Below are 144,179 nucleotides of genomic sequence, written 5' to 3'. Positions count from 1 at the left end.
ATATATATATATATATATCAGGGCAATGATCCATGATAAATGGCATCACAATAAATATACTATATTTAACAGAGTTTCACATAAAAATACACCAAAATATTGTGTAAACATAAAACAGATTATAAGGCAGATAAACGATCAATCCATTATGCAGGTAATGAACCATTTATGCGTTAGGCTTGAAGTGCTTAAGCAAACAAGTGTATTTATTAATAGAGAACAAAACCACACTAAATAAAATCAGTGAAATCGTCTGCACTATACAGACAACCCCATACGTTGGTGTTAAATAAAAGAAAACCACATATATCCACAACAAAATTGATGGAAATTTGTACTTTTCTATGACGTTATCTGAGAAAGCTGCCCAGACAAGGTATAATATGGAAATGGCAACTCAGCACATCACAAAAACGGGCCGATTGACTAAATTAAACATTTCATGTACATAAAAATTTTCGAAAGGGATATTCTGAGTATTTGATTTTATTTCATGTAAAACAAAAGATGTTTTTTTTTTTCATTTTTATCGGGAATGGTAGAATATTAATTGAAACACGAAAGACTACTGGCTATTGATTAACTATCCCTCGGCAGCATTGTTGTATGCAAAATATATGATAACCTACAGTCAGCAAGTGATTTGGAAGTTTTTCATAGCGAAGTCAAAACTGTGATGACTTGAGAAAAAATATAGATGAAACGCTTGAATTTAGGAATTATATGAAACCATATTCATTATCATCCCTCTGGATTACGAATATTCATGCTAGACAGAAACAAATTAATAAGTACACACATTTCTGAAAGAATACAAGTGTTTGTAAGATAAACCTAAATAACCTAAATACATGTGGGAAGCACATACAACATCATAATTTGTGGAACACATTGATGCATGCAAAGGAGAACACTGCCTAAATGCTTCATGATATGGCACTCACAAAATAAGTTATTGCAATTCCATATTTCAACTGTTGAACATAGACTGTGAGTTAAGAACAATGAGATGTTTTATATTTCCAAAAAGTTTGAAGAAATATCAATATGGTGTTACAGATTCATAAAACCTAGATAACAATCTAAAATATAATGTTTTAAGTCTAATATTTCTAATAAACATTTTTGATTTTGTATAATTAATGAAAATATCTCAAACAATAATATTAAAATTATATGTTGACAACACATATGAACGTTTTTTACAATAAATAATTGCAATGTATGGGTGACAACTTCGATCACATAAACACTGAAATTTACTAGAGTTGCAATTTTTTTATATTATGTTTTCTAGGCAGACCAAAATGTAAAGGATGTTATTAATTCATAATGACATTAACATAGCACAATTTTAAACAGGTAGTCAATTCAGACAGAAACGATATATTCCAAGAAATAACTCTGTAAAAATGCAATTATAAGTAATAATATTTGATAAATTTGACACATTTGACTTGTTTTAAACTTCATTGAATATGACCAGTCATAATTCTATCATGCAGCCAGTAGTTTGAATAAGATTTTTCAAATGAAAAATATCTGCAGTATTGGCAAGTTTGGCATATTTAAAAACAGTACACACCGCACAATAGTTGATAGTTCAAAATTATAGGAAAAATTAAGTCAAGAAATAGGAAAATGTTTGAAGGGAGGATATTAATATCATACGCTTGCTGCTTACTAATAGTCAAAACTACCCATCACTAAAATAATGATTTTATGCAACAGCCTCTTCAGAACGAATGGGGATGCAAAATCTGGAGAACTGAAGCATGCACCAACCATCATCTTCTATTTATCCCAGCTTCAACTAGCTAACACAGGGACAGTGACATCACTACACATCGGTAGTACGGCCACACAGCAGCTGTTAGACTATTCACACATGTTGCTATCATCTTTTGCTCTCAAGCATCCATTCCAAACCATTTGATAACCTAAAAAATGGCAGTAATAATAAAGTGAAAAAACAATAAAGGAAGGGGTGTATGACAGCCCACACATGAGAAACAAATAGCCGAACTATTTTCTTATAGGACACAAGTCATCATAAAGTCAGGCTAAACATATAATTCAGGTTTTCTTTCCAAGGATAAATGTGTAAATCCTATTGTGAGCTGTTATAACGTACACAATATTGTACATAATATTCCTTATTTTTTGAAGTTGATAATTTGCAATTAACGCTTTAAGTAATTGACTGTGCATTGCTATTTCAAAATATACATAAAACCGAGAATATTCTTATGGTTGACTGAACTGAGATTTACAACTCAGAATTTATTATACTTCTCTCCTGGCTTTTAGACAGCAATAGCCCCGAGACCCACAAAATTCTAACCTCATAACCTCAAAAGAAAATTATTGCAAAGATTACATGGCCGGTGAATAATTTCTTATCAAATATGTCAGCATGCTTTTATTTTAATAATATTTTTTCATATAACATACAGCAGGGAGGTTATGAATTCACGTCAGAAACTGGAAAATCAATTTATACCTCAACCCTAAATTAATTCATATTCACTATGTCAACAAATAGAATGATAAATATTGATAATGTAGCCATGTTTTCCAGTATGTCACTAATTATTGAAGGAAATAAATATTTTCTTTAAAGCTATAATATGAATTTAATAAATAAGATAATACAAATATTCGACAATGCGTTGATTTTAATTTCCTCATTATTAACCAACGCATATTTATTCAAATCAAGTTTTATGGCAATTTTCCTCCTAATATTTTCACACAAACTTATTCATCGCTTCAGTGTGGATTCTTCTTAGGATTGAATGGTCCAATTAATTGAGACATAATTTCTCCACAATAAAATAGAACCTACTTATTAGCAGAAATACAATTGAAAGGAAATTACTTAAATTACAAAATGGCGTTTTAATATTATTATGAATAGCACGCATAACACAAATATATCTTTTAATGCTTGAAATATTTAATGAATAGTCAATAATGAATACTATTGACTTTTGTTGAGAATAAGATATTTAATTTGAATGTCATTACTTCAGCATATAAACACATATACCAAAGAAATAAGGGAGCTCCAGAAGTGTGTGTAGTGTGTACCAATATGGAGGTAACTAATTTTGTTCGCCTACTTTACATCAAGTTGTGTACAGGGACTGATTACTATGGTCAGGACTCAGGGGGTGTATTCACTTGGCTAACACTGACGTCAGACAGTCCCAGCACTCGGAATAGAATCAAAATAAGGAAAATCGGAATAAAATTTTGGCCTAACCCTAACCTGGTACACACAGTACTGGAGTACCGAAATAAGAACAGCCAACAAAAACAGGATGAAAGTAAATAGAAAATTAAAAAATCACAAACCAATCCGAAATCCAAATAAGTACCTGAGGCCATTTAGCGACTGATATAGATTGAAAACAATGATTAGACGAAAACAAATGTTTGTATAAGGTCTGCGTTCGAATTGTACACGATAGAAGAAACATGATACTAACACACACACCTTTAATACTGTATTATATTCATTAGAATCAGTTTGTGCCCCTAGAAGGCAGAGATACTTAAATCTGACCTATAGCAAATGTCAGCTAGTTCATATATTTTCACTCACCCTGATCCAGTGAGTGCACAACAAGCTTGTATTTGCCATGTGTGATCTTTTACAGATGTTAATTTCAATTGTTGAGATATTTCTGCGGCTGTCATACAACCTTTGATATCTTGTTTGTTGGCGTATACAAGTAATTTAGCTTTTTTGAGGTCCTGTAATGGGTTAAGAAAATATTACAAATTGTAATGCTTGTTGTATGCTGTAATTGCCGAATTTTACTCTACTTAATTAAAAAAAAACTACACTCCTATACTTGAATAATAAAGAAATTTAAAATTCCACAGTAAATGTTGGTCAGTTACCAAGATTTCCTTATAAAGCTATTATCAAGTTAAATTCCTAAATTGTTTGCCCTCGCCTGACATATACAGAATCGAATGAATCCAAAATAAAATATTGAATCATGTTTACCAAAAATATTGGCAGTGTTACCTAATTCACAAATATTTAAATCAGTGATGTAAAAATTTATATGTCATGCTTCTTCATTTTTGTACATGCATACAATGGTTGGAATAAACATGATATTGATTTACATTTTTACAGTGTCACAAGTCGAATGAAGTGTCACAAACGAAACAGGGTCTAATTCGTCGAATTTTTGCATGAAAATAATTAATGATATTCATAAGATCAAGAATTCATTTTAGAAAATATAAACAATTTTTGAATTGATTCAAATATGGGTTTATGGCTTCCCTGCTCTGTTGAACAAAGGCTATTATGATTTACATTACAAATATTGACATGTAACTCCATTAGCTAGGACTTATCATAGCCAAAATATGAAAATATTAAATTCGAAGGTTACATACAATAAAAAAACTTCGATGTGGCTTTTTTGAACTAAATATTATATTTGCTTGGAATAGAATTCACAACAGCATTCTTGGAAATTTGAGCAACATAAAAGTATGTGACTTGAGAATATAAACAACTTGAAATATTCACGGATCATTTACATTAATGAAAAAAACCTCTTTAGTTAACTGATATAATAAAAAAGATATTTTTAAACATTCAACATCATAATAGAATGTCACATCTCATTCATATATTGCTGTTTGGTAAACAATTCAGCAAACAAACATATGAATGGAATGACTGAAAATTATTTTTATTGATTAAAAGTTAACATGGCAAATACAGATAAAATAATGAGGCCGTTAATAATAGAAATAAGTTATCATAGCCCAGCCCCAGACATTTAAAAATCCAAAAGTGTCTGTTAGTAGAATTGATTATAAGATTCCCTAGCAAATCAATTAACAAATGCATCATGATCCGAAATAGAAATAGCATAAAGGTTGAAAGAAGGCATTTGAGAGAGGGAGAGAAAAAAAGAAAATTCACTATCTTTTTTTTTTGGCTTTCCGAACTGTTCACTGAGCTAATTTGTAGGATATAGGAATATATCATGCTCCTTCTATACAATAAATTAGTACACAATATGTAAAAATAAACTCCATTGAAAGAATACAGAATATCAGTGTTCTAATAAGATAACCTCTAATAATAGGCTTAACAACACAGCATGTGTGAAAAGTCCATTGTCACGTCATGCATGCTAAATGACATTGGAACGTGTTTTCTGATATAAATGTATTCCATTCAAAGACTTGAGGTTTGGTCTGCAACTAAAGTTCCTAATTCCATTTACAACTCTAACAAAGGTTAAGTCGTAACACATAAAAATTTCAAGCTTTCGCTTCTTCTAAAATAAAATGTGTGAGAAGTCCATTTCCAAGCCAGTGCCTGGGTAATGACTAATCAGCCTTAGCTAGCCACTTATATATCAGCAAATGCAATTTTGAAGGGAACACTTATAATTAAGTAGCCATCGAACTGATCAAACCCACCTCATTTTGTAGCATTTCATGTAATTCCTTCTTAGATATATGAAGTCTTTCTCTATCTGTACTATCCACAACTAGGATGACGAACTACAACAAAAATACATAAATTATGCAGAATAAGATCAATAAGTTAACAAGTATTGATATCCAGATATTAATCACAATGATATTGATTACAAGTCAGTTACCTTGTAAAACAGTGGAGCGTATGATTAAACTTCCAAGAACTTACAAATAAGTAAAATCTATTATACTGTATTTGAAAGAAGCAATGGTTTCAATGATAGATGCTATAATCGGCTAACAAACATTGGCCTCCCATTTAATGGTGTAGCATCCCTGAACATGCATTAAATGATCATTCTATAATGCATATATTCACGAAACAGATTTCAAGGTTTGAAAAAACTTTGATGCTTTCTTGAGTAGGATTATTAAAAGTGGGTAGTAATTTCAAGTTATACAAATGACCCTGTTGTTAAATATAAAGAATGAAAAGGATGAATATAATATTATAAATTCAAGAGGACACTGGGATATTATGTATTAATCTGCAGTTCCTTCCATTTTGTCTACTTCATACTTTAAACCCATATGAGTCCTTTGCTACAAAAGGATGCTTGATCTAACGAAATCTCACTTGTTATTCCATGGAAAGAAATTAAGTTATTTATATTTATTATACATTCTGACATTCAATTGAGATATTTGTTCAGTCGGCGACTTTTAATTACACAAATTATAGATTTCAATATCACCTAACCTAATTAACACTCTGCCACATTTAATAATAGTTGATATTGTAGTATTTTATTCCATAGATGGTGTGGGACATTCTCCCTATCTTTGTATTCAATGCACATATGAATAACATTGCATCATTATGTAAATAATGATGACTTCAGTGAACAAATAAAAGGGGTAAGAATTGCGAAGTCATTTTCTTAATAGAATAGAGACTAGAAACTGACAGACTGTCAGTAATTGAAATCAGAATATTCTAACTGGCATCAATATATTTCTCATAAAATATTGTCACTGCCATAAAATGGATTTTTCAATGCCACAGAGACTGAAAATATCGAGCCATATTAGTATTGGGACTTGGCGTGTTTAATTAAAGAACTTGATCCCATTGAAAATTGAATAGAATATTACTGTAATGGTGTCTTCAAGGAGCGTAATGAAATTAAAATTTTATTTTGTGTAATATATCATATTCAATATCAAATTTCAGGAAATAATGGCCAATTGGGGATATTTGAAGTTGAAACAAGTAAAAAGTAAATTACTCAAATTTAAAATTATTCAGAGAGACATTTCATATTTCACATCCTCACATAGAGTCATTGCAGAATACCATTTGTTTGGAAGAACTGAAATACTTTCAATTCGACAATGCATAAAAAAAATGCATATGCATAAAAGACCAACGATTTGCAGTATAAATATTATTCGTGCTTTGCACCATTCACTTAGCCATTGCACGACGCTCCAGTATTTGTACCAATAAAGAGGTAACTAATTTTGTTGGCCTTTTTTACATCAAATTGTGTAAAGGGACTGAAGCCTATGGGCAGGGGGATATTCACTTGGCTAACACAGACAGTCCCCGAACTTGTAATAGAACTAAAAAAAGGGGAAATCGGAATAAAGTTATGGCCTAACATTACATACTTCGAGAGTACAATATGAGTGAATTAAAGTAAAAACCTAGACATATTCTGTTAATCCAAGGGTGTTTATAAATCCAAAACTATATGACACCAAAGTAGGAAATAGGTCATTATTTTATGACTTAACACAGATGAGTGATAAAAGGCAATAAACTAAAAATAAAGAAAAATATTACTTGAGGCTGTGGCCTAAATTGAAAAACTAATAGGTACAACATTGAGGTACAACACCCAAATGAAAACAGAACAGAACAAAAGCAGGTTTTGATTCTCTAAATTTCTGACAACTCTGACATATGAAATTAGTAAAAAAGCCATTTTCTCAAACTTACATCAGAGTTGGCATAATAAGTACTCCATGATGATCTCAATGATTCTTGACCTCCAATATCCCACATTACAAATTTTGTTTTCTTACAAACAATTTCTTCTACATTACTTCCAATAGTAGGTGATGTCTGAACAACTTCATTCATTAAACTAAACATAAATAGGATGAAAATTTTAAGACATTATCTTCTAATGCTTTTTTCCTTCTTAATAAATTCTTGGGTCAAGTGAAGTCAAATTGTATTCGAATAAATGAGACCAAAAATATCAATTTCTTTTAAGTTTAACAAAGTGTCTAGAATTACTGAATGAAGTATAGGTATGTACAGTAGTATAAACAGAAATCAATATTACATGTAATAAGTCTTAATGCAATTTCAATCCTCTCTTTCTGTATACTGACATATTCCAACAAAGATATAATTTGAAAATTCATCAATAATGTAGTAAAATATACAGATTATAACAGAATAATGCTTACAATTGGTAAAGTATCGTTGTCTTTCCAGCGTTATCCAGTCCCACAATGATTACTTTGTGTTCTGATAAGAAAAAAAGCTTGAAGTTAGGGATATATCGACACCTCAAAACCAAACAGTGCTAAGTCCACTTTTCCAAAAAATGACATTTTTCAATTGCTGATTTTCCTGGACTTAGCTCTACATTTTGGTCTATTTGCCTTATCTCTAGGTGCTCTAGATCTCAAGACAGCTATGGACATAACCCTGCTTTTTTTAGGGCATTTGAGAACTAAACAGAGCTGTGTCTACTATAGTGGACTTAGCTCTGGATAACTGCATTGTAAGTTGGGGCTAAATCCGTTTTTTGGACATAGCTCCTCTCAAAAAATTTAATACAAAGCGCTAAGTCCATACCAGCCTCTATAATAACACAATAAAGGGGCCCTAAGTCCAATAAAATTGTTTCTGGTCCAAAATTGAGAACCAAAAAGGGTTAAGTCCAAAAAAAACCCCACCAAAAAAAATTGGGGCGAAGCACAAATTTTTTTATACCATCAATATATGGCCTTCATTGTAACTTTGGTGGACCATAAAAACTAGACATCCTCGATGTAAGGTATTAGAGAAATAAAAAAAAGAAACAAAAAAAAAAACGTTTTCTGCGTTTTTCTCAAAACTAAAAAAATGGACTTAGCCCAATTTGGATTTCATGCGTCGAATAAGTTTGATTGACATGTGCTACCGTACGCCCACTAGAAGTACCGTACTTTAGGTACGAAACTGCACTAGACCCCTATAGTGAATCATAGCTTAAAGGAATACCAAATTCAGATTTGCAAGGAAAATTTCAAATACCCACGGACTGATTCCAAGACTGGCAAAAGCAAAACAGCTGACTACTACTGTACTACCGTAACTTCCAATTCAGAAGAGTAATTATAGAATTCTCCTCAACTTCGATTTAATTAATTTTAGAATTATATTAAATGGGTCATGAGCAAAACGAAAAGACCATGTCCAAACATTGAAGTCTGGAAGTGTAACAACCCAACATCACAACATAAACCTTTTTTTTTATACAAGTACCCGTAGGACTTAAATCGTGACTATAACATCAAAACGTTCAGCGTATCTGAAAATGCTATAGCCAATATTGTTTGATTTTGTACAGCGTATCGGTATCAGTCGATATCTAAAACGTTCTAGCTAATCTAGCTCACAAATTCCAGAATTTTGATATTACAAAATAAGTCATTTTTAATTTTAAAAACACTATAATTTTGCATTCAAGTGAACATGAACACATAACCAGATCATAATATTTATATTTTAAAACGGTTACCTTCATTGCTGAAAAGCTTCACAAGCTTAGATAAAAGAAATCCCATTATCAACGCGACTTGAAAGAGAGCTAACTGGCTTATGGTTCCTTCGAAAACGACGCTAGGTCAGCTGAATGTTTTTACATATCCCACGCGCAAAATGAGCATGTTCCCATCCGAAAAAATATCTTTGCATATCAGTAATCAGTAATCAGTAGTTTATTTTTTCACCACACATGAAATACACTAAATGCATACGGAATGTAAAAGGGAGCAAAAACGGATAATTGGAGGTGAAAGGAGTCGCGAAAACCAAAATTGGTTATCGAGCAGCGACACCTGAGCTAAAGTCTAATAAATGAATCATAAAACAATGAAAAAAGTCAAACAATGAATAAAAGAATATAAAGAAGTGAAAAATCGAGACGACCTGAATCCAAGAGACGCTCGAAACACAGAAAAGCAAAACCAAAAACGACTCCAAGCACATATGTGCGAGTAACTATGGGAACGGCAGCAGGAATGCAGTACAGTGCGATGACAGGATACCGAACCTATATCGCAGCATTATGGAATTGATAGATATTTAAACAGATTTTAAATATATCCCGGTAGGGATATTATGCCGATAACACGGCGTAATCATAGTTATAAATGTATCATGACGTAAAAGTGATAAGATTTTCACGGAGGTAGAGGATGGGCTGTGTGTAAATATATATATATTTTCAATAGCTTAAAACTTACCTATTGTTGGACACGGAATGGGCATATGGATTGTTATCTCATAACTAGTCATTCTTTTCTTCATCTGGTGAAGAATCGATTCTCTCATATTTACTACTGGACCACCAACATTGTATTTTTCGCTATGTGGCTACTACTCTTATTTCAAAAATGTCTGTCGGATCCATGAAATTCGTGTTTTGTGTGCGATGATATCATCAAAATTAAAAATTGCGCTCCATGTGACGGTTCTGCATTCGGTGGTCAGGCGAAGTCGTAAAAGCTGCGGCACTGTGAGCGATTAGACACCCCTAAAACTGCGCTTTGGCCTTAAGTGTTCATATATCTGAGTATTACTCTTCTATTACACATTAAAACTCCAGAATACATTATTATATTCCTCTCACTCCAGAATAGTTTATTAACATGATTGTTAAAACACGCATGCAACAGATATCTGCTATATTGGTTTGTACAGGGTGGTCGCTAGAAAAACAGAAAATTTGTCAAACAGCTATTCATTTTTACAAAGAATAACTTTTACAGTTTTCTAAAGGCATATGTTACACTCATAGATGTTCAAAATGTCGTCTGCGCACTTCCAATCAGCGTCTATTGTTCCAATCTCGTTTTAAAATCATCATATGTAAAAATAAATACTAGTAGCCATTTGACAAACTTTCTGTTTTTCTAGGAACCACCCCACACATAACAGTTTCGCCAAGCCTGACCCAACCATCAAGCATACTCCATATTCGATACGCATCTTGGAGGTGCACTCCTATCACATTGCTGTAAATATCAGGTCTCTTCACCATCTGTAACATCATTTTCATTGTAGGATTCTATGACAGCTTTTTGCATAACAGAATAAATACTTTGTGCTCCATCAGTACACTTTTGTATGGCATCTGAGAGCATGTCACAGTCAATGATGCCAGTTGATACCATGCCAGAAACCTGAGGCAAAGATGACAATTTTGTAACAAAAAACATATCAGATAACAAATATAGTGATTTAAGACAAGCTTTTATCATGTTCACGAAGGAGGCTTTCTTCTATCCAGCTTTTTAACTCGGTATTCTCTAGAGCAGGAGTCACCAAACTTTTTTGACCGCAGGCCAGGTATGGCTTAAACTGTGTTGAAACAGGCAGGACCATTATTCAAAAATATACCGCAAAGTCTACATTTCTGAAGACTTTAGAAGAATATTGAAATTTCTTTCCATATCGCAGAATATAGAACGAGAACATCATAGCAAAATACAAGATTTCTAAATCTATACAACTATCCTGATGTTAGCTGTTAGCAAAATATTGCTGTCAAAAATATCTGCATTTAAGCAGCACAAAGGTTAATTTGACTTGTGAAAATGGAGCAGTACGCGAGAGATTACAGTACTATTAGCGCAAAATGCACGTTCAACGTTCATTTTAGCACAAGATACGAACACAGCAACAGTTTCACCAAAGCACGCGCCATGTGTGCCATTTTTTTGTGGTATTGCAGGCCAGATGAAAGAACGCCGCAAGCCGGATCCGGCCCGCGGGCTGTAGTTTGGTGACCCGCTGTTCTAAGGAGTTTGGTGGTGGCCTTTTATTGTCATGCCTTTCGCTCAGAACAAGGCCCTGTACAAGTAGCCACTGATATCTAAAGCTACATTACTACTATTATTTGAAAGAACCAGAATCTTTCTGAATCGGTATCACCTCCCCCATTTATTACATTCTGCGATGCCAACGCAGTTGAGTCATCAGCCATCACAGTCACACTATCCGCCATCTTCTGTAAAAGGGATAAGTAAACTAGAGGAACAATACTAAACTAAATAGCTCAGGTATCCACTGCCAGCTAGCTTCCCATATCAGTGGCGAAGAATTTTCAAAAACAATAAAATTTCTTCGTATATCCCTTTCATTATTATTCAATATTATCTTTAGTTCACCTGGTTTAAAAGTGGGAGAAGGGCAACTGTAACATTTCCTTGATTTATGCATAACGCACCATCACTTGTATTGGAATCAAACTCTTCTAACGCTGTTGGATCATGAATTAACATATTCTGGAAGACACAAAGATAGGAATAGAGTAGTAGTTTTCAACCTTTTTGTTGGAATGGAACTCCAATGAAACATTCCAGACACAATTCTCCCTAGTTGAACAATATACATCTCCTGGATTCGCAAACTAAAGTCCAAACCAACAGTGACGGGAGTACCGTGTTCCACATAAACATAGATTGGAAGTTGAGACTTAATATTTATCCTATCTTTCATTACATTTCCATGCTTCACCAATGCCATTACCAGACTATGGGAGAGGGCTCCCCTCGGTATCTCACAAGACTATATAAACCAGAGCTCAAAGCTTAAGCCGACCCTCGTGCTTAGCAATGTGAGGGTGTTCCTAAAACTTGCAGGCTGTTTAACAAGGGTAAATGTGCTAAATAGAGGCGTTGGGCACAACATTTCCTAGGCTGTTACTAAGTCAAGCAGCTTAATTAAAGTATTTGTTATCATAACATAAATAGACACTTGTCCAGTAATAAATATAAAATACCTTTCCTGATAGTCGTACATTGTAGGATGTAACCATATCATACATTTCAATAGATGCGTCTGTTAATGCAAGCGATGCCGCCATGATACCAGCAGCTAGAGAACCTCCATCATTTTCTAATACAGTGACATAAACATCAACTTGTGCTTTTGGAAATTTGTGCATCAATACTGCAGGCTCAAGAGCTTGTGCTAAAATCTGAAAAAAGTTCGATGCTATATTTCTAGATTTCTTTCTCTGATAGAGTGAGAAAACGAAACAGATAACAACAAAACCACACTACTGATAATAACCTATTTAGAATTCAAATATGAATGTTTGATTGGTGCAATTGTACACTCACATAAAAACAAATAGTTGAGCCAAGATTCTTATTAAGCCACATATTGTTTTTTCACCAAATTAGAGAATGCTCATCAAAGCAAGTAAATGTAGTTCAAACCAGTAATATAGAATATTACTACATACTTTACAAATATAATTAATTGCAAATTCCATTCAAACTAATTTTTTCAAGATCGCTAGTAAAATAAACTGTGTACAAGTAACACAACATATGCTTTGAAGATCTAGCAACAAAAAACTTATTATACTTGTGAATATTCCATTTCTTGATTGTCACGTATATGACCTCTTCTTTGTTTACATGAAAATGGAGCAAATTTGAATTCACATTTCAACACACCTGTTAGAAGATAAAAAAACTGACGTTCAAATGTATTTACGAAAACCTAATAGAAATTTCCAGTTTTAATGTTTTTTCCAAGAAGTATTTCCAGTCTTTTCTGAATAAGTAGTGATTCATACCTTTTCAAGTTGTACCTTTTTATTTTGTGTGATATAAAATTAAACGCTTTTTCTCGCCACTTCTGTTTCAAAGTTCATCTCATATGTGTCACATTACTATTGTTGCTTGATTGTTAGTTACGAGTTAAAATGTTTTATAATTGGTAAAATATAAAATGTAATCTGTCAACCTTTTTCGTGCCAGGAGAGTTGTTTTGATTTAGTGACCGTATGGTCCTTCCAACCTCCTATCAATTCCGTTGTTAGTCGATTATCCTTCTTTTACTTATTGAATGTTGTTAATATTTGTGTTTTTATTTGATTTGTTGGCTAATACAGTAACTGGATGATGAATAAATTCCTATCTAAATGAGACTAGGGCTGGGCATTTTCGAATACCTGGTGATTTCAGAATCCTATTGAATATTTATTTGGGAATTGAATCTTGAATACCTGGGAGATATATAATTGTATGCACATTTTTATAGTATATTTTTATTGGTCCTGTCAACAAATGAATTATTGAAAACATAGAATACATCATTCACACAAAATAAGAAACACGCTTTATCAATAACCCACTACGAAAAATGGTCATATGTAGGATTTGCGTCGAAAAAATATGGCTTTAATAAAAAAAACTTGCTTGACCATTGGCGGGAAGAAAAAAAAACAAGATGGTGATTTGGAATTTTGCTCTATACTGATTCGAATATTATACTTTTGGAAATGCCCAGTCTAAAAAAGACATTGCCTGACATACTAATAAAGTCATGCTGACTCGTAATCGTCTTGAATATATCACACTCAACAACATTACGATAAGATTTATTCTGGCTACAACTAACTTGTAAACATGAAAAATCAATGCAAAATCAAGTTTACCTTCCATTTGAAAATCATCTCTTCTTCCAATATCTCTAGGTCCATATACAGCACAAATAACTTTGGTATTTTTCATTTCTATATATGATGAACCTCGAGCTTGTGATATGACACCAGTTTTCAAAAATAATGGTCTCACTTCATCTGAACTTCTTCCATCAAAACGACGGCCATTTTCTATGAAAGAAAAGTTGCTTTAATTTTGTATTTGAGGATTCTGTTAACCAACTAACTCATGGACCGATATATTAAAAAGATGGGCAGTAAAAAATACAAAAAAATAGATCATTGGTAAATTTCTCAATAGCTGTGATGAATACATGAGTAAAATTGCGTCCCATAATTTTAAATCATACATGATTACAATTAGCTGAAGAATCAGGAGAAATTTACACCTCATCCAAATTATGAGACAATTAAAGTTAACGTAATTTCTACATTGGCTTTGAAAAGTTTAAGAATATGAATTCGGCAAACACATACCAAATTTCACAGCCCTTGAAACAACAGAAACATGATGAGCAAAAACAACAAGATAAATTCAAAAATCATAATTACCCAATAACTGCGTTGTTTTCTTATTATCAGAAATAAATATATCTGGACTGAAGCTATTTTCCGGAGCAGGTATTCTTCTTGAATCGGTAGGCATAATCGCAAGAAATAACTATAACTTTGCAATGTAACTAGTTGTGAATCTCTGTGATAAATTATACAATATTAAACAGATTTTACCTCAACGATGGAATAACTGTTTATGAACAATTACCAATTACATTATTGAATAGTAATTCAAACAAATTCAAACACCTGAAGCTTTCGATATATTTAAAAAAAAAATATGAATATTTTGCAACAGAATATCACATTAGTTTAGTTGTGAATAGAAAACGAAATTGGGTGCCATTTTGGTATGCGATCTCATAAAGACATGAATTAACCCTCTAAAATCACTAAGATCACACAAATGCAGAGTTCGCATACCAAAGTGGCAACCAAAATTATTGTTGTAAATAACATTTATTTTGACGCTGTTTCAAATCTGTCTGAAACATTTGACCAGTTAATAATATCAAATATAGCTTTAACATAGTCAGGACGAACATTTTTGTATTGAAGATAATAAGCATGTTCCCAGACATCGATTCCGAGAAGTGGTATCAATCCAGTAGTTGCAAGCAATGGATCTTGGTTAGCACAAGTCGTTATTTCTAATCTTCCACACTCTCTATTGTATCCGAGCCAACCCCAGCCAGAACCCTGAACAGCGACAGTAGATGCAGTAAGCTTTTCTTTCATTTTATCAAAGGAGCCAAAATCACGATTAATAGCTTCAGCTAACTCTCCCTGAGGAACTCCGCCACCATCCGGAGATAAATTTGTCCAAAAGATGGAGTGATTGATATGGCCGCCACCATTGAATTTGAGAGCAGGAGCGAGATTGATTATTGCCGTTGCATCGCTCTTTACTTGAGCTTCAGCAAGTTTCTCCTCTGCTGCGTTTAGATTGGTTACATAGGTAGCATGGTGTTTGCAATGATGTAATCGCATTATTTCTTCAGATATTGTCGGTTCCAAAGATTTGTAATCATAAGGCAGATCAGGTAAGGTGTGCTTGCTCCGCACACATGTAATAGAACTTACTAATAATCTTGATTGAAGTCCACCCACAAGCTTCCCTCCAGCATTTCGAAGGCTCATCAGCATATTCATTATAAAGTACTGTGTAATATAATTGCATAAAACCTGAAAGCAGAGTTACCATTTGATTAATATGGACACGATACAATTAATCCAAATTGGGAAAGAATGAAATTTTAAAAATCATTTTATATGAAAAAAAGCTGGCATGAAGTCTCAATCACTAGAACAGCATAAACTCTCATTCAGTTAAGATAAACCCAAGTATTGAATTATTTTTAGATAATGATATTTCTGCCAGACAATCAGAAATAATGGAATAAGCTGCAACTGGCCAGTGATTGCCGAAATCATGTTGAGTATCCTTTATAGGTATTAGCATATCAGGTTACATTGTTGCATATTTTACAAGTTCTATGTTCGTAATAGATAATCCAATATCTTTCCAGTTCTGCTGAAATGCTCTATTTTCATAACCATATATATGTAACTAGAATTCTCAAAAAAAATATTGGATTATAAATTCAGATTTACCAACAAGAACTTAACAATCTAAATATTTGAATTCAATACTAACTAGTAAATTATTTCTTGCCTAAGCAGTCAAGGCCAATTACATTTCGGAAACATCCTAATTGATTCTATTACTGAATCAAATCTTTACAATTTACATCACACAGCATGCTCATTAGCCACTTTTTCTGTCTTCCTGAAATTTAATAAGGGCAGTTCAACCCCAAGCACTGGCTTCTCCAGTGACACTACATGATGAAATGATGGATAGTTGCAAAAGGGTCAAAAAAATTCTGAAACGTTACACCACGTTTTTTGTGTTCGCATCTGTCAAAATCAAATTGACACCATTAAATTTTTTATCCGATACAACTTTTTGCAGTCTTTGAATTTCATAAACCATGTGTTTTTGAGTTCTTTTACTTTGTATTTTCGTTATTCCCTTTTCATTAATTGTCTTAAATCCTTCTAATGGATCTGTGTCTTTCAATTTCTCTTTCAGCCATTTTGGTTTTCGTTTTCTTTTTTTCTTAGTTGAAACAATTTTTGCATCAGTTTGACTATCGTCAACAGAGCTGATAATTTTAGTTATATCACTCAAAGCGAGAGACATTGGCTTCAAGTCACCAACAACAGGAACATCTGATCTTTTCTTTGCTGCTTTTTTGCTTTCTTTTGTGACTCTCGTCACTTCTAATTTTTCCAAAAACTTTTGACGTTTTAATTTTCTTCTTTTTTTCTTATTCAGATGAATGTTAGATGCAGCAGATTTTTCCTGAACATTTACAGAAGCTACATCTGAAGTGAAATCAATTTTCTTTTCCTCATGTTCCTTTTGATCAAAGGAACTAGTTGAAATCTGACCACCACTGAAAGGATTTAGTGACAAAGGAGGAAGCTGGATAGTATCCAAGTCTTTGGGTACTCCGATTTCTTGATTTGTGCTTTCTTCAATTTGTGAATTTTTTGTAGACAAGTGGAATTTCGTTCTATTTCTTCGAATTTTACCCATTTTTAGCACAATAGTTACACAATACTTGTCTCAGCTGTGTATAAAAAAAATATTAAATTTACTTTATAGAATATTCAGGTCTCGAGTAGTTTCGTACCTCAAGTACTTCCAGTGGGCATAGCATAACAATTTTTGCACATGCCAATCCTAACCCCCACCTGACTACGCCATGCAAAAAATTAGGTCACTACGACGTCGCAATCCTGTCATAGAGCTTGCAAAAGTATAGCTATGATCGCCTGAAATGGCATATGCATCAGAGAGCATCATACTAGTCTCAATGATGGTTTAAATCAAGCGTGATATGTCTCCGCCATCAGTCCATCACATGACCAAAATTGCGATTTTTGGCTAAAAACTATCGAAATCTAATTTTTTTAGTAAATCAATATTATGTTCTGATTAAAGAATCCAATGGTGATGTCTTTAGATTGCACTTCCTTCTGGAACAGATATCGACGCCCAGACTGTCTCGTAAAGCAGGGGTGTGCAAACTGCGGCCCGCGGGCCGAATGCGCGGGCCAAAGCCCATACCAGTCATATTAGCAAAACAAGCTAGCAAAATTCTGTTTCAAAATACACGATTTATATTACAAAAACGTGTTTCTCACTGCATTCGTTTGAAGTCGGTGCGACAAAAAATTTAAATAGCAGTTTCTTCAGAAGTTTATGCGTTTTAAATCTACTATTTCTGCAAGAACCCCTAATAATGCCGTAAGATCAATAGCAAATATAGGCAATTTTTGTGCTTGCAACTACCAGAAAGCCTAAATTAAATAAAGGTGCGCCCGCGGCTTCACCCAGTTACTTGTATTTGGCCCGCCAATAAAAAAGGTTGCACACCCCTGTCGTAAAGGATTGGTTCACACCCACTATTATGATTGATGTTTTTCAATGTAGGGCTATTCTTGCAATTGGAAAACTGTGCCGTATTGTGAAACAGTACAGCAGTAATACAGCTAATAATAAAGAACAAAAATAAAGCATAAATACCAGTCAAGAAACAAGTGCCACTACAGTCTGACAGTTGGAAATTCAAGATGCTTCGCTCAGATTAATACAAATAAACTATAAAAAACGCAATATCTGGAAGTCGGAATACAGGAATATAGAATAATCTAGCCTATACATCCTTGCTTAAATACTGAAATACCACTAAACAAAAATGTGATGTGAAACTACAGAACTACCCAAATTTTCATTCTATTTTTAAAATAAAAGTCCTTCATGCTCGTACACAATACTGCAATACCCTAAACGGCATAGGACATACATACAGTACCAGCTTAGTTGAAAATTGAGCAGGTTTAATTTGAATTAAACGTGTGCTTCAAGAATTTTTTTCTTCGACATACAGCATTATAGACTACGATATTTTTTAATTAGGCTACATTAAAATTTCAATTCACATTTTTGTTTAGCGTTATTTGCACAGTTACCGTATGGCTTTACTGTACTAAGCCCTCGACTCACACAATCCCTCACAGTCTCACACAAACACCCATAAAAATCAAAAAAATAAATTGATATTAATTCATACTAAAACAGTAAAATGTGAAAATCACGGCAATCCTGCAATCAGTCGTTCGCAAAAGCGACATTGCCATCAATATACTGATATATTAATGGTATAAACTCTCTGGTAAACTGGTAAACGCTGTTTTGCTCGCTGACGAAGAAAGAACAAGTTTGGCCAAATAATTGCTCAAGTGTAAAGCAAGATAAACCTTTGGCTTCAGTAGTCCATTTTGGAAAATTGACAATTTCAATGGGACTGCTTGTACTGCGAAGGCACGCCGATCACTGCAATTCTAATTGCCACTGTCATATCAGCAAAATCCTTCAGCAAATAATACGCTGTCATAAAAACATATTTCTAAAATTCTAATTAATAGTCACGGAAATGTAGAATTGTAAATTGAACATTATTATGTATCTATCATCTGATAACACACAGCATTTATGATCGAATGAGAGGTTCAACAAAATATATCTATTACAACAAAATAACGTAATATTTACAAAAGAAATTGAAAATTTATTAAATTGACACCAAATTTGATCAAGATCCGACTTTGTTAAATTGACCCAGAATTTGGACAAGATCCGCTTTTGGGGCTCAAAAAATATTTTGTGTATGAATTAATGATACCTTCAACATGTTTTTGAACAAATAAAGAAATAAAACAAAATCAGATCTTGTTTATATTTTGGGTCAATTTCACGATCTTCGGATTTTTAAGAAATTTACGTTATTTCGTTGTATAAAAGTATTTTGTTAGAAAACTGATCGAGTTTTTTTTTCAATTTCTTTGTTTGTTTGAAAACATGTTAAAGATGTCAATCCATATCCCAAATATTTTTCAAGCCTCAAAGGTTGGTCTTGTTCAAATTTTGGGTCAATTTGACGATTTTTCGGATATTTAGGAAATTTATTTTATTGCGTTGTATGAAAAGTATTTTGTTATCATTTGGTATTTACGCATACATGTTTTTGACATGTATACAATATTTTATTGCAATACTTACATGATGTTATCATATCAAAGTATATATTCTTATTTTATACACATGCGACTGGATACGTTACTGTATTTATACACAAAAATGTTAGACGCAATTTGCTAAGTACGATTAAATTCTTTTTTGAGCTTAAATTTTATAATGAAACACGTTTTAAGACTTCTTGTTTTTTAGCAGCACGATTTTGCTAAATAAATAAATAAATATACTCTTGGTCATTATAAACACAGCCCACACGGAAAAACCACAATTATAGAAAAAAAAATGTTTATTCGTTTCAGGGTTCATGAGACGTACCATATCGCGTTCTGGATGCAAGTGGGCGGAAGGCGCCATTGACAAATAAAACGTTAAAAACTTAGAGCCAACCTGTAATAATCAGTCGATTGACTCGATGTATTTTTTTCTCAATTTATTTAAACTTAGTTCGACTTTTTCTTCTGTATAATATAGTGTTAGACTTATTTTATAGGTGCCGCTGCTCGATAACCGGTACTGGTTTCTCGCGTCTCCTCCACCTGAAATATGGCCTATTTATAATTTAATTTATTGCAATTTGTATGTTTGTGCCTGTTTTGAGTATGGTGAGAAATAAACTACTGATTACCAGCACACACTCACAAGAAACACAAACCTTGTTGAATGAGGCTTGAGACTGAAATAAACACAAAAAATACGTGACTGCTGGTTCATTTTAGGATAGGGATAGTATATGATTTACATATTCATCCCACGGGAAAGGAAAGTCGATAAGACGGCTTAATCATGTGGCGAACCACGGCCTCTCACCCGGTTACCATTCCATGTCGGCGAGGAGCAATCAGCAATCTTCTCGCACATAACCATCCTGGCATGGGATTCGAACCTGCGAACCCACGCAGAGTAATCATAAATGGCGAGCGTATTCCCAACGCTTAACACACGATGAGTCACACCGCCGCGCCCGTGCGTCCCACTGCAGCGCCGGAAGCAAATTAAAAATGAAAGTTGAATTTTTTTATTGGCCTTCATTTGAATAAGATTCAATAACTATCTCGTGCGTGATAATATCCGACAAGGCGTTAGGAAATCATACACCCCCCTGTCTATGCCGCTGTCCATGCAAGATGGAATTTAAAAGCAATATTCTATTCCATTTCATAATGTATGAAGGCTTTCGAGCTATGGAAAACAATATTTTCAATGATATATTTATTCTTCAACTTGGTATGACTGGATAGAGGGTGGTGATTTCATTTGGGTTGGACATTAATTTGAGAAGACGTGGTATTCAAAATATCGATAATGACGATCATCACTTTAATGATATAACACTTATTAAATATGAATGAAACCATCCCAAGTATGTCACCGAAGAAAGTTTCTACTGCTTGTATCAATGCACTTTATACATCCATTCAGATAGTTTATTTCCTGTTTACTTCCGTACCATTCATAATTTTCTATTACATGTGCGTAGCATTAATTTCGAAAACTTCGAATGATATCGAAAGTTTGAGCACGATGAAGCTATAGGCCTACTTGAATTTAGTGTTTCGGGTTTCAAAATTGAGTATATAATAATAAGTATAAAATTATATTTGAGTTTAAATTACACAGTTTTCGATAACCGTAGATAGTAGCGTAACGAAATTGCTAGCGAATGCGGCAGAAAGAGAGAGAGAGATTCTACGTGTTGCTATTATCAATCAGGACTGTGCTTTTTGTTACTTCCTATATCTAGAAACGAAACTTGTTTTCTCAAAACCAATATGTTTTGTATACTGCTCTTTTTTTGCTAATTTTATACATATCTATAAGCGTTTATAGAATAAAATGCAATACAAAAATTCATTTTTGGTGTGTGTGCAATAGAATGAAACTCATAGTCCATTACAAATAGTCGCTGCTTTGACAGCTTTTGAAATATTGACGTAGTTATACGCCGTCCGTGTACGCATATTTTAGCATTTTTATATGAATCCATCACACTTTGATTGTTCCACAAAGATTGTACACAAAGTTATTTCCAAAATAAACTCAGTTTCCTTTTTGAATATTCCTTTTTTATACAAAGTATCTGCACAGTTTATGATGGCTAGTAGGGAGGTTCATTCTATTTGTATTATTTATATCACGCTTATAGTGATATCTTCCAATGGAAAATGTTTTTCGAATAAACCACCAGACAAAAAGTTACCGGACAACCTCCCACCTATAGTTAGTAAAACTAGGTGAGTTATGTTAGTATATATAATTCTTGGTGAAACAAAGCTATAAACACCAAATTTTAAAGCTAAATAAATTCTAGAATCTAGACAAGGGGGTGGGCAAGGTTTTTAGACCGGGGGCCAAAACTTTTGCCCATCTACACTGACGAGGCCATGTAAGTATGAAGGGAAAGTTACATTTTATGGACAGTATACACAGTGTTACAAAAACAAAAGCGGAAAACGATAAGCCTCATGCGAAAACAATTTGATCGCAATCCCAACAAATTTTGGCTAATTTTTGCTAAAACAGCAAAATTTGGTTTTAGTTTGGTTGTGGCAGCATCAGGCCGGCCAGATTGAATTACCCAACGGGCCGAATTTGGCCCGCGGGCCGTAGTTTACCCATGTCTGATCTAGACTATTGATTTGCAACCCGGGTTCCTCCAGTACAGCCCAAGGGTTTTGTTATATATTAAGTTGTTATTGATCATCCTGTTATTACTTTCTTTCTTTTCTTCTTGTTATGAAAAAAATCGCTTTCTCATTAGCTATCACACTAATTGCAGTGAAACCTCCAGTGGTTAAGATTGTATTTTTCGCTAAAAGATTTTTTTTAAATTTCTGTGCGCTCCATGGGATTAGTTTTTTGTGTGCGATGACGTCATCAAAAATCGCGCACATTGCGGCAGTTCCGCGTTCGCTTCTATCTGGTGGTCAGGCGAAGTGGAGAAGGCTGCGGTGCCGGTAGACTCCTGTGAGATATTTCATATCCGTACTACTTCTTTTGCCTTTCGACTTCATGTCTATGAATCTGAGAATCGAAACCTTGTTATTTTCATTGACGTTCTTTTGAGTTCAATTTAAAGTCTCCTAGTAAGTCAAACTCCAGTACAAACTGTTTGCAATCTTTTATTATACAGGCAGAACGAAGGGGTCGTTTTGTGGAGATTAAAGATAAGCAAGAGAAGCCTGGAAAAAGAAGAAACATTCGAACAAGGTAACCTCAGACAAATTTATATTTTTCACATTTTTTCCAATGCTATCGAATCTAGTCTAACCAACCTTTACTAAAATAAAGTTCGTGTATCACTTACGGAAAAACTTATTGTTCCGTCGAAAAACACGGACGAGGAAGTCCCGGAATATATTTAATCGATGATGCATCTTTCAATAGTTTTTGTAGTATCATCTACTAAGTTTTGAGCAATTAAATGACACTTGAAGAAAATTTGACACAAAGAAATTGTGTTTGTTCCTTTTCTAACTTTTATTATTTTCTGAAAGTTGACGAAGACATCATTTTGTTTCAATGAAGTTTCTCTCAAGATGAAGATATAAGAAGTACTAAACACGCAAAATCTTGTCAAAACCCCTCAATTTCATCTTTGTGTAATAAATTACATTTGGTGTATAAATCAGTTCAACTTTTCAAACTTTAATGTATTCGCCTAACTAACCTATTAATATTTATTACTGGAATTTCAGAATCCTATTTGAAGGAAACTGAATGTGAAAACATTTCAAAGTACTAATGTTTGTAATCAAAATGGGCAAATATATTTCGACATAATGGCTGCAGTGTCATGATTATGTTGTTTGCGCTTGCTCGTGACTGGCATTTAGCAAAGGCATTAAAATGCGGTAGACCTCGATAGAAAGAGATTTATTATTCGTCAACCAGAAAAAATATACAACAATATACGCAGTTATTTAAGTTATTCGGTATAGACTGGGGAGAGCGATACGATCATGCGGTCAAACTCATCAGAGTCAGCTCCCCCCATTAGTGCTCAAATTCGACATCGATTTTAATAAATATTAGAAGTATTTAAAAATATAAACACGAAAACATGTAAGCATGGCGACATCAGCAAATGAAATAAAACTATTCAAATTATTCTTTTAAAAACGATTGTACAGGGTGTCCATAAATTTCTTTTCAATTTTGTTATGAAGTCAGTTCTCAGCATATCCTAACCAGGTTTGTTGATTTTTAATCAGTAATTGTATAAGTATTTTTACTTCATTTAATACATCTGACAGAACCAAAACAATATATGATATCGATAAATTCACTTTGCAATTTTAATTTTTTTTTGGACTCCATGGACACCGTATATATAACACAATTTCAAAAAAGCACTTGTATCGCCAAATTAAATGAAATTTTGTTGAAATGACAAATTTGTTTTAATCAGAATTGATATTTTACTCGTTTTATGAAGTATATGGACAATAGTATTCAATTATTGCGACAAAGAGAATAAAATAACTGCGCGGATATGGTTCGAAGCCATCGCTATATATCCAAGATATATATGCATTGAATAAAAAGCTTCGATCTCAAATAGGAAGGCTTGCATTTCACGAATTCATGGAAATTACTGCCTGAAAATGGTTTGCATAGAGCAGGGATACTCAACTGGCGGACCGCGGTCCGAGTCCGGACCTTTCGAGTATTATTTAAACTCCGCGGCTGCTTCTTGACTTCGAATGCATCGTTTCTTTTTATTTAATAATCGCAATGCATTTTTCGCTAAACCTTTGGAGTAAAAATTTTCATGGAAGTATAAGTTTCTCAGATCATCGACTCTCTTGAACATTAGTGTGTTTCTGTGGCTTTGCATGGTATTTGCCAGGTTTTAGTTGTATTTTCAAAATTTGAAATTAGAAGATCATTAACTCGATTTACGGAATGGTATAGCTACTCTCACTCAAGTGATGCATTTGAAATTTTGTTTGCATAGTTAAGATAATTTTTTTGGAATGACGGACCTTTGGTGAAAATAGTTGAGTAGCCCTGGCATAGAGCATTATCATGAAATTCCTATCATGTATTATTGCCCACCATTCTCATTCCCCGTAAGCTGCAGCTCATCATTGTTTTTTTTTTACCGTTATTGACCAAACATGTGATTTCTTGGGTATTACTAAATAAATCATCAGTAAACAGAAATATTACAGTTTATTGTACAATGAAGAAAGACGTAAGTAAAACACAGCTAGACGCTCCAAAGGAATTATGGCATCATAATCACAAATCTAACAAGAGAGCTATGCTCAAATATATGAACACGTAGCGCCACCCAATGGCAATAATTTTGATGACGTCATAGCGAAAAAAAAGTAATAGCCTTCTGGAGAAAATTTTTATCTTCAACCACTGAAAATTTCCAAGCAATTGGTCCAGTATTCGAAGAGAGAAGCGATTTTTTTTAAATGATGGAGACAAATAACAATAACAACAAAATTTTGAAACGATCGTTATGTCCACTAAACGTGTCCAACAAGTGCGGAAACAATAAGGTATAATGCAAATACACAACACACTGCCCCATCTCCCTAAACCTTCCTGTCCTCGACCCACTACCATATGTCCCTCAACCTTTCTATCTTCGACCCGACCCAATGCTCTATCCCCAAACTTTCCTATCCATGATCCACTGCCCTATCTTCCCAACCTTCCCATTCTTTGCCCACAGCCCTGTCTCCCAAGTTTCCTATCCTCGGCACGCTCCATCCTCCCGTCCCACTCAGCTATTATTCTCAACCCACTGTCCTATCATACTCAGCCTTCCTATCCTCGACCACACTGTCCTATCACCCTCAACCTGTCTAACCTCGACCCATCAATTTCCCAACCAGTCGCTCAAACCAAAGCCCTCGCTCGACCCACCGCTTCATCCCCTCATTTTCCCCCACTGTAACCAGCCCGTAACTACAGAATTCCAAAAGTAATCGTGCTTTACCCACGCCCGAATTGTCACAGCAAACAAGTTTTCTTGCGATTACGAATACTCACATGCTTTATACGGCTCGAGTATGCCAATGAGATGATTAGAGCGTATGTCAACGAAACATGCCTATATGATTGACATTTAAATGTAGATTGAAATCACAAACGGTAGTCAATCGCCATAACTAGTAGCTCAAAAATATGCTACTTCCTAGGATACTGATGATCCTGGCAGTGGTAGCAGATTTGAATCTCCTTTGAAAACATTAACGCAGGGGTCATATGTATATGTCGTCGTATGTATGTTGATAGGTATTTGTCTGTATGTCTGTTTGTTTGTCCGTTAGATGAACGCGATATCTCAAGAAGGCGAGGTTGAATCTGCTCCAAATTTTGCATGTGCGTTTATCATATCTCGGACCAGAAGCCTATTGATTTTGGATGAATTATTATAATTAGCGAGTTATTAATTAATTAGTGATGGGACACGCGGTGTCACTATAGAGTCATGAATCGAAACCGCAGTTTCGATCGATAAGTCTTCGGTCTCCGACCGATATTCTCGTTATAAACTTGTGGATCATATCACAGGGAAAATACCAAGTTTATACTGAAACAATTCGTCACGAAAAGGTATCGCAAATAAAATTTTCACTGATGAAACAGAGAAATTTTTCTCGAACATAAACAAAACCTGTGAAGATTCGATGAAAGCAAGCTTTGCCATAAGTGAGATGATTGCGAAATCGTCGCGTTCTTTCGTTGAGGGAAGCTTTATTAAAGAGTGTATGTTGAAAGCAAACCAACGCAAAATAAGGCCAAACATCGAGTCTCTCACCGCTACAAAACGGTGCCAAATATCCAACACAAGTGAACGAATATGTTTCATGTCTCGCTTGGTGTAAGATTCAGGGTTGGGTAATTTCAACAAATATACTAGGATTTACTTCGTTAATTTTTGTATAACAATTTTGTATATAATTTGTTATTCCATTGAAGAAATGATTCACATTTAATCACTTTATCGTAATTGATTTATTTTTAGTTGTTTTGCAGCTCTTATAATGACATGGCCGAAGACCAAGGGTGCGAATGTATATTTAATTATTTTCCCAGTGTTTTTCTATACACGGAAATATTGGAGAGTCCATATGAATTTCTGAAACTGAATCCAGATATGTCAATATTTATTAATTTATACAACATCATAAGAATCATTTGGGAGTCTCAATGAATTTAAGGGAAGTTTATTTCACAAGTCAACAAATTCTAGTTGAATTTTGATTCATCAAAGATATAATAGACAGTGGCGTGCCTAGAGGGGGGGGGGGGGGGGAGAGGGGCGGTCGCCCCGGGCAGCACGTTGTAGGGGGCAGCAGAACCAAGATGTTGAGTCTGCGTTATTACACATATGCATATTTTTTTGTGGTTTTATTAATCGAAAACTGATATTATGTGTTTAGTATTGTGCGACTGACTGTGGTAATAATGAGTCAACAATGGATGTTTCCCCGGCCGTCTCTACCTAGATTTTTTAATTGCAACATTTTTGGTGCTCATTTAAAGGGTGGTTTCGCTAGTTTACGCCTTGAACTGTTATATATATATGTCTCAAAAAATCATTTCACTTCCAACTAGGCAACCCTGTTACGGATCCACCTGCGCAAAGGCATATAGAGCAAGAAAAGGTAGTTAAGTTTCACGCAACCTCAACTGTTAGTTAACTTTTGATTACTGTAATTAAATATAACAAGACAGAATATTTAAGTTATATTTCATTCGTACTGAAATTTCCGAAACACAAACAAAAACTAACAAATTGCACGGAAAAACGAGGTCATGTTTACAACCATGCCAGACAATCTGTCAGTTTGGCTGGAAAATCGTATACTGTTAAGTTGCTTTTCCGAAGTGGAAACAGAGATTTTCTAAAAAAATGCTAAAGATTTTATTTGCTTATTTGATTGAGCTTAGCTGGGAAGTTTTTCAACTTTTTGCATTACATATTGTTTATCATTTACAATCGAATACTCAATTGCTAGTTGCGAACGATCTTTCTCCAAGTGGAAACAGATAAAAACATATTTGAGGTATTCGATGTCAAATTAGCGCCTGTCCATTTATCTTCGATTATCACCGAAAAGAAATACCTGACGAACGAGGTAAAAGAGGCTGTCGTTCACACAATTGTTAACACCTAAGTTGCGATTTGACATAGAAATAAGTGACTTGCTTTTTGTTAATACATGAGTTCAATTGTAAACGTGTTGTTTAGTTTAATGATTAATACAAACATTTCACTCTTACTTGACTTTTAATTTATTTATTTTCATGCATAACGACATCTATATTCTGCTTAACCCCCGAAATATTTTAGGGATAAAGGGCAGCACTATCAGAAACTCGCACCGGGCAGCAGAAAATTTGGCACGCCCCTGGACTTAAGCAACGGATTCTGAGGGTGCACTTTATTTACGTACTTCATCTACGGTATGAACTTTCTTGTAAAAATAGTGTTGTAAAGTCTTCATTTAGCCGCGTTACAACGTAATCTACATTTGTGATAAGTTGATGTACATTATATTCAAATATATAATCGTGTTGCGGTAATTTATCTTACTTATATATTAGTTCGAATTATATATATATATATTAGTTCGAAAAGATCGCCCTCCGGCCTTCTTATCCTCGACCCACTGCCCTAATTACATCAACCTTCCTATTTTCGACCCACTACCCCATCACCCCCAATCCTTCTATACTCGATTCACTGCACTATCTTCTAGCTTCGCCCCACTGTCCTATCTCCCTATCATCGACCCACTCCCTGCCTTACCTTCCTCAGTCTCCCTATCCTCGACCCACTGCATTACTATCTTTCAGCCTTCCTGTCCTCGACCCACTGTCCTATCTCTCCCAACCTTACCGTCCCCAACCCAATTTCCTATCCCTCTCAACCTTCCTATCCTCGACCCACTGCCCTAACTTCCTCAGCATTTCTATCATCGACCCACTGCCTTACCTTCCTCAGTCTCCCTATCCTCGACCCACCGCCTTCCCTTTTCAGCCCCCCTGTCCTCGACCCACTGTCCTATCTCTCTCAGCCTCCCTGCTCTATCTCTCTCAGCCTCCCTATCCTCCACCCACTGTCCTATCTCTCTCAATCTTCCTATCCTCGACCCACTGTCCTATTTCTCTCAATCTTCCTATCCTCGACCCACTGCCCTATCTCTCTCAGCCTCCCTGTCCTCGACCCACTGCCCTATCTCTCTCAACCTTCCTATCCTCGACCCACTGCCCTACATTCCTCAGCATTCCTATCCTCGACCCACTGCCCTACCTTTCTCAGCATTTCTATCCTCGACCACAAGCCTTGCTTACTTGCCATCAAGTAAACACTCGAGCTTTATACGGCTCGAGTATGCCTATATGATAATTGAAGCGTACGTCGACGAATCATGCTTATATGATTTACATTTAAATGTATGGTGGAATCCAAAACGTTAATCCCTCACCATAATTGGTAGCTCAAATTTGTGCTACTTCCTAGGCCAAAGTTTTCCAAACTACTTGGCCACGTAACACTTACGCTTTTATCTCGCCTCGCGGGACACCATAAAGTGAAAGGGTAAAATTGATGGAGACAAGCGATGTTTATGCAGCGGTTCCCGAAGGGTGCGCTATTAGTGCGTCGTGGCGAATTGCCAAAAGTGCCGCAAAAACTAACAGAATTGTGCTCAACATAGCTAAAAAATGATTGAATATTTTGCATATTGCATTTATTAAAAAAGATATATTGATATAAGATATAAGATATGTCATGACAAATGATGTAGATAAGTGCCTTTCGAATATTTCAAACAGTTTTGTCATTATTTACCATCACTAAAGCTACAAATTTGTTTTATACTTAAATAAATATACCCATAATTTTATGTCACGAATGCCGTCAACTCATAGTCAGGCTAGTTTTGTCGACGTACGATTCGGTCATCTCGTTGGCATACTCGAGCCGTATAAAGCCTGGAAGTTTGCATAATCGCAATTAATACAGGTTGAGTGTGACGATCGAGACGTAGGTAAAGCACAATTAGTTTAGTTACAGAGTAGTATGGTGCAGTGGCTAGAGGATAGGTAAGTTCAGGGAGATAGGGCAATGGGTGGAGAACGGGAACGTCGGGGGAGCCATAGGGCAGCTTGGGTGTCGAGGATAGGGAGATTGAGAGAAATGGGGTAGGTGGGTGGAGGATAGTATGTCGAAGATGGGAAGCTTGGGGAGGGCAGGATAGAAAGGTGAGTCGAGGATAGGGAGGCTGGATTGGATTTCTTCCCAAAATGCCGCGTCTTTTTTCCTGGCTATCACCAGGACAACAACATGATGATAAGAGGTAGAAATCATCTTCACAGTTTACGCAGTACGCGTCGCATTATTCGCTAATAGAGAATGGGATTGTTGCAGTTGGGGCATTAGATCATGTGGGTAGATTCGGTCCGGCTCGTATGCTTTCTGGCGAATCTCTTTCTTTTTTTAAATCACGTAACTCAATTTGTGCCGAAGTATCAGTGTATTCTGTCTGGAGCGAGTCTTCTTGGGTAACAGTCGTTTTGTTAACCTTTTGTTTATCCGTCTTTCGGAGCTTGGTCAATTTATTAACTGTACCACACAATGGCAATAGATGTCTATTGTCGTTCTCATTGATAGGCTCCTATTTCGTCATTTCCGCTTTAGATGGATTTTCGATTATCGGCATAAAATCAGTAAATTAACCATTTTTTTTAATTAGTATGTTTAATTTGTAATAATACTTTGTTCGGTCAACCAGTTTTCAGTTTCATCTATCTGTTTTATTTCTTGACTGAGTGATTTTATGTTTTTTACTCTCCAGATCATTTTATTAAAAGTTTTCGAACCTCCGGCCTTCTTATCCTCGACCCACTGCCCTAATTACCTCAACCTTCCTATTTTCGACCCACTACCCCATCACCCCCAATCCTTCTATACTCGATCCACTGCCCTATCTTCTAGCTTCGCCCCACTGTCCTATCTCCCTATCCTCGACCCACTCACTGCCTTACCTTCCTCAGCCTCCCTATCCTCGACCCACTGTCCTATCTCCCTCAGTTTCCCTATCCTCAACCCACTGCCTTACTATCTTTCAGCCTTCCTGTCCTCGACCCACTGTCCTATCTCTCCCAACCTTACCGTCCCCAACCCAATTTCCTATCCCTCTCAACCTTCCTATCCTCGACCCACTGCCCCAACTTCCTCAGCATTTCTATCATCGACCCACTGCCTTACCTTCCTCAGTCTCCCTATCCTCGACCCACCGCCTTACCCTTTTCAGCTTCCCTGTCCTCGACCCACTGTCCTATCTCTCTCAGCCTCCCTGTCCTCGACTCACTGGTCTATCTCTCTCAGCCTCCCTATCCTCCACCCACTGTCCTCTCTCTCTCAATCTTCCTATCCTCGACCCACTGTCCTATCTCTCTCAGACTCCCTATCCTCGACCCACTGCCCTATCTCTCTCAACCTTCCTATCCTCGACCCACTGCCCTACATTCCTCAGCATTCCTATCCTAGACCCACTGCCCTACCTTCCTCAGCATTTCTATCCTCGACCACAAGCCTTGCTTACTTGCCATTAAGTAAACACTCGAGCTTTATACGGCTCGAGTATGCCAATATGATAATTGAAGCGTACGTCGACGAATCATGCTTATATGATTTACATTTAAATGTATGGTGGAATCCCAAACGGTAATCCATCACCATAATTGGTAGCTCAAATTTGTGCTACTTCCTAGGCCAAAGTTTTCCAAACTACTTGGCCACGTAACACTTACGCTTTTATCTCCCCTCGCGGGACACCATAAAATGAAAGGGTAAAATTGATGAAGACAAGCGATGTTTATGCAGCGGTTCCCGAAGGGTGCGCTATTAGTGCGTCGTGGCGAATTGCCAAAAGTGCCGCAAAAACTAACAGAATTGTGCTCAACATAGCTAAAAAATGATTGAATATTTTGCATATTGCATTTATTAAAAAAGATATATTGCTTCTTATTTTAAATGCTGTGTATATGAATCAATAAATTCATTTATCTTTCCATGTCGTTTACATTCTATTACTTAGTATTTGCGTAACAATATTACGTAACAACGGGGATATGAGTACTTATTGCAATTTAACGAAAATTCCACTACCCTCAAAAAGTTAGGCCGACAGTGACGCGATATGTACCGGTCGCCAGTTTGGCGACAACTTCACGATCCTGTGATAGCCATGGCAACCAATTTAGTCGTAATTTTGATTTCTTTTCTAATAATAGAGAATTTGGAATTAATTCGGCTCTGAATGTTTCTCTCAGAGCGTCCGCTGCTTGGTCTTCCTGATCTTTGTATATCAACTACAGATCCAGTTTCTATAAATTTACGATGAATTGCATAAATTATTCATCATGTAGAAGCCGAATTAATTCCAAATTCTTTGTTGAAGAGGGGCGCTGAGTTTGCTCTACTGATTTATATGCTTCTTGCTAAACATCAATTTTGCACCTCATTTCTTGGGTTAATCCCCTTGTTATTCTGTGGGTTGTTGAAAAATGCAAACAATACCCAAATTTTACTACTTATCCATACTATGTATTCTGAAAAAATGAACGCTCTATGATGAATACCCGGAAAGCAAATCAAAATTGAAAGTGTACACTTACTTTTGAGACATCCTGTATGTCTAGCTTGGATCCAAACCTGTCTGACCTACAACGGAAAATGGTATTCAAACAACTAGGCATAAAATACCATAAAAGCTACTATCCAACGCGCGATAAGAAATCATTTTCAACGATGCCTTGCGTACTGTAAAACATAGGTCAGTAAGTCGAATATTATTGTACAGGTAGTGGACCCATGGATTGTTTTCCTTCTTTTTTTTGGGCACCAAGGGGAAAGTCTAAAAAGTCGCTTTTGCTTTTCTCTTTGATTACTGGACAAATTTTCAGTGGTTAAAGATGGAATTTTTCTCCAGAAGGCTATTACTTTTATTTATTTCAAATATTTCTGATAGCTCTGTGGGATTCGTTTTTGTTTGCTATGACGTCACCGAACATTCCGCGGACACATACCAGCTTTTTGTTTGTGTTTCAGAAATTTCAGTACGAATGAAATATAACTTAATTATTCTGTTTTGTTATATTTAATTACAGTAATCAAAAGTTAACTACCAGTTGAGGTTGCGTGAAACTTAACTACCTTTCCTTGCTTTATATGCCTTTGCGCAGGTGGATCCGTATGCGTATTACGCCAGGATGCTGTAACAAGAGCGTAAATGGCTATTCAATTCAAGAGTCTTGCTGCACACGAACACAAATATATTTCTGTAACGTTTCGATAGGTAAATTGGAGACCTTTAGGAGATGTCACTTTAGGCTCCGCTTGTGGTTGTTGTAGTCTGGTTTCTTTCAGTGTAATTTTCTTCAAATTGTTGAAGTCCTTTTTGTGATGTTTGTAGATTCGACGAAATGTTACAGAAATGTATTTGAGTTCGTGTGCAGCAAGACTCTTGAATTGAATAGCCATTTACACTCTTGTTACAGCATCCTTGCGTAATCCGCATACGGATCCACCTGCGCAAAGGCATATAGAGCAAGGAAAGGTAGTTAAGTTAAGTTCGACCCACTGTCCTATCTCTCTCAGCCTCCCTATCCTCGACCCACTGCCTTACTATCTCAGCCTCCCTGTTCTCGACCCACTGTCCTATCTCTCTCAGCCTCCCTATCCTCGACTCACTGTCCTATCTCCCTATCTCGACCCACTGTCCTATCTCTCTCAGCCTACCAGTCCTCGACCCACTGTCCTGTCTCTCTCAGCCTCCCGATCCTCGACCCACTGTCCTATCTCCCTATCTCGACTCACTGTCCTATCTCTCTCAGCCTCCCTGTCCTCGACCCACTGTCCTGTCTCTCTCAGCCTCCCTGTCCTCGACCCACCGCCCTATCTCTCTCAACCTTCCTATCCTCGACCCACTGCCCTCCCTTCCTCAGCATTTCTATCCTCGACCACAAGCCTTGCTTACTTGCCATTAAGTAAACACTCGAGCTTTATACGGCTCGAGTATGCCAATATGATAATTGAAGCGTACGTCGACGAATCATGCTTATATGATTGACATTTAAATGTATGGTGGAATCTCAAACGGTAATCCATCACCATAATTGGTAGCTCAAATTTGTGCTACTTCCTAGGCCAAATTTTTTCAAACTACTTGGCCACGTAACACTTACGCTTTCATCTCGCCTCGCGGGACACCATAAAGTGAAAGGGTGAAATTGATGTTGACAAACGATGTATTTGAGTTCGTGTGCAGCAAGACTCTTGAATTGAATAGCCATTTACACTCTTGTTACAGCATCCTTGCGTAATACGCATACGGATCCACCTGCGCAAAGGCATATAGAGCAAGGAAAGGTAGTTATGTTTCACGCAACCTCAACTGGTAGTTAACTTTTGATTACTGTAATTAAATATAACAAAACAGAATAATTAAGTTATATTTCATTCGTACTGAAATTTCTGAAACACAAACAAAAACTAACAAATTGCACGGGAAAACGAGGTCATGTTTACAACCATGCCAGACAATCTGTCAGTTTGGCTGAAAAATCGTATACTGTTAAGTCGCTTTTCCGAAGTGGAAACAGAGATTTTCCAAAAAAATGCTAAAGATTCTATTTGCTTATTTGATTGAGCTTAGCTGGGAAGTTTCTCAACTTTTTGCATTACATATTGTTTATCATTTACAATCGAATACTCAATTGCTAGTTGCGAACGATCCTTCTCCAAGTTGAAACAGATAAAAACATATTTGAGGTATTCGATGTCAAATTAGCGCCTGTCCATTTATCTTCGATTATCATCGAAAAGAAATAGCTGATGAACGAGGTGGAAGAGGCTGTCGTTCACACAATTGTTAACACCTAAGTTGCGATTTGACATAGAAATAAGTGACTTGCTTTTTGTCAATACATGAGTTCAATTGTAAACGTGTTGTTTAGTTTAATGATTAATACAAACATTTCACTCTTACTTGACTTTTAATTTATTTATTTTCATGCATAACGACATCTATATTCTGCTTAACCCCCGAAATATTTTAGGGATAAAGGGCAGCACTATCAGAAACTCGCACCGGGCAGCAGAAAATTTGGCACGCCCCTGGACTTAAGCAACGGATTCTGAGGGTGCACTTTATTTACGTACTTCATCTACGGTATGAACTTTCTTGTAAAAATAGTGTTGTAAAGTCTTCATTTAGCCGCGTTACAACGTAATCTACATTTGTGATAAGTTGATGTACATTATATTCAAATATATAATCGTGTTGCGGTAATTTATCTTACTTATATATTAGTTCGAATTATATATATATATTAGTTCGAAAAGATCGCCCTCCGGCCTTCTTATCCTCGACCCACTGCCCTAATTACCCCATCCTTCCTATTTTCGACCCACTACCCCATCACCCCCAATCCTTCTATACTCGATTCACTGCCCTATCTTCTAGCTTCGCCCCACTGTCCTATCCTCGACCCACTCACTGCCTTACCTTCCTCAGCCTCCCTATCCTCGACCCACTGTCCTATCTCCCTCAGTCTCCTATCCTCGACCCACTGCCTTACTATCTTTCAGCCTTTCTGTCCTCGACCCACTGTCCTATCTCTCCCAACCTTACCGTCCCCAACCCAATTTCCTATCCCTCTCAACCTTCCTACCCTCGACCCACTGCCCCAACTTCCTCAGCATTTCTATCATCGACCCACTGCCTTACCTTCCTCAGTCTCCCTATCCTCGACCCACCGCCTTACCCTTTTCAGCCCCCATGTCCTCGACCCACTGTCCTATCTCTCTCAGCCTCCCTGTCCTCGACTCACTGCTCTATCTCTCTCAGCCTCCCCATCTTCCACCCACTGTCCTATCTCTCTCAATCTTCCTATCCTCGACCCACTGTCCTATCTCTCTCAGCCTCCCCGTCCTCGACCCACTGCCCTATCTCTCTCAACCTTCCTATCCTCGACCCACTGCCCTACATTCCTCAGCATTTCTATCCTCGACCACAAGCCTTGCTTACTTGCCATTAAGTAAACACTCGAGCTTTATACGGCTCGAGTATGCCAATATGATAATTGAAGCGTACGTCGACGAATCATGCTTATATGATTTACATTTAAATGTATGGTGGAATCCCAAACGGTAATCCATCACCATAATTGGTAGCTCAAATTTGTGCTACTTCCTAGGCCAAAGTTTTCCAAACTACTTGGCCACGTAACACTTACGCTTTTATCTCGCCTCGCGGGACACCATAAAGTGAAAGGGTAAAATTGATGGAGACAAGCGATGTTTATGCAGCGGTTCCCGAAGGGTGCGCTATTAGTGCATCGTGGCGAATTGCCAAAAGTGCCGCAAAAACTAACAGAATTGTGCTCAACATAGCTAAAAAATGATTGAATATTTTGCATATTGCATTTATTAAAAAAGATATATATATTGCTTCTTTTTTTAAATGCTGTGTATATGAATCAATAAATTCATTTATCTTCCCATGTCGTTTACATTCTATTACTTAGTATTTGCGTAACAATATTACGTAACAACGGAGATATGAGTACTTGTTGCAATTTAACGAAAATTCCACTACCCTCAAAAAGTTAGTCCGACAGTGACGCGATATTGAACGGTCGCCAGTTGGGCGACAACTTCACGATCCTGTGATAGCCATGGCAACCAATTTAGTCGTAATTTTGATTTCTTTTCTATTAATAGAGAATTTGGAATTAATTCGGCTCTGAATGTTTCCATCAGAGCGTCCGCTGCTTGGTCTTCCTGATCTTTGTATATCAACTACAGATCCAGTTTCTATAAATTTACGATGAATTGCATAAATTATTCATCATGTAGAAGCCGAATTAATTCCAAATTCTTTGTTGAAGAGGGGCGCTGAGTTTGCCTTACTGATTTATATGCTTCTTGCTAAACAGCAATTTTGCACCTCATTTCTTGGGTTAATCCCCTTGTTATTCTGTGGGTTGTTGAAAAATGCAAACAATACCCAAATTTTACTACTTATCCATACTAAATCTGTTTGTATGTGTATCCAGAAAAAAAAGTTTAGGCTGAATAATTTGCCTGATATCAAACTTTGTAATTCTGTATTGACTTAGGTTTCGTCCACTAAATATCTTGGTGTTTTCCTATCCAGTGATCTTAGAGATGACCTTGACTTGAAACGTCAGTATAAATCAATTTATTTTATAGCCCATACAATTTTGAAAAAATTTGTCAATTGTTCCACTACTGTGAAAAATCTTTTATTTAGGACGTATTGTTGTAGCATTTATAACTGCCAGCTCTGGTTGTTTTTCAATAATTATAATTATAAAAAAGTTAAAATTCTATATAATAATGCTTATCGCCTAATTCACTGTGTCTCTAGATCTGAGAGTGTCCGTCACAAAATGGTATCTGGGAACATTCCCTCTTTCGAAGCACTCTATAGAAAAAATCTGTGGTTGTTCATGACGAGATGCAGAACTCCAATAATATTCTATAACAATCATTATTTGATTCCCAGATACTGTTTGTTACGGGCTATCTTAGATTCTATACCTCACTTTTGGTCTCTTAAATTGCTATATTATAAATATTTTTTTAGACTTACTGTGAATCTGATTGTCATATCAGGTATTTTATGTATTTATTGGGTTATTTTTGTTTTGCTTATGTTTATTTGTTGTGTTGTTTTTATATGGACCACAGCGGTCTGGAGTAATAAACGAATTGAATTGAATTATGTATTCTGAAAAAATGAACGCTCTATGATGAATACCCAGAAAGAAAATCAAAATTGTACAACGCAACGATGCCTTGCGTACTGTAAAACATAGGTCAGTAAGTCGAATATTATTGTACAGGTAGTGGACCCATGGATCGTTTTCCTTCTTTTTTTTAGGCACCAAGGGGAAAGTTCAAAAAGTCGCTTTTCTCTTTGATTACTGGACCAGTTTTCAGTGGTTAAAGATGGAATTTTTCTCTGAAGCTATTACTTTTATTTGTTTCAAATATTTCTGTTAGCTCTGTGGGATTCGTGTTTTGTTTGCTATGACGTCACCGAACATTCCGCGGACGCATACCAGCTTATTCCGGGCTTAGAGATTGTCCGTGGATCTGGTGTCTTGCCAAAGTTGGAAGTTTTTTATGAACGGTTGACTGTGGGACCTGATCTGTTAATATAGAAGTGTTTTGGATCAGTTAGTATTTGAATTCACGTTGGAACTGAATCAGAAAAGCTACAATTCCAGGCCTACAGCCACGGGTCCGGTACTGGTAAGTTACCTATCTACTGGTACCGCTTTCTGTTACAGTTCTGCTTTAAACAACGACATACTCGAACCGTATAAAGCCTGGAAGTTTGCATGATCGCAATTAATACGGGTTGAATGTGACGATCGGGACGTATGTAAAACACGATTAGTTTAGTGACCGAATAGTATGGTGCAGGGGTTAGAGGATAGGTAAGTCGAGGGAGATATGGCAGTGGGTCAAGGATGGGAGGGCCGGGGGAGCGAGGTTGGGGGTAGTGGGTCGAGGATAGGATAATTGGTAGAAATGGGACAGGAGGTCTGGGATAGTAAGGTCGAGGGAGATGGGGCAGGTGGGTGGAGGATAGGAAGGTTGTGGGAGATAGGATAGTGGGTCGAGGATGGGAAGGCTGAGAGATAGGACAGTGGGTCGAAGATACTAAGTTTGGGGAGGGCAGTTGGATCGAGGATAGGAAGGCTGGATTGGATTTCTTTCCAAAATGCCGTGTCGTTCTTCCTGGCCATCACCAGGGTCGGGGGATCACAACATGATGATAAGTGAAAATCACCTCCACAATTTACACAGTACGCTTCGCATTATTCGCTAACTAGAGAAATGGGAATATTACAGTTAGAGCATTCGATCGTGTGGGTAGATTCGGTCCGACTGGCATACTTTCTGGCGCGACCTACCAGATAAGATGTGTTTCCTGGCGAATCTCATTCTTTCTTTAAATCACGTAACTCAATTTGTGCCGAAGTATCGGTGTATTCTGTCTGGAGCGAGTCTTCTTGGATAATAGTCGTTTTGTTAACCTCCGCGTTGTGGTCAATTTCGTTGTGTTTCTGTTTTCCTTGGTTTCTTGCTGTATTAAGTTCCGATTCCTCATGTATTGTTCACTTATACGGTAATTTCTGCGCAATGTCTGACATTGTTGTCGTGTTGCTCTTTCTTTTTCGGTTGCTTGGGGCGTAGCCCGTGCTGGCGGTTTGCTGGCTGGGCACAATGCTCATCGGTGCCCCGCTTCTTCACAATAAAAGCATGCTATAGTGTACAAGACTGAATTTTGATATAAACTTTCAACTGGACGCTTTATCAGTTGGTAAGGCGTTCTTGTGATAAGGCGTCTTGTGCCAGTCTTGACACCATCGTCTAGCTCAGGGCTGGGCAATTATTTTTGCTCGAGGGCCACATTGCAAATCAAAATGCAGTGGCGGGCTGGACTAATTTGAGTCAACCCACATTGCGTTTTTTATTGTATTTTATTACACAATTGAATGAAACAAAATCTAATACAATTGTTATTTTTAATGAGACGTGTGTATGCTCTGCTGCGCCTTAACAAGTCCTTGAATGTCGGGTTCAATGGCAGACGTAGATATTCTCAGCAAATCAGAAAGATGTTCATCGGTGAGAGACGACCGAAATTTCGATTTGGTAAAATTCATTACTGAGAAGGTTTGCTCGCAAATATAAGTGGATCCGAAAAGAACTAGCATCTTTTGAGCATGTCTCCTTATGTTGGGAAAACTTTTTTTATTTAGAGAGGAATAAAAATCCAGAATTTCAGATGATTTAAATTTTTCCTGAAGTAAAGTGTCACACTGCAAATCAATAAGCTCGAGTTGTGCATCAGATGGTATGTTTTCCACGTTACTGGTGAAAGGAGAAGAGACCATACTCATTTTATTTTCAATTAATCGGAAATCTTCAAATCGTCTTAAAAATTCAGCATGCAGTGCATCTAGCATTGTAGAGTACTTTTGAAAATCATTTGCAGATGTGGTAGCTGTGTTGAGTGTGGGAAAATGAGCGAGATTATTGTTCTGTAATTGGCGTGAAAGAAACTGCAATTTCGTTATGAACGATTTTACCAAGCTGTGCATATTATGCACAAACAGTTTTTTACTTTGGAGTTTGCAATTCAACTCATTCAATAGAGCAGTGACATCAACAACAAAAGCAAAATCAGATAACCATTTCTTATCTGAAAGCTGCGGAATATCCTTGTTCTTTGTTTGACAGAATTCTCGAATCTCCTGCTGCAAGTCCCAAACTCGCTTCAGTATTTTGCCTAAACTGAGCCATCTCACAGTTGTATGATATCCTATGTCAGTGTGCTCATTTTCTTGCTCTTCTAACAGGGAAATAAACTGTCTGTGATTTAGTGTTCGAGACCTGATGAAGTTAACTAGTTTTGTAACAACATCAGTGACATGGCTTATTTTTAGCACTGACTTGCACAATACCTGTTGATGTATGATATAATGTAAAAACACTAACTGCTGCTTTGGGTCAATTTCATTAACTCTGTCTTTCATGCGCTTCAACAATCCCACATTTTTTCCTGTAAGATTTGGGCACCCATCTGTCGTCACTCCCGCCAATTTTTCCCATTAAAGTCCCAACTTATCCATGGATACATCTACCTCGCTAAAAATATCTGCACCTGTTGTTGTTCCTTTCATTGGTCTTATAACAGCTATTTCTTCAGTAATTTTGAAATCACAAGTAATTCCACGAACGAAAATAAGCAACTGAGCAGTGTCGCGTACATCACAACTCTCGTCTAACGCTAAAGTGAAGAAGTCAAATTGTTTGACATAATGTAGCAACTGATCTCTTAAATCTCCTGCGATACACTCAACCCTTCTGGTGACAGTTCTTCTCGATAGCGGAACTTGTTTAAAAGCATCTGTTTTATCAGGACAAACAATTGCTGCCGTCTCTACTAAACATTCTTTGACGAACTCCCCTTCAGAAAATGGTTTGCTGTTTTGAGCGATTTTGTGAGCTATTACGAAACTGGCCATGACAGCTGCATCATTAGATGCATGGAGTCGTGTGAAAAAACTTTGCTGTTTTTCGAGCTTTGCTACCATACTCTCCGCTGTTTGCGCCATTTCATTATTACTTAGATTTTTGTATTTTTTTGCATGTTTTGTCTCAAAATGCCTTTTTAAATTAAAAACCTTAATAACCGCGACCTTCTCCTTGCAAACCAGACAAACAGCTATCCCATCGACTTCTGTGAATAAATACTTCGCTGTCCAACTTTTGTTGAAAATTCTGCATTCTGTGTCAACTTTTTTTTTCTTGTTTTCGGCTGACATTTTGCAACTTTGTAGATCTAGCACAGGTTTAGAATTGACGCTACAGTTCAAGTTACAAAAATAAAAGGATAAACAAAGAATAAAATAAAGCTGGGCGCAATTCAACAATTTATCTACATACCACTACTTCTACAATATTTGAAACGCTGAGTAGCGCAGAGCTGACTAGCCTAACTGTATCCTTCTTAATTGGGACACGAATCAAAACGCGACTCATCGAAATTACGTGCGCAAAATTCACGCTTCGATTACTCTGCTGTTCAGTAATCACGTGCAAAAACAAGCGCTGATCGTTGCGACAAAGATGACTACAGATAGCAGTTGGTACTATGCCATGGTCTAATCTAAAATACACAAAGCTACCAAAACGCTTATTTCTATTACATTAATGAAATTTGCCCTCAAAGTATATTTTATATGTAAATAAAAAATGTAAGTGTCTTAATTTAGAAATCTGCTCGCGGGCCGGATGAAACGTTGCCGCGGGCCGGATGCGGCCCGCGGGCCGGAGCTTGCCCAGGCCTGGTCTAGCTAGTATGTAACTTACAGATGTTACCTCGCCGTGATTTCTCATGAAATATTCTTTTAGAACTTCGTTCTTCATTTTTATAGGCACATAGTTGATGTAAACCAGAATCTTATCGGGTACGTAAAGCCTATGCGCTGGGATCCTCTTGCCTTGCTTTTTAATTCCCGTATATGTCTGTCCAGTTGTAACGTTTTCAGTCGATTTACAAGGCGTATGTCCACTGCCTCATTTGGGTAGAATATGTATCCATCTAAGTTGTCTTTAGGGACATTTATATCTAAAAGAAAGTTCTTCAGTTCTTCCTTGGGTATTACATTTTTGAACTTGGAGCTGATGTCACAGCTTCTTTCTGTGGTGTTCTTCCTGGTGACTGCTAAGTACGATCGGTTCATCTGGCTTTCTTTATCTTCCTCCATGATATTACGCCCACGATGCCGCGAGGCAGTCGTTGAAACGCCCGGTGGTGTGCTCTTTCGGGCGGTCAGCTTACAGCCATTTTTTTCTTCAAACGCTCGTGATTCCCTGGTGTAACTGATGGGTTTTTGGGTTAACATTCTACAAAAAATTTTGATTCGTGCTTCAACTCCCGGATGCATCAGTAGCTTACCAAGTAGCACATTATTAAGCTACCAATTAAGGTTATTGAATATCATTTGAGATCCAAGCCTACATTTAAATGTCATGACAAATGATGTAGATAGGTGCCTTTCGAATATTTCAAACAGTTTTGTCATTATTTACACTCACTAAAGCTACAAATTTGTTTTATACCTAAATATACCCATAATTTTATGTCACGAATGCCGTCAACCTTATAGCCAGGCTAGTTTCGTCGACGTACGATTCGGTCATCTCGTAGGCATACTCGAGCCGTATAAAGCCTGGAAGTTTGCATAATCGTAATTAATACAGGTTGAACTTGACGATCGGGACGTAGGTGAAGCACGATTAGTTTAGTTACAGAGCAGTATGGTGCAGTGGCTAGAGGATCGGTAAGTTGGGGAAGATAGGGCGTTGGGTCGAGGACGGGAACGTCGGGGGAGCGATAGGGCAGCTTGGTTGGGGGTAGTGTGTCGAGGATAGGGAGGTTGAGAGAAATAGGGTAGGTGGGTGGAGGATAGGAAGGTTGTGGGAGATACGACAGTATGTCGAAGATGGGAAGCTTGGAGAGAGGGCAGTTGGATCGAAGATAGGAAGGTTGAAAGAGATAGGACGGTGAGTCGAGTATAGGAAGGCTGGATTAGGTTTCTTCCCAAAATGCCGTGTCCTTTTTCCTGGCTATCACCAGGGTCGGGGGATCACAACATGATGATGAGCAGTGAAAATCATCTCCACAATTTACGCATTACGCGTCGCATTATTCGCTAACTAGAGAAATGGGATTGTTGCAGTTGGGGCATTCGATCGTGTGGGTAGATTCGGTCCGGCTCGTATGCTTTCTGGTGGGCATACCAGATCAGATGTGTTTCCTGGCGAATCTCTTTCTTTTTTTAAATCATGTAACTCAATTTGTGCCGAAGTATCGGTGTATTCTGTCTGGAGCGAGTCTGCTTGGATAATAGTCGTTTTGTTAACCTCCGCGTTGTGGTCAATTTCGTTGTGTTTCGATTTTCCTTGGTTTCTTGCTGTATTAAGTTCCGATTGCTCATGTATTGTTCACTTATACGGTAATTTCTGCGCAATGTCTGACATCGTTGTCGTGTTGTTCATTTCTTTCTCGGTTGCTTGGGGCGTAGCCCGTGCTGGCGGTTTGCTGGCTGGGCACAATGCTCATCGGTGCCCCGCTTCTTCACAATAAAAGCATGCTATAGTGTACAGGACTGAATTTTGATGTAACTTTCAACTGGACGCTTTATCAGTTGATAAGGCGTTCTTGTGATAAGACGTCTTGTGCCAGTCTTGACACCATCGTCTAGACCAGTGGTTCTCAAACTTTTTTAGTCTCAGAGCCCCATTTCAAACCTCAAAGCTGTGAAGAGCCGCACACAAGCAACGCAAGGTAAAATAACAACAAACCTTAAGCGCGTATTTAAAATACCAAGTCCTCGTAACAACAACACACCTAACAACTAGAGCTGGGCAAAATATTCGAATAATAAAATATTCGAATGCCATTTTACTATTCGAATATTCGGTACCACGTGACCTGCGCCGATCTGCTTGGACACCGAACTCACGCGTCTCCAACTCAATCGTGAATTGTGCGAGATTTCCCTACGCCGCTCGCTATCAGAAAGAAAAAAAAAATTGAAAAGTCGTTGTTTTTGCGTTATGGTGTTATATGCTTATCTTTGCACTTAACGTATCGTTTCAATACATTATTTTGCAAAAAAAACGTATCGACCGTTCCGTAAATTTAGAAACGTCAAATCAGATTAGGTATTTAAAATAAATTTCCAAGATTTTAAACTCCGCATGCTTGGTGACATATCATTAGCCATTTCTTGCATTACCGAACATAAAGTTGATTGAAAACAAATGTTAAAATGACTTTTCGGTGTTTTATTGTGGAAAAGGCGATTTTAGATCGTTGGAAAACTCTAGTTATGTAAATAGCATGGATTTAATAATGACCAGAAGTTTTTCCAAAAGCTGGTATGAGTTACTTGTATGAAAAACACTCATTAAATTGTAACCAGATAAGAAATCTCATGGCCTACTCCCTTTAAAGCACTTTGTATTAGCTCTTTAGTGATCCCTGCCATGCTTGGCCAAGTGATGTTTCGAATATGTAACATTGTACTCGACCATACATGGCCGCTGAGTAAAACGTAGAATTAATCGTGAATTTTGTTGTGACAATGCACACTGACTCGTTCACGAATTGTTGCGTCTATTATCATCGAAAATGATTACAACTAATAAATTTTGAAGTAATTGGGCAGTACTAGTTAAAGTCTTATAGCATGACATAATCAAAATCATTAAGTGAAGTGCTGAATTTGCAAATTCCTTAAAGAAAATTGAGCATTACTCAGTAAGTATTTTAGCTATAATACCCATCGGGGTGTTGTTTTGTTGAAAAAAAAAAAACTTGAAACTTTAGAGAATTAGGTATAATTAGCGTCTGACCCTCGATTGGGCACAAAGGCCTAGGAATGCCTTTATTGCCAATTTTTTTATTCGCTTTTTTTAAATCAACATTCAGGATTCACGCAATCGTAAATTTGCTAGGTTTATCTATCTAATACTAAAATAACACGAACACCATAGGAAAGCACGAGAAACTCAAGTATCGTTTTAATAAATATCTGCATCTCGGTTACAGTTCACTTTAAACAGGCACGGTTAATTTACAAGCGTTGATAAGGAAGATCAAATCCAAGACAGGGAATAAAACTCAGAATAAAATTAATTTGGTTTAGAAAATCAGCCCTTAATGTATTCAACAGCTGTCGCTGATGTGAACGCAAGGGTATACTGGAAAATGGAAATATGAAACTTCGATATTCGGCGACCGCTTATTCTTGCAAAAAACGAGAAAAGGCGGGAATATAGAATACAAACTTTAGGATATCGCCGCCAAAACGATCGCGGTGACAAAGACAATCAGCGATTATGATAAAGTTAACCATTAACCAATACAAAAATGCTTTTTTGCCGACTTTTCAATGTTTCTATCAATTTTTAAATTTTATATCGAACTCCGACGTTCTGGATCCCTGTTATGTATAAAAAAAAATGTTCAAATTATTCGATTTCAAAAAAGATTAGATTTTGCCCACCCTAGACTAACAGCTATTTAATTTGGCTTTGATTTCTAATAAGTTTGTCAAAGCGGGTCGTAATCGCGGAGGTTGCAAAGTGCAGTAACTGCTTGAGATGATCGCCAGATATTTCGGGACTATTTTCGATTACTGAAACAAAATTAAAATGCTCTAGGATTAAAATAATCATTGAGTTATTTGATTTATAAATAATATCCGGGAATGCGACAAACACTGAAAATCCACGGAAGCAAGCCAATGAATACAGCCATGTCTAAAATCTTGCCAAGTGAAAAGTGTACGAGTGTCCGAGAAACGCTTACTGTTGCGTCACTATTGCATCTTGTAGGTTAGTCAACGCTACGCAAATAAACACGGGGAAATTCATTCGACTAACTAATAGACTTCAGCATTTTAATTTCGAGTCAATGATTAGTTTTCAATGAAAAATTTTCTCTGAAAATAATTAATTTTTGAAGCATTAACGAGAGCCGCAGGAAAGGTTGTTGAGAGCCGCATGCGGCTCTCAAACCCTAGTTTGAGAATCACTGGTCTAGACTCTAGCTAGTATGTAATTTACAGATGTTACCTCGCCGTGATTTCTCATGAAGTATTCTTTTAGGACTTCGTTCTTCATTTTTATAGGCACATAGTTGATGTAAACCAGAATCTTATCGGTTACGTAAAGCCTATGCGCTGGGATCCTCTTGCCTTGCTTTTTAATTCCCGTATGTGTCTGTCCAGTTGTAACGTTTTCAGTCGATTTACAAAGCGTATGTCCACTGCCCCATTTGGGTAGAATATGTATCTATCTAAGTTGTCTTTTAGGGACATTTATATCTAAAAGAAAGTTCTTCAGTTCTTCCTTGGGTATTACATTTTTGAATTTGAAGCTGATGTCACAGCTTCTTTCTGTGGTGTTCTTCCTGGTGACTGCTAAGCACGATCGGTTCATCTGTGTTTCTTTATCTTCCTCCATGATATTACGCCCACGATGTCGCGAAGCAGATGTTGAAACGCCCGGTGGTGTGCACTTTCGGGCGTTCAGCTCATAGCCATTTTTGTTCAAACGCTCGTGATTCCCTGGTGGAACTGATGGGTTTGTAGTTAACATTCTCCAAAAATTCTTGATTCGTGCTTCGACTCCCGGATGCATCAGTAGCTTACCAAGTAGCACATTATTAAGCTACCAATTAAGGTTATTGAATATCATTTGAGATTCAAGCCTACATTTAAATGTCATGACAAATGATGTAGATAAATGCCTTTCGAATATTTCAAACAGTTTTGTCATTATTTACCATCAATAAAGCTACAAATTTGTTTTATACTTAAATATACCCATAATTTTATGTCACGAATGCCGAGGATAGAGAGGTTGAGAGAAATGGGGTAGGTGGGTGGAGGATAGTATGTCGAAGATGGGGAGGGCAGTTGGATCGAGGATAGGAAGGTGAGTCGAGGATAGGAAGGCTGGATTGAATTTCTTCTCAAAATGCCGTGTCTTTTTTCCTGGCTATCACCAGGACAACAACATGATGATAAGAGGTAGAAATCATCTACGCAGTACGCGTCGCATTATTCGCTAACTAGAGAATAAGATTGTTGCAGTTGGGGCATTAGATCATGTGGGTAGATTCGGTCCGGCTCGTATGCTTTCTGACGAATCTCTTTCTTTTTTTAAATCACGTAACTCAATTTGTGCCGTAGTATTGGTGTATTCTGTCTGGAGCGAGTCTTCTTGGGTAATAGTCGTTTTGTTAACCTTTTGTTTATCCGTCTTTCGGAGCTTGGTCAATTTATTAACTGTACCACATAATGGCAATAGATGTATATTGCCGTTCTCATTGATAGGCTCCTATTTCGTCATTTCCGTTTTAGATGAATTTTCGATTATCGGCATAAAATCAGTAAATTAACCATTTTTTTAATTAGTTTGTTTAGTTTGTAATAATACTTTGTTCGGTCAACCAGTTTTCAATTTCTTCTATCTGTTTTATTTCTTGACTAAGTGATTCTATGTTTTTTACTCTCCAGATCATTTTATTAAAAGTTTTCGAAACTATGCTATCTTCTATTCTTTTACTTTCTTCTATTCATTTTTGTGTTTGTCATCTCCTTTAATAATTTGATCTTGTATATTTGAGTTTTTACTATATTTACTGTTATTAATATTATTTTTTGGTTATTTTCCGTGTATATATTGTGCCAGATTAGCCCCATTAAAAAGGGGTGGTGTGTTTCCAGAGCCTGATTCAGAGCTTTTTGTATTTCGTATAAAATCCGCCATGTGAAAGAACATTCTTTGATAAGGCGGAAGTTCCGTGTTGTCTTCCGATTTCGAGCAGAATTTAGACTCCGTGATAGCTAATTCCCCGCTTACTGTACGATATATATTCATCTTTTTCTTTGCGTTCCGTTTAGTATTGCATTGTGTGCTAGCATGTCGTATGATATTCCTTGTTTGTTATTATTTCTTTGGTGTCTTTTTCTTTACTTAGGATCTCTTTCCAATTGTTGTTGGTTTGTGATTCTTCCTGTTGTTTTTTTTCTTTCAGATAGATTTGTTCTCAAGATTAAATGATAGATGTTTTTGAAAGAGATGTCTGTCCATTCTTCTTCTTTCATGCCTATTTTTTCGGCCACAATCATCCCAGTGCTTAGGTGTTTTAAGGACATGGGGCATCTGGTTGGTGTAGAGATTTGGGTTTATGTTCCTTATCTTAGTGTCAAGGTCATACAGGGATATTGCGTGAAATATCTTCTTGGGTTCTTTCATTGCTTTCAGTGTTTTTATTTTTTCCAGTGAACATGCCTGTATATTAGTTTTTATGCATGGGGCTTTTAGTCCTCCAGTTTAAACTCATCTATCCAAACGGCTATAAATTCGTTGTATAGCTGAGTGTTTCGGTGGTATAGTTTGGTCATGCTTCTAAGTTTTCCAAATTCAGCCTTGTTCAGAACTTCGATGACGGCTGGCGGTCTCGATTCGTCTGAAACACTGCGAATGCTGAGCCTTGTTTGAGGTTTTGTGGGTGGAAAGGAACGAATGCGTATGCCATCTGCATGGGTTACCAGTTGCAATATAGCTTTATCCACGCCTCCACTTACGGGACAATCAGTAGCCTATCAAGTAGCACATTTTTAAGCTACCAATTGTGGTTATCGATTACCATTTGAGATTCCAACCTACATTTAAATGGCATGACAAATGATGTAAATAAGTGCCATTCGAAGATTTCAATATTTTTGTCATCATTTACACTCACTGACGCTATAACGTTGTTTCATACCTAAATATATATAGTATATACCCATAATATTATGTCACGAATGCCGTCAACGTTATATGCATGTTTCGTCGGCGTATCATCTCATTGGCATACTCGAGCCGTATAAAGCCTGAAAGTTTGCATTTGCAAGGTTAGTTTAGGTACGCCGTAGTATAATGCAGTGAGTAGAGTATAGGTAACTTAAGGAAGATAGGTTGAGGGTGGGAAGGATGAGAGACATAGTGCAGTGAGTCCTGACAGGTAGGTTGAGGGCAGGGGGTCGGAGGCAGGTAGGGCAGTGGGACGAGGATAGGGAGATAGAACAGTAGGTCGAGGACGGGAAGGGTGAGGGAGAGAGGGCATTGGGTCGAGGATAGAAAGGTTGATGGAGATAGGTAGCAAGGTTGGGGAGGTAGGGCGTTGGATCGAAAATAGGAAATCTAGGGTCATGGGGTGGACGGTCGAGGATAGGAAGGTATGGCAGTGGTGGGTCGAGGATAGGAGGGGTAAAGGGAGATAGGGCGGTGGGTCGAGGTGAGGGAGATAGGGCAGTGGGTCGAAGTGAGGGAGATAGGTCAGTGGACCGAGGTGAGGTAGATAGGGCAGTGGATCGAGGTTTAAAAAGTGTATGGGCTGCTAGATAAATTTTAATTGTTACGGAATCACTAACTTTATGCAAATATGCCGTTTTTAGTGAAAAAAATCACAACTAGGGGAACGTAGACGTGTTGTAAATTTAATACATTTTCAAATATGCCGTTTTTAGTGAAAAAAAATCACAACTAGCGGAACGTAGACGTGTTGTAAATTTAATACATTTTCACGAACTAGGTGCGTTGTGGTTGTTACGATATTTTTAGCTCATCACGGCACGGTGGAATGATGTTTGGAAACTATGGGGTTGTATGTTATGTTATGCTAATACATTAAACAATACAATTTTAATTCGATCTTCTTTATACAACATAGAACGCGAACAAAAAATATATATATCACAGACGATGATGACAGAAAAACCTAGTTATTATATTAAATGCTGTAACCAACGTTTGTGCTCATTTTTCCACACTCACGCAAGTGGAAATAAAATTCACGATCGAATCTTACTTAGCGCGAGTGGCGTAGAGCAGGGCTACTCTACTATTTTTACCAAAGATCCGCATACAAAACTTCATAATTATTTGGGTCCGGTCTTTCCAGAATTTATATATCGGCATCCTTAAACGCACACTCCCTCAACCGGCTAATGATTAGCTAATCAAAATTGCTTATTATGGTGTTATAGTTCTTTTTATATATATTCAAAACTACAATAGTCATTTTATAAAAGGAAACTTTAAAAGTGGGGCTAATGATCTAAAATGAAGAATTAGGTGCGGTCCGAATCATATACTCGGAAGGTTCGGATTCGGACCGCGGTCCGCCAGTTGAGTAGCCCTGGCGTAGAGTACAAAAACAATGTCGTGGGAAATATCAGAGCAATCCTACTCATTTCGTCTGATTGGGTCCACCATCTCCTAGGATCTGAGTTGCAAGTATAAGAAAGTGATTACTCAAATATATGTGCACTAGCACTAGGGTTATATAAAATTGTTGCCATGAGTAAAAATGAAAGTATTCTCATAGAAATTTTAAAAATAATTCGCGCAGTTATTTTAAGCTCGTTGGTGCAATTATTAGATATTGTTGTCCATGTAGTACATAATACGAAATAAAAAACATCGACATTTTTGGTCGGTCCAACAAAATTTCCTGCTGTTTTAACGTTCCGATAAATATTATTGTGTTATATACAATCGTTTTTAAAAAAATATTTTGCATAGTTTTATTTGCTGAATGCTGATATTGCCATACATTTTGCATACAGGTTTCCAATTTTTTACAATACAATTCATTTCGGCATTCTGAACACACAAAACTCGATGAAACGAACAAAACATATATATAGCAGAAATACCATGAAAACGAGCAAAACTTGAGAACAAAGTTTGTAACGCGCAATGCACGTGCTCATTTAGCAAAAGTAATACATGCAGCTACCAAAATTTAAAGACAGTCCAATTGTTGCACATAAAAATTAACAATCAAAGTTTTCATAGATTTCGGATGAATCGAGGGCATTCTTTACATCAAATAGAATTATATATTGGTTTAATAATGTAACAGCGTTCTTCATTGTTTTGACCATATATATGTCATGTATATATGTCAAGAAATGGTAACACTGCAACCATTCTGTTGAAACGGCGACTGCTTGGTTTGTACCAGATCGACTTGACGTACCTATTGCTTTTTTATTTTAATTATTAAACAACATATTTTGTTCGACTTTATTGTATTTATCACGTTTTGTTAGAACTTCTCAAGGGTGCCGCCGCTCGATACTAGTTTTGGTTTTCGGCGTCTCCTTTCACCTGAAATGCGATTTTTTTCATACTTCCCTTAAAGTAGGCTAGGTATAGTTCGTATTTTTCAGCATGGTGAAAAAATCGATTACTGATTACTGAAATATATTTGCCCCTTTTGATTACAAACATTAGTATTTTAATTTTTTTTATTCCTTTTCCATGTATAGTGTTCTGAAGTTTCAGTAAAATATTTAAACGGCTTAGTTAGTTAGGCAAACAAATTGCAGTATGAAAATTTCGACTCAATTTTACAACAAATATGATTTATTATATGAAAATGAAAAAAGGGATCTGATAGGCTATTCACATGTTTAGTTTTTGTTTTACACCTTCATCTTGAGAAAAACTTCATTCAAATAAAATGATGTCTTCGTAAACTGCCATAAAATAAAAATAAAATGGAGTAGTTAGAAAATGAATAAAAGTAATTTTTCGTGACAACTTTGATTCAAGTTTCACTAAAATTTCTCAAAACGTAGTAAATGATTCCACAACAAACTATTATTGGTGCCTTGAGCACGTGCTCATTTTGCTAATGCTTAATCCAGCAATGGTTATAAGATACATCTCGCCTCCGTCTACAGCTTCTACCACCATCAAGTCCGTGCATCTGAAACAATAGCATATCCTTACCCGACATGGACTGGTTCTCCATACGATTTAGTCGTCCTAACTGCTTTACCATCATCCAAGTTGATTGTGGAAAAATTATATATATATAAGGAGCTGTAGCAATGATCGATTTCTTGATAAACTTTGGCCTTGGCTGTCTTGTCGCGTGTTACAGGTTTGGTCGATATTTGTTTGCAGGGATAATACGTGTTTCGGATTTCGATAGATATATATTGAACTTTTGTTCAATATCCAAATCATTTTGTATTTCGATCAGTAGCTCGAAGGGTTTTCTTGCAAACAACATCAGATTTCCTTCCTAAACGCTTCACCCACGAGGACTATGCGGGGCAACAATGTTGTCATTTGTGAACCACATATCCCTCGTCAGATATAGACGCCAGTATTTTATGTTGTCTTATATAATTCCAATGTATTCGACAAATTTTCGATAATGTAGAATGTAGATAATGGACCTTTCCCCGACCTTTGACCCCCGAAAAATTCTTCCCATACTTTACCATTGCAAAATTTTCGGGGCTATTTTAAGAGTGCTTTTCCGAGTTGGCGCCTGTAAAATGGGGTATATGTTTCAAATCATCATTATGATTCATTGCATACAACAATCTCTTTTTTAAAACTACCGGTAAAGAATTTCAGGCTAATCTATCACAGCTATTTCTACACTAATTTTTATTACTGCAATTAAATTAAAACTCCTAGGAAGGAAGAGTGATAATTGAATTATCTGATTTATATTTAAGTTTCCGAAACACAACTGAAAACTAACGAATAGAGTTAAAAAACGCAAAAACGAAGTAATGTTTACAACCACGCTTGAAAATCTGTCTGAGTGAGAAAAGTGTCTGAGCAGATGCGAAAAGGGGGCATTGTTACGTCACGTTTTACATCTTGCTGATTGGCCAATGTCACTAAGTAAACAAGGAAGTGGATGCTCGGGGAAAGGTCCATTGCTGCTTACACTGCGAATCTAACAGCGAAAGTCATCAATAAGTTTCTCAAACAAGTGACTGAACCGGCTTCTCTCGCATATTCGAATAGGAGAGAATGTCTCGGGCGGTGTCTGCGCGATCACAGGTGCAGCGATTGTGGACTTCATGGGGAAAGTGGTCGAACTGCAGATGCCTTTTGCAAAAGCGATTAATTCGTTTTAACTAAGCGGATGTTGTATGACTTATTCAAAGTGATTGAGTAGACGTTTCCTGTCAAAATACACTCACTGGTACCGGCACAGACAAGCTCGTAGCGGCAAAGGCTATGTGTACATTTGATTCACTCCTCCTGTATTCAGATATTGCTGTACAGCTGTACCCGTATTCTGGTATTGCTATTCATGGCGAGGCAACACCGTTAACGACGGTTCTCAGTTGGTACATTGTTGTGACAGTAAATCAGATGCAATATATATTGTTGTGTGGAAAACGTTTATATATGCAGATATTATCGGGTAGTTGGGTAGGGCCCCGTTTGTATTGATGTGTTCAGCAGAGGTTTCAACCACGATCTGACAATGCCGCAATGGGTCATGCTGATTACTCAGTTGTCAGGTTGTGTTGTGGCAATGCTGATACCGGTACAGTGTTGTGCGATTTTGTACCTGAGTACCGAAGTAGACTATGGAAGTACCAGCAGCACTTTTTAAACAGAAATATTACACCCTCTGAGTTCTGACCTTCAGGCTTTGAACTGAGTCGGAGTTTTCTGCATGGCATCTTTTACAGTTTTATATTTAGACTAGCTATGGATATAGCACTAATTTGCATTTTTATGTTAATCTTATGCCCTTATATGCAGTTAGGGGAGAGGAATGAATTAAGGTGGTCAAGACCAGCTCAATACTGCATAATTTTTTACGATTATGGTATATCCAAACATATAGATCTTGTGTTTACAGGGGTTAGAGCAATAAAATCCCCAGTTTATACATGGATATATAGCAGGATAACGTGTTTTGGATATTGAATGAAAAGAATTGGAAATACTTGAATTCACACATGAAACTGTGAGAAAAGTCTACTTAACAAGATGGTTTCCATAGCAATTTCGTGGATTAGCTACCACATTCTGCTTCCTATCACTCTTATTGCAAGTAAGAAGTTGTATTAATATTATTCTTGTTGTAGTGCTGTATATACTATTACCATGTATTCAGTGTTAATCTGTGACTTTTAAAACTATGTTGGTGATGGCTGAATGGTAGATCCATACCATATCCAGAGTTTCTTTGACAAAGATGATTTCCATGTTATTCAAGCTAGTATTTATTAATCTCACTTATGCTATAGTAAATCTATATGCATCTTCCAAAGCTGAGATGATGAACGTCTGTAACTAGCAATGTGGCGAACATTGCCCAGTAAATTGTCGCCACGGCAGTACGGCACACTTTACAGATAGTGCAACATTGTCTCTTTCATAGAATCCCATTTTGCCGATGAACAGACACCCCTTCTTCCGGAGACGTATGGACATTGTTGTCCCTCAATATCGGTAAAAATACAGTAAAATGAGGTTGTGCAATAAACTACAGTAATATGAAGCACAATCTAAAACCGCCATCATTGAATTCCTCAGGGAAAAAATCCGATTTACTGAAGTAATAAATTTTACCCTGGCATTCGAGAGTTTTAGCAAAAATTGCCAATTTTGGTCATATGACATCCGCGACTAATTCAGATTATCATTGAGACAAGCATGGCACGATATGATGCATAGTGCCAGACGTCCCTCATTTGTGAGGCGCATTGAGTGTTTGCTTTATTGAACCAAATGATGGACATTCTTGAAATTTGGAAACTGTGCCGTACTGCACGATAGTGTCATTGATGGCTTACGACTTCTTTATTTTAAAATAAATGTTTAACATTTCGAGCATGTTTGGTATTAATATTATCAGCATTTCAACAAATTTATTGAACTTATATTGCTGTATTTATTTTCAGGTGTGATATTTCGCTACAACATCTTTTCTTCAATATACTTGATTCTTGTTCTGGTTTATCCATATGCACCATATCTGACTTATGCCACAAAAGGTACGGTATTCGTTCTATTCTAATCTTCAGACAAGAATCCAATTGTGACAGTTGGTATCCCCATGTTCCCATTGAAGGGGGTGTGGGCACAATTCATAAAAAGTGTTTCAATCTAATACATTTCAATGAAATTGGAAATATAGTTAAAATATAGTTGCATATCCAGCATGGTTTATTTTTTTTGCTTGTCATATGACATGAGAGGATAAACTTCTTTTGTATCTATGTCACGCTCATGGCAAGTTTTTTTAGGAATGTCGGATTAAAACATTAGGAAATGGATACTTAAATATCTCAAGCCTTGGTCAGTGGAAGCCAACGATATCACCGAGGATGCATGTAACATTATTACAAACATGAAAGTCTGTGCGGCCTATTATAAGTGACTTGAAGGCTTTTTCTGGAAGAAGATATGAATCAATCACACATTTAAAAGTTTTCTAACATTATGTGTTTCAGGAAAATGTTGCAGTTATTCAGCAGGGGTTCTCGCCATTTCACTAACTTTTATTTTGGCTCAGATTGGATTTCAGGTTGCACTGCTTGCAACATCACCCTATGGAGAACTGGTTGGAGATAAGTGTAAGATCTTCTATATTATTTATCATCATAATTACAACGAAAACGTGATACATGAACATTTCTGACTTTAACAATTTATATCTCATAATACTCAGGCATTAAAGAAGACTTGAAATCTTGAATTATATTTTATGTTTTGGTTTGAATAGCTCTAATCATGATTCAATTTGAATAATATGCAATAAAAAGTGGCGGAAATTGCTAGAAAAAGTAGAAAGTTAGACTCAACACAAATTTACAATTTAAAATATAATTACTCATTGAATATGTTTGCTTTCAAATACATATTTCCTGTCTCATTTAGTATTTTCTATTAGGCATACAACGACCATTCATTTTTTTATTTTGCTTTGCAGGCACAGAAAAAGAAAAGATACTTCGATACATTGGACTAGAAAGGTGTGAATTTAAACAGTTACAATAATTTATTTGTATTTATTCCAACCTATATGTTATGCATTTGCATCATTTTTTCAATTGAAATTCTGGGGTCCCGTGTATAAACTGGTGTTCGTGTTGGCCGCAATAAACTCAATATCGGGTCACTTCTAGTTAATGTATTTTATAATATTGATTGATGCGTGTTGTGACATGACTATATTTAACATGCAAAAGATTTACTTTCTGAAACGTGTGCATTGATGTTTGAGTCATCGACACATATGACATGTTTACGCCTAAAGACAATGGTCGAATTTACATATATACATGAACATATTAATCACCATATGAGCAGTTACCGTATGTCAAAATACTGAGTTTATAAAAAAACTTAATGCTAAAAAGTTTACAATGATTTTTATATAAAAATTTTTTTTTTAAAAAAAAGTTCGTACCAAATAACATTCGATGTGTACTTGATATAATTCAACAACTTCAAATAGAAACGGATGAAATTAGTATTTTCCGAGAGTCATTCAATTGGATCAAAAACTCTTAGTCTCATCTTATCCATACTTTTCAAACAAAATTCTGTATTTCCCTTGCACATGCTGAATACTTTGTACATACACTGTTTGTTTACATATGAATACGTCTGACTCACGTGGTCGTATTTCACGTGATAGGTAACATGATATTCTGATGCATAGATAGTCATATTTGATCAAGTTGGTTTCGGAAAAGTGATTGAATATGGTCTCTCTGTACATTTCATATCAATAATTGTTTTTATACCCTAATTATGTGAAAGTTAACCCTTTTTTAATTTTTATCCTAAATTTATGATTTATTTTATCTATTTTTGTGTTTAGACTCGATGAAATGGCTGTTGCAGATGTGTTTCGATTTCTTCTTCCAGATGTTTTATGTTTCCTCATCGCTACATTAACATTTGTGTTATTGAAAAGAACAGGTTTGTCTTACATGTTTTTTGTAGGTTTTTTAGATACAAAATTTGCAATGACAATTCAAACAACAAGTGATATGCTTTAACTATAGCAAGGGCGTCAAATGTTTTTACTCATTAACTCCGTGGTTCCCATAATATCGAACTGCTAGACACATTTACCATCTGTTACAAACGTCACGACTCGTTGAAAGAAAAGACGACTTTATAAATATTTAATTATAAGCAATTGTTTTGTAGTATCTGCAGATTCTTGGCAGATTTGGTCATTTTATGTTAATTTCAAATGTTGACAAATGAGAATTAATTTTGTAAGATTTTTTGGGCAACGTATTCCTAAGTGTTTGCTTTGAACAAGGCTCTGTACAAGCAGCTACTATGTAGCTACTGTGTTTTCGAAGGACTGTTATCTTCCCGATCACATGATGCATATTCAATTTATTACACCCTGGATGAAGCTGTGGGATTTGAACCAGAGTTTTCAACCTGCGATAACATCATGGTTATGCCACAGCATGATATTTCGTGATGCACTTAAAGTGATACCTCCGTAGTATGTGCAACAAGATGGCGGACACAGGAACGTAGTATGTGTATCAGGTTAGGGTTAGGCCATAATTTCAGATGCAAATACTTTTAGAGTCACTTGGATACTCGCTGAACTCGTAATAGAACTAAAATAAGGAAAATTGGAATAAAATTATGACCTAACCCTAACCTGGTACACATACTATGTTCAGGTGTCCACCATCGTGGTGCATATACTATGGAGCACCCTTCAAAATTTCATCTTCTTCATTAAAAAATACACAGTTTGAGAACAACTGCATCAATCAATTGACAAAGATAATTTAAATTTTACTGATTAATTCCCATTTCAGTTGAACCTGAGGTTGATCAACAACAACAGCAGAGCTTAGAAGGCGAAAGTTTTGAAAACGAAACTTCTGTAGATGCAGTATCACAAGCTTCTAGTCGGTCTGGATTTGGATTCAAATTTCTTCATGTCACGTCAACAGCATTGAAAAATGCAGCATTGCTTTTTATAACAATTGTCACTATGGCATTAGCAGGTATGTTGCCTATAGTTACTGTTATAAGAGCTTACTCTATATTACAACCAACCATGATACAATTTTTCTTATATTAACATATTTAATGGAGAGCTTTGGGCATTTGACCTAAATATATTAGTTTTGAAGGTAAGGATCTCAGTTTGAAACTCATGTCCACAACTGCACCCAGGATGTAGGAGTAGGCAATGTCAATGAGGAGTGGGGGATTTGAATCCTAAATATGTAATCTGCGATGCCAACACAGTTCATAAACCTCATGCTTTAATATTAATACCCCAACTTGTGGCTCGACAATTTTTTCTCTCTAGCAAAACAATGCTGGTGGATTTAGATGTATAGTTCATGTTTGTTTTATATTTCCAGGAATTGCGAACCCATCTTTATTCTCTGGTTTATATTTGGTCGTTTTTATGCTTCTAATGACGATATGGTCACTACATGGAAGAATGCTGGGAACGGGAATCGCTATTCTGAGAGTCGTTGTCTCAATTGTTGCTGCAGTTCAATTAGTAATTCTTTTCTTCTATCAGATGGAGTTCTTTCAGAATTCATTACCAGCAAATTACTTGGGTGCCAGGTATGTGACTTTAAATTAACGGAGAATTGTTGTGTTGTTTAACTACATTTTTTAGAAAAATGTTGGGCATATAGCTTGATGTATTATAGATTAGTCTTCCAGTGCTATGCTTATTTTAAATTTTTTTCAAGAAAATACAAAAAAATCATATTAGTAAAATACTGATCTATATACATTAAGCTATATGCAAGGTCAAAGCAAGCATTATATACACTAAATATACACCAAGTTCAAAGCAAGGTCGAACTCGATCGATCGGAAGCGAAGGAGACTAATGTTTGAGTGAAAATAGCGTGTTTGCCCTTCCTTGCGTTGCGTATTACTATTCCCTATTAGACATTGTGCTAAGCGGTAGGAATATGCTCAACATCGCACCTCTGATTACCTTGCCTAGGTTCAAAGGTCAAATGCTGGGGGGGATTATTGTGCGCAAGAGAATTTCAGGATGCCTCAGAGTATATCACTTAACTTCTGGTCGATTATAGCTTCTTCCACCATCAAGTCCTTAATCTGGAACATCTGTTTTACTATTTGCATACCCAACATTGTCTGTTAGACGGACAGGAGGTTTATCATATGAATAACCCATCTTATCCGCTATCCTTTCCCCTGAGATAAAATTCCTATTCTTATTTCAAATTTTAGGTTGATGGGACTCACACCATTTGTCAATACAACAAACTGTCAGATCCATGCTTATGAACTCGTTCTAAACACTGGAATAACTTGGACCGAATTTATCAGTCCACCTCTCACATTTCTAATGTATTGGATGCTAGCTATGGGTGTTCGAGTCTTCTTCACTTCAGATAAGGTAAGATGAAAATAACATAATAAAATTTACTTAAAAATACTCAAAATTGTACTGTTGTGTATAATTATTGAGATATAACTCTGTAACCAACTTACTAAGCTATGTCAATTGGCAATAAATCTTCGGTGTTTGTTATACTGTAATCATATAACATTGGTGGCTTATAATATCTGCATCGTACTTTTAATGAAATTATTCCCTTTGTCAACTATGGTTCTAATCGAATCTAACAGTGCTGTCCTTAATGAGCTGGGTAAAGACCACTTCCAAACTTTAAAATTCTCACATTAAATTAATAAAAAATAGTCCAGAAATCAGTTTTTTAAGATGGAACACCTCGCAAAAATTCATACTCTTCAAAAATGCTAAGAGATTGGAAATTTACTGTCAATTATATGTCTGTAGTGCAGGCTGAACTGTTCAAAAATAATCAGTAAATTGCTTTGAAAATCCATTGTAAATATTCCACATTTTGCATTTCTGGCAACAAAAAGGCTGTTTAATGTTGTTATATTATACCCTGCTTTCGTTGTTACTAACATTTCATTGATTACCAAAATCTTACTACGTTCATTCCCCATGATGACAGAATAAATTACATTCTCATGGAAGTTCTGACAGAAGAAAGAAAAGGAGGAAAGATGAACGCATGGTATGGTTGATTAATATTGTGCATGATTTGATTTTCTTTTAAATTAATATTGCAAATTATTACCATTATAAACAGTTGATTAAACTGGAACAAGTATTTTCAATAAAAAAATGTAGAACAAGCGTAAATGCTGGGTGATTTAAGAAAGTTTCAGGTCATGCTTTTTTTTTACTTTGTTACTGAAAGTATTAGATTCAAACCCCACCAAATTATCCATCGTGCAATAAATTGGAGAGACAATACGTCAAACGGAGGATTCATCTTTCTCAAAAATTACATAGTTTTTTTTTACGTCATGGTGCCTTCTCATTTAGAACAACCCTGTTTGGTAAAGTTTGAAACAAGTCATTAAAAAACCTGTTCAATTTTGCCAGCTAATGGTTTTTTAATTAATGCAAATCAAGTTATTTTGTATAAGTGACAGCTATTTTAAGGTATCCATTTCACTTATGCATTATTATTGATATTTGATGTACAGAGCAAATTTTGGAAAAAAAAACAATCTAAAACATCAAACTATTTATGTATTGGTCATTGCTATCATTAGGATTTATCATAAAAACCATAAAGTTCTTGTCACTAGATATTTAATTGTATGTGTTTCTTGCATTAATGTCACCTAGGCTATTTATTTCTAAAGTGGAAACAAGGATATTTCTAATTTTTCAATTTTGAATTCGAAAGTTGAAATAATAATATCACTGGAAATTTGGATATTACATTAACATTAAGTCATAATCTACTCAGAGATGGGTCTACTCTACTTCAGAGTGAGTGCTGGTATCCTTGATTTGGGAATTGGGCAAATTCTATTAAAAAAAATTAGATTCTCCATTTATCATAATTGAAGTAAATGTGCTGGTCAATGGTTTTTCAAAGAAAAATAGTTTTTTAGCTGCCTCCTTAGACATAATAATTGTTTTATTCTTTTTCTTATTGGAATTTGAAAGTCAATTTTCTTTAGTTAAATTAGCTTAATTTAAATCTACTGACTATTATCTCAGCTCTAGCCCAAGAATGGATGCAACTGAGTAATTTTGTATTTTGAATACTTTTTGAAAGAATATTTAGATTACAGAAATAATAGATATTGCATAGCCTATTATCTGGATTGTGACATAGTGAACAAATAAATATACACAAATATTTGTAAATTTATAGTTATCAAATTTTACTACTGCAGAATGGCGGAGATAAACATTATTTCGATATCCTACAATTAAATATTTAGTAGTTGAAAGTACTTCATTTTTTTCTGACCATCAGATGTGTAATTTATGACAAATTTTCAATGAAAATGCTCCAAATTATTCCTAAATCGAATAATACCATTTTGAATGTATTCGATATACATTTCGTTTTGGGCCATTGGCATCTCTTTTTCTGCTCAAAACCATTCATAATCAAACTTGTTCGTCCCATTTTCTATTGGAATTTAAAGATAATTGTCAGTAAACTTAACTTATTTTTAAAACAACTTTAGATTAAAGCCAATTAGTATTAATGTAGTAGACCTAATCCCTCATGGACTGTCATTTACGCTTGAATTGAGTAGACAGATGGTGGATACATATAACCACACTTTTTACTGGTGAAGATGATTGATAGATTTTAATGTTTTATTTAAATACTTTTACGATATATAGGCTATCCATCATGACTTTTCTTGTTTGTATATAGTCTATGAGACGCCCTCTCAGTAAATATTGTGAAAATAATCTTACTAAATCCGTATTACAGCTTAGCCTTGAATATATCGTAAGAAAAAGATCAACTTTGTAATTTCCTTGCCATACATCTTGCAATAGAGATGTGTTGAATTTTTCTAGTTTCTCAGATTATGAATGTGTCAAATATTATGTTAATATTGGGTATTACAAACCAGAATAAATATAATTTTTGTATTGTAATTCACTAATTATCTAATTGATGTAATTTTAGTTGTATTTTTCAAATTTGACAATTGGCCAGGGATAAACAAATGTAAATTTTTGGAAAATTTGAAATTGGCTATATTATTTCTAGTAAATTCTTCGTTTTAGGAACGAATTGGAAACGTTTTAACTGAAAATTTGTCATTTTGCACATTTGACATCTCATACTCTGACTAAATAAACTTATTTTCACTTCTGACATTAGAAAATAAAAAATTAATTAAAGGAATGATGTTTATCTCGACCATTCTATATTGTCAAATTTAAATTTTTTTATTATGATTTTGTTGATTTATTCAAATTTCCCTATTTAATTTGACCCAATTTTAATATATACAATATTCTGTATTCGAAAATATTATGACGGAATGTATTCAGAATAAAAAATCATTTGATTTTGGCCACCCCTGCACTTGTCGTAGTTTTTGAAGATACATTGCACCTTATATTGATTTTGCATTCACTGCCAAATATAAGGTTCACTTCATTGATAAGTCTGAAAAATTAAAGTCTTTCGATTTAATAAAGTAATATTTTACTGACGGAAAATTTATATGATTGGCACTGTATCTGATCAATATTTGATACAACAATTTTTTTTTGTATAATTCTTTAGTAGCTTTCACTCACGTAATTCAATCACACTAATCAATGATCGCTGAATATATTAATGCAGCACTCTGTAGCATTGAATAAACAAAAATTTCGAACATGTAGCATTTTCAGAATTATTATGGGATCAGTAATTCAGAAAAATCTATAATCTAAGTATTTGAATTCTTTTTGAATTAAATTTAATTGTCGATTATTGATATAATTTCAAAATATTTTCACAGAAAATTTGGGCTGATCAAAACAGATTTTTGGCAATTTTGATTTCAATGAAGTCTGTCGAAGGAGGCCTATTTTTATGACTCCCTAAGATTTGCACTTTTTTAAAAAATTTCACATTTGCTAAATTTTTGCATTTTTAATTGAATATGACCAAATTTAAAACATTTTCCAGATTCAAAATTAAATTTTTAGGTCACATTTGGAGTTGTCATAAATTACTTTGTTATTGCAACCTTGTGAGTATAAAAGATTTTAAGTTGATATTGGTGGAAATCCATCTGTACAATATTCTATCTTCACACTTTCACAAAACTCTTGTACATCCACACACTTAACTAATTATGGAATTCAATCAATTAATGGCGGTAAACAATTTTTCCACTTCTACATAGGTTCGATCCAAAAACATTGCTGTCCCATCAGATGATATAAACATGCAAGTACGATTGAATGATTGTTAATATAATTAACATACATTTGCACTGTTGTTTGATTTGCATGCTGCATGAGTAATTATTGCTATCATAAATTAGTTGATAAATTTATATGCATTTCATAGTAGTTGGATCAAAGATGTATTCTTTCCAAATAGTTTGATGTATTAGATGATTTCTAATGGCAATCATTTTGTGCATTGCTTTATTTTATTTACAAAAAATTTCGTTTAATTTTAGACTCAAGTTTAGCCAATGTTTGTTCATTGCTCTGGTGTGTCCATCGTCATATGAAATCAGGGTTGTCCATATCTAACTAGTTTATTTTCTCTTTAGTTCTGACTTTGAAATGAGCTGGATTTTGAGTATTTAAAATAAATATGTTTTGCTAAAAAATATATTCTATGCTGAATTTTACTCGGTCTGATTTCACATAAAAAATAAATTCAATAAAATTTCACAGACATTATATCAAATGGTGTGCCTTCTTGCTCAGAGCATTGTTATGAGTGGAAACTGTCAATCATTAAAAATTTGTCTGAAATTCCTGGTAATTTTCGACTTGATAGTAGTATTGTGAGCACTTGTCAATAAGTGCTAATTACAGTCAATAGAAACATCTGCAACGATTGATAATTACCACTCTCAAAAATTCAAGGCACTTAGACTTATGCAAGCAACAGCTTTGTCATTCAATCAAAACTCTCAATCTTTCAATCCAAATACTCAATTCTTATCTAAATACTGTTTCAACACCTTCTATTAAACCTGTACTTGACTTTGGACTTTGGCTTGCTAATCCCAGCCTAATCTGTCAATTGAAGATTTAGCTTGAAATAATACCTTTTAATTTGGATTAGAAGGTGTTGGGTGAAGATTTAGGTATGCTATACTGGTTTAAGCTGGCTGAAACATGTTGGATAACATTTTCATAAAATTTTTATGATAACGTCTATTATTAAGATTTACTGTGAGATAATTTAAAACTAATTTTTTAACTGTATAAATTATATCTCATTGGATTAAAATGGGCTTGCAAAACAATATTTACTGAATTACAATTTTTCATGAAATCAACTATTGCTTCTAATTGGTGGTAATGTCAAATTTTTTTAGCGTATGATTTTATAAAAAAATGGGATTTCATTTATTCCATCTCTTTTGTGGTTTAATCATGATCATAATCATGAACAAGAAAAATTATGATAGATTATTTCGAGATTTTATTAGTTTTGTTATTTTTTTATTATTTAATATTAATATCATACTAGCTAGATTAACTGCAACAGCATTGTCATAGTGAGAATTTAAAATGTGGAAGGTTTTTTGCCTCACCCTGTCTTCTTTTAGTGTTGTGACATGTAGATGAAATCATAGTCTCCATAAGTGATCTCCATACACTTCTGTCCATTGCCTTTTCTATGAGTTTGCTGTTGTTGACACCCATTGCCTTGCACACACAGTCCAGCATCCCTATCCTTGGCTCTCCTACCTTTAGTTTCATTCTTATCTTGTATATTAATTAGATATATTTATTTAAATTTAAAGTTTTGCTACTTTTTCTGAAATAAATCTATCTCAAAATTAGATTTATACATAGAAGCCTATTTACTCAGTTCTAGCATTTTTTACATTTTGTTTTTGTAATTATTATATATCAGCTGGATACAGAAAGAGAGTCGGCTGAGGTAATTGTTGAAATTAGTTTGGGTGGAATATAAGTTTTTCTTATATTTTGTGAACAAAAATCATTTTGATAAATTGTTTTTGATTGTTCCTATTTTCACTAATATTAATAATATACCAATTTCATAACTTTATCATATTTGTTGAGTAAAAACATACATCATCTCATGTGCCTGTGTTTACCACATAAAATATGTCCGTTTTTGTTTTCATTCAAATTTCACACTCACAGTCACACGATTTCATTTTAATTTTTATCCACATATTTTTTTTACAGTCATCTTTATTTCCATTTTGAATTTTATATAAAATCATATATATATATATCTAACAGATTTGCTCAATGGATATTCAGTACTGCATTTCTGTAAATGATAGTTGTTTTCTGATTCTCCTCTGGAGTGTTTCACCAAAGCTAAACTACCATTGCATAAACTATACTAAACTAGTGTTAGTTTGTTGTAAAGTAATTAAAAAAGGAAACATTTCTAAGCCTATTGTATAATTCTTACATTCTCAACTCTTGTACTTTGTAAATAACCACCCAAATGCACATACACGTTATATCAATTATATATATTGAATATTTTATTATCACCCTTCCAACAGCCACTGGTCCAGGAAGAAGTGACTCCTCATGCCTATGATGCCATCAATGCACCATCAACATCTGTGACTGGTAAAGTGGAAGAAGATGTTCCTGATGATGGAGGTATTAGTACTGGAGTATTTTTGCATGATTGGTTTTTTAAGGAAATTTGGACACTATTTCAATATATGCTTGAAATGTAATTCGGCAAAATATTACGTCAATAAATTTATAATTTATGCCTTGCAGTAAAATCAATTTATACTTTAACATAGCGGCATAGCGCAGAGTTAAATGTCATATTTGGTCAATAATATCAAACAATGCTGAAAACATCTAAAATTGAAGAGATGCCTATATTTTTCGAAACTTTGAATTTGTACATTTTGGTCTTGGGAGGTTAATAAGACACCCAAAAGAAATTGAATATTGCAAATTGCAATCGATCAATTATATTCGATAATTCTTGTATTGTAAGTTAAATTAGGAATAGTTTCATCTGAGAATTATCATTACCCATTATCATTAGGCTGTAATTATTCTCTGGGAAAACGAGAAAGTCTTTAATTGAAATTCTGAAATGAAGAATATGAAACCAAATCTAATAAACTGAGTTTTTCATTAAACTCAATCTGAAATATTCCGTATCCTATGGGATCATTTTAGAATGCATTCTGAATAGTCAATTAATCTGCTTCGGCCAATCCTGCTTGAAAGTTTATATTGGTCTTTTTTATAACTATGAAATCATAATTATCTCACTTAATAATGAATAGCTATTTACCATAATTTTCTATGAGAAGATGTATTTATATAAACCATGAAACCTCATGGGAAAATTGAAATTTGGCAACACAACATGCAAAATTTTCACACCATTCGCTCATTGTTTCTCATGGGAATGACAGAATCAAACTCAGCCTGACCTCGCTAAATAGGAAATGGTGCAGTTTTCAATTGCTGATATAGTGTACTCGGCAGTCATTACTATTTTTATGTTCCCAATCTTTTTTTCTATTATATCGAATTTGCATGGTCATGCGCTCTCAATGAGAATTATAGTCAACTAAATTGTTATCTAAGTAAAGTTATGGGTAATCGCAAAAGGCTATTGAAATCATAGAGATTCGTGGTGCTTTGAGCAACTACAACTGTCTCTCCATCTCCAAGCAAGGTTGAATATGATATGACCAATGAAATTAAAAAAAATACAGAAAAAATACAGACTTATGATCGTGCAATATTTTGCTGATGAAGTGGGACGCTTACTTGGTTTTCAATTGAATTTTTTTATTTTTCAGAACACCCAACTGAAACCAAGCAAGGATTTCTTCACACAATATCAGATTGGATGTCAGGATTGAAAAACCAGAGTTTCTATGTCATAGTTCTAATTGTAATGATGGTAAGGATATTTGAATATACCTAAATTTTTTAAATTCTGAACTTGAAGAATATCATTTAAAAATTGGTTTTTGAACGCAAATTGGACCTGTAAATAATTTTGCTCAATTGTTTTTGTTGGTTTTAACTAAAGAGTTTGTGTCGCTCATTTTTTATCAATGCTAAATAATTTGACAACTATAACAACCTAATAGCAGCACCATGAACAAAATTTTAGATTGAAATTTATTCTAAAAGCACTCTGACAAATTTTCAAAAAATTTCAAAATTGTATTTTCTGAACACTTTGCTTTTCATTAAATATAGTTTGAACAACGAATTTCCTGTTCCCAAGAGGTTTCCGTCTGAAAATGGGCGGATACGCTTCAAAAAATGAAGTTTTGAAATCATGAATTCTTTGTCATATAAACTAACTTTTGATTGACATTTGGATAGCAGTAGCAGGCCAGTATAACACAACTACCCTATTCGAATCATTTTTTTCACCGTTGGTTTCGTATAAGATTTGTTTTGCAAAATCACAGTTTGGCACAGTATATTTAATTTGTGGCTTCCGTTATTTGCAATGAAGAATCTCCAAATGAAGTTCAAACTTATAAATATTATTGAGTTCTATAATAAATGTGCATTTCCTGCAGTTAGGCTAATAAATGCTGCAACTGTTTCCTGCAGACTACAATATATTATCCTATGGTGTAATGCATATAGAAGGGCACCCAGCAAACTACTTTTCAAATTATTAATACATGATCAAATATAGTCTTTATATGTTCATGCTCGACTTTTACTGAATATTATTGCTTCCGGCTTTAAAAATTTGAATCCAGATCATCATTAGCTTTCACTCATCATTCAATGGTGATATGTGATAGAACCTATTCGATGGAAGAAACTTGAATCTTAATAAAACTTGATCTACGCTGTTCCCTGTACAACAATTATAAGCAGCTTCCATTTGTAAACTTTTTAATGAAATTTCTATTACATAAATAAATTTTGTGCTCATGAAAAAATATTTTGATCATTTTTGATATGATGTTGAGAGCATGAAAGCTTTGATATTTAATGTATAATTATTTTCTACATTCTTGTCATCAAAGATTACAAAATGTTTCATTTATTCTTAGCCTTCTTTTGACTTCAGTTTGCTTGAAATTTTTACTCCGACTCAAACAAAAAATATTTTAATCTTTTTACGTTTGGCCATATTAAACTTCTATTCTATTTCAGTCAAAAATCATTGATTGAAAAAATAAAATTTTTGAGAATATCATATAGGCCTATATAAAATATCATCACAGTTTAACAATATAACGTACCAGACCATCCTACAACCTCGCTATCTTTTCACGTTTTTCCAGGCAAAGCTAAACGTTTTATTAATGTTTATATGAAACAATAGGGAAAGGCTCAAATACCAAGGCCAAATGACCATCATTTGAAAACACGAAATTATAAAAAAACATATAGACGTAATAGCCTTCCGAGCATTCTGATTGCTGAAAATTTTATTGGTCATTTAGTTCCGGATTGAAGCGATATTTTTTATGACCCCAAATGAAATGATTCGGCAAAACGTTACAATACTACCATTGGTGTGTTACATTACTCTAAATAAAACAGCCATGATCTATACATATTGCTTTTTTGCCATTAGCATTGGCGCTTATTTTAATGCTGTATAATACTTATACATTTCCAATATATTCATTTTGTCTATAGATGCTAATTCTTCATTTCAACTTTTTCTTTTCCTACAGGCCTGGAGTGTAACGTTCCACAGTTGGCTGACACTCGTTTTATTGATCTGGTCCTGCATATTATGGTTGGTTAAAGATAGATCATGGAGTACCTTGGTCTGCTCTCCTGCAATAACAATTTATGCAATGATGTTGATATGTCTTCAGGTAATTAGATTAGAAAACTAAGTGAAAATATTTACTGGTTTGTGAAATGTAAAATACATTTTAAATATAAATTTGATATATTATAAGGTATTATTCAAAAATTGACCGAATTCTATCCAGTTCGGTATTACTATTTGATAATGCGTTTTCATGATTTCACTTTAAGTCAGGCTCTGGATGAGTTGTCACTTATATGTAAAGATGCAGTACAACTCTGCCTATTCAATTTAACATATGCTATTAGGATTCACATATTATCCAGGGTGAGAGAAAAGGGGATAAGACGTCTTAACCATATTCTCATATATTATCTGCTCATTGTAGAACGGTAACTTTGAATTTCATTTGACCTTTAAATTCTGCATTTATTTTTCAGTTTGTCTATTCATTGAATCTGACTGAAACTGAATTGCCATCATCTGTTATCACAGCTAGAGGTAGAAATATGAGTCTGGCTTCATTTGGAATGATTCATTACTTTGACAACAATCCTAGCCTGTTTCTTGGAGCGCAGGTAACTTATGTAATGCTTTGGTACAGGATGTAGTGAAATTACTACTCTCTTCAGTCATAGCATATTGAGTCTTGGTGATTACTGGGAAAACAGTTGGAAACATTTAAAAAATCAATACTGAGCTTAGGAAATAAGGCACTAGATTCAAGCCTTTGTAAACTTAACACACATTTCATAATTATGCAAGAAGGAATACACAAGAGTTTAGTGTTATTCCGAAAAAAAAAAAATCAAAGTTTTAAACAATCCGAGTTATTGACATGTATTCATAAACATTTACAGCACAGGGTTCTGACATATAGAAGTCCGATTTATGATATTCAAGTTCAAAATTAAATTCAAAACACCAAAATATTTGACTAAAAATTACCAATAGTGACAGACTAACAGTAATAACCAGCGGTGATGGGAGAAATTTCACAAAAATTTTCAAGACATTGTGCAAGACATTTGTTATTCAATTCTATTTATTTTTAGTTGAACTAAAAAATAAGCAATATTATTTAATAGTTAGTGGGTAAACACTTATTTATTTTGACTTTTTATTCACAACTTCACAAAACATTTTTTTTAGATTCTTTACACCTGTGTATTCTGGATTGTTTTACATCAGTTTGTTTATATCAGAAGACATAAATCTGAAATAGGTAAGATTTATTTATTGTTCATCACAGGCCCTAGGCTGCTTGGAGCGCTTCTCTTGGGATTATGAGCTAAAACCTTCACTTGATACCATTTACGTTTACTTCATTAATTTAAATTGAATTGGCTCTGATTTGTTTATTTCTTTGACAGTAATGTATTTGTTCAATTACTTCCAATTTTAAGATTTTATTGTTAATAATTGTGGTTCATAAAATAACAGATGGAAAAGTGTTTTAAGTAAAAATAGGAATTTTTATAGAAGAACAGAGTGCATCAAGTGTTATAAATCTTTAAAAGGGAGCTGTGGATCATTTATAACCCACTGTAAAGTTTAAGTATCAAGCCACAAATGATTTTCATTCACTGTATTTTGCAGACCACTTTAAAAATTTTTTCTTAAAAATCGAGCGTGCTTCTTGTCCTAATAAGCCGGTGCGCATAGTACGGGTCAGGTAGCGCTTTATTGCCTACATTCAAAACTAGTACCAGTCTCCTTTTTCCTAAAAACTGATCCTGAGCCTTATGTATGGACAAACCCCAAATCTAAGCACTTTATTGACAGTTTGCGCCTTAAAGTCTGTAAAATACAGTACTCATTTTGCATATTATATTCCAGATCAAGCTGCAAGAAATGATTCTTCATGGCTAGTTATGGCGGCTACTTACATCAGAGAAAAACTGAGTAAATACTGGATTTTGTTTGTGTATGGATTCCTACTTGCTATCTGTGTTGAGGGAAAACCATCAGGAATTAAACTGATTTATGCATTGTATTTTACATTAAGTGGATTCGTATTTGAGGTAAGACTATTGTGATGAAATAAAAATTGAAAGAAAAATTTCATTTTTGGATTGAGCTGAATTTGCGAAAGAAAATTTTGAATAGCCTATTTCTTGTTAGGATACAGTCCTCTATTTGCCAATTTGGAAACTCTACATCCCCCCCCCCCAAAAAAAAAATAATAAAATAAATAAAAAGTTTTGAACGAATAGATAAAACTATTTTCTTACGTCACTATGCATCTAATCTCTGTGTCCGTGTGTTGTTCAATGTTGATAGTATCATCAGTTAGTGCTGGCGCAACCCATAAATAGAGTTGATAAACGTAAAAATAATTGGTAATACTGCATCCAAATACAATGTAAAAATTCCTCCAATATAAACTACCTTCATCCCATTCCGATTAAATAACTCTGATTTAAATAAGATTATCAAAAGCATTTTCAAACTTTTAAAATTAATTTTTAACAGTTATCATGGGTCATCTGGCGAAAAACTCAACGTTTGTTTCTCTTTGCACTCGTTATTTACACGATGATCGTTGTTCTACTTGTTTATACTTATCAATTTGATGAATTTCCGGGATATTGGAAAAGTGCAACTAACTTTACTAATGAGCAGTAAGAACACCATTTTAACTTCTTCTTTATTAGAAATTTGAGCTTCACCATAAATTTATGAGAAGAGTTCTTTATGTAGTTATAATTTTGAAAAGTATACACCCATAAACTGAAAATACATATGCTGAAATTCCAATAGTGGCTGCAAAATAATTCATCAAATATAATACTGTTACAAAAAAAGAAACGCCTCTAAGAATTCAATTAAAAGAATTTTAAATTGAAGCTTTACCTGAAAATTAATTTCCTAAAATCTAATTAGAGCAGTCAAAATCAGATTCTATTCTCGAATGCTCAACTATGATGATGTCTACGACTTAGCCTTGAGTATTGCACAAGAACTGATTTATCTGTACTGTCATTGAGGTTGCGATTCTGCAGTTTGGAAAAACCCGAAATTTTTTTGACCACAGCACCTAATCGAATGCATTCTTACTTACCATGAAAAATTTTGACATCGGTTATCACCGAATTTTTTTAGAAAGTGACTCCAAAATCATTATCAAAGCACATGTCATATCCAGGACCACTCAGTCCTGATCGAGCTGATATTTATTCAACTGATCAAGATTTTCTGAAATTTTTAACTTAATTGTCTTATTCAGTAGAATATTAACACTGCCATTAAATTCAAAATATTTAGAACAAATTTTTTTCTGGGTATTTACGGTATTTTTTAAACAGCTAAATCAATTTATTGAATCTTCATATCTAAATTGTCAAAATATATTTTTTCCAGACTTCGAGATCTTGGATTGATAAAATACGAACACACAGGAGAGTTATTGCTTCGTATTTGCATTCCTACCTTCTTCCTTCTTGTGGTTATTTTGCAAATACACTATTTCCATGACCGATTTCTGCAGGTGAAAGAAAATTTTGTCATAATCAGTGTAATCATATTTGATTAAATATAACTCTTCGTTGTAGAATAGCAAGGTACAAGTTTTTTTGGACAACTCCATTCAACTTTTGCATATTAATGTTGGACACAAAGTTGGCCTATGATTCATTCTGTTAAATTCTCTGTGTTTTAATAATGGCTTTTCATCATGGCTAATCAATTCCAAATTTTTGGTACTCAGAGATTGGGAGCAATTGCTGCTATATGACTCTTTTTTTCCTTCCATTTTCAAATTTTTTATGTAGCCCAAATTTTGCAGTTTGTATGTAATACACAGGGACTTCTTTATTTGACAGAGTTGTGCAATGGCTTAGCTGTTAAAGCTTTCGACTTAATTGTGTTGGCGTCACAGATTACACCTCTCGGGTTTAAATCCCACTCAGGGTGTAATGAATCGTTACAAATAAAAGTAGATACTCCTATATCCTTAGAGATCAGTAGTCGCTGCTAACTGAGTATGAACAAATAATTAGTAAAGGCCCATGAACATAACTCCCAATAAACACCAACAGGAACGATCCCTCAAGTACAGAGAACACATGGCCACTTTACCCTCACAACTGGTTGTTCAAGATCAGTCATCTGTGACTGATGACATCACAGGTCATGCTCAGCCATTTGGGAAAATGCTAGTTGCCAGAAATACAATGAAGATGCAGATAACATCTGCTTGTATAGAGCCTTGTTGGAGTGATAGGGATGAATAAATAAATATAAAATGTTTTTTTTATTCCAGCTAACCAAGAAACGTTATAAAGAATTAGAAGCTGATACCAATCCAACTGCTGATGAAGACAATAATCAACCCGTAACCAGTAATGTTGGAAATGATACAGACGGCAGTGTTGAATCAATTGAAATGCAGGATCTTTCTCCAAAAGGTTTGTGATTGATTTTGTCTTTGTTGACATAGCTTACAGTCAGTAAAAAGTATTTACCGTTGAAAGGAAGGATAGGATTTACAATATACTATAGGATTGACTAAGGAAGTAATTAGGCGTTTATAATCAATCATTTTTTTTTGTGTAGTATATGAATGTGTTTTATTTGAAAATGTGATGATATTCACAATTATACTTGCTTTAAAAGCTCAGTGCATGATGAGTTGATATTAAATACAAATTAAAAACAAACAAAAAAAAGAAATATCTTATTTGCCCACTTGCTTGCTGGAGTGGCTCAAAATCGACTCCGGACCTGGAGTTTATAAAAAAATTTACACATGGATCCAGTTTTTGAATTTCAGGAAAGCCAGATTTCCGTTACCAAATATATTTTGGCATATGCAAGCCTTCTTTAATTGTCTGTTTAGAATGTTTAGTCGACTTGAGTTTTTGTCAGAAATTGTGGCAATGTGGTCATCATTGTCGAAAGTATGAAATCCAGACTCCCAACTCTGAGGAATTATCAAAAATTTTGACCCCAAGATTACAAAAAGGTCGAAATTCATTCGAAATTTTTGAGGTTCGAAAATTGATTATAACATCAATTAAACATGCCAAACCCAAACTTTCGACTCGTAGCCCAATTCAAAATTTTAATGCCAAATTTTTTGGATTTTAATAAATATATATCAGTTTGGATGTTTCTTACAATGGACGTTCAATTTTCAGAAAAACCAAAGAGCAGTAAGAAAGATCAAGCGGTAGAATTAGTGAAGAAAAGTTTTGATCTGTTCCTTGAATTTTGGTACGGTCTGATCAGATTGATATGGAGATTGTTGGAATTCCACATGTGGAAATTACTGATTGTTACAGTTCTTGTATCTGCTTTACAGAGGGTGAGGATGCCTTTTATCATTATTCAGAGTTTTTTTTTCTTATGACACCCGTCATGCTTTAAAACAAGGCTCTGTACAAGCAGTAAATGATATGTAAGAAACTGCAATTTTTTCAGAAGATCCGTAATCTTTCCAGTTATGACATTGCCTACTACATTTATTATGAGGCAGTGAACCTGATATGTGTAACGTGCGATGTCGATGCACTTGAGTCTAACTGCTAGGCCATTGCGACCACAAAAAAGTTAATGCTATTCAATTGAAATATTATTTTTACTTTGATTCATCTTAACAAAATATAAAATTTGACATTTTTTCTGTGAAGTTGAGCTTTATATAAAATTTTATTATGTATTATGCATAATTTATTATCAAAACTGCAGGGTCAAAATTTCTCTATTAATCTTGATGTATAAGAAAGCTGTAAATCCTAATCAGCTTATTACTCTCTTTTGGCCTTTAATGAGTCCAGGTTGAGAATAGCTAACCAATCATTCGGGGTTGCATTGATTTGTAATATTAGACCATTATGAACCAGCGCTGAGAAAGAGGTAGATGTCTCTCCTGTCAAGGATTGAAACCTACAGCCCATTATGGTATAATCAGCTGTAAAATGTTAAATATTTTACTATTGTGTAGCATGACGGGGCAGCCACGGATTTTAAATTAAAAATGATGTTTTGTAATTGTTCAGCGCTCTTTTAATAATTAGGCTGTTAAATTAAACTATGATTCTTGTTTTCTCAGGCGAGTGCCGTCTTTGCAGTGTTATTTGTGACCTGGGTTGTATTTATTCCAATAAAAAATCTCAGAACATTGCTCTACATTATTACATCAGCGTGAGTATTCGGCATAATTTTATTTGATTATGCAACATTGCCCACAGAATTGCCCTTTTTTGAATTCTTCCAAGTCTTTTCAAAAATGTAATATCATATATATAATAAATTGAATCATGCTTAACAGATAAACATGTACAATCTGAAATATTTTAAACAATATTGAATTTGCCATTGCATTAAAATTAGATGACCAATAATATTATTGGTTTCTGATAATGATGTTTCGTATTTTAATTTTTCTTCAGATATGTTGGTTTCCTGATTCTTGGATCTATGTTTTACCAACTTGATTTTATCACCTTAGCTCGTGGAGATGATTTATATTATAACTGCACATTCTATCTAAACGCTGTAAGTGGAATCCTGTTCACTCTCATTCACAATTAGAGTATATTATTGACAAACTGTTAAATTCGCCAAATGCATCTTTTTATTCAATCGCCTAGTTCGAAATAAGAATAGCATAATCTCTTTTCACAAACTGACAAGTATGTATTTGAGAGCTTTCATTGGATCATAGTCAAACTTTTTCAGACAAAACAAGATATAACTTGATCAAACAGCGAATAAATCACATTAGTAATATCTCATTGAAGTATACTCATGGCAATGGCCACATACAGATCCGAATTTCGGTCATTGAGTCCACAGCCCTGGTTACCATATTAGGTTGGGAAGTCTGATGTGCAGATTCTTTACAGATTACCAACTTGAGCATCTTCGTGTATCCACATATCTTCTATAATAACTTCAATCTGACTATTGGAAAAACATCTTTATAAAACCAAAAACTGCAGTCAAATGAATAGTAAAATAACCTAATTTACATTGTAAAGTATGATTGAGCAGGATTTGCAAAATATCATATCCAAATAGATTTAAAAGCCAGTACTAAATAGCCATGGTCGTTTTTTGTTAGGTAGGCTATCATTTTTTGGTTCCATTTTGTCATTAGCCATTCCTTTTTTTTAAATTAAATTTTTTTGATTTCAGACTGAACCAGTAATGGAGACTTATGATTTCATTGAATGGTTGGGTTTCTCAAAGATGACAGATGACAATTCGTTTTTCTATCACTCTCAAGTAATGTATATTTTTTATTATGCGTCTGTGCTTTTTATTGGTAGTTGAGGGTTGAAACCTTCCTTTATTCAAAAGATGCTGAGATGTTATATCATAGCTGATATAGGTATCAAACTAATTAGCTTGCAATTTTTTGCAAAAATTGGATAGAATAGGACTTTCATATTTATCCCGGGGAGAGTGGAGCTGATATGAAGGTCACTAGCCCATGTCAAATATGGGAATAGTCCACCAGTCATTTGTTTCATATGCATGGGCATGCTGCAGAAATTTGTAACCGACCATTGGCAACATATCTCCACAACAGATAAGTTGAGCAATCTTCTCACACATGATTATCTCTTTTTGCGCATCTTCCTTCCTGGTCATTTTGCATGAATTACTCTCAAAATTCATTACTCATAGGCCCTAAATCTTCACTCATGGCATTATTTTGAGAAAGTTTGTACAATGCAATCAATCTAATAAATATCCTTTTTATGTTTAGGGATTGATAACAGTTGTGATTATGCTTGCCTTGGAGAGAATTGTCGCTCGACGACAAGAATGGAGACGTTATTATAGGAGAGAATTAAAATTGCCGTCACGGCTCACTGCTCTGTATCCAAGCATCTCTCATAATGAAGCAGACAATGACTTTATTTCCTGCTGCAAATTTTTTCTGAATTATTGGTTTTATAAATTTGGAGTCGAGGTACATGTTTTTTTGAAGATTGTCTTCTATTGATCCAGGAATTCAGAAAGATTCTGCCGCAAGCTAATTTAAGTGCAATCATTTTTGTATTCTGTATTGACAAGAAAATTACTTGTCACACTGATATTAACATATGTAGTAAAATATGGACAAAAGTGAATGCATTATAATGAAGCAATGTAACTTCATGGTAGTATTAGTAAGGTAGCCAATCTAGTTTACTTTGTACATAAAAAATTGTTAATACTTCAGCCATATTCCCACCATAAACTTTCTCTTGTCCGAGTTTTTCCTGTAGCGTTGCGCAATATTATTTTTGTATACCATGCGACGATGCACCTTGACAGTAAATGATTTTACTATGCTGCTTTGATTGCGAAAGAATACTAATTTAGACAAAATGAATGGAAAGTTTATATGTTATCATTTATTCTGTATATAGATAATCTTAGCAACTAAACCATTAAAGACTTCATCCTAATGATGTCTAAAACGTCGGTGTACATTTTAGCATCTTCGTAAGTTGAATTAGGACCAACAAATTTTTCTAACAACATATTTAGATTTAATTACAATCTTACAATTGTTTCTCTTGTTTGTATATTAAACAAACTTATCATTATTATTATTATTATTTCATTTCTAGGCCTGCTATATTATGGCAGTGATAACAATATGGATGAGAGCAGATTCATTTGGTGTGATTTACTCCATTTTATTCATCATATCAATGGCTTTAAAAACTAGAAAAAGTCTTGCCAGGTATTTGTAACAACATGCTGTTATGATTTTAAGAACACAATAAAGTGTATAATCAAGCTACTAGTATTATTGCAGGTTAAACCCCTCTTATTTGATACCAGGATAGAAGATTTAATTCAACTATCAAGCAATTTTCATTTGTATTTTGATATTTGGCACGTAAGGAAACCATTATCAAAATGTAATGCATCCTGGATCTTTCCTATTTTTACGAAGGCTTCTTATCATTTTTCTTTTCAGATATTGGAAGTTCTATGTCATAATCTTAATGTCTATACTGATCGGTGAATATGCCATCGCGCTTGGAATGCCTCCAATGTGGTGTACAGGTAATTTTTTTGTATGATGAAATATGTCTTTGCTTCGAACAAGGCTGTGCAAAAGCAGCTACTAATATGCAAGATCCACTTTATTTTAGAAAGAGTGTATCTTTCCGGTTCTGCATTCATTGCATACCCAATTCATTACACTTTGGGTGTAATCAGTGATTCAATTTTCCACCATATTGAAATACATCTTATGAATAAACATTGTGAAAAGAAGTAAAATTTTACTTCAGTGTGAAGGGTGGCCCATGGGACCATTACTGGTTATCGAACAGCGACACCCATGATTTAAGTCTAACAGTGATAGTTGAATCAAACAATGATTAAGGAGTCAAATTAAGTCGATGGCAAGGCAATGGCATAATATTGATAAGATTTTTTTGACTTTCTTGGGCTTTCTTTAAGATAATGAATATCCATGGACAACGTTTCATCATACGACAATAGAAATCAGAGACAGACTCATCAGATGGTTATATTTACCTGACTATATTATCAAACCATACAGCACAAGTTTAGTAGGTAGGTACATCCAAGTTAGTCATATGGCTGTGATTTGTTCAATGAACTGAAGTTTATACAGCTTTGTTCGTCTTTTTCTTTTATGTGTTAGAATGAAGATTTTGACTTAATGCAAAATCTAAATCATTCTGGTAAATATCAATGATATACTCTTATGTGGATTATTGCTGTTACATTTGGAAGATACCAAATTTCTCCTGTTTTCCATAATATACTTTTGATATTTGAGTAGGCTACATGAGAAAAAATAAGTCGAATAATATGCAGTGGAGTACTGTTGTAGTATGTGATATGCATGCATATTTCTGGTTTAGCTTGTGATCTACATCCAATCATCACCAAACTAAAGGGTTTTAATTCATCATTACTGATCTTTTTATTTGACTTATGGTTGGTTTGGGAGAAAACTTATTGTTTGATAAACCAAACCAGGTCTGGTGGTATGACAGAGGCTTGGTATGGCAATTGGTAATCAACTAGCATAAAGCAAATTAGCAAAATCTAACTGTGCATAACGGTAGGAGTAAATCAAGAAAGACCTTCAAAATCGAGAATGAGGCCCCACTATATACTTGGGTGCCAGTGGGCTTGGCACATTCGCCCCCGGACAATATCAGAAACTTTCAGGGTTTCTCATCTGTTCCATACTAGATGGCATGTGCGACACATAAATATGAGTGTACATACTGGTTCCATTACATTTGAACCCACTTACATTTGAACCCATGACAATTGCACCTGTATGCTATTGTACCTATGCATTTTTTTTTGTTTTACGGATAGTTGAACCCATACTAATCCTAACCCATGGGTTTTAGCACCCGCATATAGATTGAACCCGTGGATATACACATGGGTTCAAATGTACGTGGGTTCAAATGTACGGTCACCGTACATACTTGATAGTGAAATACACTACTGCCTCATCACACTCTGAATATCGAATAATCTTTGTCTTTTATTTACAGTCGATGTCTTCCAGATACTTTTTATCATTTGTCAACTATTTGTCTTCGAGTTTGAAACAACGGAAACTGCTTTATCTCATGGTGGAGATAACAAATATCTCACAGCTCGTCAACTTGACGAAGTCACTCCAGTAACTAACTCGAAACCAAATTTTATGTTGAAGAAGTAAGAAAGTATTTTTTTTAGTTCAAGTTATTTCAGCATGATGTTATGTATCAATGTTGTGCCTATATATAGTATTCATCATATTACGAGGTGACTCCCAAAAACAGAACCCAGGTCGCTTAAAACATATTCCAGAGAGAACATAACTTTTCCGGAATGTGTCATAGATTACTGACAATTTCGGGTACAATCGACAGAAGTTCAAATGTTAAATAAATTTTCGTTTTCATAGAAGTAATTAAAAAATTTGCTTGGTATGATGTACATAATGTTATTATTGTGATTTGTTGTCTGTACTTTGTAATAATACTGTGAATTTTACAAATAAGTGACATTTTATGCAAGTTTGCTCAGAGTGGTGTTGTGTCTCGGCAGTGTGGCGCATCGTGCTAAGTGTCAGGAATACGATCACCACCGCACCTTCGATTAGCCTGTGTGAGTTTGCGGGGTTAATTATTTGCGAGAGGATTGCTGGAATCCTCGCACCGTAGGGCGGTTCACGTAATCGGCGGTTGATTACAGCTTCCTCCACCATCAAGTCCATGCTTCCGACTAATCCCATACCCGACATGGACTGGTAACCGGACGAGAGGTCGTGGTTCGCCATATGATTAAGTCGTCTCATCGACTTTCCTCTCCTTGGAATGGATATGTAAATCCTAAACTATCCTGACTTCTCATCCAAATATAAGTAGGCTTCTAATATATATTATCTCGATAGCGCCACATTTTTCTACCTATATAGACGATTTATCAAATGTTTCAGCCATAGGTTTGTTCCAATTTCTTTCTCTTTAGAAATGTTTGGGCCTATTCTTGTGACAAGGATATCACTTTGGTACCAAATTAAAAATATGATTAGATTCTTTCCATCCTCTAGTCCAGAGGTTGGCAACCGTGGCCTGCCAATGACTTGCAAACTTTATTTTGGCCCACGAGCGACAAAAGGTTGCCGAACCCTGCTCTAGTCATTACTTGATTACTATAACTCTTTGATTAATGTTCAACTTATGCTGGAGGATTTTTCATATTTGATATTGATCCTAAAAAACGAAAAAAAAAAACTCAACTTCATTGTTAACCACAGCATTTAGTCTAAGGTCTTGTTAAAATGGTTAAATAGTTTAGTTTCTCAGTATTAATATGTTGTCCAGATCTCTGAAAATATAAGTTTTTGTGCTTTTTATTTTGAATTGTAAATTGCAGTGTTGTGCTAATATTTGTTTGTCATTGTTTCATTCATTTCATCGTTGTCATCTTTTATTTTTCATGTTATTCACCATTCACATTCATCCCTTAGATATGACGACAGTACAAGCAGGTAAAAATATACTCAGTATGTAGGAATTGGCTTGCTATGCTTTGAATAACAAACCTACATCTAGTAATGAATATTAAAGTTTGAAATATAGCTTATTATTGAGAAAGTCAAAAATTTGGTTTTTCTTGCAGAGACATGCTCAAAAATATGACTAATATTGTTTGGGGTTCAAAATTTCTACTTGCTCTCCTATCATCAAACTGGTTTTTCATGTGTTTGAAATTCATCATTTTCATTATTTATCTGCATGTAATAAAATGCATAAAGACATTTTTGCTAGAAATAACTAGAAATAATAATGTAACTTTTTCAACAAATTATTGTATGACTTGCATGCAGTTTACCACTTTGTTAGCCCTTAATTTTCAAGCTTCTTAGCTTTGATTAAAATGAAGATCTCTTTATAAAAAGTTCATAAATGTAGATAGTGTCATACTAAATTACAAAAACCAAGTTGTGAACCATTTTATAGGATCAACTCTATCTTTTTTTTTGCATGAAAAGTTGGTATTACATAATATATAATTGTTTGCTGAATGTTTTACATTTGAACAAATTTTTACTGCTTTCAAAATTCATATTTTTAACGCCTGCGTAAATCACGTAAATCAAGGTTAATTTTTTTTCTCTCCAATTTCTCAGATCAAGAAATGTTCTGGATCAATTTAAGTCTGGTGTTTTCAAATATTCATTCTGGGTGACTTGTGCTATAGTATTTATTGCTGGAACATCAAGAATATCGTTATTCTGCATGGGATATTTGATAGCGTTCTTCTATCTGCTATCATTCAATCAATCATTACTTATGGGAAAACCAAGCAATTTACTCAGAATATGGAACATTGTTTTGGGTAAGTTTTTGATGTTCATTGTATCACTCCACTCCACTTGCTGAGACTGCTGAAAACTCGACTTGGCAATGTGGCGTATTGTGCTAAGCATTAGGAATTCGTTAAACGCCAAGAGTGTAAATAAATCGGGTTGGCTTTATATCTTTCTGAAAAAATTTCTGTTTTTCCAACAACATTGGTAGTCTCTACGTATGGGCTATCGCTATTCCAAGTGACACTGCAGGACAATTCCAGAAATTTTGCATGTTGTTAAATTCAATATATTTTCACATTGCCAGCCACATGTTTTGTTTCATTGTCCGATCAGTTGCTTTATTGAATTTGTAAATAATTGCCCAAAAGTTAGACCCAACCTTACTTAGTAGATAAAAAAATTATAGTAATATATAGCGTGACACTACAGGACGGCAAATCCACCATGCACTAACAGTACGTTGTGTTGTGCTGTAAATTTTTGCGATGGTACAGTAGGAGCCCATAATATTTTCTGGTGCACTACCCCTCTATGTGTTGCTCAAGTTACTTAATGTAACACTGAAAATCCATGCCAATAATGTGCATATTGTATGTGACACTACAGGACGTGACACTACAGGACATTTTTCCACTTCGGAATAGCGGCCTCTATCATCTCTTAAAATTCTGGTAATAAATCGTTAAATGGGTGAAGAAATGTCCTACAGCACTGCAAACATATAAACTTTATTAACTTAAATCCAGTGCGTCAATTCCATATGAAATAACTGTACCACACAATCAAACACTTTGTGTCAGGAATCATCACAAAATATGTCAATTATACCAAAATTTCTACATTTCAGGCCATTTTTTATAAACCATGAAAAAACTGGGTGAAATTTTAAATTGTTCGATGAAATGAATGCAGTCCAATAACATTCCAATGTCTTTTGATATCAAAAATAAAAAAAAATTACTTTCACTACACATTTTGAAAATTTGATGGAATTCAACTTTTGCTTGGAATGGCCCATATAATAAATAGACTGCTTGTCAGCGTCTTTGGAGTATCATTTGGGTCGTGGGACGGTTGGAGCATAAGACTTTACTGTGTTGGTATCGCAGATTACACATACTGCGTTGAATCCCATGTTCTCCACCCCTCCCAAAGGCTTGAGTGTCAAAGGTCCATGACACTCGAATGGCTCAACATTTTATTTTTATTTTCAAAGCAATGTTTTCTTTGAACATCAAAGTTGCTGGCCTTCCGATGTCACCAATGAGTCTAAAAATATTTTTCTTTTTACATTGCTTCGTTTTTAAAAAAATAATGCTCAAAAACAAACTATCTTTTGTTTAGGTTATAATGTTGCTGTCATTGTTCTGAAAATTTCATTGCAAATAACATCATGTGTTTACATCGACGTATTGGAAGAGAAAGCCTGTATATTCGTTCAACTGATGAGTCTGGTTTGTGCAAGACCTGAAGCTTATGCTGGACTTACCGGTAAATACTTTATTATTATTAATTTTGATATTACTTATGTAAAAGTTTAATTGCATGATTTATAGGAGTTTAAATCAGGGATGGCTGGTACCAAATAATCGCTTGTGGTTCGCTTGTTTTTCAATAAAAGCTTAAAAGTTATTGATTTTATTTTCTAGTAAATTTTTTGCTTTTTTTATATTTTATTTTAAAATGTTGCTCAACAGTAGTATATGTGGGAAGTATCACAGCATGATACTTGGCAGCACCTATTTTGCTTAAGTAAAGCCACGTCATGTTTTTAAAATCAATCAAGCTCCTCGGGTTGCAAGATTTTACAAAATGTCTTTATTAAAAAATGTGGGTGGCTTGAAAAAGGAACTGCATTAGACTATGATTGTTATTTTGTTAGCGAAATCAGTGAAATTGTGATTATATTGGGTGTTCATTTATTTCCATAATTCTTAGAATTGTATATGTTTTGAAAATTGATTTTTTTTCTCTTTTTATATTATAATTAAAAAAATATTATTTTTCAATTTTTTGTGCGGCAAGAATTTCTTCAGAGTAAACTAGAACTTTTGACATTGGAAGGTAAGAAAATAGAAATTAACAACACGGTCAAAATCTGTTGTAGCGATCAGAGACCGCTGACTTATCGATCTAGCGGCGTGTATCCTTTGCGGGGACTCAATAGTGACACCGTGTGTCCCATCACTAATTAATTAATAACTCGCTAATTATACGACTTAATTCATCCAAAATCAATAGGCTTCTGGTCCGAGATATGATGAATGCACATGCAAAATTTAGAGCAGATTCAACCTCGCTTTCGTGAGATATCGCGTGCAACTAACAGACAAACAAATACCCATCAACATACTTACCGATCTAAAGATTGATAAGTAATGAGAATTCTCTCCAGTTCTTTCCTATTATAGCTGAAATTAGCTTAGGTAAACTTCAAAGATCCTAATAATTAGACTTGAGTAGCACAAGCTTCGGATCCCTGATATTTATTAGAAGTTTCTGATAAAGTTTACAAATTTATACTGTAGTTTAGTCTTGCATTAGATATGGCTTATATATGCTTGCGCAAAGACTATTGGGTTCTTCAGCCTCTTTATTATTACCATGATGTATATGTTTTGATTAGCATATATTGATATCCTTTATACGGTGTTATAATACTCGTCCTTCTGTGTTATGCTAACATCTCGGTGTGAAAATTCTATATTTTTTGTGATTCATGTAATTTGTCGTAACTCTCAAGTCTTCATGCTGATGTTTCATAGGCATATTCCAGCAACACACATTTTTCAATGTCTATTTCGTTGTCCAGTATTACAATTGTACATAATAATGTTGGAATATTTTTGCTTTGGGTCACCTGTTTGAGAAAACCAACTTGAAATTATAGGAAGCATTCTTTGCGATGTGCTGCACCATCAGAATTTTTTATTCTGCATTAGGAGATGAGGTTACTGTCTAATGTAACTTGGAAGACGTTTAATTGCTTAATACCAATGCTTTTAATGCTTCTTGACTTAGATTTGTATTGCAATTAGTGCAATTACAATGTAGTATTCTTCCTAGCAAAAGAAGAAAAACACATTACAATTTTTTTCTCTACTATTTACGTCCTTGCATTTTCATTTTGTTTTTACAAGTTTTAATGTCTACACAAGTGAAGTCACTTGCTTTCCTCAATCAAGCATGGTTGTAAGATAATAAGGAATGATATCTTGTGATCTGTGAAATATTGTTTGAATATTTCAGAAATATTTTTGATATAAATTAACATTTCTATGTTAAATGTTGTTTAATGTTTTGTACTAACCAATATTGTAAAAATATTCTCATTAGTTAAACGATATTAAATTATATGTATTGTGAACCATTAATTTAACGATAGGCTGCGTAAATAACGTTTAAATTATACTATAAAAATGTGATACTTAGTAGGTCTATCCAAATTATGATCATCTGAAGATAATTTATACCGGCCTTTTCATAAAGTTTATATAGTCTTTCTAAGTTTATTGTGAAATGTCTGTTTGATTGCCATGTTTTTTTATTATGTTGTGACTACAATGTACATTTTTGAATTCTAGATCGTGAGACTGAGACATGTGCAACACCCAACCAATATACGAACGCTGGATTGACTTGGGATTTCATTTGCTTCATGTTTCTAATTATTCAACGAAGAATTTTCCAAACATATTATTTTCTTCATGTTTCTGAGGATCTGCGGATTTCAATGAAATTGGCTTCAAGGTAGGTGGTATTCCATATTTTGAACGAATAACATTACTCAGCATATGGTAGAAATAAATTGGCTGCTATTTTTCAAATTGACTCGATTTACCATAGCCATTGATTTCATTGTTGATGACAAAAAACTAACGATATATGAATATGTAATTTCGAAACCAACTTGTAAACTTGATCATTTCGCTTGGAAAATGATGGATAACCATTTTTTGAAGACAGATATTAAGGCGTTTGTAAGATGTCTTAGCTTATTGAGATACATAATATATTTATTTGGTATAACTTTGTATTATATTATATTCTAGAAACTATATTTTTGATGTACAGAGTTTAATGTAATGCAGCTCTTCCAGTATATTTTGTGCAAATTATCTCCAACTGGCTATTTTTATTTTTTAAACTCCTGTTGTTGTTACAGTTATAAACTAATATTGTTTATTTATTTTTTACACCAGAGGTGCAGAATTATTCGAAGAAAAACTCATCGAAGAAGTTAATACAAGAAAACAAAAGGAAGAAGGTGGTGTTACTGAGATCAGAGAAAAGTAGGTTTTTTTCGGCTATTTTTTAACAGAAAAATTTTAAATGAAAATCTTTAAAATTGGAACTTCAATCTGCATTTCAAATTAGCAGCCAGGCAATGCTTATCATTATTGTCATTCTCTTTCAGTATGGCTTCCATTAGCAAAAGATATGCAAAACTTGGAGAAGGACATTTGGTACCACAATCACATACTGAAGGTATTGAAACTATTTTTTTTAGGTTTTTGCAAGTTAATATCATATTTTGTGGAAATATGTGAGTTTTTTTCTTGAATAAAGTTAGTTGAGTTGGAATTTAATATAGCGATTTATGTGTCTTCTGGGTCTGGTAATATACCTCAGGCAGCAAGTGCCATTTATGTGGGAAATAAATGTGTATTCAAACTGAAGTTTAAGATATTTCTCATTTCTATAAGATTTTCTGTTCATTTTTACAGTAATAAATTAATACTCTGGGACTGGTGATATGCAGCAATGCTGCTTTTCATTCTTTCATGTAGCAAAATTCATGTTCAACCTAACTAAGATCTGTAAAAGTGAAAATTTTTTTGTTTGTTTCAGCAATGCGTTCAGGAGATTATTATATGTTTGAAGATCAATCTCTAGAAAGAGAAACAGAAGAAGACAAAGATAAAGATATTTTAAATCCTTTGCAGGTGTGATTATCATTTTTTATAATGGCTATTTGTGCTTCACGCAGGACCACAGCTAAGCAACAACACTTGCTTTGCTGAAAAGATCTGGTCTGACACAACATCACTGCCACGTGGTTGTCAAAATTTTGAGTGAAGAAGCACTTCTAGTGGCTTCAACTGTTCCTAATTCCTGAGAAACCAACATATGTTACCCTAATAACAACAACAATAATAATTTAACAGAACATTCCACATGCACACTTCATGACTAACAGGAGAAAGGTACCCTCCTTCAGTGTTAACTCTAAGCGAATTTTGAGTGCGAAAGTGCTTCGCAGTCGAAAAAAAAAGTGCGAAAGTGCTTTTGCCGATTTTAACAAGTTAGGTGCTCTAGCCTTTCATATAACCCATTTAACACGGCATAGATACTCGAAAAAGCGCTCCTCCGGTTAATATTATGAATTAAAGAGAAGCCTTTCCGTTAACCGAGTTCCCTTTAAGCGAATTCATGTTTAATTAAAACAAGCGAATTCATCGGCAACGAAAAGACATCTGCTAACACTTGCCGCGAACAAAACTTTCATGCAATGTATCACGATGTCAGTTGCTTACTCGCGTGAACAGCAAAGGCTTTCACATTTGTTACTCCTTCCATCTAACAGACAACGATTGATACACGTAGGCTGGAAACCATATTAGTTACAGGGTGGATCATTTGTACAAATCCCGTGCAAAACAATTCCCCCCCCCCCCCCCCAAAAAAATATAAATAGCAATCAACTAATTAGGGTTAGGTGCGCTGGAAATTCAACTTTTCGATTTATCCCTAAACCTAATCTGATAATTATTAATTTGTGATTTTGAACCACTTTGAAAGTCGCCACCCGCTGTTTTAAAAGATAGGTTAACCTACGTTCCATCCGAAATATTACACAGGATACTCCTCTGTTTTAGGAGATAGGTTGACCTACTTCCTTTTAAACTTTTTTCTCCGAAATATTACACAAGATCACTTTGAAAATCCTCCCCTTTCGTGAGCTAGCGTGACCTAATTTCTCATTTACATTTATATTATACTATTTCAGAGCTGTCGACATGCCTTGTTTTGCGTGCGAGTTAGTTTAAATCAGGCAGAAAACATCATATATTGGCAAAATGTTTAGTAATGTCATGTACTTTCAGCATTCATAAATAGCACTCTTTGTAATGCTGCTGACCTAGTATCAAATATTCGCATCACAACGCCACTTGCGAGGTTTCCATATATTTCAATTACACTAATAGGAACGATGACACCAAAGAGTTTTCTTTTGCGAAGGTACACGAAATATAACCAGGGTGATTCTTGAAAAAAAACATGAATATAAAAAATAAACGAATGATATGATAGTGGATCCCAAATAATTTTGAGAGTGTCTCGAAATACCAATCCATTTAATAAATAATTTTTATTCGACCACATGAACGCTGATATACGCATTCTCAGATATCGGACATCCAGTCGCGATGTTCAATCGTTCATATGCACAAATCTCACATTAAAAGTAATTGCTACCCACGTTTGTAAAGTTTAGAAACCAACAAACAGAAAATAACTTATCCTAAAACATAATTAAAACTCAGTCGGCAATAAATTCGTCGCCAAGACGATGCCATACAAAACAAAAAAGATTTGGTCGGGAGAGTTACGTTAGATGACTGCAAAACAACGTTGTTTTTTAAGCAGAATGTAAAACAATCAAATTAAAAAACGGGAGTTACGACGCCCTTAACACATCGTGTGTATTAAACTTCCCTGGTAAGTACTATTATTATTGTACTTATACACCTGTTGGAGTATTTCGGACAATTTCGAATTTAAAATTAATGAAAACCCGACATATAATAAAGACGCAAAAGTAAAATGAACATTTGTTGAAAAAGTTATTATTTAAGAAAGACAGCATGATCGTACAATTCCGCCCAAACCTCGATGTTCGCAAGTGAGATGATAAATAAATACTTCCCTGTATTCGAGCAATTAACTTTAGCGTATCGTTGTTCTGCCAACAAACAGCCGGGTGCAAAATATTTCCGTCCTGTGATATGCTCACAAATATTCTCGATATTAATATCATACCCTCGCGTATGTACTTTCTATTAGCTCTTTAGTGATCCCTTCCATCCTTGGCCAAGTCATGTTTCGAATATGTGAACATTTTATTCGACCATACATGGCCGGCGGGATGTTAAAATTGTAAAAACAAGAGAGAGTCGCAACAATCGCGAATTTCGTTTTGTTGCGCCTGTTATCGTCGAAAATGATTACATTTGTTGTATTTTGAGGCATTTAAGCAGTAATAATTAGGGCATGACATCATCAAAATCGTCAACTGAGATTTTGAAATTGCAAATTCCATAAATAAAATTGTGAATTACTCGGTAACGAATTCAGCTTCAATGACCGTCAGGGTATTGTTTTGTTGAAAATTATAATTAATGTGAGAGCGCCAAAAACATACAGTCCATACCGATGCGACTGCAATTTATATGGCCGCACTTGGTGTGGCGCGTTTATTAATAGTGTAAAATAAATTAAACGAATATCAATTATAACCAAGCCTGTCAGCGTGTTTATTTTCTATGGGCAAGAATCGTAAAATACCATCTTGAGACAAATTCACTTCTATTATAAAATCTAATTTTTCAGTTATTATCGTTATACAAATAACGTGTGGCAACTTTTTAATTTATCGTCGACCAAAAAACCGCCCCACACTCGTCCAAACGTGTGTCAAGCTTGACCGACAGGAACAGATTCATCGACGACTTTAATTAGGGAAAATATGTATTTTGTTGGGAATGCAAAATAAATGTAACAAAACGCATTTTTTTGTGATAAAACTTTGTATTTTCGAAAACGGGTGTCCTGAAAAATGAAATACGATCTAAATTAATGCAAAAATGTTTTATTTTAAATGTAACAAAACACATTTTTCGCAATACAACTGTATTTTCGGATACCGGGTGTCATGAAGAGTAAAATATGATCTGAATTAACCGTAAATAATGTTTCATTCCAAATGTATCAAAACGCATTTTTTTGCGATATAATTTTGTATTTTCGAAAACGGGGCGTCATGAAATATATTAATCTAATGTTTTATCTATCGTCTAACTAACGTCTGGTACACATCATTTTCGGGGAGAACTCTAGCCGGCGAAACGTCATTTAATTTAAAATAGAGAATGTCCCACGCATTCCAAAACGGAAAATCACCAGTAAGTCGACAGGAATTCAACCCTCCGGATTCAGTATTCTATATCCCCCGTGTCAGAAATTTCTGAAGATTGGAACAAAGAACCCGCCAAACCGCCGGGGAAGAAGGGGAGTATTTGTTGGACTAATAATTAGGGCGTGACATTATCAATATCGTCAAGAAACTGGTGAATTTTCAAATTCCATAAATAAAATTGTGAATTGCTCGATAACATTTTAGCTATAATTATCGCCGGGGTATTGTTTTGTTGAAAACATGTTGAAACTTGAGGGAATTAGTTACAATTAGCGCCTGACCTCTATTAGACATTCGAGCACTCGAAAAAAAAAGCACTCGAGTCCAATCTTTTCAGCATTAAGTCGCATACGTAAAATATCCTGTAAAAGAAGTGCTGTTCATTAACGTTATCTCGTCCTATGACCACGCAGAAATGCCTTTATTGCCGAATTATTCAATCACTATTTTAAATCAACATTCAGGATTGGCACAATTTCAGATTTGCCAAGTTTATCACCATAGAAAAACATGAGAAAGTTAATTATCGTCTTAATAAATATCAGCATCACGGTATCGACAATAATATTACCATTCGCATAAAATTGGGGCCGTAAATTTACAAATCTTGATAGGTAATATTAAAGCCAACGCAAATGTTAATTTGAGTCCTCAATGTCTTCAACAGCTGTTGCCGATGTGAACAAACGGGTAAACCCGAAATATAAAACTTCGATGTCCGCCGACCCGCAAGAATTCATATTTGTAAAAAAGACAGGGCGGGAATATAGATTAACAAAACCTGGATATCGCCGCCAAAACGATCGGTGACAAGAACAATTAGCGATTACAACGGAATTAGCCAGTAAAAAGGCTTTGTTGCCGAATTTTTAATGTTTCAACCGACGTTCCAAAAGTATTTGTTATTTGGTACTCGTTAAAAATATTCAATTCAATAAAATATTGAATTTTGCCCACCCGTACTCGCATATCAATGAGAAATAGTTGTGTAAATATCGCAAAATGCCACGTGCTTTCAACATTGTGATTACAATAAAATGGCACTTAATGGTATTTTGTGAATTTGGTGATTTTGCAAATCTGTGACATGCTGCTAAAAGTTTTGTCTGATTTGAAAATCGTGCACTTTGGTCACAATACATCCAAAGTGACTATAACACTTTACTAACACTTTTATAGTCATTTTGAATTCAACGATATCATTGATAGTCACATGACCACTTTCGTTCAAAGAAAGGCACTGGTAGTATTCCAACATCTGGTTTTAAAGACGCGGAGCGTTTTTGCGGGAGAAGCGGAATCGGTGTGCTTGTATAATAATCATATTATAAACAAGAATTTTGCCGTTAATGCAAAAGCTTTATCTCCTATGTCTGCATCTCATAGGTTAGAATTCCGGTAAATATCGTTATGATATGCAGAATTGAGTTACAAAAGTACTAGTATGTTACTTATTTGTCAACTTAATACTTGAAAATATTTGTTAACTTTGAATTTTTATTCCATTCAAAATCGGAAAAAAGTGCTATTTCTCTTCAAAATCGGAAAAAAGTGCTATTTCGCAGTCCCTAAAAAAAGTTGCGAAAGTGCTTCGCAATTTTCGCAAAAAAGTGCGCTAATAGTGAACACTGCCCTCCTTTCTTCACAGTTCTTAATTCTTATCTCTGATTTTAGAAGATAAAATATATTTGTAATTATTTCCATGCTTTACATATTGTATTAATATCTGAACGATTACTGAAACTCTTTCTATGTCAGATGCTTCATACAGCAGATACTGTTGGAATTGATAAAGCATTGGAAGACAGAGAAGTAGATAAGAAATTATTGGACGAAGGAGGTACAGTATTTCTACTCTTCATAATATGGTTATATCATATCTGGAATTTCTTTTTTGTCAGTTATAATTTTCTGCGTTTAATATTTTCCATTTTTCTTTCAGATGATCATAAGCCAATTCCCAAAGAAACTTGGAAAGGAAAATCAACAGAAAATTTGGCAGTTGATGACGACGTTGATGCAACTGAACAAGAAAAGGAAGAACCTAAAAAGAGAAGTAATAGTTAACTACATGTGTTTTAAAAATTCATATTAAACTTTTCTTTCATCATGTCATACAATTATTGACTGATTTTGACAGACAACGGGAACTCTGAAAACTTACAGTTCAAATAATGACAACTTTAATTAACTTTGACCACATTCGAAACAAATAAAATATAACGAGTTGCAGAAAGTGCTTTCTGTAATAAAAAGGATGGATATTATATTGTACTTGGAATTTATTCGGGAGAAATGAATTTTGACCATAAAAACTCTGGCGAGCCTTCATTAATCAAGTGTGTGCATCTGAAACAAATAACTGGCTAACAAATCCAATCCTAATTCTTTGTTGAGAATGCATTGTAAATTTGATGTTTTTTTAGTTCGTGTTAAAATTTTAACTTAGTTTATCATCATTATAAGTCCGATAATCTGGCTCTCAACTCCAAGGCTTCGATTCCAAAACATACCAAATTCTGACATTTGACCCCTACAACCCTTGTTTAACCGTAACTACCATATTCCAGTTGCATATAAATCCTACATCTTTCTACATTTCAGTCAAACTGTTATCACCATAAAGCTGTATTACCGTTGAAATATATTTAATATTATTGTACTAATTTGATAATTATATTTTTAGATATCTTCGTCAAAGGATGCAAATTTATTTGGGAATTGTTTCTGTCTGGTGTTGACACATTCATATTATGGTTGAACACAATAAACTGTGATTATAGAAATGTGGCTTTGCAACTTTCTGGAGAAAAAGATGAACTTGCACAGATGAATCTCGCTACAGTATGATTAGAACTTTAGTATTTATTTTGATAAATAAACAATTTTGATATCCTAAATTCGCCCCTCTTAAAAGTTATAAATGATTGAAACTTAATTAGGCAAAATACTAAGTTATAAAATTTTATAGCACAATTTTTTTTTTTCTTAAATTCAATAAATTTCTTTTGTGAAAAGTATGCTTTTGAATAAATATAAAAAGTTTTCATGAATTTTTAACAAGTGCCATTTTCTTATATCTAGTCTCCGAGAGAAGACTCAACTGAAATTCTTATTGAGCCTCCACAGGAAAGTGAAACAACGAAAGAAATTCCACAAATATCTGCAGATGATGTTCAACTCTCTATTTCACAGTAAGTTCTATTCATGTTCAAATTCATGACAAAAAATTATGCATGGATATCTAGTAGTTGAAAATTTAGTAAAATTTTGACTTCGATAGTCACAAAGGACTGAAATGGGCTTTTCAAGGGCCTTTTTTAGTATGTATATATATATATATGGTAAATATTCAATCCGCGCCTCTTCTCAATTCACTCGTTCCACGGAATACCATTACCAAGACCCATTCATTATCTGGCATTCATACCCTGAATTCATGTATTTTATTTTGATATTTTACAATAATTTGTCTTTTTTCTGAAATTATTCTCATAAGATATAACGATCAAATATTATTTTAGAAATGATCAAGAGCAAAGTGGTTCAACTTCACAAAACGAAACACAAAAATCAGTTTTGGAACCAATTGATTTTGATAAAGATCAAATGAGAATATTGAGATTGTTTTATGCAATATGGTAAGTTTTTTACTCAGTAAATTTTATAAACCTTCTTATGGGTTATCTGTCCTGAGGATGAAGGAAAGGGGTTAAATGAATGTTATACCTCATTTCTGAATTGAATATACTTCTAGACCTAAATTAATTTTCTGTATGTGCACACATGTCTATGTGTAATTTAATTTATGTGGTTTTTGTGGAAATTTTCCACACATGGTTTGATCTCGTTTGTCGCACAGAAACACATAAAATGCATGAGAGTGTGATACAAGACTTTTGAAGCACATGCTGAATACTGTAACGAGAATCGAAACGGCTATAATGAGTAGTACGAATTTCTCGCACCACACACATTCCACATGAACACATACAAGTTGTGTGATACAATGTGATGTGGTTTCTATGTGATTTTCTACACATTATGAATACTTATTATCCATTTTCAGGTATACAATTATTTCACGAACTGATGTTGTCTGCTACATGTTGGTTATTCTCAATCTAATGTTAACGGCATCAATTATGTCTCTTGTTCTTCCGATAACCATATTTTTATGGTCGTCACTTTCTACACCTCGCCCTACTAGCAGATTTTGGAATTTCTGCATCATATATTTGGAAGTGAGTTTCATTGCTGAACTTCACTCAATTAAGTTACAGAGAGATACTATATTATTTTATGCTCTTTTTCTAATTGAGAAATGGGCGTCCATGTCTGATTCCTTTTTTCTATCCTACTCACATGTTGGTATATCTTGTTGAATGGGCGCTCCAGAAGTATGTGTACCAATATGGAGGTAACTAATTTTGTTCCCCTATTTTAAATCAAGTTGTGTAAAAGGACGGAAGCCTGTGATGGGAGCAAGGGGTGTATATTCACTTGGCTAACACGGACAGTCCCCGAATTCGTAATAGAACTAAAATAAGGAAAACCGGAATAAAATTATACCCTAACCTGGTACACATACTACGGGATTACCGTTAAATGTGTTACATGTTCGCTATATTCCTTAGCATTCTAGGGTGATTGTGACTTGGTCCACTAACTAGTCCAGATTTCTCAAACAGACAGATAATAGGTTAAATATTCTGTTATCCCATATAGACAGGAAACCATTTGAGAGATGCCATAGTTCGCATGGGATAAAGCCGTCTTATTAAATTTCTTCTCCCAGTGATAGATATGATTCTTTTACTAGAATATACATATACACAGATCGGGGCTCCCGAAGTATGCGAACCAAGATGGGGGACATCGGAATGTAATATGTGTACTAGGTTAGGGTTAGGCCATAATTTTAGGTATAAATACTACGGGAGGCTCTTGGCTAGTCTTCGAACTGATAATAGGACTAAAATAAGGAAAATTGGAAAAAAATTTATCTCCTAACCCTAACCTGTTACCCATGTTACTTTCCAATGTCCGCCATCTTGGTTCGCATACTTCGGAGCACCCACAGATCTAATTAACGTACAAAATATTTCGGTTAACATTTACGTACAAATTTATTTCAAGGAAAAACATATTCCTATCAGTTTTACTGATAAATAATTTTATTTAATCATTTTATGAAATCATCTCCATCAAATATTAATATGTCCATTTTTTCCATCATTTATTTCAAACTAAAATTACCCTATTTTATTCCAGATCGTCATCATGATCAAGTTCCTTTTCCAATTTGAATTCTTTCCGTGGAATGCTGACAATGAGTCAAATCTTCAAACCTATAATCCTTTCTGGTGGCCGAGGATTATCGGAATTGAACAAAAACTAAGATGGAGTGCATTGGATCTTGCACAACTACTGGCTTTCTTCTTTCACAGATCTATTTTGAAGGTATGTTTAGTTGTTTTATTTTAATATGGGAGTTTTAGAAGGCAGTTTATGCTTGAAGTATTTTTGTTTACTCAGTATAAAGTCAGTCTAGAGAGCATATGGTCACTTCACCTTCACAACTGGTTGTTCATGATAAGTCATCTGTAACTGATGACATCACAGGTCATGCTCAGCCATCTGGGAAAATGCCCTCCCCGGGATAAATATGCAAATACTATCCTATAAATTATTTCAAAAGTTTTTGGATTTTCAATTTTCGTTGAGCCTCTCTTACCATTATATTATAAACAATGAAGTATGTTTCCAGGTTCATGGGTTGTGGAATAAAGTTGATAAAAATAAATCTGAAAATGGGGAAGAAATTGAAGATGGACAACAAGAATCTAAAGGTAAACTTAGATCAGAATTTAGAACAAACAAAATTTGGCAAAGTGTTTGTACCAATATGGAGGCCACTAATTTTGTTTGCCTACTTTACATCAAGTTGTTTATAGGGACTGACCTATGGGCAGGGGGATATTCACTTGGCTAACACAGACAATCCCCAAACTCGTAACAGAACTAAAGTAAGGAAACCTCTAACCTCTAACCTACACACTACAAGAATACCCATTATTCAACTACTGATGAGCTATCAGCTACCAACTACAGTTGATATATTTATCAGTGTATAATAGACATAATGGTCTGCTTGGAATATTCAAATTTCACTCTGAAAACTGTTGCATTTTTGAGATATATACTGTACTGTACAAAAAAGTTATAATTAAACCAGGCAAATTCAGTATGTATCATTTGTCCCATTAAATTACCACTTGGTTTTCATGGAATGGAATATATAAGATTGATATGATGACTTTTGGACATGATTTTGTGGCGTGTAACTCACATGGCACTTTATAGGGGCTGAGTTTACAACCTGGCTAATTCATTACAAACTTGACCTCATTGCTCTTTATTGCTGTAAATTTATTGAAATTCTTCTTATTTTTTTTGTTTTTCAATCTATTAGGTGGGGTAAAGAAAGGTGAACCTCTTGCCATTAAAGGAGCACAACAATCTACCTCTAAAGAACATACAACTGATAAAGAGGGAGGAGATGTTGCTTCTCAACTAAAGCCGAAGGCAGAAGAGGAAACTTCCAAACTTGATAGGTTTGTTTCAGAAATATACGAATATAAGTTTATAGCCTAAATCAGTTTTTTAAATGAGCTCCTAAGAGGCTACGGAGCGTTTTTTAGGGCCATGAGCAAAGGTCTTCACTAGGTACCGAAGAAAATTGAATGTAAATTGACTGGGATTTGTTTGATTTTTTGACTGTGATGCTTTTATTGACTTTTGTGTTTTTTAACATGGTTCATGAAACAGCTGATGGAAATGCCTTGAAAGCAAAACAGGGAAAAACTTTAAAAAAGAAGAACAGGCCAAAAGTGCTGATAGCATTTAGAAAGGTGGCTACCTATCATAAAAGTTTGAGAAACGCTGTGTTGGTGCGGTGCATTGTACCTGGCCGGTTGTCATTACTGGTTGTAGATCCCAGGTTTAAATCATAGAAATTGAAAAGCTATGCCTGACAGAAAATATTTCTGGTATTCTAAGTATGGTGATAACTACAAATCTGATATCGCTTGTCCAGAGCCTTGAACAGAATGAAGATCTGAAACAACACATAAGGCCGTTTATGTGAAACAGCATAAATATACGCAATGATGGTTTTCATGTTAATGTGAATATGTGTTCTAGGCTCAAAGAAAAATCTGTACAGTTGTAAGAAAATAGTTTTATATTTGTGTGAAAATTATACCATGTTTCGTTCAGTAATTATGCCGGAATAATTTTGTCAATAATGTGAATGAATATTTATTTTGCTAATAGTTGGCAGTCAATGGTATATTACTATAAACATCCTAACAGCTGGTCCCTGCTGACATTATCAAAGATACATCATTGCCCTAATTTTTACCATCTTCCGATATCTTGAAACCTCTCAGAAATAGGTAATGCTGATAAATGATGACTATTTCAAAGTTTTTACTTGAAGAGCATCTCTTTATGTTTCAATTTAATATTGGTCCTCGGGATACCAATTTACGAGTAAATAAACACAAAGGTATTGGTTTCAGTGATTTGGAGCTAGCCAAAATTTACTATAATTTTTTCCATAAATTTGATAAAAACCAACATCCTTGGGTAGTCAGTCTATAGAAAAGTTGAAAACTATAAAAGTTATATTTCTATTTTTAAAGGGATATTTCTTTCTGAAAATTAAAAGGAATTAGTATTTCTTTGTTTTAACACTTCTTATATTCATTTCATATCTAACAATCTAGCCAAACCATCCATTTTGTGTCCAAAAAATACCATCAATCAATATCGTTGCACCCTACAGAAATGAAACTAAAATAGCAAATTTCCATACCTAGCCAGAGTTCTATATTAATTGGTATATATCGATTTTTGAATCAAAATCAATGTATGATCAAAGAATTCCTTTTGATAAAATTTATTTCTTAAAAGAATATTTGTAATGTGATAGAAATACCTATGATTTCAGCAAGCACTGTAAATGACATAAGATAGACGATTTCTGTCAATTTAACCTTTTTAACTCTAACTGGAATTGCAGTTTATGAGAAATACCGGTAATTCAAATTTACCTTATCTGTGCAGTACAGAATCATTAACTGATTTTGAGACGGCGTATCAGTTTTTGAACTATGTCTAAATTCTGTGGTTATATGTGAATTAGTGATTTAATATTTGTGTTTAATTCATGATGAGAAAAAAAAATTTGATTCACCAGATTGCTGTTTTGTGAGGTAACAAAAATTTTATTTTGATTTTTAAAATTTAATGTTGCCCAAAACAGTCTTTATAATACAAACTTTTGAAATTTGTTTTTGAATAATTATATAAATATAAAAATTGACATTGGAAAAATATTATGCCTGATAAAATATTAGTATTACTGATTGAATTTCATAATTTGCTTTGTGATTACAGTAAATGAACATAGTTGTCACTGTGACATCGTTAATATATTTTTGCTATTTTAGTTGAGATGCCATATATGCTTATTATTATCCACAACTATAAGAATCAACTGATGAATATTTGTAGAAATAGAGAAAATTTCTTGCTTGTTTCTTTTGAGCCATACATTTATTTACCTTGTTTAACAATATTGTTATATTCATTGTATTTCCATATATACAGCTATCACCATCTAGTTTTTATTGACCTTGCTTCGAGGAAATACTAAAAAAATTCTGATTTTTAGATTTAAGAAAGCTTGTACGTCTCCCTACCGTTTCTATCGTCGTATCCTGACACAGGAATTCAGTGCCGTTACAGATGTTTATATTTACATATTCTTATGTGATGTCATCAACTTTATCATCATTATATTTGGATATTGGGCATTTGGTGTAAGTTGAAGTTGTTTATTGTGATTAGTTGATTTATTTCTCTTATCATTATGAGTGTATCAAGAGGATTTTCCTATTTATCTCACAAGAGAAAATAGTCTATATCGGGGGTTCGGTTCGGTAATATTCAACCACTCAAAATCTTAACTAGTAAAACTAGAAAACTAGAAAATTTTCTTCAACCACTAAAAGTCTGTATTGCTGAACAAAATTCCTTTTTCTTCATGTATTATATTACTGATCTTATTTTCAGAAATATGCCACTGAAGCTAGTGATGTGGTTTCAAACATTTCTTCAAATAAAGTTCCAACTGGGTTCCTTGTTATGCTGTTGATTCAGGTATACAAGAACGTAAAAATAATCTACTTGTGAATTACAACCAACCATTTATGTGTAACAATTGCTAATATTTTCAAATGTAAATCATATATAAAATGGCATTTGTGCTTTTTTTATTATATTTATGTATTTTAAAAATGAGTGTTTATCCAGATTAAGATTACAAATAGTATCAACTCAACACCCATGCATGGTCCAAAACAAAACGAATATTCGAATTGATTCAACGATTAGACATATTCTTCATTTTAAGGATAATTTAGAATTGTTTTACTCTATAAATTATCGTTTTGAGAAATTGAAGTCTCACAGAAAGATCAAAAAAGCAATTTCTTTTAATTTTTTAAAAATTTAAAATGGAGGAAAATATATCAAAAACTGTGTATCGTCATTTCCTGCATCTTAAACGCATTCAATTTACATTGACTTGGATATGTTCTATGTTGAGCATGGCATGGTTTTGGGCATTCATGCCATCAATTTTTTTAAGCCCTCTCTTGCGAAAATGGGTCCAATGATTTTCTTCATCTCTGTTTTAGTTTGGAATGATGTTCATTGATCGAGCACTCTACTTGAGGAAGAATCTCACAGGAAAATTAATCTTCCAAGTTTGTCTGGTTATAGGAGTTCATGTGTGGATGTTTTTTCTATTACCATATATCAATGAAAGGTGGGTGGAGTTGTATAACTTATCATACTAATTATCTGTGGCCATGTATGGGCTGGTGATGGAGTTGAAGTACTGCATCTTAAGTAAAAACAGGTTGCTTAACTGCTAGTATATTGTTCTATATCACTCAACCATCTTTCCTTTTTGTCAACATGAACATGCAATCCAACATTTTTTTCTAACTAATCACTTATTTCAGACCATTTTATATGAACGGTGTAGCACAGACCTGGTATTTCTTCAAAGCAGTTTATTTCCTTTTATCTGCTTATCAAATAAGATGTGGATATCCTACCAGAGTTCTGGGAAATTTCTTAACCAAGGCATATGGAACAGCAAACCTCTTCTTATTCAAAGGGTGAGTTACTCAGTTGCACATATAATAGAAAACGTGAATATAACTACAGGCTACGGTACTTAATTTTCAAAAACTTGCATAGGCTATAAATGACATGGGCAAACTACCGCATACGGGCCAAATCCGGCCTGTTGGGTAATTCAATCTGGCCCGACTAATGCTGCGACAACTAAACTAAAACCAAATTTGTTTTACGGTAATTAAAATTATAGCTCAAGGAATTTGTTTAGATTGCAATTAGCATGAGGCCTATTGTTTTCCACTTTTGCTTTTGTAACACTGAATATTGTCAATAAAATGTATCTTTTATGTCACGCTTACATGGCCCACCAGTCTAGGTGGGCAAAGCTTTTTGCCCCTGGTCCAAAATCCTTGCCCGTCTTTATTCATCCTGTCGAGTTATATGGAGTAAAAATGGGATTTGCTTTTCTAAGAATGTCAGCTGCTAAAGTTTTAAAAGTTCAAACCAATTTTGGTAAAGTTAATAGGAAGAACCAAAATACTTTCATGTTATCGATAATATAATTTCAAAAATGGTTTCATTGTTCTAAATTTATATAACATTATCTCAGTAAATCCCGTCTGCAAAATGGACATCTTGTGTAAATTGTGATTTAAAATTATGTTAACTTAAATTTTCCAGATATCGCATGATACCATTCTTAGCTGAATTGACTGCAGTTATGGATTGGATGTTCATAGAAACTACAATGGGAATTGGAGAATGGTTCAAATTTCAATCAATCTATGCTGAAGTATTTGAACTTAAATGTTGGAGAGTCTTTGAAAAGGTTTGTAGTGAAACTTTTAACCAATTTAAAAATATCTGACTGTATTTGTGCAGAATGTGGTTTTCGCTATTTATCTCTTTATCGTGAGAGTGGACTGCGAACAAGCATCACATTATAAATTAAAACAAAAGCTACAGCAATCTGAGTTTTCATTCTTAGCCACGGTAGTGGTTTTTTGTTAAATCTTTTGTACAAGAATGTTCAAAACAAAAATCATAAATTCTTTAAACAGATTTTTATGCAAGATATAGATTTCAACTTTTTATTTTGTCAGTTGAGACAAACTGGTTCATTTCTAATTTTATATTGAATTGGCTTTAGAATGATATACCATATGTCCTCAACAGCCCGGTAAAAGGATATTCCATACATAATGTTCCCACATTTCTACGAAATCGTACATCAACTTATTTTTAGAACTATGTGAAGATGTTTCCCCCTATGTGTTCATCTCGCAGCATAGACTTGTTTTGCTTTGAGTCTTTCTTAATGAACATTTACACCCATCCATAATTTTATTGATAAATCTATATATAAATGTAGGGTATGGGCTGTTCATTCAATTCTTTTATCAGTGATGTTATTACTTAGATGAGAACTACCATTCTGTAATTTGCTATCATTTTACTTTAACACCAACTAATAAATCTTTTCACAGAATTATCCTTCACCTCGAACAACTCCAAAATCAAAATTAATCAAGTATTTGGTTGGTGGATTACTCGTTTTTTTCCTGATTGCAATCATTTGGTTTCCATTATTATTCATGAATATTGTTCTTACTATTGGAGGACTCACTAATAACCCAGAACAAGTGTCGATCCAGATTACGGTCGGAACTTTCGAGGTTAGTGTTTTTGATTTAATGGATATGAAGTTTTCACTCAAATATAATTTGATAGTAGCAGTATTTGAATCAAAATTCATAGCAATTTTTCTGAGCATTGTGTTACGTCAGATCTGTTTTGGTATTTGCTGTAAATTCAAGTCATGAGTTCTACAACTCGAATCTAGAATGTTAAATTAAAATTTTTTTTTTGCTCTCATTGGTCACCTCTGAGCTGGTAACCAGATGCTGTCCTATCATTTTTCCTATTGGATACAATAATCTCCGATGTGAAATATGTAACTTCTGTTCATTCTTTCATTGGTTTCTAAAAAGGAATACCGTAGTCTTGAATTTGGCATTTTTGAATTCTTTCAGTTGTTTGTTCGGATTACTAAATCAAAGTTTTTTACTCCTTGTGTGCTGACTTTTTCATTTACCCAACACTTACTCATAAGTGTGTTGATATTCACATTTATACTGCAATCAATATATTGAATAATTTTTCAGCCGTTATTCCAAGTTATTGCTGATTCTGATGCGATTCGTGTGTGGAGTAATGATGAATTCAATGAGTTTGCACATAAACATGCTGATAATCCAGTAAGTAACTTTCTTTGTTCAATTTCAATTGACATAGTACAGTACTCAACCTGTGGTACAGAGTAAAAAACACTTAAGTGGTACAGGCAGTTGAGAACCACTCACCTAATACATCAGCATTATCATTTTTTGTTCTGTGCTGTAGTAGAGAAGCAATCTTTGGGACATTTATAGGAAACAGGGTTGATGTAAGATTTATTTCAATGATTGGGATCCCTTTCTTTCAAAGCTTTTTATAAGCAAACACTCAAGCATACATTTTTTTATGACATAATCTACTCCTTTCACTCTGAACAAGACTTTATACAAGCAGCTACTGAAATGTAAGGGGCTTCTTTGACTACACTTCGAAAGGAATGGAATCTTTTCGGGTCTGCATTGCCTACCCAATTTATTACAATTTGAAATGAATATTGCTTTTCTTGTTTAGCATTGCCTACTAAATTATGTATATGTGAGGTAGTCCCTGGAGAGATCTCTAAATTCCATGCCAATTTAGTCCGTAATACTAAACAATAGTCTACTACAACTAACCACAAAAATCATGTGATATGTTTATATGCTTGAAATACTTGAATACTTTTTCAGCTATACATGAATATGAATATTCTAATTTTTGTTTATCTATTTTTTTCTTATTTTGATTCAATGACATTTTTCATCATTCCAATTTTTTATTTAGTCTGCTGCATTGTTTCTATCAACGTATTCTGCATCTCAAGTTGTATCTGTAACAATTGATGGAGAATCCAAGACAGTTTGGGCAATAAGTCCACCTCAACAACAACAGTTATTAGACAGACTGAGCCAAAATAATCCTTACCCAGTTCAAGTTGATTTTGAATGGCATATTATCAGGTACCAGAAGTTTTCTGTTATTGTGAAAATTGAGTCGGATTCTGTTGTTTTGTTTGAATGTGTCATGTTATTTTTGGAGTCTTAACGATTTTTTTCTTCTGTGTTTTGCTCTGAACAAGGCCCTGAAAAGCGGCCGATGATATCTAATGATTTGTATGGAGCTACTATTTTTGAAAGTAGTGGAATCTTTCCAGAATCTGTTATGCGGAAAATCGAAATGAAGCATATTGCCCGAGACGCGTAACCTGCCATCGATTCGGCTTGTAATGTCATATTTCTTACATATAAAAGATTCTGAGAAATTTTCTTGCGACTATGCTTTCCTCACCAGCACTCTCCTGTTGCACCACATATTAACATACGCAAAAGTTTGTCTGTAATAATTCTACACCACCCACTGCATTTCGACCTGTTCATAGGTAGATCCCTTTTCACAATTAATCTGTTTTTGAATATTACATATTGTTTGAAGTAAATATCATTTTACTGAATGCGAAACGCCGTAATGATTGATCCCTAATATCATTTTATGTGTGTATTCAGTATATTCTATTTGAATCACCGTAAATTAAATTTTATTGTCCCTCTTACTGTACATACCTTCAGTCGGTCCGCACTCTTAAGTGAACATTTTGCCTGGGAAAATTCTGGTCCTCAACTGAGCATGTAGGTGAAAGCAACAATATAATATTTGACAATTTTTACAGAAATTCTGAAAAGACTTCTGTGGTTACAACATCAGGATCAAATAGAATATTTTTGTCAAAAAACGACACAGCAAGATCTCAGCTTTATAAGTTATTGAAATCATCTGGTCAGATAGGCACTCCAGCGTAAGTATTTTAACTGAAATTATTATCTGAAAGAATGTTTATTTCCGCACAATTATGTACGATGCATAATCTAGATAGTTTCTATTCTAGGATTATGCTTTATTCCCCTGCACTGAATTCGGATTTTGAATATCCCAACAAATACTATGTTGCCGTTAATATAATTTGTTTGCAATTTCACTGGGAAAATGATAATATTACAATAAAAAAATTCAGTTACTATTTTTCCAATTGTTGAAAAACAACTTTGAATTTGAACAATTACGAATTTCGCTTGGTTTTGGTCAGTATTGAAATTGTAATTTGTCATATAATATACATGAGGCTAGGGTGGACAGGTTGTGCGACTTTACATGCCTCGGATATCTAATAAGCAAGATTAACTTGTGAATATGTAACTTGATTCAAACAAATGTAAAATACGATTGGGAACAATTTTTGGACCTCTTGAAGTATACGCACAAAGATGGCGCACAACCTGAACTCAGGATGTGTACCAGGTTAGGGTTCAGGTTATGCGACATCTTGGTGCTCATACTTCAGGAGCACCCAACTTTTTTTATAAATTGCCATAATTCATATTCATTTATTTACAGAACAATAAAAGAATTGTTTCCGAGATATGTTTATTCCGGTCCAAAGTCTATCTCGACAGCAGCTTCTAAGTTGTATTCAACAAGTAGGTTCTACTTATTATTATAAGGTGCAGAGCCTTGTTTAGAGTAAACGCATATAAATACGCTGTATGAGATATAGTCGTGTCGAACGGCTTCGTTGTAACTGTTGACTGTTTTATTATTGTATTTCTGGCAACTAGCATTTCCCGAATGGCTGAGCATGACCTGTGATGTCATCAGTTACAGGTGACTGATCATGTGCTCTCTGAAGTCTGGAGTTAGTGTTTCTTATGGGTCACTTTGGTTATTGTTCTGGACATTTATTAAATATACATTTGAACTTGATTAACAGTAACTGAAATGCTTAGACAAACCACAAACCAGGACTATTTTATCATGATGGACTAGCTTCAACCATCTTGAAACATTCTTGGTTCAGTAATAAGCGCTTGCCGCAACCTTAACCAATTAGGTAATAAAATTGACCTCTCAATTTTCAGATTCTTCAGAGAAATATGTTGACACCGATCTTTCAATTCGATATGCTCCTACAGACAACCTCACGTCATGGTGGAGAGTTGTGGAAGTAAAACCTGACGCAAAGAATTCGACTAAACCACAGTTTGAATTAGTTGTATTCAGTGATAAAGTCTCACCGGCTAGCTTGAGCTTCCTTGTTAGTTATGGGTAAGATCCAAATTTAATGTTTATTCTTAGCGTCAGAAACTTCAAAAAAACTCAATTTTTCAATTCGTAACACCTTGTTTTTAAAAATTTAGGTATTTCTCTTTAATAACCTTTATCGTGTGATTGACTGAAGAAAATTTGAGTTGAATTTCAGTTATTTTTATGGAAATTTTCACTTGCAGCACCAAAAATATTAAAATACAATTATATCTTGAAAATTGAAATACATATGGTATTTACTATTTGTGCAACTTGTTTCAATGACTTCACAATAACACCTTGAAAACGGAAAGTAAATAACCATTAAAAACTACATAAAATTTGTAGTTCTTCTCAAAAAAATCAGCAAAAAACGGTATTATAAAACGGATAAAGTCTATACTCCATATACAGTGATACAGTGATGCAGTTGTAGATTTATCAGCATTTGAGTGCCAATAATAATCTATATCATTCTTTCACAACAAGTATGTTTGTTTTCAGTATAATTGGTCTCTATGTCTCAATTGTACTTGTTGTTGGAAAACTGGTTCGTGGAGCGTTGGTTGGAAGTACAAGTACCATTATGTTCCAGTAAGTTTTTTTTCCTCTTTTATATGGCTCTCCCATCATTTTAATGGCCTTTTTTTAAACTAAATTCAAGGATAACGCAGTATGTACTACTATTAGTTAGTTGTCTCAAACAATGGTACTCTTGCTTCTACTGTAATTATGCTATCAAGCAAAAAACTATCAATAACTACTGTCTGCACCATTATTGTCTCGAAGTAATCAGTGCTTGAATGGCAATATGTTTTGACCAATATACAAGTGGCGTTTCAAATCTTCTGAATTGTTATTGAGAATTTTGTTAAATAAATGTCTTTTTATTACAGAGAGTTACCTCGGGTCGACAGAATACTTCAGTTATGTCTGGATATTTTCCTAGTTCGAGAAGAACACCAATTTCAACTGGAAGAAGATTTATATGCAAAACTTATCTTCCTTTATCGATCGCCACAAACGCTAATTTTATGGACAAGACCCAAGCAAGAATAAAGCCTAGTCTATTCAAGATTGTATATCTAGCGTAGCAGAAGATCATTAGGCATACGATAGCATCCAATGGTAAAAAAATATTGATGGTCTCCACCAAGGGTCAGGGCTGTCTGCATGTATGTATCTTGTGTGATCATAATTTATCTATAGAGTACTCGTTCCATGTCCCATTGGTTGTCAGCATTTTTCCTACTTTATCCACATTTTAAGATTTTTCTTGATTTTTTTTCATGACATATTGTTGCATTATTTTATCATTTAAGTATTCATTTCGAGTGTTTGATTGCATTTTCCATTCATTTTAAGTATGTGTAAGGGATATATTTTAACAAAAAGTGGGAATTTTACTGGATGAAAATTTTTTACGGTAATTGCCTTGAATTGTGAATACATTTGACTTCCAATTGCAATGATCAATCAATCATCATTAATTTGTCAATACAATATAAATGCACGTAAAATATGGCAAATATCAAAAAAAAGACCAACTATCGAAACTTTAATTTTGTGAAAAGAATCGCGAGGGATGCAGTTGCAGTTGCATCTAATTATGAATTATTATTTCCATGACAGCAAAAAAGGGGGTAAAAAAATTCAAAAAAACATATAGAACAATTTTGAAAAACAAGAAAATCACCGAATAGCTATAACAAACTTTTTAGTTATATAGATGAATAGATATTTGTCTTAGTTTATGAGTTTTAACCCCTAATCCGAAATTGATTGAAATAAGTGATTTTGTACATGATTTCGTTATATTTAATATCTTACGTTGATGCCAAGCTTTTTTTATGTGCTTGTGTTTGTTTCTGATGTGTGTGTGATATGTGAAAAATCCAAAATTTTTGTATTAATACAATGTGCAATTCACCTACAGATTAAGCTGCGACTTACCATTTCACAGTGTCAACCGTTTGTCAAAACTTTTTTGATTCCTTCATTATTGTATGAGGGAGTGAATGCCAAATGGTAACAAATAATTTCAACGCCAATCTAGTATGAATACTTACCTGAGATTACCTTGATGACCTAAAAATACTACATACCTAATCTAGATCAGTGGTAGAGTGGAACTCCAATGAAACATATCAGAGGCTTGAGAAACCCCTGTGCAATAGTTTCATTGTCTTTATTACCTGAATTTTATAAACTATAAATATAGGGGCTCCCGAAGTATGCGAACCAAGATGGCGGACATCGGAATGTAATATGTGTACTAGGTTAGGGTTAGGCCATAATTTTAGGTATAAATACTACGGGAGGCTCTTGGCTAGTCTTCGAACTGATAATAGGACTAAAATAAGGAAAATTGGAAAGAAATTATCGCCTAACCTGTTACCCATGTTACGTTCCAATGTCCGCCATCTTGGTTCGCATACTTCGGGAGCACCTAAATATATATATAAGCAAATCTAATACTGGCAAAACAAAATGCTCTTTAAAGTGTAGAAAGTTTAATAATAGTGAGAAAGGTATTTGATTATATTTAAACTGTGTAAACTTTCAGAACCCCTTGACTGTATTAACGGAACTTAGGGTTCCGCGGAACCATGATTGAAAACCAATTATCTAAATATATGACATCTAGATTAACTATTTTGAACTAACAGCTTATCTATATCATTACGTTCTCAAATCATTTCGAGTTTTAAACTAGAGCGATGTCGTAGGCACACTCTTGTGCTAATGATGATAATTCGCCTCATTCTATATCAATTTCACTCATTGTTAACGTTACTGGTTTACCTTTGTCTCGTAATACATTTGTTTTATTGTTTTCAATCACAAGAGAAATATTCTGATTCATTTATGCTAATGAGGTTGAGATACTGCATAGATCAGGGTGGTCCAAGATTGGCAGCTCCGCGGGCCACAAAATTACTTTTGCATTGTTCGCGGGCCACAATAGTGCCAAAAACTTCGCTCGTTTGACTTCGCTAGTTGTCTCAGCAAGCCATAACACTAGTTAATTCGGTGACATTAGTCATGCAACAATATGTCAAAAGATTTTTTGATTAATATTATGACGAAACAACACGAAATGCAATTTTTGGATTCCTCTCCGAGCGTGATGCGGGCCACAGATAATGAAGCGGCGGGCCACATGTGGACCACCCTGGCATAAATTATCAGCAGCGTCTAATTATCAGTCATTTTATCGAGAAAATTTTTGTTCAATAACCACACAAAAATTTAAATTCATTGGTTGGTTTTATCTATTTATGTTTCAGCCAGCCTCAACTTCTGACAAATATTTTGAATGCAAGCTGAATGTATAAGTTAACCACTACCTAAACCACTAAACGAAAATCAGGACATGGTTAACTAATTTCATACCTAATCTAAACTGGTAACAGTACCAGAGGCAATTATCTTTTAAGTTGCCTATTTTTCTCGTCTACTGCATGATATACTTAAAATCCTATATCACTCACATCTCATGGAATTAAATGCTCATTCATGTCGATTTCATCAGTACATTCATTTACGATAGCTCCATGTGTGGTCTTTATCAAATCGAGCCCTTGGATCATGAATCCCTACCTATGTCTTTCAAATTTAGCTAATTTTGTATGGTTGTTGAATTGATAATAAAATCATCTTGTGGAAATGCGGATTTGATTGAAAGATAGTCGTTTTAGCCATCGGGATCGTTGCTTTATTGATCTCTGGACAAGTTCTTGGGCCCGCCATTGGTAATTTATTGTAACCCTTCCCTATACCAAAAACCTCTTCAGTGGATCAGAGTTTAGTTAATTGAATCGGCTAGGATTGGATTTGGTTAGTTAACCAGTGGAAAGAAAGACGACCCTCATCACATGGCGAACCACGGCTTTTCGTCCGGTTACCAGTCCATTGGCGGTGGCGGGGAACTACGGTACGCTACGGCGGCGAGGAGTCCAGCGATACTCTCGCACATAATTCTGCCTCCATGGGATGCGAACACACGCGGGGTAATCAGCGGCGAGCGTATTTCTGACGCTCAAGAGGATTGCGCCAAGCTATTCATTTGAGTGGGTAATAAAGTCAATTGCTTCGGCTTGACGCGTCACAATCAAGTAAGTCAGTTTGATTTTTAGAAACATTTAGAAGACTTAATCTCTTGTAGTTATTTATCACGGGGAGAGTCAGTGTCGGGTATTGGATTAGTTAGCCAACAACAACAATTATCTTGAGCCTACAAACTTGCCTTAACAGGACAGTGTTCATGAGGGTTGACGTTATTGGGGCAATTTTTGGTGACTTTTAGTGTGGAATAGTTCAATCGTCAAAATCTTTTATAAAAACTGCTTTCAAGTTACTCAGTAAATTGCAAGTTCCGTATAATTTTATTAAATATTCGTGAGGAATGCGGTGTGCTACGGGTGGCCGAAACACGGCGCAGAAAGCGCGGTCTTTTTGCAATAAGCTGTACGTTTGATGGATACAAAATCAAGTTTATTGCTATCAGTGCAAATAATATAAAGTTTGGGAAAATAGTAAAAGCTACAATTATTAAAGTAAAAATGGAGCAATAGTTAAGATCAATTTTATGCAAATCCATGTTCGTTTGATTGCCTAGCGATGAGTTCGAATTTGGCGTTGAAAAGGTCGCGGTGTACGTTTCTCATTGGATTATTTATCCTCTTATTTTGCCATCAAGGAGAATTTCGAATGTACATTTGACACAGATATTGTGGTATATTCTGTACCGCAAACGTTGTTTCGATAATCGATGCAGTTTCCAATGTCAATCTTCAATGACAGTCCTGTCGTAAACTTGTCTTGCAACTGTGCTGATTCTCAGTTCTCTATCTTCCCGCCTTTTTGGAACCTCAAAATGAAATCGTAGACACATCTTGGTAACTCGGAGAAGCAGTATAGTATATGCAGTAGTATAGATAGACGACTCGAGGAAAAAGTGTAGGTGAAATTCAAACTTCATTATCATAGCGAAATTCTCCTGTCAAAACTTGCTTCAATTTTGTTTACAATGTGCTTACCGCGTACACGTCGTAAGATCCTTTCGCTCGCTCTCGTTTCCTTTTAATACAGCAGTACGTAACAATAACTATGATGAGAATGATAATTAAAATAATTATCACAATCAAAATAATCGACCAAACACTAATAGCAAGCCCTGCAACGTTCGGCCCACCGTCATCTCCACCGGGATCTAAAATACAAAATTTATCTTATTTTAACAGGTTCCATTACATTTGAACCCGCGTACATTTGAACCCACGACGATTGCACCGGCATACTATTGCACCTATGGAAATTTTTGTTGTTTTACGGATATTTGAACCCATACTAACCCTAACCCATGGGTTTTGCACCCGCATATAGATTGAACCCGCGAATATACACATGGGTTCAAATGTACGTGGGTTCAAATGTACGGTCACCATTTTAACAATATATTGGGTGTCCACGAAGTCTTATCAATTTTTAAATGGCAAAAAGAATTTATCGATACCTTATATTGTTTTGGCCCTGACAGATGTATTAAATGAAGTAAAAATACACAAACAATTACTGAATAAAAAAAAAATCTGGTTGAGATATATTGAGAACTGACTGCATAGCAAAATTGAAATTGTAAAGGGACTTTATGGATACCCTGTATATTGACTATCGAGCCAATTGCTGAACAAGGTATGTGCATGTTTAACATTTTGCTTATATCTTGTTTTGGAGATTGTCATTGTGAAAGAAGCACTTTTTTCTACAACTAATGTACCAGTTGAATTCAAATTTATTTTCAAGAAAAAATAGATGATCGGAGCCGCTATGGCAGTGGTTCTTAAAGTATGGGTCGCGGAAGGTTTAAAAATGGGTCGCGACAAGGTCGTCAATGCAAGGGCAATCTAAAAGGATAAGGACGAATGTTCAGCTTTCCTAATGTTTCAATTTAGCTTCTAAACTCTGGTATTTAAAGTAATGAAATATAAAATCCCATTCACGGAAAGAACTGTCTTGAGCTCATTGTTACATCACAATTCTGATATGCCAGTCACGTGTATTATTTTTATGGTATCGGTAACCATGCACGTCGCTTGTCGTTGTGTTGACCGCGTGGAATGTCGTCTTAGTGGATTAAAATAACCAAAAATTGGTGTCTTTTTGGTAATGTAAATTGTAATAGACGACGCAATGAAAAAGCTCGCTTCTCGACATTAGGTTATTCAATATCTAGAGAAAATGTGACTTCATCTCGAGGCACCATTTACCGCGAACGAAGCAGTGTGTGCACATTTGATGAGTAAAAAGTTGTATATTGCGAGAGATACCGAAGGCCAGCTAGGATGTCGTGTTTGCGACGGACAGCGGACGCCTTTTCTGCTACAATTCGCGACAAGGCACTTGTGCGAGCGAGGATATTTGGCACTGACGGTTATTAAAACTAAGCTCGCAATCGCCTCGATACCCGTGACAACTTGCGTATTGCGTTAAGTAAAATACAGCTGTGTATTGAAGATATAATGAAAAGGAAATTTCAGTTTCATCAATCTCACTGAGTCAATGGACTGTTTCTAATAAATAGTTGTCTGTATTTAAGTCAAACTGTACTAACATTAAAAACACATTTTGCGTTATTTAGGATTGGGTCGCGAGTATTCATAAAACTCAGATTTGGGTCGCGCTCGAAAAAGTTTAAGAACCACTGCGCTATGGGCTAGGGCTAGGCTATTCATTTTAAGTTTCCTCCGAGTCACAAGAAACCCGTTAATCCACAATAAAAATTTAATCCATGAAAACAAATTTATATGACACGAGAAAACCCTTATATGGCAATTTACTTTCGTGCCCATATTTGAGTATTGGTCTCTTATTATTCATTTTATTAATTCTTATTATCCTAAATACCGTGTGACTTAACGATTATGCACATGGCTATGTTAGCATACTCACAATTAAACGTATGATTCCATCTGTATTAGTAAATTTAGTATTACATAGTAAATAAACCGATACAGCATAACCAATGTTGTCATGTTTTTAGTCGTACAAGTAAATTTGGCTACACTTCTAAATGTAATATATATGTAGACAATATCTGTAAACACAGGACAAATAGGCCCTCCCGATATATACAATTTTCCACGTACATTTACCATGGTGACACCATGCTGTTGTGTCGTTTGAAGGAAGATAACAACATCCCAATTGCATGCATGTTTCTACGCTGATCCCACTCCAACCACATAACAGTCTTTCTTCTACTGGAATGTTTTCACAGGTGAGACCTATGAATAAGAATATGTATTTCATTACGTTCTAATCAAGTATATGTTATGGCAACGCGTTCTTCTAATATTGCAAGATTTAAACAACGTGTGAGTGTAAGATAAAGGGGCCTTTGGGTTATGAATTATTCTAAAAGCCATTTTGCAACAAAGGAAATCATATAATTTTCCGGTTTTATTTATTCACCGTACACACGCATAATTGAACACGGAAAATAAGTCAGTATTACCAGAAGATGTCCATGCCACGGTATTGCAATATATTCCTTTGCAACAAAAATGACAATATTTCCCAATGCTTCCCGGCAAGCATGTTTCTTTGTTTTCTTTTTCAACCTCTTTGCATCTAGACTGCGTCATGCATCCTCTCGATGCTAGTCTATCAAGAATGAAAGAGTACATTGCTGCAGAACTTCTAAAGTGCTCTGTTTGTAAAATTTCTTTGAACTAAGGTTGCGCAATGAGTGGTTGTGATAAGAAGTGTGAAATGACTTCTAAATTAATTGCCGGAAAAAACTCACCAAGCTCAAAGGCTCACAACGTATTTGAATCCGTAACCCATACTTAGGGTAAACGGGCCCAGGTCATTAAACAAACTCAATTGTACGCTGACATGACATAAGACAAAAAAATCATCTTTGGGGCCTATATAAACAAGTGGCGGGGTGAGTGTCATCGCTTCCCAGACATAAAATTCTCAACTTCTTCTAAATGTATTCACCTAGTAAATTAGCCTTGATTTAGTGCTAAGCTTTACCAAACTCACGATCAATGAATTCCGTACTTACATAACAGAAGTGTTTGCTAAATATTCGACTCGGGAAAAACAAAAATCATTTGCATTTGGACAAACTTCAAGAGTGCTTGGTGCATCAAGATAATTAGGAGTTGTCCAACATCTGGATGCCATTGGAGAAATCGTCGTCACATCTGCAAAATATACAGAGCAATGCCTTACATTATATAATTAAAAACATTAAAACCTGTTAAAGCAAGGCTTATTTATGTGTTAAGCATGATGTTCGATTCCGCCAAAACCCGTATTGTAACTTCACAAAACCCTTATGGATTCGCGATCAACACATTACAACTATCAGTAGAGGTTACGCGAGACTAACTCCATATCCTTTCCTCGTGCCCTTGTGCTAGTGTATCCATATGCGTATATTGCAAGGATACTGTAGCAGAAATAAACATGACCATACTATGCACTTCAAGATTACTGCTGTACACTAACAGTAAACTGTTATAAACTGCTTGTCTGACGAAGTCTGATTTTGGTCAGACGGAACGTTACAGAAATACATTTGTGTTAGTGTGCAAGACTATTGAACTGCATAGTACAATATATTACATTTGCTTATTTTATCAACTTGAAAGAACAACTGCAAAAATATATGTATATATATTAAATGAAGATACTAAAGTGTCAATTTCATCAGATATTAGTTCAAGACAGTCAATTGAAAATTCAAAATAAATACCGCTTGGTGCTGTTGGCGTTACAGAATGAGTTGCTAAAGCAATATTCGCGGGCAAACTTTGTAGTCCAGACCACACAGAACGAACCTTGATCGAGTAGCTTTTTCCAGGTGAAAGTGATTGGATAACGGCCTACAGAGAAATTGGAATTCATCAACAAAGCAAAGAAAAGCGAGGAGGCAATGCTCGGATCTTTAGTACAAAGTCCCCACCAATAAAACACTCCCGCCACCGCTCAATATAAAAAAAAAAGTTAGGTTTTTTTTTTACATTTTCAATTCATTCCAAACCCGAACTCTAAATTGATAAATATTTATCTTTCATTTCAAAACGTAGCGGGTTTTTCCTCAAATCGCAAATTTCTGCATTAGTGTACAAAAGATTCCAATGCCCAATTCAGACGCCGCCCATTAGTAAAGTTACTGTCGGCCTTAACTGAATACCGAGTTTGCCTAAAAGATCGGCGGACAAGCATGGCGGTGCATAAAGTGTTTCCATGAATTAAAATAAAAGATGATAGGTCTCAGATAAAATTTGGAAAAAAGTAACAAAAATTTCAGACAGCAAGAATTTATGTAAACCGTCCACAGGACATTTCGAGTCTAATTAAATCCGGTAATTTTATATTGAACGTCGCTGTTCACGGGTACTCCTCTTTATTCTTATTTTGCTACATTGCTTATTGCGGGTCCGACGAATAATCCAAAAAATATAAGAGGAACTTACACTGTTCTGGAAAGCCATCGTGTACAATGAACTCAACACAACATTTCCGATCATTTCTGCGTACTCCACTTCGTACGTGTAATCACCAATACAAACTGGATCCCAGGATAAGACGATGGAATTCGTTCCTACCACTGGCATTATGTTCGAGGGTGTCTTTGGTGCTATGAAATAACAAACGCCATTCGTGTAAAAAGTCTAAATCCATATCGAAATAGCAGGATATCTAATATAATCTGATTAGTAACAACTACCGATTATAAGTCGCATATCCATAGGCAATAACGCACGAAATAGGAAAACTACGCCCGCAAAAACATTTTGTGGGACGCTTGTTACTGGGGAAAATTATGAAAGTATTTTATACCTACATAGAGAAATTAGATTTATTTTATAACTTTACTTAGAATGTCTAAAAACCCATAAATAGGTGAAACAACCTTAAAAAATATTGCAAATAGAGATTTTTCTGAATGAGGCCCTCACAAATAAACTTTGTCTACCCGTGGGCAATATAACCTCTGGACTGCCCGACTCCATAGTGTGCCTAGTGCCCTGTACATGTGTAGTAGGACCAGAGATATTTCTAAGACTTCTAAATGGTGCTATATTCACTAATATATAGCGATATGTATGGCGCTCATTCATAAAATTCCCCTTTTCCAAATCGAAAATTTCTTTACCCCAGTTCAGCAGCGGGTCATCAAAATTGCACAGAGCTCCATCACAGCATTCAAAAGTATTTGTATTTGTGCAAAATCTATCAGAGATTACGTCACACGTTGCCGTAGTAACAGGATAACAGCCCTTTTGATCTGAAATATAACAAATGCCGTGGAACAGTTCGCCTTCATTATTCGTAAATTATGACGTCATTTGTATATGAATTCAATCGAATTTTGCGTCATATAAAATTATATTCTATGACGGCATACCCAATTCAATAAAAATGGACGAAACATGGACTAATTCATGAATCACCAAACATCACGCACTCGAAATTTGATCTCGCGCTTTTCCGATTCGCTGAAGCGACTGACCATAGGTAATTAAGGATTAGATTGTTGGCGGCATTTTCTTTCTCATCTTTAAATACCCCTGTTGTGATCCTAATATACCGTAAAAATATAAATATATATAAGGGGACCATTTTTTTTTTACTAGCCTGGTCATTTGTCAAGTTATGTGGAGTCTAAGAGCAAAGTAAAGAATAGCCAGATTCATCTAAAATCTACACGCAACATAAAAAGTTTTTGAAATTGGTAACATCGACCTCTATTTTTGCTTGAAAAATTTAAAAATATGGCTTTTAAGTAAATGGATAGTAAAATAATAAATGAATAATAAACGATAATAAACGAATTGAAAAATAAAATCGTAAAATTATTGAAATACTTCAGCGTTACATACTAACCAAATGGCAAATATTGCGAAAATAATAGTGATGGTGTCCACCCTTTCTTACCAAATTTAGTGTAAACTTGCGAATTTGTTCCAATTCATCAAATAATGACTTCTACCATAGAAACAGATAGAAAATTGATTAGTGGTATTCTATTCTATTTTGCAAAATACCATTAATTTAATCGTACTCGGACTTGGAAATTAAGTTAAAAGATCTCGAATGCTTTGTGGAATAGAATAAAACAGATACGTGCTGAAATACTTGTTTAGTAAAGAACCAAAAGTGCCGTATTCAAATACCATTGAGCCCAAATAGCTATCAATTCAAGGATACTCACAATATTTATATCCGTCCTCAATCCATGCTTGTGTGAAACACGATGTCGTTTCTAAGCAATTTGTTGGGAAGCAGAAGAATGGATTTGTTGTTTTCCAGCAAGTGTAACACGACGTAGCACCGGTGGCTGGAAACACAAATATATTATTTTCACATAAGCTTACTTTAATTGAGATCGATAGAACAAGAAACCTCATTTTGATTTTTATAATATTTTGTGCACAATACATTCTAAATCGCGAGCGCTGGTTCAGATAGTTGGAACAACTATACTGAGTTACCATATCTCGGGTTCATCCTCTATGCTCACTTCTTTACCCAAACTAGACTGTAGCTCTTTTGAGCATCAGAAACTGATTTTCTAAAGTCTTTTTTGAAATGAAGAAATGAAATACCTCACAAAAAGTCAAGATATATATATTAAAATGGGAGATAAGTCTTTTATCCTCTGTGGGTTCTTGATTAAAACCTTAGGTAAGCCGGGATTTTTATGATGAAACTTACAATCATACACTTGAAATTAGCATGTATTTGTATGTTTTCTACTAGATTCCATTCCATACAAAATCATTTTAATCTTATTGTATCGGATTATCGACTTAACCAAATTCAGCCGTAGGATCGATATTGATATCGGCCATATGCAGGTATAAATAAAACCAAGCTAATCTTAATCTCTAAAATCAGATTTCTATTAGTTACCTCTGATAAAACATACTCCTAAAATGACCGTAGCAACGAGCTTTATTTCTACCTTCATTTTTAATAAAAACCAGGATATAAACCAGAGCAAGTTCCCAAAACAATTCTAGTCTTCTTTCAGATATATTATGTATTAGTATTGTGCAGCACAAAACCAATTCTTAAATGACTTTTATGCGAACAATCCATTTATATACTGATAACTCTCGTTTTATCCGACGAGCCCAATCGGGGGCGGACAATTGATATATGTGGGTCCACAAATTAAATGTCATTATATACAATCATGTACGGTAGCTTAAATGATGCCGTCCCAATTTTATCACAATACATCGTATGTCTATATTGAACGTTGATCATATACGATGTACTATTCCATAAAAGGCAATACAATTGTATGTCATCACACCGCTATTATTTTCACCTTGTTAATATGCTCTTTCTTCTAACGTTCTAAATAACAGACATTCATTTTTGTATATATGATACGTAAAGCCGTAAATGTATTTGACGTTTAGAAGCATCTATTTTGCGCATTGCTAATATATTAGTGAAATGTGTATCATGCATTGTGTCGAAATCGTATATATATATATACACACTAATGCATTTTTCTCAAACCAACATATTTTTGTTATGACCAGAATGCGATTTGGGTCTATTATTTTGAATCCCGGATTCTTGGGAGTTTCATTTCCTTCCGAAATGATGCGTTGCGTCCCCTATTTCTTTTTAGAAATTGAATGAAACCGCAAATACAAAGCAACTCCGCTGGATCACTTAGTATTAGTCAACATCTACGCAAAGGCACGTTCTTCGTGTTCGAACAAGCCTCAACATGCAGAGTCTCAGCCCAGCGTATTATCAAAACGAGGTTTCCCCAAACTTTTTGGGCCGCGGACTCCTGTTTGTGAATCTAATTTTAGACCGACCCCCATCCTATGTCGTATCAATTTTTGTTCCTAAACGACGACGAAGGATAGTGTTTCCTTTGGCGAAATGAAACTTACGAAAGTCTAAATCAATACATATAACGTTGGATACTGGCAGATTAGCGGCAATTTAATGAGATTATGATCTATATGTATATGTTTCTTTTTATATTGCTGCGGACCCCCTATGCAGTCTTCACAGGCACCCAGGGGTCAGCAGACTCCAGTTCGGGAAACCCTGATATAAAACACCCGCCCTCTAATTACGGCAAAACACATTGGTACTCGTTACCCAATGCTGCATTTACTAGTTTAAAATCACTATCCGTACACAAATTTTCGACGCCTGGGGAAATTAGAAGGCAGCAGGTAGTATGACTTTACTTTGTACAGTAAAGCCGGGTTTAGCTACAATAATAACAAATTTCGGGTATGAAAGAGTGCGGTTCAAACCCCTTTTTCTGGGTAGGTTAAACCGTATGCGTACATCATAGTAGTGAACTGTGTCAGAATTTTTATGAGGCATTTTTCACAACTTTTCTCTGAATAAAGCTCTGAACAAACAGTTTTTTACGCTCAGCTATTTTTGAACAGACTGGAATCTTTTCATGCAACTTGGGTAAGGCGACGGCTGATATTTGTAATTTCCAGTCAAACTGGGATTCGAATCCGAGATTTTTAATATGTATTATATCGATAGCACATAGTTCCGTCCATTACCGCAATGGCCGACTCACGTATCATAGTTCCTTTTGACTATTTAGTATTTACCCAGAAATGAATTAGAACAAATCTTTCTTGTATTTATTTTTATACTACTTCTAGTAACAGAAACTTAATTTCTGTTAGTCAATGAATACCTTTTTAAAATTCATAATAAATAGATATATATAGATCAAATAAGAAACGTTTTATGCAAAATAACAAACTTTTGAACATTCAATAATTTTATTTCTTTGCATGGTAATAAAAATCTTATAAGTTTGCCAATAAGTTGGTGTAGTTTTCTTCTATATTCGAATATCCAGAACGACAGAATATACGTCTCTTCCTATGACGCCCGCATCGCCATCGGCGTCCTCGATAGCTTGTCTTTCTGATATAGTATCTCTAAGTGTGGCCCGGGCCAAAGTAGCATGTGAAACAAACGGGAATAATCTGAGTTTCCACTCATCGAAGCTACATATGACACAGACCGTAGATATTGGAAGCAGAAAAAGATACACAATCGGTATGAAGATTGCAAGAACTGAAGAACAGTTCAATGGAATTAATACTAAAAATATGAAAATTTCTGCACATAATCTAACTCCAGTAAAAATTTTCGTTCTTCTGATAACTTTTCTAATTCGGCCAAAATTTGCCATCACGTGATCTGGTTTATTCATATACTTCTCCATTGGATAAATAAATAATTTGAAGAACATAAGTTGAAAAATAACATGGATGAAACACAAAAGCACGTTTTCAAGTATGTTCCAAGGAGAAGGAATTAAGTCACACGTTGACCGAATGTATAAAGGTAATAAAAAAAGAAAAAGAAATAAATGTGCAATACCTATGCCAATCAGCATAAGAAAACTAATTCTTTTTACAGCTTCACTGCATAAATGTTTAAAATCATGCGATTCGTACAGTGCTACTTGTCGAAACCACTGTGTAAGATCAAGAAAAAAAAAAGCGAATGTACAAAGAAAAAATGCCCCCCACATCGGAGAAGAATAATCTTCACCATCATTGAGGGAATGTAAAGAAAATGCGATGAAAAAGATAGGCAAAAGATTAATGATTTCCACTAATATTATTAACCATCTCATAGTATCATCAAATTTGCTGAATTTCAATCCTTTCACACGTTTCCTGTGTTTTGCTCTCCGGTAAACTTCCAAATTTTCTCTTTGGACTTTGTATTCATAGTAACAAGTGAAAACAATCAAGTAGGCGGTGAACAGAGAAGCTATGGCTGTTAAAACAAAAGCTGCAAACCATTGTCGCTGAAAGTCATCTTCATCTAAATCACAAATAGTAGTTTCGTTGAAACTATTGTTGGAATTATTCATTTTCAATCTAATATATCTTAGCTGTCGATCAAAATAGAAAAACAAAATTGTTTTTTCCTCGAAAAATACGAGCAGTAACCGATGACGGGATTCAAAATTTCACGATCTGGTTTTCTTATATATCTAACTCACTAACAACATTTTCCTTCATTTAGAAAAAAATGTACGTAAGTTACATTAATATGGCATTCTTTACATAAATTCATTAGATAACTTTCGTCCACAGAGGATCTGAATATCGTCTTTGGCCAATTAACAAAAAAATACCCGATGCCACTTTTCTGTACTGAATCTACTTTCAACTGATTTAAACCAACACTTGTATCGGGGATATAATATCTATCACGGAAGTAAATTTCTATTGACTAGGCATATTTAGTTTTACAAACAATAAAGACTGATTCTGGTCAGGTTCGGTCAGTGAAACCTGTTTGTGCAAGAATGGCAACAGAGGTTTCATTGTGTTTCTATTACCAGTAACTAACGTGGCTGAACTGTCGATCTTCCGTCACATGAAATTACTCATATAAAACTTCTTTTACGTATCACGACTGTTTCACCCACAAGAGCGTCCAAAGGGAAACTGGAAAGCACTGAAACCACATAGGGAAATCACAGTAAGTTTCTAATATTGCAACATCAGATCCATATGGTGATATACCAGTATCCGTCAGTCTTTTCTGCACTTTTCGCCCTTTTATGAGAAAGAATGGTCAGCCTACCCACATCTCAAAAAAAAAATTTGATTATATTTTTAGTCGCAAGATTTCTTATTATTAGCGGCTATCTCAAGTTGCGCCGGGTGCATTGATGAAATAACGTATGAACTCTATCCCCGTGGCGTGGCATAAGCATGATTTTAGATAATTAAGGTATTGGGTAAAATTAATTTTCCAGGTATGACGTCATAAGTTTTATATTATTCAATGGGAAAACCCAATGTTTCGTCATAGGATTTCTGTAAAATATATTATGACGATGATTTGAATGATTCCTTATATATAGGAGTTAATAACAAACAAACTTGCAGTTGCAAGCAAATAATTACGACAATTAATTTATATATGTATTTGTGCCTACTTCAGATTTTTTTAAGCGTAACATACTACGTTCCGGTGTCCGCCATCTTGGTTCACATACTTCGGGCGTACTTTTTTTTAATGCCAAACGGTAATTATACACTCAATAACCAGCAGAAAAAAGTCACGAAAATGAGATTCTCCGCGACCTTGCTCCATAAATGTGTACTTGCATTGGGTATCGTCTGTCTACTCTAGTTTGGCAATAAATTGCTTTATACTGACACTGCAACGTCCATCTTTCCTTGTGGAACAAATAATAAAAAGTGCGATATCTGCAAAGATTGTTTTACTGATCCGTATTGATTTAGTCTAAGAATATCAAGTTTGATATAGTTCCGTTAACATTTATTTATTGAGCGATTTCAGCGTATCCAATCATTTTCATTAAAAATAGTAGTGCGTATGATTAATACATAAATGCAAAAATGGAAAAAATATCAAATTGATAAAACATGATTGCAAATAGTAGTAGATTAGAATACGCTACACAAATAAAATTCTAATTCACAAAGGAATTATAGCAACATCCACTAATAATAATGCTCATATAGTATGTCATACTAGGCTGGTGTTATTGGAACTTTTCTCACTGGGTAATGATGAGGAATTTACGAAACGAGAAAATACAGACTTCAAAATAAAAAATGTTTTATGATAGCAGATATTAATAAGATATTACTGGTGCAGGAAATTCGGGCAAAAAATATATAAAAGTTCTCATAAGATTCATAATTTGTCAAAATATTTGCTGATGAAATCATAACTATTAGTTCATTAATTGTTTGAAACCGGGTTTAATTTATTTTATCGATATTCCAATAAATATAAAATATCATATGGACGTATGGTTATATTTTAATCTAAAAAAAATTCCATGAAAATATTTCATCCGCTTTTTACTATAATTATATGCGGTTATTATAATCTGTGCTTTCAATTATTTTAATTATCATAAATAAAGTAGGGAGTCCTATGATTTTTCCAACTACCAGTTGATAACAGTATATACAATGTCAATAATGATAGTAATAACAATAAAAAAACAGCAACGTTACAAAATAAGAAATTGTCATGATTGAAATAATCATAAAAAGAATAAAGTAGTACACATCACAATGAAAAGAGAGTATATCAACTATACGCTCTGAACGTTTCCATCTCAGGATATAATGTATGTTTTCGAATCGTACAAAAACTCGATCTAGAAATATGGACCTATTTGAACAGTAAACCGTTAGAAACCGTATATTCAGAAAAAGACGAGAAGTATCAGCAGTTCATTCAAGTATCTCCTCCATATGATGGATTTTCAAACGTTGATGCAGGGTTGACAAATACTGGGTTAATGTCCTGTGTTGCACAAAAATAAAAACAATGTTAAAAATTTAAATTGACTCGGAACTTGAGCGTTAACTTGTGAGATGTATTTTATTGTTGCATGTTTACTCTCGTGTGACCCTTGACACTAAATGTTTTTCCAACGTTTTTATTAAATTGATCTTTACCTAACATCGACTTGCTTGTTTATTTTTCCACGACAATGAATCAAAAAGAGGTTGACCGTGACGCATAATCAAAATGTTTCTCCAGTCAAGTAGAATAAATTTTTATACATTGTTTTTAAAATTCTGTTGCTTGTTTTTTAATTATGTACATGACAAAATAGGAGCAAAAATTAAACAAATTGTTCGGCAAATTTGTTTCTGGAGAGTTTCGCTATTCAATACTTAAACTAACGAAGGTTGGGCATAATAAAATCAGCCGCCATTCGTCCGAACCTCTATTGGCAACTATTTGAAGATCAAATTTTTTTGTTTTGACTGACTCGGAGCACTATGTACATAGTGGAAAGCGGTAGAAATTACACTGTGTTAAAGCATCGAAGGTAATTAAATGAAATTTTCAACAGCATAGCAGTCTTATTACTCAAAACGTTATCAAACTAATAATCCTCCACTCGCCTTTTAAAAGAGATCTATACATATGTGTACATTCGCGTCTAGTGACCCCTTGATTCATATTTTTCTCATAATATAGTATCGTAACATAAGATATATATATAAACAATTAAACTGCTAAAACAAAAGATTTGCAAGCAAAAAAGTAGCAAAATTCAGGTTAGTACATTTAACATTAAAATCACACCATGCAGTAATCTACGTTACAAGACAATACAACATATATTTTCATTCCGCATTTTTTTTCTCTTGAACATCAAAGATTAAAAAATAAAATTATAAATTAAAAAAGACTATATGTTAATTTTAATTTTTTATAAAAATCAGAAAAAAATGAATATATTAGCCCCATTTTTAAATCAATCATTATTTTTCAATCAATATTTATTTTTTTCAAATTATTCACACATCACAGGATGCAACACTAAAACCTCGTCGATGTCTCTACCTCCAACTTTTTTCTTTTTTTCTTTATTTTCCTTTACATAAGCTTATTTACCTTGATAAGTTGGATTCTGGAATTTTGTGAATGGCTTCTGGAAGATCGGATTCTGACCCTGTTTATTTTGATTGCACGAAAAGATAATAAAAGCAGAACGTTTAGCAAATGAAAATATAAATGCAGCTGCAGCAAGAGATAAATACCAATAAAAGATTAGATTACTGAAGTTTTGAATAAATATTACTGGTTTGTGGCTAAAAATACATTGCGCTAAAATCAGAGTTGTAGATTCGGAGCCGGATATGTATTTTCAAACTATCCGGAGTCGGAGTCGAAATTCTCATTTTCTTGAAATTGAAATCAGATTTGCAGAATATCAATGGTGATAAAAGAAGTCAAAATCTTCCACATCAACTTGAAAAGCAGAATAAATTCACTGTTGTTTTTCACAGTCTATTAAGGAAAGATAGCATAGACGTCCGTCCGGGGTTGAAATGGATTGTAATTTTTAATCGACCCTACAGACTGACTAATACACGGAATAAAATTTGATTTTCATCGCGAAACTAAAAAGTGATCGCATCAAGATATTTAATTTAGCAGCAAAATGAATTCTTCAGTATGTTTTGCTTAAACACTATCTTTGACCGTTCATACAATACAAACCTTAGTCCATCTAGATTGTTTCATTTCTTTTTCAAAGTTCTCCCATTCTTTTTTGTCTCTTATTGTTTGATAAATCTTCCAAGCAGCGAGAGCAAGCAATCCAAGCAAAACGATACCAGCAACAATAGGAAGAACAATATAGATTGGGTTGATTGGTTTGCGACAATCTGTAATCAAAAGTCAATTCGGTACAAAGTAGAGCACAAGAAAAGACACGTAAAATATGGACACAAAACTTGTCGGTACCGTTAAAAATACATTCATTGTTTGAAAGAAAAATAGATCAAATCAAATAGTGTCAAAACCATGAGCCCATCGAAAATACGAAAAACTCCAGGAGTGACAGCCTTTTAATTCGAACTTTTACCGATCCTTATTTAAGTTTGAATACGATTGCTTCAATAGTTGAGAACGTAAAATGATTTTTGTCACAGCAACGTGAACAACAACAACAATAATTTAATATAAACTATCAATCTATAAGTACGGGGATTATTTAGTCTTGATGGAATGTAAAGTATTGAATTGAATAAATGTTTAATATGCAAATACGCCCGGATCCCACGCACCTCACTTTGAATAATCGGAACTGACTCAACACTCTTAGCACGTTTTACGTTTTACCAGCTTATATGAATATTTATGATTTGAAACCTTCTGTGTGCAATATAAAGCAAGCAGGCGATTCTTTTTTGTAACATTTTTTTTTCAATGCCATACTGTAAAATCGTTTTTGTTCAAAGTGTTTGTTCTTAGCCAACCAGTTGAATATATCTACAAACCTGTATCTTTGTTGTATTCCTTGACTACAATTCCAAACTCGTTGTTATTTTTGAACCAGACAACTTGGAAGACAATTTCACATTCACTTTGTGGCAACGGAGTCTTGCAATCACTCGGTATCGCTATGTTACTGTAAAATAATAAATAGAAAAACATTACCACTGAAATACTTTACCTATTTATATATTTTTGTATAATGCAGATGTGAAAATGCAAATTAGATTGTTTTTTACTGCTGAAAAAAGTGAAAATAATCATAATCACTGACAATCTTTGAATAAATTACCATTCTACTACTGTGACTACTGGTACGGTCAATCATACAATATCAATACAACATACAAAATAATGTAGAAATGTTAATTTACCATCAAACTCAGTTTAAACAGCAACGCTGCATGTGGAAATGAAAAACCGATCTGACATGTACTCAGGTCATCGAATGAATTCTATGTAATATTTCATTTTCTTTGAGACAAGTACAAAGAGTACAGTTAAATATGCTAATTACAGTATATCGAAAGCAAAGACATAAGATCAATCACTTACGTGTCCAGTTCTAAGCAAACTCTTCTGCAGTTTTCGTCTTCACAATTACTGCAATCCGGTATCTTTGTCACCATTTTCTTTTCAACGTCCTTGCATTCTTCTTCGCATTCGGTTCCGACATTCTGAGAAGTTTTAATTTGAAATTTGCATAATAACAACGATTTGAGAATTAAATACTGCCTATTGAATATTACCTCGATTCTTGACACCAGACAAATATTATAATATTAAAATATTTATGCCAACCAAAAGCACTGATAGCTAATTTTTGCTCAGTTTATCGCAGGTTTTACCGAACTAACTTTTGATCAATGGAACTAATTGAATTCTGGAAATACAACTAGAACTGCTCGCAATCATGCTTAACAATATGTCCGAGCGGCTTCTAAAATTTCAACTGTGACTTCGCAGTTGACATTTGCTGATTTGCCAATAGTACGGAAATAAATAAGGAAGTCGATGTTCGAGCAAACGTTCTATCTTCACCACAAGTCCAATGCTGCATTGACTTACGTTTCCTTGTCTTTGTGCCTCGTTGACGCAGACAGCACATGTGACGAACTGAGAACCTTCACAAGTTGGTGTCGGACCTTTGCATTTGGGATGAATACATGTTTGACAGTATTTTTCACTCCAATATTTCTGAAATTTGAAAAAAAAGTTTTATAAGAAGTTTTACTTACAGTTAGCAAATAACAACAAAATTAATTTTTTCCGAAGTTAATAAAATGAAAATGCACAATTGTGAATAATTCCGATTATCAAAAAAGCAAAAACGAATTCTAGTAACAAGGATGCATAGTGATATGTACCTTTTGAAAACGTTACTACTTTGATACATTTACTTCAAAACATATAATAGACAATTGCCCAGTAAAAGTGAAATTGCAGGCAATTATTCTGATACTTCTGTGAACCAAGATGGTGAACCAAAATGGTGGACGCCAGAACGTAGTATGTGTACCAGATTAGGGTTAGGCCATAATTTTATTCCAATTTCCCTTATTTTAGTTCTATTACGAGTTCGGCACTAGCCAAGTAACTCCCGTAGTATTTGTACCTAAAATTATGGCCTAACCCAAACAAGGTACACATACTGCGTTCCGGTGTCCACCATCTTGGTACGCATACTTTAGGAGCGCCATTATTCTGATATCTAGAATAATTTTGTTTTCTGTAGAAGTTTGCTCTTAGAAAAATATAAGAAAAATATAGAAAAATATTAAAAATGACAAACCCCTTCGTCTTCGCATACACATCGATTGCATTCGCATGATCCGTGCCCGCTACAAATCAGAGAATCGTTTCTTGCTGGATCTTTGCAGAGTTTTTCATGGCATGTGCAAGTGTGAAGTTTATCATCTCGTGTCCAACCGTTTTTGCATTCACAACGTCCGTTATTATTGCAGCTATGACAGGTTCCTTTCTCGCCGCCTTCGTGGAAAATCGTTGCATAAGTTAGACAGGTGTGGGGAAGGTTTTGGAACCAGGGGTCTACCAAGTCTGGCGGGCCATGTAAGTGTGACGTAAATAGATACATTTTATGAACAATATTTACAGTGTTACAAAGCAAAGGTGGAAAACGAGAATATCAGTCGGAGACCGAAGACTTATCGATCTTAGATCGGTAATTAGTTAATAACTCGCTAATTATACGACATAATTAACCCAAAATCTATAGGCTTCTGGTCCGAGGTAAGATGCATGCACATGCAAAATTTGGAGCATATTCAACCACGCGTTCGTGAGATATCGCGTTCATCTAACAGACAAACATACAAACAGACAGACAGACAGACAAACAGACAAATACCTATCAACATACTTATCGATCTTAAGATCTTAAGAATAAGCCTCGTGCAAAACTGTATTTAAGCGCAATCTCAACAAATTCTTTGAGCTATTTTTAGCTAAAACATAAAAATTTGGGTTCAGTTTGGTTGTGGCAGCATCAGGCGGTGCCATATTGAATTACCCAATGAGCCGGATTTGGCCCGCGGGCCGTACTTTGCCAATGTCTGAGTTAGAATGTATAACAGCGTTTTTCCGTAGAGTGGAAACTTCCCGCAAATGGTAATATTAACGGACACAAAAGGACCTGTGTTTTGTTTTGCTAAACGTTGATATTGTTATTGTGAAAAAATCGCTTTTCTCGAGAACTGATTGACTCTTAATTTTGGTTCACTCTACGTTTTAGATAAAAAATACACAAATATACGGAAACGACATTTTGGAATATACATTCTTGAAATGACAAGTCATTGGGACTTTCAGCGACATTGCAAATATGTATTCCTGTAATATACTCATTATCTTCTAATGTAACGCTAATTCAATTTTAGCATGTGTGTTATTTATTTTCAGATATATAAGAAAAAAGTTGAAAATAAAGAAATGGTTTGTTCATTAACACACGAAGGCAAGAGAATGCGTTGATGATTTCGAGGAAATGTAAAAGGGTAACAGGGTCAATAGTTAAGAAGAGCTGTTCCATATAATCTGACATCGACAAAAATTTTTATTAGAGACAAATAGGAACTCTGCACTACTTAAAGTCCAAACTTACCTCCACATGGTTTTCCATTCTCGTCTTTTGGACATCCTTTGTTACTGCATTCACAATGTGTTCCGGAATAACCTTCATTACAAGTACAATTACCACACTCACAAGCTCCATTGCCCCTGTAATCGATAAAATGATAAAAATAATGTTTTCATGGCTACGGCTACAAAGCGACACAATTTTTTTGAAAGTTTCATTTTCCATCCATGTTTGGTTATGTTCAACAATGTGCATGTGTAAGTCAATATATATTCAATGAGTGTTTTTAAACAAGTATCTGTAATATCAGATATTCAATTCGTTTTGGACATCCCATTAGCGTGTATAGAATGTTCAACATACTCGCAAATTTCATCCGTTGGTCCGTCTTTTTTACATTTTCCAACCAAGGCGACATCTTTCTGTTCTCTAATACATTGACATTTGGCTCCTTCGTGTTCTGCATCGCACTGGCAGAGACCGCAAACCAAAGATCCATTTGTACTACAATCTGGACTGTCAGCGACCGGAGTACCAGTACAGTCACACCCACACTTGAAATCTGAAGATGTTTAGTATTAAAGTTAAGTCGATAACAAATTTTTGAAATAATAATAAACGTTATAAATATTTGTTAAAGGATTCCGAGTAGTATGCAATATAATACAAAAATCGGTGCTCCCGAAGTATGCGAACCAAGATGGCGGACATCGGAACGTAACATGGGTAACAGCAACAGGTTAGGGTTAGGCGATAATTTTTTTCCAATTTTCCCTATTTTAGTCCTATTATCAGTTCGAAGACTAGCCAAGAGCCTCCCGTAGTATTTATACCTAAAATTATGGCCTAACCCTAACCTAGTACAAATATTACATTCCGATGTCCGCCATCTTGGTTCGCATACTTCGGGAGCCCCCAAAAATCGATAAAACCAGGTGACGGCATATAATTTAAATATCATTCTGTGTGTGGGGGATCAAGTAATCGACTCCACTTCATTTGAATTTGAAGTGACTCGAGAATTAAGAGACTCGTACTCGAACAACCGCTAGTGGTTAGCTTAGTGGTCAACTCGACTCGGAATGAGCCGTGACTACACTTGACTCATCCCTCGGGGTTTTGAAAGGAATTGGCATCTTGTTATTGCGTCGGTTCAACTACGTTGTCGTCGTATCAGTTAGGTTGTATGATTAAATCAACGTTTCCCAATCAGGGAAGAATTCCCCCTCCTAAGGGAGCAGTTTTCATTTTTCTTGTGGAGGAAATATGGCCTTGCATTTGGTGTAGTTTCAGAATTTATTGTATGGGTATTTAGTAGTATTATAATAACTTTTTATGGACATTTTATAAGTTATTTAAACTATGCAAGAGCCAAAGTGCAAATTGTGCGTAACCCTACATAAAGATACATTAATAACTGAACAAGTAACGAAGTTTTCAAGCATAGTTTAGGGAGAATAAAAAATTCAAAATAGGGAAAGGGTCGAATTTATCGAAAAGGGCTGGGTTATTAAATGATCGATTTCCCTATAATTAGGAAGTATCAAATTTAGCCAGTAATAATTTATACCGAATGTAATTGTCACAGATTCTTTCAATGAACTTGAAGTAAACGTCATCGGTGCAATTTCTTCCTTCTCTCCAGGACATTCGTTTGCAGTCATTTCAAATTCGTACACAACCTGTACAAGAATAATTGAGTCAGCTCGATTATTTTAGTCATTCAATAGATGCTTCCCTAAGCATCGACTTCCTTGTTTATTTCCCCAACGCTGACTAATCAGCAATAATAGGCGGTTTGGCGCATCAGGTTCCCTTACATTTGAACCCACGGGGTATTACTGGACTGTTCGTGGGATGGTTCGCATAACCGTCCATGGATCTGAAACAAATAACTGGCTGACTAATCTTATACCCTACATAGACTGGCAACCGGAGGGGAGGCCTCGTTCCTCATAATATTAAACCGTCTAATCGGCTTTCCTTTACCCTAAGATAAATATATAAACCCCATCCTATCCTAATTTAACACCGACGAAATTATTGAAACTTCAATACCCACGCCATTTTTAATCAGACAGATTTTCGAGCATGTTTGTAAGGATTGAATAGTTTTGCAGTTTTGAATATTTGTTAGGTTTAATTTGTATCAGAATTTCAGATGTAAACCAAATACCTAGGCAGTTATGTTATCACTGGGGTATGTTTTGAAATTAATTAGTCAAATAAGGTCTCGAATAGATTGATTATTTTGAATAGGAATGATGGTTCGAAACATGCGAACGAACCACTTTGTGAGCAACGACTGATGAAAAAAAAATTCGCAATGGCAAAGTTTGAGAGGAATTTTTTAGGAAGTTATATACTTCAAAATTCAATGTTCAACCGACATACATATTCTTACCTCACTACCAATGGTAATGTTGTCACATTTTAGTGACATTTCTTTCCAATCGCTTTCACTGGGACATAATGCTCTATATTTAATATCGACATTCTTTGGTTTATCTCTCCATGACATTTCCAATTTTCCTTTCAAATTCTGAAAGTTTTAAATAAATAACATTTAATACAATTAAAGGGAAATTGAAATTACGGGTTGGCACAGTAGAAATATAGTTTACGGTTTGGACATACCGGCATTTTTAACCCACGATGTCAACATAGTAATATAATATTCAATATTTACAGTTTATACAGGCTTTACAAGATTTAATACGCTATTAACTAAACCTACATTGTACGCATCTTTAATGATACCGATAATGTTGCTCGAATCTTTAGCGAGTTGATCGACGTGTGAGTTCGGAATAAGTTCTCGGAGTCCCTGAATAAAGTATAAAACTATTTCATGAATTTTATTCTGTAACATTTCGATGACCAAATTCAGACCATACCCAGACAAATAGTTACAACAGCGTGATGCAAGACTCTTGAAAGACTTAATAATATTGCTGTTTCGATTATTGCTACAGTATCGTTGCAGTCAGCGTATCCATCCACAATCACAAAGATTGATAGAAAGGAGGAATAAAGAGGAACACTTTAATTTAATTAAACATATAAAGTATGTAGTAAAACTTTAACTAGAATATCGGTTAGAAACCGAAGACTTATCGATCGAAGGTTAGGGGATCCCCCAAAACAGTGGTCTTACTCCATAGTGACACCGTGTGTCCCATCACTAATTAATTAATAACTCGCTAATTATAAGATATAATCCATCCAAAATCAATAGGCTTCTGATCCGAGCTATGATGAATGCACATGCAAAATTTGCAGATTCAACCTCGCTTTCGTGAGATATCGCGTGCATCTAACACACAGACATACAGACATACAGAACAGACAGACAAATACCTATCAACATACTTACCGATCTCTAAGATCGATAAGTAATAACAATGCAATGATATTAGATATGAAATTTATGCCATTTTCACGATGTTTTGATGATATAATACGCCAAATTGGATATGTCCAATCTTCAGCTCTGTAGAGCAGGGTGTGCAACCTTTATTTCAGAAGAGCCAAATACAAGTAACTGGGTGAAGCCTAAACTGGCTAAACTAAAAATTCGTTTCGCGGGCACACCATTCAAAATTGGCACTTTTCAGCGGTCCACACAATTTCCCCTGCGGGCTCCATTTGGCCCGCGGGCCGCAGTTTGCACACCCCTGCTTTGGAGTATGATTTCAATTTTTGAAAAGTATGATAGAAAATCGCAAAATAGTACTTACATCATACAAAGGTTTGACCTCTTCTGTGACAGCAAAAATTGGTTGAATTTTGTATTTGTTGAAAACGTGTCTTAGTTGACCGATGGATGGATAATCTTGTTCTTTGCTCATACTGTACACGATGTCTTCTGGCAGGTACGGATTTGCTCCCTTGATAAACGCGAATTGGAAGTAAATTTACTATATTTTTAAAGATGTATCTCAAGATGACCGTACATTTGAACCCATGCGTATATTCGCGGGTTCAATCTATATGCGGGTGCTAAAACCCATGGGTTAGGGTGAGTATGGGTTCAAATATCCGTAAAACAAAACAAATTCCATAGGTGCAATAGTATGCAGGTGGCCAGGTGCAATTGTCATGGGTTCAAATGTACGTGGGTTCAAATGTAATGGAACCGTATTCTAGTAGTGGTATCTAGTGCTTGCCCCGACGACTTTATATTCAGCATTTAACTTTAACTTCAGGGCTGGCATGTGACTTTATCGGTAGCGGGGGCAGGCCTAGGGGATGGCCACAGGAACAGCCGCCACGGGAAGCACCTTGTAGGGTGCAGCAGATCCAAGCGACTTGTTTTTTGTTTAAAAAAAATGAGATTGATCTTATACATGAGAGTTTGTTGCTTAGTATAATGAATGATTCAATTAATATTACAAACATTTCATTCTTACTTGATCTTTACTTTATTAGTTTTGTAGAATTAGTTTTGAAGTTAGATATCGTCAGTATCAGAAACTAGACCTGTGCAACACCAAAGTTTTACATTACCATGATCTGTAGTCTATCCACTGCAAGTGGATACATCATTGTAAGTATACAAATCGAATACCCATTACCCATAATATAAGAAAAAACGTAATAATGCAAGTACATTTTGAGGTAGTTGTAAAAGATCGGCTTGTAACCTGAGTTTGTGTTATAAACACAACACTACCAAATGTAATATACATGTTACCTTTTCCAAATGGCATTGTAAATCATTCATTTCCAAGATGGCGGCGAGTTTTCCATCGAGAGCCATATGGAATGATGCATCAGTTGTAAACACAACAAGATGAGTAGATTCATCTCTCCATCCAATTTCGTTCTGTAATGAAATAAAAAAGTTTTGGTTCAACGTTACATAGTGTACCCAGTTGACAGTAGGTTTTCATAAATTTAAAACAACCCGATAAACCAAAAACGATACCACATTTGACTGCACTTTAGTCATGATATGTAGAGCTAAGCGCACGTTAGCATTTTGTTTTATTATAAGTCATCGGACCGGAAGTCTTCGATAGCACCTATGACGTCACGCGCTTAAAATTTTGAAGACAGGTTCTTGGTAACGACAACGCACAGCAAAGCTACTGAATTAAACCATATTGCATTACCATAAAGACAATAACCTGACTCACCAAAGTATCGATAGGAACGTTAAAACCTTATATAGAAAACGAAAGATTCAGACCTATACGCATTAGTCAGGAAGAAGTATTATTTAAATACCATACAAGACAAAAATATTTTTTGGCAATTTCCCGTCAAACAAACTTACTGTACAAACGGCAATCTGCATGAGTGCGTCAAACCCTCCTTCGGGCGAATCAATGTTGCCAGAAATTTGTGTAGCCGTCACAGCATCTCGAAACGCATTAAGATTATCTGATATTTTCTGTTGATGTTTAAATCCAAACGGAGGTGCACACTGGCCACCATCTTGATTTTTAAAGCAGGGATTCTTCAATCTAAAATGACGTAGAAATGAATAATGTTGCGATACACATCACTAATCAATGGTAGCAGTAAGTAGTAAAATGCCGGTACTGTACTGTACTGTACACGACTGAAACGCACTCCTGTCAAAAAGTAGATCTTTTATTATATTATCAGAAGACATAAAACAATATTTGGTGTGTTTTATAACTTTATACGCATGAAAAATGAATTGGAAGTTGACAATATGAACGTCGTTCATGACGGAAATATGACGGAAATGTAGCTTTTATTCTTTTCAGCATATTCAATGCATTACACCTCAATGGTCACGCGGGTTTATTCCGCATGTCATCATCTAACTATACATTTAATTTTGACATCTGGTACGGTCTGTGTAGAAATACGTGTTTAGCTATATAGATAATCAATACTAAAATATTCCAAAGATATTAATTTGTTCCGAAATAGCATTAGACACGGATAAACTATCAAAAAAACTCCCAATATTAATGTCTGAAACTGTATTTCGTCATAAAATCGTGCAGGGCAATTATAACTTATAGTTTATGTTATAGAAATTTTGTCTGGTCCAGAAAATAGAGTAAGAATGCATTCATATTCAATATCATAAAATAGGACATGGTGTCTGTACTGTAAGACAGATCTTCCAACAATATTTAGTTTGCGAAAGTTTCCTGTCGCCCACGCACACGGCTATTTCCTTGTATCATTGGCGAAGTTATATATATACAGTATATGATGGAAATAAGAAACGCAACTGAGTGTTTTATTTTAGATCAGTATGCGGTTCTCAATTTTTTTAGCCACGCCCCTTTGTTAGAATTTGTCAAAACTCGCGCCCCACCTCAAAAATAACTGTTTTGCTACAAATAACAGATAGTGAGGTGAAAGTATGTTTCACTCAAAAAACACGATGAAAATACGTGGATGGAACGTAAATAATGAAATAAATGAAAAGTTTTGAAATGTGAATATCGAAGATAAGGCGGACAAGATCAAATCTAACAAATATTTCAATTAGCTTGACGCCCCCTCAAAAAATTGTCCTCACCCCCTTTTGGGGCCCGCCCCACCGTTTGATAACCACTGTTTTAGATGGAAATCAGATTGACTTACTGTGCAGGTACAGTGCTGGCAAATGGCATCATTACTTTATCGACAAATGTACCGAAACCAAGTTGAATATCCTGTGTGACATTACTTCGGATATCGTTTGCAAGTGACGTGCCAAGACTTTGTAACGTCTGTAAATCGTCCGTCATGGAATGTGAGAGATCCATGACGTAATAAAGGTCCACGGGGTAATCACTTACTTTTCGGAATGTTACGTTGAATTTCATGGATTCACCTGTGTTTGATTGAATAGAATCGAAACATGCATTAAAACGTATTGATTTTGAAAGTCTATAATTACCGAAATAATGTTTTGAAGCTTACAACTATGACGTATGATTAGAATTGAAATGCTTTAGAAAGCATATTACTCGGTACTAAAATGCACATTCGAATAAAATTTGGCTGGATAGATGTCTCACTCACCCAAATCACCGAGTACATCAGTAATAAACACTATAAATCACGCTCAAAACTACAAAATTCTGCTTAGACATATACAAGTAAATAAATGACTTTGTATTCGAAGATTCTTATATTTAGTTTCTATTATTTAGAACATGGCACACAATGTCTATCAGACGTCGACTAAATAAAAGATAATTCCAATTTCCATACCAAATTGTCATTTATCAAAATGTCGCGAACTTTCCACCAATTTGTCTCGCATTAAAACTTATACCATAGGCATAAAGAAAACAAGAAAATATACAACGTTGTTAACGCGTGAGTCAAATAGTACATTTATTTAAAACTGGTTTTCTATTTCGTGCTCAAATACATATATATGCGATTCTAGTCGTGAGTCTCACTATATTCTTGGCAAAAGGCGAACAATGAAAAAAATGCGCACACATTAATGTTACACATTTGAATTTCCTACTGCTATGTTAGCTGTTTCAGTCAATGCATGCTTTATATTGCAAGTTTGCGAATAATTCGTTGATGGCCAAGATCGGTTTCTCAAGAGACGAAAAAACAGAATTGAATGTAGCCAATTTAAAAAGAAAAAACTCTATTTTAAAATGCCAGTGGCTCCATCGGAGTTCCAACAATAAAAATTTGACATTGAGGTCAATTATGAAGTCATATCTAAATAAGTGATGTATTTAACTTCTTTATATTTTGTTAGAATACTAGTATAATTTTTATTTTATTTTTCTCTCAAGTAAGAAATTCGAGTTTGACTTTTACTTTTTTAACTGAATTTAGTAGTTGTTCAGACTATATTTTTATTCTTTTTTATTGTAAATAAAATATCATTTTTTTTTAATCAGATGAAACGAAGTATGGAATGAGTCTTCCGCAACTTAACGTTAAAAATTAAATATTTATATTCCAAGGGATTACTGTTTTTTAAATCACGATTTATCAAACAAATTTGTCAAATTGTACATTATTGATTACTGAATTACAATAGAAACCATGCAAAGATCACAAATATCACATCGCGATTTTGATTCCAAACAAAATTTTATAAGTGATTCAATACAATAGTCTTGCTGCACACTGACACAAATATATTCTTGTAACGTTTCGTCTGACCAACGTCAGACTTCCTCAGACATACAAAGTTCAACTGAAGAATACGGAGAAGTGGTTTGTTCCGTAGAAACTCAATCGATAGCAAACATTTTATGTCCTTTTGCTTATCTATATACTAAATTTTTTGTAGAGGCCAAAATTCAAAAACATGAAATAATGGTCACAACGAAAATCATTATAGCAGGAACATCGAAACCGACTTGTAAGCTTCTATAGTCCATACACTATTATGATTCATAATTACAAATATTTTGTGCCATATTAACATTAACCTATGTACTTATTAAATGATTATTACTATCATTGAAGAGTTCACAACGCAAACGCTTGCGTGGTACTGAAATATTGTCATTAATATCCCTATTGATTTCTATTATTGCCGAAGGAGGCTCGATGCCATTGCCTGAATAGTTGCAACGCTACAAAATTTTCGTGCATTAGCATTTTTCGATTTTGATATATTTTTTTTTTTACCTTTTCTTAATTCAAGATGAATTTTTTGTGGTTTCAATTGAACGATATTGTCTTTAGGGGATACTTTTCCTGGAATTGAGAAGTCTTTGTTTCCTGTTGGAGTATTTTTGCTTTGAGGATTTTCCATTTTGCCATCTTTGCATCCTCCGAGTTCGTTGAATTTACTGTAAAATATAATAGCATTTTAGCCCCATGAACTGTCTGGAATTGATACAATATAGAATATAGAAAAGCCCATGCAGAATGATTTTTAGTAATATGATCGTGACATAGTAAATTTATTACACGAGTCTTCCGATCGTTATGCAAATATACCAGATTCTGGACTTCAGTGAATCAAGTAATCAAGGTTAAATAAGACGATTTGTCATATGATTACAATATACAACACACATTGCAGTATCACTGACTTCGTATTGGAGCATCTATATCAAAGTACCAGTAAAAGTAGAACAATTTTTAATTTTCAACTAAATGTTGAACTTTTTGAAGAATCAAAATCATTTAAGTTTATTAAAAAAATGCTGATTCTATAAGCTCTAGTTTGAAATAAAGCCGTAAAGCACCAGTAACAAATACCCCATGGAAGTAACGAACTTTCGCCTTTCAGGTTCATGCCGTGCCACATTGCTATGACAGCGCGCTAATCGATAAGCTATAATTCCGGCACAAGATTGGTTTACATCAGTGTTTCCCACCGTATGGGTCGCGATTCAAAACTGGGTCGCTTGTTTTTCAACAAAAACCTTTAGTTTCTAGTAAATTTGATTGTTTATTTTGTGTTTGATATTGAAGTGTTGTCCAATAGTAATTGTATACGTGGCAGCATAAAAACTTCCATTTTGCATCTATTTTGTTTAAGTAAAGCCATACCACGATTTCGAAAAATCACTGGCGAACAAATAATAATATTGAAATAATAAAATAAATAATAAGGAAATAAATTATATGCAAAAATGATTGTTTTTCGTTATTAGTAATTTGATTTTGCGATCATATGAGCACTACATACCGTTTAGTATTTGAGCATATCTTCGGGTCGCGAAATTTTATGAAATATATTTTTTACAAAACTTGGGTCGCTTAACAAAAGGTCGAGGTTTACGTAACAAACAGTTGACAGAATATTTAATACCTAAAACTAAGCGTTAATTCGAATATACTTACTCTATTGATCTACATCTCTTGATATTTGCATTGAATTCCCCTTCCAAGCACCATGCACATTTAGGATGGGCTTGTATGCAGGCATCGCATGTTTGAATTTGTGCGTCTTCACATTTTGCGTCTACAGAAGCTGTCGCAGAAGAAAACAAAATATTGAATTGCGAAGCCAAGAAAAAAATACACTTGAAATGGGATAGGTTACGACAAAAACGAATTTTTAATTTATTTCAGACCTGTCAATCAAATCAAACGAAATCAAAGAATTGCAAATATCTGATGCATAAAATTACTTTATTGTTAATGAAAACTTAGAACAATATTTATGACTCAATTACCATCTGCTGATAGCTTAGTGAATAAGCTCAGAGCAACACAAGCAGCCAATATCCAGGATGACGTCATATTTCCGTGTTGTGCTATCCGGATATCCGGTAAAAAGTATTATTCTTTAAGCACCTCCTCCAATAAATGAAATACCCAACTCCAGGATATGAAGATTAACTTAAATGCTAATAAACTAATTCCTGAATACGATGGAAAATATGCTTGACGATGATTATACCAAATATGGCAAATACCCTGCATATATGAGTATAAACATGAATGCTGCAGAGCCGGGGTAGGCAATCTTTAATACAGGAGGGATAAATACAAGTAATTGGGTGAAACCGCGGGCCGCAACTTTATTTAACACATACATTCTAGTAGTTGCAGGCACATAATTTTGGTTGTTGATCTGGTGGCATGGATTGTTCGCTTCGCACAAACTAACTATTAGGGCATTGTAACGTCATATGCATAAATAATAAATTTGACCAAGGTATGGGCTTTGCAACGCCAAGGGATAAACTTGGGTTTACTCGTACGTACCAGATTGAACTGAATCAAAAACTTAGTTCCCGGGAATTCTTTTAATATAGAAAATTTTAGCTTTCAATGGGGCGTTTTCATCACAACTCCATCCAAACGTCTGCTGCAATAAAGAAGCCACTGACAATAAGAAGCAACTATTTTTGGAATGACCAAAATTTTCACGTCCGTTGAGAACAAAGGTGTTGGAAAAAAATGAATCATATGCGGAAATTTGTATCAGACTAAACACAATGTGTGTTGAAATAAAGCAGTACTTTGCATAAAAAGTCATTTAATTAAAATACTGCTTGTGACGAGTTAAAAATTTTGAAAAGAATTTTTTCATGAGTAAAAAAAATGTCAGTTGCATAATTGATTCCACATACTTCGTTCCTCTAAAATATTTTTTCTGCATGCCAAAACGCAAACGATATTTGAATCATGCATTTACCAGCACTCATGTTCAGACACCGAGGTAATAAATGCAGAGATGAGTACTTCAATACATGACTTTTCAAAAATCTCATAGCAATCATATATTCCAAGGCTATGTAGCGCAGTTGGGCATATTTTAACTGGAGTCGGAGTCGGAATTGTCTATTCCGAAAGGCTTCCATACGGTAAAGTTTTTGATATCAAAATTTGAGTTCGAAGCTGTGAAATCAATTTTTCATTTACAATCTGGAGTTGGAGTAGATTTTTTTTAAAACCGGGTTTCTGGAGTCGGATTATATTGTAAATTTTTCTCAAATGCGCAGCCCTGAAGTGAGATACGCCGACTCTATTTCATTCTAGGCCACATTATGGGACTCTGTAACTAATTGTATAATTTATTCAACCAAACCAAATGATGTTGAGACCATTCCAAGTACTAAATATCATTCTGACGTGCCATTCCAGCTGCTTTAGCCTGCCTTGTAAACTGTTTATATGAGTAAATTCTGCAATTCGGGTCAGAGCACGAAAAGTACCAAATTATATCACTTCTCGTCATATTAATATGGAATATAATGAATTTGAAATCACTACAAATTGCTTAACGTCACGAGTCAACAAACTCGTTAATATCATTGTCAACAATTGCGCAGCGCTCAGTGCAATTGCTTTTAAATCTGAAAAAACAAGGTGAGGGAGAATTCCATTTTAATACATACGTATATATTGTTTATCAATTGTCCATCTGTTTTGTTAAGATTCCAAGTTGCTCTCCAGTTGTTTAATAGTTATGCCAAGAAGTAATATCATAACTTATATCGCGGAGAACATTCGTTAATTTATACAAGATTATATTTTTAAAATGAAATATTGTGTTTCCCGGCAATTAATCACAAGAGCATGAAGTATAGTCAGGATCCAGTTTATGGCCACTAATGTTCACTTCACAAATGTGAGATTTGAGAAAAAAAACGTCAAGTTTTTAAATAACAAATTAGTAATTATTCATTTGGAGTTAGGAATGATTTAAAAATTTGAATTTTCAACGCAATCTGCATTCCTAACCTTCATCCCAACTGGGAAAATTTTAATTTCCTTATTTTGAGCTTTGGCGCGAGATTTGTACAAAATATCATAGTTTATTTCCACAGTTAGATTCAAAATTGTGTGTACCCACGAGAAGCGACGCTGTACGTAAGTCATATAGGGGCAAGAGGTGTTGATAGGTATCAGCCATTTCGAACAAGTCATCTTGCGTGAATATAACGATAAACACACCGCCTTAGTATCTATTAACAGATATTATAAATTTACGCCATTTATATATATGTACAATTCATAGTTATTTCAAATTTTATCGACTGATCAATCAGCTAGCATTTTCTGCCATAACTCTAATCTCATCTGAGCTCTTCCTACCAACCTGCAATGAATACGTTATGAATTTCTTCGCGTATAGAGCTCACAGGCTGCGTTGAATACACCGGATATCTGTCACAAGGCTGTTTGTTCCTTTCATTGAACGAGGCGAGAGTTTAACAAAGGTAAACGTACTTCAATTGAATACACCAGGGTCGTCTTCTTTTACAAAAGAGAAAATTTGTGAATCATCTATTTATTTTCACAAAGACTAACTTTTACAAAGTTTTTTAAAAGGCATAATTATGGTATAACACAATCATAAATGCTCAAAATGTCGACTGTGTACTTCAAAGCAGTGGGTTAGGGTTAGGGTTACAAAGTACGTGTAGCATTTTGAAGGTTAACTCGTGGAATATCGTTCCAATTCAGCCTATACGCATTCTATTCGTGATATCATCTGACTATTTCTAGCGACCATCTTGTAGTTGTTTGCAACAGGCTATCATCATTTCTATTGAGCATAAATATTTCACACTGTATTAAAGTCTCAGGCTTTCGACTGTTCCAGATTACGGTTCTCAGCGACAAATTCCATACATTTAATATCATTGTTTCAATATTTTGTAAATATATAACGTTACTATATTTTGGGCATTGATTTGATATCGTTCATCAACGAAACAGCGATATATATGAGTTTGTCATAGCACACAAGCGGATAATAACGACTCTATATTGAGACGTCTTAGCATTTACGTTTGAAAAACGGTTGTTACCTTCTGTTGGAAACATATTATAAAAATATAACCTCGCATTGCCATATCCTCATATCAATCCATCAATAGTAAATACCAAGTATTCTGGTTCTCTCTATCAGTATCTAATACATCTAGGGCGTCCTGTTCCAAGCCAGGCGCTGACGTAACGACATATCTGTGACTGAAAAAGTCAGACCGCTAATTGCAGAATATCGATAAATCGGTGTCACGATTTTGTCATTTCACAGTATCTTATGTTCGCTCAAATATGGGATATAAATAATATACATCACAAACGTTTCTATCTTCTGTGGATCGAGTATACGTTTCTTTGTGATTCATGATAATGCCATGCACTCTATTTGCGATTTCTAAAGAATTTGCGCTAAACTAGTGATTAACGTTTCACGAATTATTACAGAAAGATATTTTGAGAAAAAAGTAAATTGTGTACTCTGCGCTTTAAACATGATCGTTATCGATATACAATACAATGCACTATATCAAATTCTTTCCAAAGTTCGACTCACAAACATATATATATAACAGAGATTACATATGAAAACTCCACCGCTGAATTTATTTCGTTTACTGTCAAAACTCTTACTCGCTTTGTTCGTTTCTCCACAAATATTATATCAGACATAGTTCCTCTGAACTTGCGAGACTTGCACTGCCAAAACACTTTGTTGTCGCCGTTCTTGACCGATTGCCATATTTCAATCATTTATTCATAGTGTTTAGAGTTTTGGCAAACTAGTAAAAGTTTTGGCGCTCTTGAAGTGTGTGTATCAATATGGAGGTGACTAATTTTGTTCGTCTATTTTACATCAAGTTGTGTAAAGGAACCTATGGGCAGGGGGTATATTCACTTGGCTATCACAGACAGTCCCCGAACTCGTAATAGAACTAAAACAACGAAAATCGGAATAAAATTATGGCCTAACCCTAACCTGGTACACACACTACGGGATTACCAATTTTTGGTAGCAGTGATGTAAAATTTCTACCACCAAGCTATTTCGTTGAAATACTGAAGTAAACTACTGTCTCATATTGATATAATTTATGACTCAGCTTCAATATTTCCTTATTGTTCATATTTTGTCTCTTTAGTGGTAACTCGCCATGCTTTGAGCATATATATATATATTTTTTAAATGTTCATCACTGGCATATAGGATATCTTAAAGTGTTTGGAACAATGCTTGTGTATAAAGCAAGTTTAAAAAGGGGAAGAAAAATAAGACGCATTGATGTAATCCCACACTATACCTTAGCATAATATGATACTATAGTCTTATGGTTGCACTGACTCATACTTGAAAATTTATTCTAAATCAGTTGCACGCAGCTTACAGTACACAAAAATATTATTTTTAACTGATTAACTTTGTCTCTCATAATATTTTGTTAATACTCGCTTGTTTGGTGCAGATTATACCTAAAATACAGATTATATAATCGCCTTGCATAATCCACAAAAGCTTGTCAAATACTGCAGCGACAGAACACCAGTGCTGAAGCCTTCAGCCAATCCTAGTCGCAGGCAGTCTAGCACTCTAGCAAGCAATGATTTCAGCACGAATACCGTCACCGCCTTTTTCCCTTTTCATACAATTTGATACACGAGCTCTTTCCAAAGCATGTTTCCGGTGCAATTGGCTCATGCCATGTGACATCACGACGTCACGATCCATTGCCTCACGGCCTTCCATGATTCGTCAAGCTTGGCGCTTGATCAAACCCCATCGTCTAAGCTGGTATTAATGATGTGCCAATCCCGAACCTTTATGTGGGAAATTTGTAATCCATATTTGTATGCGTATTCACTGTGTCACGATTCATATTACAAATTATTACAATTTGTCATTCCTGAGCGAATTCAAACATTTCATGAGAATAAAAGCAAAACATTCTGGTTTAATTAAAAAGGTAATCGTTTTGCTCCCATATAGTGTGGGTTATACAGTATGACGAATAAGTAATCACATAAAATTGACGAAACATGATTGTACATTTTATTGAGATTTTTGTTTTAGAAAAATTTTTACATTTTTAATTTGATTGTGATATTGACTTAAAGTATTTAATACTTTCCATTATTATATTGATTATATTTGAGTGGTTCAAAAGTCAGCATCATACTTTTTATGACTTTGGTCAGACGAAACATTGAAAAGTAAAATTCCTGCCACAGTATCTTTGCAATCAACGCAGTTCTCAAAAACATAGGCAGAGTGTGTACAAGTAGTTCGGTTCATGCTACTCCAGTCAATAACGCCATTTGTTAAATTCTGAAATTTTGTGTTTTCTGTTCTCTCATATGATAAATAAGTTCATCAAATAATTCTGTTACACAGCAGCTCGCCATTCCCACCTCAAATGTAAATGTGATCATTATCTTCCTGTGCGAACTTTTTTGATATCCAATTAAAGACTTAAATTTCGTCACAAGTAAAGCTACGTTTTGCGAAACAAAGTTATCCCAATAGTTACGTTTTCAACTTTTGTGATGAAAATATTTTTCTACTGCGCTGTCTTTTGGGCCAATGCTGTGCTGTACTGTGAGCCCTGTAAAAGAAATCGTGCACTTTCAACAGTATCCATCGAATCTAGACTAATAGCAAGCGGCATGTCTTTTTTATTGGTGGTCGAGTCTGGCAAATCGGAAATAATCGTTGAATTTCAACAGGAAAATGATTATCCCTAGACAAACCTCATTTAACATTCATCACGGCCAGGTAAAAGACACTGAATTCGAAATTTCCTAACTGCCTTTATAAGGATTGAAAGATCACATGTTGTCAGTCGAGTAATTCAGCGATAACTGTTTGGCAGTAACGAGTGCTCAAAGCTTGATTGAATCTAAATGTTGAAGCCACATTTTTTTGGTTTTGAAAGTCATAACCCAAAAGCTATGTTCGTTCA

The 144,179-nt window shown here is 34.7% G+C and overlaps 8 protein-coding genes, 1 long non-coding RNA gene and 1 pseudogene across 17 annotated transcripts; 2 read left to right on the top strand and 8 right to left on the bottom strand.

Annotated features, from left to right (window-relative positions):
- Positions 1-45: 45 nt before the first annotated feature.
- On the bottom strand, positions 46-9,418 carry LOC120338530 (ADP-ribosylation factor-like protein 5A). The gene is made up of 6 exons (XM_039406548.2): positions 9,276-9,418; positions 7,954-8,014; positions 7,475-7,622; positions 5,470-5,553; positions 3,611-3,762; positions 46-1,940 (listed from the first exon to the last, which is right to left on the bottom strand). Exons 1-6 carry the CDS (start codon positions 9,319-9,321, stop codon positions 1,898-1,900), a joined length of 534 nt encoding a protein of 177 aa, XP_039262482.1. The 5' UTR covers positions 9,322-9,418; the 3' UTR covers positions 46-1,897.
- Positions 9,419-10,388: 970 nt separating this feature from the next.
- Positions 10,389-14,908, bottom strand: LOC120338527 (exosome complex component MTR3-like). Its single transcript, XM_039406545.2, has 6 exons — positions 14,772-14,908; positions 14,214-14,390; positions 13,136-13,227; positions 12,543-12,740; positions 11,929-12,045; positions 10,389-10,941 (listed from the first exon to the last, which is right to left on the bottom strand). Exons 1-6 carry the CDS (start codon positions 14,863-14,865, stop codon positions 10,783-10,785), a joined length of 837 nt encoding a protein of 278 aa, XP_039262479.2. The 5' UTR covers positions 14,866-14,908; the 3' UTR covers positions 10,389-10,782.
- A 4-nt stretch (positions 14,909-14,912) lies between these two features.
- LOC120338529 (superoxide dismutase [Mn], mitochondrial-like) lies at positions 14,913-16,055 on the bottom strand. Its single transcript, XM_039406547.2, has one exon. It carries the CDS (start codon positions 15,924-15,926, stop codon positions 15,234-15,236), a length of 693 nt encoding a protein of 230 aa, XP_039262481.2. The 5' UTR covers positions 15,927-16,055; the 3' UTR covers positions 14,913-15,233.
- On the bottom strand, positions 15,960-18,231 carry LOC120338528 (uncharacterized). The gene has a single exon (XM_039406546.2). It carries the CDS (start codon positions 17,377-17,379, stop codon positions 16,669-16,671), a length of 711 nt encoding a protein of 236 aa, XP_039262480.2. The 5' UTR covers positions 17,380-18,231; the 3' UTR covers positions 15,960-16,668.
- A 3,700-nt stretch (positions 18,232-21,931) lies between these two features.
- LOC120338531 (uncharacterized) lies at positions 21,932-23,666 on the top strand. The gene is made up of 3 exons (XR_005569112.2): positions 21,932-22,115; positions 23,015-23,091; positions 23,379-23,666. It is a non-coding gene; the product is annotated as an uncharacterized LOC120338531 (long non-coding RNA).
- A 15,826-nt stretch (positions 23,667-39,492) lies between these two features.
- Positions 39,493-40,506, bottom strand: LOC120335059 (general transcription factor II-I repeat domain-containing protein 2A pseudogene; annotated as a pseudogene).
- A 75-nt stretch (positions 40,507-40,581) lies between these two features.
- On the bottom strand, positions 40,582-41,298 carry LOC144428032 (general transcription factor II-I repeat domain-containing protein 2-like). Its single transcript, XM_078116673.1, has one exon. The coding sequence runs from the start codon at positions 41,296-41,298 to the stop codon at positions 40,582-40,584; it is 717 nt and encodes a 238-aa protein (XP_077972799.1).
- A 12,440-nt stretch (positions 41,299-53,738) lies between these two features.
- Positions 53,739-108,474, top strand: LOC120337242 (piezo-type mechanosensitive ion channel component 1-like). Of its 7 annotated transcripts, XM_078117499.1 has the most exons (59): positions 53,739-53,936; positions 54,790-54,882; positions 55,342-55,464; positions 55,821-55,863; positions 56,718-56,818; positions 57,694-57,885; positions 58,252-58,465; positions 59,111-59,279; positions 59,869-59,931; positions 63,092-63,139; positions 64,795-64,821; positions 65,429-65,531; positions 66,710-66,813; positions 68,573-68,719; positions 69,096-69,233; positions 69,808-69,880; positions 70,495-70,679; positions 71,131-71,279; positions 72,019-72,145; positions 72,920-73,064; positions 73,797-73,963; positions 74,711-74,802; positions 75,051-75,156; positions 75,799-75,888; positions 76,376-76,582; positions 77,229-77,344; positions 77,585-77,673; positions 78,076-78,192; positions 79,161-79,326; positions 80,627-80,647; positions 81,290-81,498; positions 82,817-82,963; positions 83,498-83,536; positions 85,057-85,222; positions 85,675-85,764; positions 85,890-85,960; positions 86,324-86,418; positions 91,431-91,512; positions 91,615-91,728; positions 92,359-92,516; positions 92,757-92,866; positions 93,197-93,313; positions 93,742-93,916; positions 94,947-95,135; positions 95,443-95,524; positions 96,148-96,289; positions 98,416-98,563; positions 98,817-98,903; positions 99,443-99,573; positions 99,773-99,931; positions 100,575-100,722; positions 101,381-101,569; positions 102,059-102,151; positions 102,834-103,009; positions 103,717-103,842; positions 104,439-104,521; positions 104,960-105,146; positions 105,630-105,719; positions 106,022-108,474. In XM_078117499.1, exons 1-59 carry the CDS (start codon positions 53,873-53,875, stop codon positions 106,182-106,184), a joined length of 7,245 nt encoding a protein of 2,414 aa, XP_077973625.1. In that variant the 5' UTR covers positions 53,739-53,872; the 3' UTR covers positions 106,185-108,474. The 7 variants fall into 7 exon arrangements, with proteins under 7 accessions (XP_077973625.1, XP_077973628.1, XP_077973627.1 ...); XM_078117502.1 differs by lacking the exon at positions 63,092-63,139; XM_078117501.1 differs by lacking the exon at positions 64,795-64,821.
- A 1,033-nt stretch (positions 108,475-109,507) lies between these two features.
- Positions 109,508-117,221, bottom strand: LOC120337675 (uncharacterized). The gene is made up of 10 exons (XM_039405538.2): positions 117,066-117,221; positions 116,365-116,490; positions 115,306-115,437; positions 114,623-114,786; positions 113,899-114,028; positions 113,203-113,344; positions 112,645-112,793; positions 112,277-112,414; positions 110,168-110,340; positions 109,508-109,998 (listed from the first exon to the last, which is right to left on the bottom strand). The coding sequence occupies exons 1-10, from the start codon at positions 117,121-117,123 to the stop codon at positions 109,915-109,917; spliced, it is 1,296 nt and encodes a 431-aa protein (XP_039261472.2). The 5' UTR covers positions 117,124-117,221; the 3' UTR covers positions 109,508-109,914.
- A 4,245-nt stretch (positions 117,222-121,466) lies between these two features.
- Positions 121,467-138,386, bottom strand: LOC120337853 (integrin beta-1-like). Of its 3 annotated transcripts, none has more exons than XM_039405754.2 (19): positions 138,177-138,386; positions 137,842-137,971; positions 136,675-136,838; positions 134,659-134,890; positions 133,361-133,550; positions 132,776-132,907; positions 131,820-131,969; positions 130,817-130,906; positions 130,484-130,621; positions 129,650-129,761; positions 128,443-128,641; positions 128,104-128,219; positions 126,775-126,971; positions 126,051-126,179; positions 125,538-125,659; positions 124,988-125,118; positions 124,206-124,372; positions 123,546-123,654; positions 121,467-122,489 (listed from the first exon to the last, which is right to left on the bottom strand). In XM_039405754.2, exons 1-18 carry the CDS (start codon positions 138,241-138,243, stop codon positions 123,589-123,591), a joined length of 2,532 nt encoding a protein of 843 aa, XP_039261688.2. In that variant the 5' UTR covers positions 138,244-138,386; the 3' UTR covers positions 121,467-122,489; positions 123,546-123,588. The 3 variants fall into 3 exon arrangements, with proteins under 3 accessions (XP_039261688.2, XP_039261689.2, XP_077973113.1); XM_039405755.2 differs by having other exon boundaries at positions 123,597-123,654; XM_078116987.1 differs by lacking the exon at positions 123,546-123,654.
- Positions 138,387-144,179: the final 5,793 nt, after the last annotated feature.

The sequence above is a fragment of the Styela clava genome, chromosome 10 (assembly GCF_964204865.1).
Source record: "Styela clava chromosome 10, kaStyClav1.hap1.2, whole genome shotgun sequence".
In the NCBI taxonomy this organism is placed as follows: Eukaryota; Metazoa; Chordata; class Ascidiacea; order Stolidobranchia; family Styelidae; genus Styela; species Styela clava.
Note: the sequence above shows the minus strand (reverse complement) of the source record. Positions and strands in the feature narration are given on the sequence as shown.

Coding starts and splice junctions, on each gene's coding strand:
- LOC120338530 (XM_039406548.2), bottom strand. CDS start 9,321: ATGGGATTTCTTTTATCTAAGCTTGTGAAGCTTTTCAGCAATGAAG. Junction 5,554..7,474: donor CTTATTATGCCAACTCTGAT/GTAAGTTTGAGA, acceptor TTTTTGTTGTAG/TTCGTCATCCTAGTTGTGGA. Junction 3,763..5,469: donor ATGAAATGCTACAAAATGAG/GTGGGTTTGATC, acceptor AACCCATTACAG/GACCTCAAAAAAGCTAAATT.
- LOC120338527 (XM_039406545.2), bottom strand. CDS start 14,865: ATGCCTACCGATTCAAGAAGAATACCTGCTCCGGAAAATAGCTTCAGT. Junction 14,391..14,771: donor GAAAACAACGCAGTTATTGG/GTAATTATGATT, acceptor TTTCTTTCATAG/AAAATGGCCGTCGTTTTGAT. Junction 13,228..14,213: donor AGATGATTTTCAAATGGAAG/GTAAACTTGATT, acceptor ATCTTCTAACAG/GTGTGTTGAAATGTGAATTC.
- LOC120338529 (XM_039406547.2), bottom strand. CDS start 15,926: ATGAATATGCTGATGAGCCTTCGAAATGCTGGAGGGAAGCTTGTGGGT.
- LOC120338528 (XM_039406546.2), bottom strand. CDS start 17,379: ATGGGTAAAATTCGAAGAAATAGAACGAAATTCCACTTGTCTACAAAA.
- LOC144428032 (XM_078116673.1), bottom strand. CDS start 41,298: ATGTCAGCCGAAAACAAGAAAAAAAAAGTTGACACAGAATGCAGAATT.
- LOC120337242 (XM_078117499.1), top strand. CDS start 53,873: ATGGTTTCCATAGCAATTTCGTGGATTAGCTACCACATTCTGCTTCCT. Junction 64,822..65,428: donor CAGAAAGAGAGTCGGCTGAG/GTAATTGTTGAA, acceptor CCCTTCCAACAG/CCACTGGTCCAGGAAGAAGT. Junction 73,065..73,796: donor GCAGGATCTTTCTCCAAAAG/GTTTGTGATTGA, acceptor TTCAATTTTCAG/AAAAACCAAAGAGCAGTAAG.
- LOC120337675 (XM_039405538.2), bottom strand. CDS start 117,123: ATGAAGGTAGAAATAAAGCTCGTTGCTACGGTCATTTTAGGAGTATGT. Junction 114,787..115,305: donor TGACCCGCTGCTGAACTGGG/GTAAAGAAATTT, acceptor GTTATTTCATAG/CACCAAAGACACCCTCGAAC. Junction 114,029..114,622: donor CGATGGCTTTCCAGAACAGT/GTAAGTTCCTCT, acceptor ATTTCTCTGTAG/GCCGTTATCCAATCACTTTC.
- LOC120337853 (XM_078116987.1), bottom strand. CDS start 138,243: ATGACGTCATCCTGGATATTGGCTGCTTGTGTTGCTCTGAGCTTATTC. Junction 132,908..133,360: donor TGCAGATTGCCGTTTGTACA/GTAAGTTTGTTT, acceptor ATTTCATTACAG/AACGAAATTGGATGGAGAGA. Junction 128,642..129,649: donor ATCTGTGACAATTACATTCG/GTATAAATTATT, acceptor AAACATCTTCAG/ATTTCAAGTGTGGGTGTGAC.